This window comes from Phocoena phocoena, chromosome 14, assembly GCF_963924675.1.
Source record: "Phocoena phocoena chromosome 14, mPhoPho1.1, whole genome shotgun sequence".
NCBI classification, from domain to species: domain Eukaryota; kingdom Metazoa; phylum Chordata; class Mammalia; order Artiodactyla; family Phocoenidae; genus Phocoena; species Phocoena phocoena.
This window is the reverse complement of record NC_089232.1, coordinates 87,917,360-88,039,255: the sequence shown is the minus strand read 5'-3', so window position 1 is coordinate 88,039,255 and position 121,896 is coordinate 87,917,360. Positions and strand designations below refer to the sequence as shown.

General features: G+C 50.2%; 3 protein-coding genes across 5 annotated transcripts; 1 reads left to right on the top strand and 2 right to left on the bottom strand.

Annotated features, from left to right (window-relative positions):
* Window positions 1-10,253: 10,253 nt before the first annotated feature.
* Window positions 10,254-64,768, top strand: TRAPPC12 (trafficking protein particle complex subunit 12). The gene is made up of 11 exons (XM_065891214.1): window positions 10,254-11,468; window positions 18,691-18,807; window positions 29,246-29,359; window positions 30,493-30,631; window positions 42,732-42,844; window positions 50,672-50,744; window positions 52,806-52,879; window positions 56,305-56,403; window positions 60,926-61,026; window positions 64,289-64,376; window positions 64,518-64,768. The coding sequence occupies exons 1-11, from the start codon at window positions 10,257-10,259 to the stop codon at window positions 64,758-64,760; spliced, it is 2,373 nt and encodes a 790-aa protein (XP_065747286.1). The 5' UTR covers window positions 10,254-10,256; the 3' UTR covers window positions 64,761-64,768.
* Window positions 64,769-74,482: 9,714 nt separating this feature from the next.
* On the bottom strand, window positions 74,483-85,373 carry ADI1 (acireductone dioxygenase 1). Its single transcript, XM_065891172.1, has 4 exons — window positions 85,208-85,373; window positions 83,104-83,223; window positions 75,779-75,958; window positions 74,483-74,605 (listed from the first exon to the last, which is right to left on the bottom strand). The coding sequence occupies exons 1-4, from the start codon at window positions 85,325-85,327 to the stop codon at window positions 74,486-74,488; spliced, it is 540 nt and encodes a 179-aa protein (XP_065747244.1). The 5' UTR covers window positions 85,328-85,373; the 3' UTR covers window positions 74,483-74,485.
* Window positions 85,374-102,396: 17,023 nt separating this feature from the next.
* On the bottom strand, window positions 102,397-111,883 carry RNASEH1 (ribonuclease H1). Of its 3 annotated transcripts, none has more exons than XM_065891093.1 (8): window positions 111,732-111,883; window positions 110,479-110,594; window positions 107,608-107,772; window positions 105,528-105,627; window positions 104,657-104,711; window positions 104,207-104,291; window positions 103,587-103,711; window positions 102,397-102,483 (listed from the first exon to the last, which is right to left on the bottom strand). In XM_065891093.1, the coding sequence occupies exons 1-8, from the start codon at window positions 111,860-111,862 to the stop codon at window positions 102,397-102,399; spliced, it is 864 nt and encodes a 287-aa protein (XP_065747165.1). In that variant the 5' UTR covers window positions 111,863-111,883. The 3 variants fall into 3 exon arrangements, with proteins under 3 accessions (XP_065747165.1, XP_065747166.1, XP_065747167.1); XM_065891094.1 differs by having other exon boundaries at window positions 104,657-104,696; window positions 111,732-111,862; XM_065891095.1 differs by having other exon boundaries at window positions 102,453-102,502; window positions 103,583-103,711.
* Window positions 111,884-121,896: the final 10,013 nt, after the last annotated feature.

Here is a 121,896-nt window from a genome sequence, read left to right as displayed (position 1 = left end):
CTATGGTACCAGCTTTTGAGAAAAGAATGATCTTTATTGTGAGGTTGACCAGTAAGGAAATGGGAGACAGGTCTCAAATCAGTCTCCCCAGTCCAAGGTTCGGGGTGAAATTTAAGGGGTTAGGGAAATTTCAAACTTGAAAGCTGATTGGTTAGCCTCAAATCAGTCCATATAAACTACCGGTGCTGCTGGAAGCCAGATTTTCCTTATTGAAAGATTTCTTGCCTCATAAAGGGCTCCAGTGACATTTCTATTTGAGTTCTGTAGACTGAAGATTCTTTGGGGGTCATCCTGGAGACACGTGCAGTGCTGTCTGTAAAATAACTCAAGGTTTGATTAAGCAATATAAGGAGAATAAGCAGTTTAAGCTGGTCAATGTTTTTTAACATGCTTTTTCATATATATAATGAAATATTATTCAACCTTAAAATGAAGGAGGTCCTGTCGTTTGTGACAACATGAATGAACCTAGAGGACATTGTGCTAAATGAAATAAGCCAGTTACAGAAAGACAAATACAGTATGATTCCACATACATGTGGAATCTAAAAGAGAAAGTTGAAATCATTGTAACAGAGAGTAGAATGGCGATTACCAGAGGCTGAGGGGTGGGAGAAAGGGGAAATATTGATCAAAAAATACAAACTTTCAATTATAAGATGAATAAGTTCTGGAGAGATAGTTAATAATAATGTATCCTATACTTGATAGCTAGTGGGAACATACTATAAGGCACAGGAAGCTCAGCCCGGTGCTCTGTGATGACCTAGATGGGTGGGATGGTGGGAGGTCCAAGAGGGAGGGGATATATGTATACATACAGCTGACTCACTTCGTTGTACAGCAGAAACTAACAACATTGTAAAGCAATTATACTCCAATTTAAAAAAATATACTATAATTGAAATTTGTGGAGAGTAGATTTCAAGTGTTTTCACCACAAACACAGAAAATGGGAAATAAGTGAGGTGATGAATAAGTTCATTAGTTCCATTGTGGTCATCATCTCACAATGTATAGATATATCAAAACATCACGTTGTACACCTTAAATATATACGATTTTTATGTCAAAAATAAAATATTTTTTACATCTTTATTGGAGTATAATTGCTTTACAACGGTGTGTTAGTTTCTGCTTTATAACAAAGGGAATCAGTTATACATATACATATGTTCCCATATCTCTTCCCTCTTGCATCTCCCTCCCTCCCACCCTCCCTATCCCCCCCACTCTAGGTAGTCACAAAGCACCGAGCCGATCTCCCTGTGCTATGCAGCTGCTTCCCACTAGCTATCTATTTTATGTTTGGTAGTGTATATATGTCCATGCCACTCTCTCACTTTGTCACAGCTTACCCTTCCCCCTCGCCAAGTCCATTCTCTAGTAGATTTGTGTCTTTATTCCTGTCTTATCCCTAGGTTCATGACATTTTTTTTTCTTAGATTCCATATATATGTTTTAGCATACAGTATTTGTCTTTCTCTTTTTGAGTTCACTCTGTATGACAGACTCTAGGTCCATCCACCTCACTACAAATAACTCAATTTCGTTTCTTTTTATGTGCCACATCTTCTTTATCCATTCATCCGATGATGGACACTTAGGTTAGATATCAAAACATCATGTTGTACCCCTTAAATATATACGATTTTTATTTGTCAAAAGTAAAATATTTTAAATCATTAAAAAATAAGAATAAAGAATTGGCTGGGTCTGGTTTGGCTTAGTTGTGCTCCAGCGCCTAGCGCTGTGCCTGGTACTTAAGCTGGATAGGAATCCTTGGATGAACGAAGAGATCTGGGTGGTTACACCAGAAATCAAGGAAGCAGAGGCACAGACGTGGGCATCCTATTCACCGGCACCGTTTGCCTAAGATTAAGTTGCGGCGCTAAGGAATGTAGGATCTTCATACTGCTGGATTAAATCCACCCAGCTATTATTCGTATTCTTATTACCATTTTTATCGTTAATGTGGTTACACAGTAGTACAGATGCATGGCAGGAAAAGTTGAAAATACATATAGGCACAAAGACAAATCCCTGAAAATAAATGTTTCTAGGGTGATTTGGCCAGGAAAATAAAGAGCTTAACCATCTCCCTTCCAGCTGCCCCTCTGCCACAGGTTTGCTTGTCGCCTCTGAGGGTCACAACGATTTCCCTCCCCAGTCCCAGGGAAGGGCTGAACTCCCCCCACGCATGCCCCGCCCCCGATTCTCACCTTGGGGCCCACACCCCGCCCACCAATGCATGAACCGGAAACGCTCCGGGCGCTTGGCTCCTGCACTGGGCATGCGCGGGAGCAGGCGCGCGCAGGCGCAGAAGCCGCAGGAGGCGCCGATTCCAGTCCCTCCTTCCCGGCTTCCTCTACCCTTCTCCTTGCACTCTGGGTTACGGCTGTAGGTGACCCTTTCTCCAACCCCAGGGGGCCGGTGGCAGGTGAGGACAGGGCCCGGGCTGTAGGGAGGGGGTCGTGCTGTCCCTAACCGCAGCCCCGCCGGCCCTCAGACACAGTCCCCCGGGGGTCTTCTCTCCGGGTCTCCTCCCCGGGGTGTCCTCCCCGAGGTTCTTCTCCCCTGGTCTCTCCTCTCCGGGCGTGTCTCCTCCCCAGGGTTCTCTTCCCGGGAGTTCTTTTCCCCGGGGTTTCCTCCCCGGGGGTCTCCTCCCCGGGGGTCTCTCCTCTCCGAGGGTGTTTCCTCCCCGGGGTCTCGTCTCTGTCCCTCCTCCCGCCAAGCCCAGGCTGGTCCTGCCGGGTCCGCAGCGCGGGCCTTCCCTTCCGGGGGCGGCCGTTGGCTGCACACCCCCGGAGCAGCCCCCAACGCTTGGCACCGAAAGCTGGGGAGGGGTCTGCGGCCCAGGTCCCAGCCGTGGCCCACAGTGACTTCTTAGTCCTGGTTTACTCTCCGGCAGGTGGACGTTGACAGTGACTCGCCCGACCAGACTCAGTATTGTGCGGGCAAAATGCGGTGGTTTGTGTAAAAGCATGTAAGTCTTGTAAATGTTGGCTGATTCCTTCCAGGACAGCATCCAGGACAGAGCTGACTGATAAGAGTGCATATACTGGGAAGATTTGAAAACACTTTTATTGTAAAAGAGCATAAGGCTCAAAGATGTGCTTTAAAATATGCCTGTTTCCCTCACCCTCATCCACAAAAGAGTTTGACCCCAATGAAACATTTCCTTGGACCTGCCATATCTCTTTATAGCTACTGGAAAACACTGTATTTAAATACTTCTTGTTTCTTTTCGTCAATTCAGAAGGTTGTACTGGGTGGCATACAGCGAGTTAGGGCCCCTGTGTGATGGGCTGGGAGAAGGGATTGAGGACTTCAAATAGGATAAAATTCACCAGTCCGCACATCCAGTGATTTCAGACAGGATCTTCACCGTTCCAAGACTGTGTTACCACTCTGCTTCGTCATTAAACTTATAATTACTGTGTTTAAGTGCAGCTCATCACAGTTTAAAAAGTTCCTGTGCATCCGTTGCTATTTAATCTTCATTATCCCAGTTTACAGTTGAGGAAGCCGAGGCTAAAGGATTAGGCCATTTTCAAAGGTCACCTTATTTATCAGTGAAGCTAAGACTCAAGCAGTTACTCAGAGCGCTTTGTGCCTCCGCCTGCGGCTCTCGGTCACGACCTGTCTAGGAGCCTTACAAGGAGAGCAGAGGCAGAAAAACTTGGAATCCTGTCAGCATCAAGTATTGGTACTGTGGCTTTGGGCAAATCACTCGACTTTCTCTGCTGTATGATGGAGCTAATACTTTGTGAGTTGATCCTAAGGATTAAATATGATAACTCATGTAAAATGCTTGATCTGTGGTGGGTGTTCTTTACGTGGGGCTTTTATAAATATGTGCTAATTAGATTCCTACCTCATGGCATAGTTCTTTCATGGAAATACAGTTTACATTATTGCAATCTGGTAAAAGATTTGTAATTGCAGAGTCTTACGTCCAGAAAGGGAGCCTGAACAGCAGTAGTTTTCATTATTCTTAGTGAATTTAAATCACTTAAAGTTAGTACTTGAAAAATATTTTAAGGCATTAATTAAGCTCATTGTGCAAAGAACTCAACTGGACAAAGAGAAAATCCGATTTCTTTGCTAGCATTTTGGTGCTGACATAGGCTTAAAACCATGTCTATGATTTCATAAAATTCATTAAATCAATAGTAGGAGAAGCAAAGATTTATATCACATGCAAATCAAGGACAGATTCATATGCTTTTCCATTTTTAGATTATGAAATGTAAAGACTGCATGTAACATATATGGAAAACACAAAGTTCAAGTGCAGACCCGACACCGTCTTCTGTCACTGGTGCTGCCAGTGGCTTAGACTCTCATGTGTCCCTCCCCCATCACACCTCCCCTTGCTGTCACTTCCAAGCTCCTCCCCAACCGAATTGGGTGTTATTATCACCTTGTTTTTGTGTTTGTATTCCTAAAATAGTATATTGTTTCATTTTCATGTTTTGAACTTTATATGGAAAATCATACTGTTTATTTTTCTACCGGTTCTGGGTGCAGAATTAGATGTGTGAGATTCAAACATTGTTGCATTCACTATAGGATGGCTCATTCGTTTTCACTGCTGTTTAGTATTCCATTTTTGAATATACTGCTGTTTATTTATCATGGTGCCTATGGGCAGTGGTTGTTTCCAGATTTTTTATTTTGGGGGCTTTGAAAAGGGGGCGGCATTTTGTTTCTATTTTCTGTTTGTGACGGTCACGGTCATAGCTTTTGGTGCCCATGTGCAGGAGTTCCTCCGTGATACATAAGTAGTGGGACCATTTTTGTCTCAACCAGGACTCTTGAGAGTGAAAAGAGGTGCTTAATTTTACTTCAGCTATGGGTGTAAAGTGGAATCATTCTAGAAAAATCAAGTTGTATGGCTGTTGAAGTCACAGGACACATGCTTGTGAAATGTGTATCCCTTTCACCTTGTTCAAATCTTTGTGCAAAATATTTTTCTGTTGGATCGTCTATAATCCTATTGATTTGTAGGAATTTTTAATGTCATCTTGATATTATGAAGTCTGACAATATCAAGTGTAGGTGAATGTGTTGAACAAGAAGACTATTTACACACCGCTACTAAGTGTGTAAATTGGTACAACCACTTAGTAAAGCAATTTGGCGTTATCTGATAAAGAGGTGTATTCTCCATGAATGACCCACTGCACACGCTTAACTTTTAATAATGTCATGAAGGAGTTTTCGCACGTACAGCAGGAGACATGTACAAGAATATTCATAACAGCACTGTCTGTAGATTCACAAACCTAACACCTCAAATATCGATCAACAGAAGAATAGATATTAGGCTGTGGAACCATCACGCAGTAGAGCATCGTCAGCAAAGATGAGTGAATCACAGCTTCACGCCACTTACAGGGTTGGGTCTCAGGTTAAAAGTGGGGAGGGGAAACTAAGGAAAAAACTGAGAAATCTAACACGTCTGAGGAAACAAACGTGGAAAATTAAGGAAAAACAAGGATGTGACAAATCTCAGAATATTAGCCCAGAAAAGGAGGGGAAGTGGGTGTTATAAACATTGTATCCACTCCAGTTTAATAAAAGTTGTTTATAGAAAAGGGGCCTTCAGAAGAGTCAGGGAAAGGAGCAAGAACCTTCTAAGGTATTCCAGTGAAAGGAGTCAGAAAGCCGAGATGGAGCTCGCACCGCTGTCCCGTTCCATAGACAGCCCTCTTTCCTGGGGCCAGAGCGGCGTGTGTGTCACAGTTACTTAGTTTCCTCTCTGTTATCTCCTTGAGAGCCAGTAATGTAGCCTTAATGTAGCTGGTGTCTGAGACACAGTGGCGCTCGGCGAGCAATGATCCCTGACTTGCAGGGCGTCTCAGCCCAGTCCTTTGGCGATGTTTCTGATAAGTGTGTAGTTTCCATTCAGAAATTAAGGTAAACAATTTAATTTTTACTCTGGGCTGGGTAACATCTGTGTAAACAGTGTCACTAGGAAACAGGTGACATTGATTTTCTAAATTAGATTGGATTAGAAACGAGGTTACTGGAGAGAATCAAAACATAGTTACAGACTTAAGCATTGACTTGAAAGAGCGTTCCTCTTAGCTTTCTTCCTTTCAGATGATTTCTTTAAAAACAAGAATTTTAGGTGAGTTGCTAAACGCAGAATTGCTTGTCAGAGTTTTATTCCTTGCCAAGCTGTTCTTCAGGAAGGTTGCATTCCCCTTGCCAATAAGTAAGTTTCCCTAAAATTCCCCAGAGTTGTCACTTCTAAAACTCTTTGCCTATTTCACAGGTCACATTTTTTAAAATCATAGTTTCAATCTGGGTTTCTTGAATTATTGCTTAAGGAGTTGTTTCTTGCTGTAATGATCCAGTCCGCATAATGAATGGGTCTCAACAGTGATGAGTCTTCTCTTATTGCGTTGCCTGGTGAGAAGCAGCTCAAGGTCATCTGTGCACAGTCTTTCCTAGGTCCCCCCATTTTAGTCTGTCTTTCTCTGTATCTTGTAATACACACCAGTTAACCTGGCAGTGACTTCTGCTTACTTTAAGAGTAGACTTTTCTCCACTTTTCCCTGAATATAAAGAAAGTATCTGTGTGATTTTGCCAGTTTTGATATTACTCACCTTCTCCTGTAATTGTATGTATTGGGCCTTATATCATACCGTTTTTCACAGGTGTCCGTTAACGTAGTAACGGGGCATCTGGCATTATCATCTGCACTGTTTTTATTCCGAGAAGGGCCCGGTTAACCAGCAGTGGTTCCCGGCATCTCCCGGGCACTGTGTGGGCGCGGGGTACTTGAGTCCTCAGGGGTTTAGTCAGGGGCCCTGCTTCCATTCCTGGTCAGATGAGTCCCATCACTTCTCTGGTTCTTAGTGTCCTCATCCGTATTTTAGGGCAGCCGATGCCTGTCTCGTCTGGCTGTTGCAAAGGTTAAACAAAGTCATTGCCGTTCCGTGGTCTTCCTGCTTAGTCTTCATGTCCTGCCTGGGGAGGACCAGGGAAGAGCCTTACACGTTGGGGTTCGTCCACTCTGATGTTCCTGAGGCAGCCTCCCATTGGAGCTGTGAAACATTACAAGTATAGGGGCTTTCGTTCCTTTTCATTGTATTTTTGACTTATTTATAGCTAATAATTATTAAGTGAATATGTAGTAAATGGGGAATTAGTAACTGACTGTGCTGGTCAAGAAACTTCTCCAAAATGTTTAACTTTGAACCTACTTTAAAGTAATCTTGCTTTTGGATCTCAGGGTGGTCCAGGCTATAAAAGGGAAAGAGAGCTAATTTGGAATACTGTGATGAAAGTGTTGACAGAGAAAAAAGTAATCTTATCTAGAGACCAGCTGAGTATAGTTACTTTTTTTGTTTTTTTCTCTTTTGATACAATTTTTAAAGGTTACAGTCCATTTACAGTTATTACAAAATATTGGCTATATTCCTCGTGTTGTGCAATCCATCCTTGTAGCCTGTCTCATAGCCAGTGGTTTGTACCTCTCACTCCCCCACCTCTGTATTGCCTCTCCCGCTCCCTGCTGGTAGCCACTAGTTTGTTCTCTGTACCTATGAGTCTGCTTCTTTTTTTGTTATATTCACTTGTTTGTTGTATTTTTTAGATTCAACAAATAAGTGACATCATACGGTATTTGCCATTCTCTGACTTATTTCACTTGGCATAATGCCCTCCAAGTCCATCCATGTTGTTTCAAATAGAAAATTTTTGTTCTTTTTTATGGCTGAATAGTATTCCATTGTGTGTACGTGTGTGTATGTGTGTGTGTGTGTGTGTGTATGTATGTATATACACACATACATACATACCACATCTTCTTTATCCATTCATCTGTTGAAGGACATTGAGGCTGCTTCCATATCTTAGCAATTGTAAATAATGCTGCTATGAACATTGGGGTACATGTATCTTTTTGAATTAGTGTTTTTTCTTTTTTTGAATATATACCCAGGAGTGGAATTGCTGGCTCATATGGTAGTTCTATTTTTAATTTTTTGTGAAACCTCCATACTGTTCTCCACAGTGGCTGCACCAACTTACATTCCCACCAACAGTGCAGGAGGGTTCCCTTTTCTCCACACCCTTGCCAACATTTTTTGTGTTCTTTTTGACGATAGCCATTCTGACAGGTGTAAGGTGGTATCTCACTGTGGTTCCGATTTACATTGATGATTAGCGATGTTGAGCATCTTTTCATGTGCCTGTTGGCCGTCTGCATTTCCTCTTTGGAAAAATGTCTGTTTGGTTCTTCTGCCCATTTTTCAGTTGGGTTGTTTGATTTTTTGTGTTGAGTTGTATGAACTGTTTATATATGTTGGATATTAATCCCTTATCAGTCATATCATTTGCAAATATTTTCTCCCATTCAGTTGGTTGTCTTTTCCTTTTGTCAAGGTTTCCTTTGCTGTGCAAAAACTTATAAGTTTAGTTATTTTTTATTTTTGCTTTTTTTTCCTTTGCCTTACAAGACAGATACAAAAACCTGTTGCTGCAATTTATGTCAAATAGTGTTCTGCCTGTGTTTTTCTGTAGGAGTTTTATAGTATCCAGTCTTACATTTAGGTCTTCAATCTACTTTGAGTTTATTTTTGTATATGTTGTTACTATAGGCTGAAGTAGTCTTGTCTTGGGAAGGCTTGAGGGCAGAGGCGGAACTTCAGCTGCGTCTTAAAGAATGAGTAGGGTTTAAAAGGCTGAGACCTCACACCCGTTAGGATGACTACTGTCAAAAAGACAGAAAATTAGCTAGTGCTAGTGAGGATGTGGAGAAATGGGAACCGTTGTGCACTCTTGGTGGGCATGTAAAATGGTGTAACTGATGGAAGATAGTTTGGGTAGTTCTTTACAAGATTAAAAATAGAACTGCCACATGAATGATCCAGGAATCCCACTTCTGGGTTTTTACCCGAAAGAGTGGAAAGCAGGGTCTCGAAGAGATTATTTGTACACCCATGTTCACAGCAGCAGTATTCATAGTAGTCAAAAGATGGAAGTAATCTAAGTGTTCATCAACAGATAAATGGATAAACATAGTATGTACATACAATGGGATATTAACTTGGCCTTAAAAATAAGAAAATTCTGGGACTTCCCTGGTGGTCCAGTGGTAAAGAATCCACCTTACATTGCAGGGGACGTAGGTTTGGTCCCTGGTCAGGGAACTGAGATCCCACATGCTGTGGGGCAACTAAGCCTGCACACCGCAACTACTGAGCTCACGCACCTCAACTAGAGCCCGCGTGCCACAACTACAGAGCCCACGCGCCCTGGAGCCTGCACGCCACAACTAGAGAGAGAAAACCCACACGCCACAACTAGAGAGAAGCCCGCGCGCCGCACTGAAGAGCCTGCACGCCGCAACTGAGACCTGACACAGCAGAAAATAAATAAAAAATAATAATAAATCGTTTTTAAAAAATAAGGAAGTTCTGACATAGGCAATAACATGGGTGAACCTTGAGGACATTGTGCTCAGTGATACAAGCCAAACACAAAAGGACAAATACCACGTCCTTCCACAAATACCATATTTAGGGTCCCTCCCTAGCGTAGTCAGATTCATAGAGACAGACAAGAGAATGGTGGTTGCCAGGGGCTGGGGGAGCGGGAGATGGGGAGTTAGTGTGTATTTATTTCAGTTTTGCAGGATGAGAAGGGTTCTGGAGATGGGTGGTGGCGATGGTCGCACGACAAACTGTACTCTATGCCACTGAACTGAACAGTTCGCGGTGATTGCGGTGGTAGATTTCATATCATGTGTCTTTTACCACAAAAAGAAATAAATGGCTGGAGAAACGGAGGCTATTGAATTTTAAACCATTTGAATATGTAGCTGATCAACTGATAAACATTTTTAGCCGACTTTTATTTTTTAAAGCAGTTTTAGATTCCCTGCAAAATTGAGAGGAAGGTGCAAAGGCTTCTCATCTCCCTGCTGCCCCGACCCAGGCAGAGCCTCCCGCGTTATCCACATCCCCGCCAGATGGTGCGCTGGTTACAACCGATGGGCCTGTGTTGACACATCATAATCACCCAAAGTCCACAGTCTACGTTGTCTCTCTCCTGGTGTGGTACATTCTATGCATTTGAACAAATGTATATAGTGATGTGTATCCACCATTACAAGGACACGAATTCACCATTTTTATAAATTCAAAAACAATTTCAGTAAGATCAAATCATCGTAATAGTAAGTGAGATATGAGCTGATGAGGTTGGTGTGTATTTGTCTTTGTTTCAGGTGACCATGGAGAGTGCTAAAGGTGCCGAGCAGCGTGGGCCTGAGCAGAGCGGCCCAGCCGAGGGGCCGGCCCAGAGCACGGCTCCGCAAGGGCCCCAGGGAGACCAGCGGCAGCTCCTCTATCATGAGGAAACTATTGATCTCGGTGGAGACGAGTTTGGGTCAGAAGACTCGAATAACTTAGTGGACAAGCTCGACGAGCCCATGATGGAGAGCGTCCTCATCTCTGATTCCCCGAACAACAGCGAGGATGGCGCGGGGGACCTGGGTTGTTTGCAGGATGTCGTGGAGACTGCAGAAGGCGGCGCAGGTCACAGACGGAAAAGCGTCGTAGATGAAGAAGCGCTGGACGCTCTGAGTGATGATGGTGAAAGTGAGGGAGAGGACACACCTAAAGACGTCTCGGACATGACCCCCGACAGCAGAGCATCGTTGAAGGAAGACCCAGAGCAAGAGGAGGTGAAAGACCTGCCCACCTTTGAGCACGAGGGTGCAGAGGACTTGGGCCCAGGGGACGTGAGGGCGCCCGCAGCGGGGCCGGCATCAGGACTGTCCCCCCGGCAGCCGGCCCCCAAAGACGAGCCGGTGCCCATGTGTACCATCTTCAGCCAGCCGCCGCCCGCCGGCTCCCAGCCCCGGGTCCTGCGCGACGGCTTCGAGTCCCAGATGGTGAAATCGCCCAGTTTCAGCGGCGTGAGCGAAGCGGCCGCCAGGACCCCTCCTCAGGTGGTCCAGCCGAGCCCTAGCCTGAGCAAATTTTTTGGCGATACAACCAGCACTAACTCCTTGGCCTCGGACTTCTTTGATTCCTTCACAACCTCCACCTTCATCTCCGTCAGTAATCCCAACGCCAGCCCTTCGATTCCCGAAAGCTTGTCTTCACTCGCCGCTACCCCAGTGGGGGAAGACTCCCTGGGTTCTGCTGACCCTTCTTACTCCCCAGGGACGGAAAGATCAGAGTCAGGTGTTTCCACAGCTTCTCTGGAAATTCCTCAGTCTCCAAAACCGTTTTCACAGATCCAGGCTGTGTTTGCCGGGAGCGAGGACCCCTTTGCCACCGCCCTGAGCATGAGCGAGATGGACCGGAGAAACGACGCCTGGATTCCCGGGGAGGCGACCAGGAACGTGCTGATTTCAGTCACCACCCAGCAGTGCAGCACGGTGTTCGTGGGCAAGGAGGACCTCACCATGCCGGGCCTCAAGTTCGACAACATCCAGGTGAGAGCACAGGGGCTTTAGAGCGAACGTGGGCTGCTGGATGCTTCTCAGCAGAACTGGTGATTCTGTGTCCACAGCTCATTGCTTTTCATCTGTTTGTGTTTCATGTATATCCATGTGTAAAAAACCTTTCAAGGATTGAAAAACCCTTATTTTTCAGCAGTTCCAAAGATTCTGATTGCGGGAATCTTTATGATGTCACTAGGTAGTTTGGAACCCTGCTGATTTCTCTGGTATAATGTGGTTTAGGTACTAATCAGAGCCTTAGAAATAAGAAGCAGTTCTGAACTTTGCGAGATCAGTTTATTTATGACATTTGAGCTCTAGTAAATGATAAATCCCCGTTCCTCTTTTTAGATATGGAAAACTATATCTGCAGTACATATAATGTGCTTGATGTAGAAAGAGTTCTTACAGATTTGGTAAAAAAAAGAAAATACGAATGGCCCCTCAAAATAATAAATCATAAAAATATATAAATATTACATACAGTAAATAGCAATATTAAAAAGTTCAATCTTACCAGTAATCAAAGGTGATAAAGTTATTTTCATTTCCTGTCGTCTAAGTTCTTTATAATTATTCCATGTTTGTTAGAATGTGAGAAAATAGCCTGCTTAAGCAGCCCTGGTGGGACTGATCATTTGGTACAAACTTTCTTAAGTTTTAAAACGCACGTCCAAACACGCATATCCTTTGACCCAGAAATCCCACCCTTAGGAATTATTTGTAAGGAAATAATCTCACTGATGTACAAATACCCAGCTTTTGGGCTGCCCATCAGAGTGAGGTTTATAATTGCAAAGAACCTGAAACCATCTGAAAGTCCATTATCAAAAGGCTGGTTGAATACATTTGACACATCTTGTTTTTTCAGTGGAATGTTTACGTAGGTATTAAAAATGACGTTATATTGAAATAAATATCTTTTTCGTGAAAAAAAGAAAAATAAAAATGATGTTATAGCAAAATACTTAATGAGGTTCGTATTTTATAAGATGGCATGTAGCTTGCCTTACGTGATAATGTTTTTGTAGGTATGTGTGTACGTCCACGTGAGGTTAGCTCAGTTGCACGTCAGGTGTGGTTTGTCCCGCCCGGGTTGCAGGTGGGATCAGCAGTGTCTGTGCCACATGAGGTCCTGCGTGGGTCTCTCCTCTGGGAACTGAAGGAGGACCCTGCGGTCCTCAGCAGGCCGTCCCGGGGGAAGGAGTCCCCCTTCCCACACACTCGGCAGGGTCAGAAAGCCCGGTGCAGGCAGTGGAGCCCTGAGCCCCGTGAGGCCGAATCCCATAAGAAGCGGAGTGGCTGCTGGAGGAGTGAGGCCAGTTGGCTGTTTTTCTCAGTAACTGAAGTGAAAGCCTGCAGGTTCCAGATATTTTGCACGTCCGTGTCTACAGCATATTTGCTCACTAAGCGCATCTTCCTTGTGGGCTTGCTGCCCACCAGGCACTGTCCTCAGCCCCCTTCTCCACCCTCTCAAGCAGAATGTACTGAACATGAATTTACCTTCACAGGGTCTTTTCAGTGAATCACAGTTATGGACTCTGATTTCAGGGATATTTGATGTTCAGGATTTGATGACTCAACCAGTGGTTCCGCACAGGGTGCTGAGGCCCAGGGCTCCTAGGGTGCATTTAGAACCATGTAGAGGTATTTCACTGTGGTCGCCTAAAGGGCTAGGCTGAGCACATGAGCTTTCATGGACAGGGCCGGGGATGCTGAATGCCCCGGGGTGGCTGGGTCATCTCCTGCAGTGAAGCATGTTGGTCGTTCTTGAGTTGGGAACACAAAGTGCTGATGTTCGTTCCTAGTTTAACCCAGATTGAATCAGGCATGGAGGCCCTTTCTGCCAGTGAAAAGCACGGGTTCTGTGATAGCTCCTCTGCAGCTTTGAAGCTTCCAGGTGGCCACTGTGAAATAAGCAGGGCATTGGGTGATCAGCCAGGGTCGGGGCGCCCACTGCATGGGCGGGACCCACACTAGCGGCCAGCCAGGAGACAGCGTGTTTCCTTTCTGCTTCCTTTAAATCTGAAGGCAATGTCTTCCGTACCTCTTGCAATTCACAGTGATTGTTTTGGAAACCTCATGGTAAACTGAAATATGAATTGAGAATAGTTCCTAAAATGTCTTTGACTTTCCCATGGAACACATGTGCTGGTTGTTTCTTCACCTGTGTCTCTTCAGTTGTATACTATCCTTCAAAGAACTTTTCATTCCCAGGATAGAAAAGAAAAACTGTGTGGTTTACCTTGGAAATGCTGTGTTTATTTGCCAGAGGACTTAAGGTCGGGGTAGAACACATCTATTAACTCACTGTGCACACCAGGCTTGTAAGAGGTCAACCAAGCATTTGTTGGATTTACCTGTTCACAAGTTTCTCCCTATGCCACTGTAACTGTTGCATCATTGTTCTAAGTCAGCTTTCTGAAACACCTCGAAATTTTTCCAATTGCTCACCTGTTGGTGCCTAATTAAAAATTCCTTCCTATGGGATAAAATTTTGGGGGAAGATTGTTAAATTGTTTCCTTATGAAGTGACTTCTATAGCAGTCTGAGTAAGTTAGAGGCCTTGAAGGTGAGCGTGTAACACTTCATCCAACCATATAGCATCAAAAGAGGAATGTCGGCATTTTTAACTAATTAGAGTCTTAGATGGCCTGTGTTCTTGAAGAGATAAATGGAAAGTTTGTGGGGAAACGATCGTTCAGAAATTTTCAGAACCAGTGAAGAATGGAAGTTGGAGAATATTTGTATGAAGCTTGTTCAGTAAGGAGAGAGGGAGGGGGAGTAAAGGAGGGAGAGGGAGAGAGACAGAAGAGATAAGTAAACTAGAAGCAGCAGAATGTCAGTGGTAAAGGTAGTAAGATCGTGAAGGGAAGATAGTAGGGTGGGGACTCAGAATGCTGTGGCCTTGCTGGTGGATCTGGAAACCCAACGTCCAGACTTGAGACTGGGCCTTTCCACCACCCTGTCTGATTCTGCCCCCTGATTCTTTCCTTCCCCTCGCTCTTCCTGCAATTTGGATTTGACGGGAATCCCATCAGGGAAGCCCACAGTTTGTGAAAACCCCCTTCCTGGGCCATGCTAAGTCCCTGTGTTGGAAACCTACGGATGGCCAAAGACGTACCTGTTCCTGCAGGTCTGCTAGCTACGAATTCTCTCCTCTTTAAGTCTGAAGAAATTTCATCTTCACTCTCAAAGCTCTTTTTGCTGGAAATGCAGTGTGTTTACAACGCGTAGACTTGGAGGTTGACTCAGCTTTATTCCTTTCAGCACTTTGAAGGTGTCCTTCCATATCTTCCAGTTGGTATCGTTGCTGATTGAAGTCTGTAGTAATTTTTATCTTTTCTCTTCTGTACCTAGTGTATATGTTTTCCTCTGGTTGGTTTTAAGATTTTATCACTGGTTTTCAGCAGTTTGATTCTGATGTGCCTTCCCATGGTTTTCTTTTATGTTTATCTTGCTTAGGTTTCATTCACCCTGTTGGATTTGTGGCTCTATTATTTTCATCAATTTTGGAACATTTTTGGTCATTACTTCTTCAGTTAGCTCTTCTGTTTTTCACTCTCTCCTCTGCTTCTGGGAACTCCACTTTCACATATTACTTGATATTACTAATGAGGTCATTAAAGATCTGTTTCTGTTTTTGTTTTCAATCATTTTTCTCTTTGTACTTAAGTTTGGGGTTCTGTCATTCTGTCCTTCAGTTTGTTCATCTTTCCTTCTGCACTTTGTAGTTTGCAGCTGATGCTAGTCAGTAAATTTTTCGTATTTTTTGTCTCTATAATTTCCTTTTAGTTCCTTTCTATATATTTTTCTCTCCTCATTCTGTTCAAGTTTTACTTTAGATCTTTGAGCACATTTATAATAGCTGTTGCGCAGTTCTATTCTGAAAATTCCATCAGTGCTGTAATTTCAGAGTCTATTTGTATTTACTTTTTCTTTGGTCGTGAGTCACGTGTGCCTGTGTTTTCACATGTCTAGTGATTTTTTATCAGAGGGTGGATATTGTGGATTTCCTAATGTTGAGTGTCTATATTTTGTCATCTTCCTTCAAAAAGACTTGTATTTTGTTCTAGCCAGCAGATTCATTTGATCCTTTTCAGGTTTAGTTTTTAGCTTCTCAGGGTGAGTTTAGAGTAGCTTGCATACTTGGGTGACCTTTCTGACGCCTGTACCGAGTGCCTGTGTGTCCAAGAGCGCTCTGCAGTGGTCGCCTGGACTGGACATCTCAGCCCCAAGTGAGCTCACAGCCCTGTCCCGGCTCCCCGTCCACCCTTCGCACGCACCGTTTACCACTCAGCGGTACCGTCGCGGGCCCACGTGGCTTTCCAGCCCTGCTCTTTGTACGGTTCCATCCTGTCCGGTGCTCTGACTGCCAGGTCCGGCCAGCTGCCCTCCAGCTCCCAGCCAGTCCCCGCTCGGCGAGTTCCCTGTGCTCGGCGTGACCCCCGCACCACTGCGTCCACAGCTGCCTTTGGGTTCAAGAGCTCAACTCCTCGTCTACCCTTGTCTCAGATCACATCCTTCTCTGTGTCAGAAGACACTTGTTGTGTCTGTGTTTTCCGTGTTCTAGTTGTTTACATTAGGACGATAAGCCCAGGCTGGGTCTCTCTGTGACGGACAGAAGCAGACGTTGCTGCCGCTGAGTTTGTTCGACGCATTCGCAGGTGGGCCTGGCTCCCCTTTCTTAGGTTCCTGATGTGAAGGATGCTGACCTGTGTTGAACGTGTGTGTGAGGTAGGGAAGGTCTGGAGTGGCCGGTGCAAGCCGTTTTGCAGCCGTCCTAAAGCTGATGGTATCAGTGAACAGCTTCCCTTCAATACCGATTTGTTCAGGGCCCCCTGTGAAAGGGGTTTAGATCTGTCTTTGTCTTTACAGCTTAGTTAAGATACAATCTGCACACCATGTAACTCATGCACCGAATTTACAATTCAGTGGTTTTTAGATTGTTGACAGAGTTGTGGGGCCATCACCACATCAATTTGTGGAACGTTTTCATCACCCCAGCGGGAAGCCCCAGACCTCCTTGCTTTCAGTCCCCACCCCTTCACCCCACCCCAGCGCCAGGCAACCACTGACCCGCTTTCCATCTCTCTGGATTCTCCTCTCTGGACACTTGATACAGATGAATCACACGACACGTGGTCTGTCATGACTGGCTTCTCTCATGGAGACATGTTCAAGAGTCATCCAAATTGTAGCATGTGTCAGTACACCACTCCTTTCTGTTGTCACATACGGTTGACCTTGAACGACACGGTTTGAACTATGCTGGCCCACTGACTGCTGGGTTACATAGTAAACCTGCGGTTCACACTTTGAGGAACATCCCAGCTCTCTTCCAGAGCGGCTGCACCGTCTTACATTCCACCAGCGGCGTATGCGGGTTCCGATGTCTCCACAACCTCGAGTTTGGAGTTTGTTTTGTTTCTGTTTGTTGGGATGTCGTCTTTTTGGGCAGTTTCACTCCCCCGGGACTAAGAGGACAGAGCCCTCCCGGGAGGGGCAGCCGTGTTTCTCGTTGGTGCCCAGGCAGAGCGCCGGGTGAGGCTGGGCCACTGTCCTTTCAGCACCACTGCCTGTGACCGCGTGTGTCGTCAGGCTTCCTGACAGTAAAGCCCGAGGCCCGTGCTCTGGGAGTCAGCTGCTCTGGGTTTTGCTTTGACTTCATACATTAAAACTTAGAAGGCACTGCTGAAGCCGTTCCCACGCTGCAGCGGGGGAGGCCCTCTGCAAGCTGAGATCCAGCACCTGACTCGTTCACGCTCAGTCTCCCCACGCTCCCCTGCCCTGGGTGCCCTCCCCTGAAGATTTGCTGATTGGAAGGGGTCCCTGGGGTTCTAGGTGGATCCCACCCCGCATAGCTCACAAGACATCCTGCGGAGGAAGCTTGCTCCCCCCGCTCCGGTGAGCATGAAGGGTCTGCGGCAAAGGCGCTGTTACCCCCGTGTCAGAACTGCCTTCAGCTGAGTGACACGGCGAGAGCCAGTCCATGTTAGGGCGTTTTGTCGCGTCTTTGGGCTTTCAGAGGTGAGATGATTGTCAGTTCTATATACGCTCGTGTCTCAGGAACTTCCCTGCTAACTCAGGTGTTAACTAACAGAGAATTTTAAAGGGCAGGAGATTTTCGCAGTGTGGTCCTATTAACTGAGACGGTTGCAATGATGGAGAAGTTAGACGGGTCTTCCCTCGGCGGCATGAAGATGTGATTTTGCCCTTTCCTGGTTCGCAGTTCCTCTGGCTCAGATAAAGCTCCTTGTCTGATAGGAGTTACACTTGTGCAAAGCTTTATGGAGCCATATGGCTGAGTTCTTCTTATTCCGCCCTTTAATTATCCCTCCAGATCAGTTAGCCACTTCTGTGGTTCTGGCATCTGAAGTATTTCACCTTACCCTCTGAAAGCAAAAAAATCATAGAACTGCAGCTTCTAGATCTCTTCCCCTGTGTAAGACGTGCGGCTTGGTCTCTGAGCACCTGGGCCTCCGTCCTGGCTCCTCCCAGGTTCCTCCTGGGTCACTTGGCCATGGATGATCCCTTTTCCCCTGACCTCGCCCATCTGTCCACCTGTACGGTCACTCAGCCCAGGTGCAGGCGGGTCTAACCCGAGGCTTGGGCTGAGAGAGCCCCTGTGTGGAGGCTGGTGGGGGCCTTTCCGGAGCAGCCCGCTCCCCGAGCGGAGGGCCCGGCAGAGGGAGGGACCCCTGCTCTCCTTGGGCTCGGGAGAGACGCAGCCCTGGGCGGAAGGCAGTGCCCTGGGCCACCACTCACTACTCTAGCCAGGCCCTAGGGGCTCCCGGGGGCCCAGGCCGGCCGGCAGCTTGGCGGGATGCGGGCAGAGGGCGCTCAGGCCTGCCCGCCCCAGCCTGGGTCCCACCGTGCACGCCGCTTCTCCCGGGGGCGGTGTCGCTCACGCCCCCCGTGCCCCGCGCCTCCGGCCCCCCGCCTGGCTTGCTGTGCCTCTGACATAAGCCTGGTACAGGCGCTGGTGCTTCACTGCTTCCTCTCCAAAAGAAGAGCCATTCTAAACTGCATGTTTTATTAAAGATCGTGATGCCTTAGCGTCTGGTTTATTGAAGTTTGACTCTGCTGTAACCACATTTTGACCTCCATACACCAATGGAGAAAAAGGAGATTTTGGTTATAGCTATGGGTTCTGGTTAGCTGAGTTTAATTAACATTTTATTGTCCTGACATGTTTTTCTTATATTCTTTCAAGGGAGATGCAGTTAAAGACTTAATGCTTCGCTTCCTGGGTGAAAAAGCTGCAGCAAAGAGGCAGGTCTTAAACGCCAACTCGGTAGAACAGTCTTTTGTTGGATTGAAACAGCTCATTGTAAGTAACAATGTATTTGATTTTCTGTGTGTGTGTTTGTGTTTTTTTTGATAAGTCCTGCTTCCCTTCATAATATTTCACCTCCAGTTAATTACTTTGAGTATTTTATCCTAAGCCCTTGCACATAAATAGAATTTTGTTGGATTAGATAACCAGTCCTGTACAGCAAAGAGCATCACGTTAACGTGCTTTTTACTTTTTAAGTCCAGTGTTTAGAAAGCGTGATTTCAAATGATCAAATTACTTGAAGCAGTATATACTTTGATTAAATATGCTTCATCAAAAATAACTAGAGTGAAATAAGTTTACGTTGATTTTCTTAAAATACTCTGTTTTCTCCACTTGGCGTAGAAGGTTTATTATTAAATGAGTGGATTCCCCAGAAATGCGCACGAAAGCCTTTCTTTATTCATTAACAGGAGTAAGTGCAAACACCAGACAGAGACGCTGTTCTGAAATAGGAAACTCTGACTGCAGGCGTTTTAAGCTGGGCGGGGCAGATGCTTCTGGTGGCCTGGGAGCCACTGGAAACTGTGCCCCACAGCATCTTTTATGTTGCTACAAAAGCTTGTGTCCTCAAAAAGGTCAGTAAGAAACATTTGCTTAAAGAAAAGAGAGAGGGAGAGACCTAAAAAAAAGAAAAGAAGAAGAAAGAAACACTTGCTTAGGTGGTTTGCTGACATTTTCACGTTGAAACATTAGTTTTTAGTAAATGTAAATCAAATGTTTCATTGAGTTTCTTTCACTGAAGTGATTCTAGACTTATTCCCATGAATGAGAAGCTTTGGGAAGGAAAGATGTGGAGATATTCTATTTTTAAAAGGGAGAGGGAACAGCAAACCTTTAAGTGTCTCTATGCATTATCGTTTGTTAATGAAGTTACAGGTCTCAGACGGTAACTGTGTCCACGGCCGCATGAATCTGGTGGAATGAACACGTCTCCCTTGTGCGGTGGGCCACTGTCGTTCCCTTTACTCGGCCAGTGTCGTGAGCAGTCAGCTGTACCCAAAGTGTGACTTGTAATGATAAGCTTAGAGAAGACACACGGAGCCACACACAGTGTCATCAATTCTCAGGCCATCTTTTACCTCCTTTGATTACTCCTGCTGTTAATAAATGTATGCGGTGGTTTGATTGTTTTCCGTACATTGAAAATACTTGAGGCCAGTAGAAATTTTATTAACAGTCCTAACAAGGAGACCTGTTTAAGGTGGGAAATGTATACATAAAAAGACCGTTACCTTGCCCTGGCATTTTAATTATGTCCTAAAATAATTGCTCTCGTCTTTAAGACTAGGGAAGAGTTTCTCAGTGTATTTTCCTAAGTAATGTCAGAGTATTCTAAGATTGTTAACTTACAGGGAAATGAATGTCACAGCCTCTGGAGAAAGACATTTTAATCACTTCAGTGGTGTCATTCATATGTGGCGTTAATGATTTCCTTTGAGTCGTGGGTGGGGAAGAGTTATGTACATACTATCAGTTACTTGAGTGATTTTTATTGGACTATTTTTCTCATCTTTTGGAAGTTGTGGAATGCCTATGTTCAGTTTCTCAAATAGAGTCTATATCTTACTTCCTAGTTTTAAAAAAGTCATATTTATTTAAGCTTAGATCTTTTTCCCATATCTAAATACCTTCATTATCAGAGTTCTACATGTCATACACAATAATTATGAGATTTTTAAGATTTTTCTCCACAGCCCTTAAAGATTAACATGATATATTTAAATTCTAATTTTAAAAACAATTTTTTTTACCAAAACATTTCTGACATCTACTATTGAAAATGGAGGAGGACCACCAAGAATGGAAACTAGGGGTGGAAAACAATGAGATAGAAATAGCACAAGACGCTCTGGAGAAATCCGTAACTATCGTCAAGCAGCAGGCGGCCTATAATCACAGGCCCCGGCTCGCGCAGGTTGCAGAGCTGAGGTCCCGCTGTCCTGAAGGAAGGGGGCGCTGGGCGTTAGAGCCAATGCTGTGTGGTCGCCCCAGCCTGTCCTTGGGTCTCCTTCATCCCCTCCTGCACACCTGCTACCTGGCTCGCCCATCAGGCCACCCAGAGCTGTGCAGGGAGATGGAGAGGAGGGGGCAGAGGCCAGCCCTGTCTCCTCAGCCTTTTTCCAGGAACGGAGAGGGACCCTGACCCTGCCGGCTCTGCCTCACCTCTCAGGCAAGTCCGGAGAGCGAAAGAGCATCCGAAAGCTGAAGGCAGTGCTCACCCTTTCGATGCTGGAGAAGTAACCCCCGCCTCCCTGCATCCAGCGCACATGTCTGTGCATGCACGCACACGCACGTACATGTATGCACACGCATGCACACGTGCGCACGCTTGACGTGTGGAATAGAGGCGGTGTCCACCCTGCGTGCTCACTGGAAACTCACACAAGGACAAGAGCTGGAAAGAGTGAAAGTGAAGCAGGAGCCGCTTGCCCGCCACAGCAGCAGGACGGAGGCCAGGGGCGGTCCCCACCCCGAGGGGCCATGCAGGATTGGCACGGGGGACGTGTGTGGGAAGAGCCGCGTGGCAGGTTATTGGGGAAAGAAGGGAATGAACTGATGGATGAAGGGCATGGCATTAACTGGATGTTCAAGTGGGAAAATGAAAAGACCGCTGCTTCTAAGCACACCCAGAAGGGAATTCCAAGTGAAGTAATTTCAAAAAATAGAAGAGACTCAGGCCAGAGAGGCACTTCTTAACAAGACACAAAAAACTAAACCTTCCAGGAAATATCGATAACCTGACTACTTTGAAATTTAAAACTGTGTTTAACAAAAACACCATAAACAGCATTAAAAAATGAGAGAAAATATTTGAAATACACATCAAGACCTTCGTCTAATTTATAAGAAACAGATACAGCCCGATAGAAAAACAGGCGAAAGATATGAAGATGCAGTTCGTGGAAACCATACAGCCAATAAGCATGGAAAAATTGCTCAGCCTCCCTGGGACCACAGAAATCTCAGTGAAGCAAGAGTGTCCTGCGTGTGAACCCCATTGTGTTGGTAGCACCAGATGTCAGCAGGGGTGCGTGTGCGGGGCGCCTGAACCGGAAGGGCTGCCTTGCAGAGCAGTTGAGCAGCAGCTGGTACAATACATGGCTTGTGCCGCTTTTAATCACATACTTTAGGAAGACTCTGTATATGTTCATGAAGATATATGCAGGAATGTGCTGTATGATTTGTATTGGCCAAAAACTTTATTAAAAACCTTAATATCCGGAGCAGTTGAAATACGTGCATGAGAGCCACGTTCATCAGTATGGATAAATCTCCAGACCGTGCTGAGCAAGAGAAACGAAGTGCGAAGGCTGCCTGTGATGCCCCGGCTCGTGTTCGTGCTTGAAAACGAGCTGATAATCCCTCAGCCTCAACTCTGAGACCGGGAGAGCCCTGGAAACCTAGAACTAGTTTGGCCGCAAAATCTGCCTTGGCCAGGTTCACCCGGTGCCAGCCCTGGACGTTCTCCGCGTCTGTCCTCCGGCCCTTCCTGCCCTGCCCCTGCTCTCCTGCTTCCCCGTTGGAGAGGGGGCACTGGGAGCTGGAGGGGTGCGGCGAGCTCCTTCCTGGCGGCAGTCCCACGGCCACAGCTCTCCTGCAGCCGTCACCTCTGGCCTGCGCTTGCTTCTGTCGCCCGGCCCTGACTGCATCGCCGCCCCTGCGAGGTGCCCCTGGCCTGGGCCACACTCCTGCAGCAGCCCCTTCACCCAGCGCTCCTGGAACCCCCGGGAACAGTCAGTAGCCCCTGATTGCTGCCAGGCCTCTGGTGGACAAGACAGTTTGTGTTGATCCCACTCTGCGGGAACAAAAATATTCCTGTACCTGGAAGTGTCTTCGAAGTACACAGTAAACTTCTGTCAGGAAGGATATTATTTGGGAATCATAAATTGTAAATGGGCAGCTTTTCTGACAACTTCTTCTTTATGTTCTTTCCCTTTTTTTGTTTCTTCTTTTCTTTTTAAATTAGGATACAAAGAAATTCATTTCATCTCTCTGTTTCCTCTGCCACCATGTCTGACTCTCAAACCAGAAGATAGTCAGATTTAACATAGAGATTAGAGGAGCTGTCTGGTCACCTCTGGGCCTGAGCCGCAGTGGCCAGAGCGGAGCAGGATGAGTCCTCAGACAGGCTGCCGGCAGGCGGGCAGGAGGCACCCAGGCTCCCTGCACGCGCTGTTCGTTGTTATTGTCCCGGGGAAGTAGGTTGTCCTGACCTTGGCTGCCGGGTTAGTGTAAGCATGCTTAGAAATGACTACATGTCACTTACCGGCCAGTGATATTAACCAGAAAAGGGCTCAGCCGAAGAAAGGCCCGTGCCGTCAAGAGTGGCAGGTATCGGCGTGAGTCTTCCTTGGCAGTTGTCCCTCAGTGTCGTGGGGTTTGGTTCCAGGACCCCCGCAGATACGAGACCCGTGATGCTCACATCTCCTGTATGAAAGGGCGTAGTATTGGCATGTAACCCGCCCACATCCCCCGTGTCCCTGACATCATCTCTAGGTCACTGACAACACCTAATACAATCTGAGTGCCACGTGACTCTTTGCCGGTGCAAGGCAAGTCCAGGTTTTGCTTTTTTGAACTTTCAGGAATTTTTTGTGAATATTTTCAGTCTGAGGTTGGTAGAGTCCTTGAATGCGGAACCTGTGTATATGGGGGGAAGGAAGGGGGAGTGGGAGTGACTGTCCTCAATCGTCAGTGGGAAGAAGCTAACAGGAGCATAAACAGGTCTGCTTTCTATTCTTAGGAAAGAAGCCACTTTTGAAAAGATTTACATTTACTAAAAAAATGAATAAGGTGGTAGGTTTGGGCTTCATTTTTAATGGTGATCTGGTTTGAAATATAGAAAGCATATCTTAGTGTAAGAATCCTAGCAAGAGCTGAAGGCTTTTTATGTGATACATTTTACTATTTTAATCATTTATGGAGCACTTCATATTTGCAAAGTACTGCAAATAATTTTATTACACATTTAAATGTTTTATGAGTGGTGGGTACCTATATATATAGTGGATATAAAATAAGATAGGAGTCTTTGCTGTGTAATAACTATTTCTTATTTGTTTCAAAAATACATAAATATCCATGATCAGATAGTCTCATTAATATATTTCTGCTCCCAGACGCATTCTTTCTGGGACGGTGTCAACGGGCTCCTTAGGTCCTAGAGCTAAAGCTCCCCGCACACCCACCCCAGAAAAAACCCTCTCCCCTCGTGCTTTAGCTGCCGTACTTAGTACTTGGTACACATCTGTACTTGGTAGAAAAAATGATGTGTTACTTCTACAGGCATTAATATGGTTCCTGCACATCAGGTAAGAGTTGGGGCCCCATCACGTGGGGCAAAGGTGGACAAGCCACCATCCGTTCCTAGACCAGGACGTAAAGGCCGCGTCTGTGAGGCTGTTGTTCCACCGGTGTTCAGCCTGTCCTTGAGTCCCAAACCTCTCTTCCCCATTTTACAAACAGCACGTTCTGACTTCAGAAAAATGGAAGAGAAATTAATTGTGTAAACCACTGTTGGTTAACATCTTAGTTACTATGTACTAACATGTTTTTTGAAGTATACTTGATTTACAATGTTGTGTTAGTTTCAGGTGTATAGCACAGCAAGTTATATATATATATATATATACACACATATATATGTGTGTGTGTATATATTGCTTTTCAGATTCTTTTCCATTATAAGTTATTACAAGATATTGAATAGAGTTCCCTGTGCTATACAGTAGGTCCTTGTTGGTTACCTATTTTACATATAGTAGTGTGTATATGTTAATCCCAAATTCCTAATTTATCCCTCCCACCACTTCCCCTTTGGTAACCAGAAGTTTGTTTTCTATGTTTGTGAATCTATTTCTGTTTTATAGATAGGTTCATTTGTATCATTTTTGTCTTTAGATTCCACATTCATGATGGTATTATGTACTAACATTTAGTTTAGTGTGTGTGTGTATACATGCAGTGTGTCTCTGTGTGAATATGGATAGATATATATATGTATTTGTGTTATACAAACACAATTCCATATTACAGTTGACCCTTGAACAACATGGGCGTGAACTGCGTAGATCCACCTACACGTGGATTTTTTCCTGCAGGTCCTGGACCCAGTCCTCCTTGGATTATTTCTTTAGGATCAATCCTAGGAGGAGACTGACTAGGTCAGAGTAGGGACAGTTTTGAGACATATTAATACAGACTATTAATACGTATTTTTCAGAAACAGTATAGCAGTGCACGTTTACCGGTACCATGTGCACGTACTTGCTTTCATGTCTCCTTGTCTTCCCTGACTTGTTCTTTTTAAAAAATTGTTTTTTCTCATTTCTTAGGCTAGCAATGGCATTTGCTTTTTTTTCCTCTTTTTTCTTTCTTTCTTTTTTTTGGGGGGTGGGGGTCAGTGGGAGCTGTTGAAGGTCAACTCACTAGTAAATTGTGACTTGCATCTCTTCCATTTCTAATGTATTATTTTTTTTTTACTGCCTTTCATAGTTCTATGAATTCACTATTTCATGTTTCACAAATCTTTGAGCATCTATACGTGATAAGGGCCATAGTAAAGAAATACCATTAGAGGCTACAACCAGTGCCCTAGACAAGGCCACTGCCCCAGGACCTCACCCAGAGGAGGAGACAGGACACAGTCACAGTTGACAGTTACCTGGAATGCGAGGCTGTCTTTTATGCGGGCAGGATGGGTGAGCTAGACCGCACCCTAGAGCAGTGTTGCCCAAGCCACTTTTCAGTACTGGCGCCTGAGGAACGTTGTTAGCCATTTCCCTAATTGCTCGCCACCACCCTGAGCCCGCAGGAAGCTAAAGACTAAGGAGTCAGGTTTTACGTTGGGTTACGCGTTGTCCCCAGGACCCAAGTCCCGTCCCCTGTGTGTGTGCCGGTGGGCTCTTCTTTCTGGTTGCTCTCAGTGCCTCTTTAAAGGATCCCTGCTTCTTTCAGACCCCACCCCTCCCCCTACTCCTCAATGAATGGCCTCACCTCCCCATGCCACCCCCAGACAGAACCCTTCCCTTCCCTCCGGGCACTTGCCTCCAGAGGTCTGCAGTCAGGATCCTTCCCAGCGGGCAGTTGGCCTGTCTCCAGCTTGGTCCGCCTTTGCTCTGTAAGGCTCCGAGTATTTGGTTAGAAAGGAGCACTGAGTCTCGCTGTCCCTGGCGCTGCCCCCGGGAGCTTGGCGACTTGAACGCCCCCGGAGCTGCCTCCTCACTGCCCGCCGCTGCTCGTCCACCTCCCATCTGGTGGATCTGACCTCCACCCGCGCGCGTCTCCTCCCTGCTCCCAGGACGCCACCTTCCTTCACTCTGGCTCTGCGTCACCGCCTGGCCGACTGGCCGGCCCGTCCTCCCTGCCCCGGCCGCTGCCCCACCCTCTGCTCCTCCACCCTCCACGGGCAGGTTCTCCCACGTCCCGTCTCGGGCGGGCACAGGCCGCACGGCCAGCTGCTTATGTTTCTTTTCCTCCGAGTGTCTCAGAGGCCCAGGTTGTCACCCAGTCTTGTCCCCCTGCCTTCTGCATCTGCAGCTGTACCTTTCAGGCTCGGCACTGAGGACAGTGGGGTTTGGTTTTGGGTTTTGGGTTTTTCTCGTGGTTTGTTTTTTTTTTGACTTTCCAGTCTTTAGCAGACTAAAACTTTTGTAAAATTCAATATCAATTAATAATAATGAGTAAAGTGAGATGTACCACACGCAAGCCCCCTTTGTTACTATTTTATTCAATAGACATCTCGTCCTGTAGAAGCTTCTCAGCCTCTGAGCCTTTCTGGCTGTGGACCAGTCACAAGCCATTGAGGGGGCATGGTCCACAGTCCCTCCAAGGTGGCAGCGGCCGCGTGTCCTGTCAGGACCACGGAGTATCCTGGGCCCTGTGGGCCGCTCAGTCCCCGGGCAGCAGATGAGCGCCCACCTCCTCGGAGGGTGCACAGAGCCGCCTGGAGCTTGCAGAAGGGGCCAAGTGGTGGTGGGTGTGGTCCACAGGCCGACGCGGGGTCTGGGGGACTGGACACCCTCCCCAATGCTGTGGCGACATCTGCATGGCCCCTCAGATTCACTCTTCATCACTGCAGGGGCTGCTGTTTCCAGAATGTCGCCATGCTCTTGGCAGCCTGCTCAGGGCCCTGGCCTTACCTGCCCCCGTCCTCACCTGGGCTGCCACCCTCACCTGCCCCCCTCCCTCGGGCCACAGGGCCTTCCCTCCTGCTCCTGTGCTTCCCAGCTGCTCACACCTGCCCTCCTCACTGGGTCATCCCTTCCTCGCTCTCAGCTGAAGTCCTTTCCTGGGAAGACTGCCCCATGCGCTCTGTTGCGATCGAGTGTCCCCAGCAGGAGGGGTCAGCGTGTGTGACGCAGGCGGGCAGGAAGAGGCCATCAACAAGCCCTGCACACGGGACCCGCTGAGATATACACACAGAGCTGGTCCGAACTCAGCGGAACACCCTTCCCTGTCCCTTTCCACGTTTGCAGCTCAAGGAGGATGTACACGGCCGCTGTTACCATAGAAAGGGATTGTTGCGCTGAGTTTAGACCGGAGAAAGCGCCTGAAGATAGTTGTAGAATAAACAGTCTTCACCAGCCTAAAGGTAATTCTGAGCTGCCCACCAGAACGTGGAAGGCCTGTGTTCCTGGAAATCGTTCCTGTCGTACTTGGGACCGTTTCGAGGGAAGTGGCTCCAGTCCGATCTCAGGATGGACCAGTGGCTCTCAGAGCTGGACAGCACATGGCCCTGGAGCAGGAGGCCTGACACTGCGCTGTCTCTGTGCCAGTCTTCTCATCATGGAAAGGGAAGGCTGCAAGATATAGTTTAAGAAATCGGGTTTGCGTCATCCGGTTACAGCTGCAGCTTGCTGACAGGAATCCGGTAGCTGGTGCTGGCTGTCGGGCCAGTGAGGAAAATAACGCGGGAGGAAAATAACGCGAGAAAGTGTTGAGAAGCCCATGCAACACTGAGAGACCACTGCACGCCTATGAGAGCGGCTGGAATCCAGGCTCTGACCCCGCAGGCGCCGGCGGGCGTGCGGCCAGCAGGCTCCACTCTCTGCTGGTGGAGAGCAGGTGTGCACAGCCTTGAGGGTCCTTGTAAAGCCAGATGAGCCTGCCATCCAGCCCGGCAGTCCTGCTGCTTGCTCTGCCCAGAGGATTTCAAACTCATGTCCACACAAAAGCCCGCACTTGCATGTTCATAGCACCTTTATTCATCGTGGCCAGATTGGATGTGGCCAAGGTGCCCTTCAGCAGGTGAATGGGTAACAGTGGTTCGTCCAGACGCTGGAATATCACTCAGCACTAAAAAGCCATGACCTGTCAGGTCACGCAGAGCCGCGAGGAGCCTGAGGTGCCCGTGGCTGGGGCAGGCAGGCGGCTTGTGTTAGGGCACACGGCCAGTTCACCGTGGAGCCTGGACTCGTGCCACACCAACATCCTTCCCGGCCCAGTTGCACTAAGCGGGCTGGGCATGCACACACACGTGAGAGAGGAAGAAGAGGAATGAGGGGTCCTCCACGAGGAGCTGGCCCTCGCTGACTGTGTCATAAAAAGAAATGTGAATTCTAACTGAGGAAAGAACAGGCTGGACATGCTCCCCCGGCACCCCCGGCTTCTTGTTCAAGAAGCACTTCGCAGACACAAGATCACTCAGTGCGTCCTTGAAAACAGCAGTTTACTGTCCCCCTTCCTCGCTGGAGCCAAGGTTAACAGGTGCAAAGATGTGTGTTCACCCCCCGCTCCACCCCCTGCTCCGCAGACCTGACCTGCCTCTGCCGTGCGGACTGGGCTGTGCGCTGACGCGGCAACGGGTGGTGCCTGTTCTGTCGGGAGAGCCTGCATCCAGCATCCACTTCTAGCTTCTTAAAGGGTCAAACGGTCCCTCTGGTGATGTTTCCCCGCCCATTTGCCTGGTGGCCCTCCTTTCTGTGTCGCATCAGGGCAGAGATGGGCACGGTGAGGCCGAGTCCCCGAGCCCGTGTGTCGGTATCAGCCAGCATCCCTCTAGTTATAACATGAAGCGCTGCATGTGGATACACGGCCTAGAACATGTTGCATCGGCGTAGTTCATTGATTTATTTTTCATATTGAGAACATAGAATCATGTTAAACATATAAACCACTTACAGTCACACACAGACCTTAGATACAGATATACCCAGCACACAGATTAAAATTAAATATTCGATTGTAATTTGATAAAAATCACACGATAGAGGTGTCTTGCTAAAAAGGAAAGCAGCCTTACGGATTTGTGGTCGGGGAGCTTTCGTAGAGAATTCTGCCCCCGCGCTGTCAGTGGTTAACTGGTAACATACTCCCTTTCGCTCGTCTTGAAGCGCGTCTGCGGCTCGGCACCCTTCCTACCTAACGCCCGTCCGGCCTTCGCGTGTGAGCCGCCCAGCCCTTGGTGACGTGTCCCCGTGTCTTTCAGAGCTGCAAGAACTGGAGGGCAGCCGTGGACCTGTGTGGGCGGCTCCTTACGGCCCACGGCCAAGGCTATGGCAAGAGCGGGCTGCCGACCAGCCACACCGCCGACTCCCTGCAGGTACCGCCCTGAGCCTTCTTGGCTTCAGCAGCGTCTGGGGGCTGGAAGGGCTTTAAATTCTTAAGGAGGAGGGAGGAGCGCGGAAAGGAGAGTTCTGAACTACGGGAAGCTCCTCTGACGAGAAGGTTCAGCACAGAAGTCCTTAAATTCCCGCCTCTCCACGGGGCGTTTGCTAACTTTTATTCGAAATTCTGTGGGAACCCCCCCCCCCGCAAATCGAGCCAGCCTCCAGATTCTCCAAGTCCGCGAAGAGCTGGTGAGAGGAGGGACCCTGGAGGCCTACGGGCGCAGCGGTCTGGGCTGTGCTCCTGTTTCTCCGTCTGCCAGGCGGGGCGCGGTCAGGAGCGCACGGCCACGTTACACGCGCTGCGTCCCCCGGCCTCTGGCCCAAGCGGGGCAGGTTTTCCTTCCTCATCTCTGAAGCCCGTCCGCACGGCCAGGGGTGGCCTCCCCGGACACGGCTCCGCTTCCCGCGTGAGCCGACCCCCGCTCCCTCTCGACGGTCGTCCCACAGACTGCCGCCACCTTCCTGCTCTGCAGCTGCGAGCCCCGCCCGCCGCCCCCAGGTTACAGGCGCCGTGCACGCACAGTGGACCGGAGCAGGGTGGCCTTCGCTCGCTCGCTCGGAGCGGTGCCCGGCTTTTCAGTCCGGCCCTTGCCACGCGGCCACTGCTTTTACACCTCGTTTCTCTCCATGGTGGAACGAGGTTGACTTGGGTCACTTCCGAGGCCCCAGCCCTGCCCTCTCACGTGGCCTCCGCTGGCTTCCGGAAGGTGCCGTGTGTTCTGGCCACGGGAACCGGCTGCTTCCCCCCATGCCCCTCCCCCCGAGATGCCACGCCCTTCGCTGCTCCCCCGACACAGCTCCGCTGCCCGCTCCCCCTGCGCTCACGGCCTCCCTCCTCCTCCACCCCAGCCCCTGGATTCTGCTCTCTTTCCGGGAGGGGGTGTCCCTTTTCAAATCCGTTTTTATAAACCTGTAATTATGCAAACGTGCCAAGAAAGAAAGTTAGTTTAGCTCTTGTTTTAATGTATTTGAAATCGAGCTCTAATATCAAATTAAAAGGGAATAGGAGTCTCTGACCCTGCGACACACAGATAACCGATTATTTCAATTATGTTTTGGTTTTTAGCTTTGGTTTGTGAGGCTGGCACTGCTGGTGAAGCTGGGCCTTTTCCAGAATGCCGAGATGGAGTTTGAGCCCTTCGGAAACCTGGATCAGCCAGATCTCTATTACGAGTACTACCCGCACGTGTACCCTGGGCGTAGGGGTAAGGCTGGGGTGAATGTCAGTGCTTCTGCATGTGCTATGCTTTGCCTGCACTTATATCCAGTCCTGGTCATCAGATGAGCGGCCCGCAGTGGGCCTTGACCTACAGGGTGACCTCACTCGCTCCTGAACACACTGAGCTGGACAGACCCACTGACGCATCCGTCTGCCCATTCTCGGGCACCTGATGTGCCATGGCACTAAGACCCGGTATGAGGATTAGGTGGTGACATTCAGACTGTGCTCCGGAGTAAAAAATAATCTTGTATCGTGACCTAGTGCAAAGGTACACACAGAAATGAAACAGAGACAGACAGTCATGCAGCAATACTGATTCTGTGCCATTTTCTCCTAATTTCCATTCTGATTTATTTAATTTATTTAAAAGTCTGGTTGCAGCCCACCAATGGGTCAGGACCATCCTTTGGAGACACTGGGCTGCAGCATGGGGTCATTGTCGGAAGGTGGCCAGAAATAAGACTTGGGGAAGGGAGAGGGCCGGTTACAAAGAGCCTTCTGGAGTAGCCTTGAGGTAGAACGAACATCTCTTGGTGGAGAACCTTGTAAATATGTTTGAAACCCATCAAATGTTTGTATTAAATGTAAAGCAATTTGGAAGGACCTCTGAGAGGCAACATGAGCATGGGCACTAAAAGCCCGGGCTCTGGAGCCACACTCCCTGTTAAATCCGGGCCCCTCCTCTTACTCGTGTGCGACCGTGGGCCAGTGATTCGGCATCTCTGCCCTGGTGTCCTTATCGGTACAACAGGGGTGGTAATCGTGCTTCTTCCTGGAGAGTCATGAAGAGTGAATGAGGTTGTATGTGTAAGTTGCTTAGAAGTGGCCGCACGTAGTAATCACTGCACTGGCTGTTTTTCTCATCTGTTCTTGATTCACGAGTGACAAACCGTAGATCACTGCCATCTTTTGTAAGATTGGCTGGTCATCGTCTGTTGGATGCAGCAGTGGAGCGACAAAGAAAGGTCCTGGTTGCCAGGAAATGCAGAGCCTGATTGGGGAAGAAAATATAAAAACAGAACAAGAGACTACAAAGGCCCAGTTAATTATAAAGGTGGTAATTTTTGTAGAAGTTTCAAGAAATCAAAAATCAACATCTTCCTTAACTTGGTAGGTAAATGATGAACCAAGAAGACTAGAAGTGAAAACATGTTTCTCAACTGCTTTTTGTGTTGTTTTTCCTTAAATCTCAGATCCTGTTTCTTTGGGGGACACAGGGAAGGTTGGGGGGTTAGGCTCTCTTAGTCCTCGGTGCTTTATCCTTCATCATCTTCACTTTTCACGTAACGGGAGTTGGTCTGTATTGCCCTGAGTTTTCCCAGGCTTGAAGGAGGATTTCCAGCATGAGGTACTGTTAGACTTTTAGCCTCACTAGTGTAAAAATTCTTTTTCTTCTTTTTGACTAAAGGAACTCACCCCTTGTAGAAAAGGGGGGGAAAAGGTAGGTTTTAAAACCTACCACAGGGCAGAAATCAGACTGGTTGTCTCAATGAGGTTGGCTCGACTGAGTGGAAGTGAACTAGCCATGCTATACTGCTCGGAGTCAGGAAGGGGGTGGCAGGGCTCCCGCCCCAAATTTGTGAAACTTCTTACCAGCCAGTGGCCTGTCGGGTCCAGCTAGTCTCCGGAGGACCAGGCGAGAAGGGCCCAAAGCCAGGAGCCCTGGTGAGCAAGCGTTCAGGGTGTGGCCCCAGCAGCAGTGGTGGCTCCACAGGTTAGAAGTGGGTGGGAGGCCCCCCGGCCTTGCTCTCCCGCCCACGCTTCCTGCTCTGGGGCCCCGTGGTGTCTGCACAGGGCAGGCAGACACGTCCGCCTCCTCTCTCGGAAGGTCACCCTCCCACACTTGTGCCAGGAAGTCCCCAGCACTGGGGAGCAGGGCTGTATCCGTCCTCTCGCTCCGTAAGGCTCATCCGTGCGCCTGGCATCGTAGCGGGGGTCCACGTCCTCCCGTGCTCGTCTGGAGAGGCCCAGCATCCCCTGGTTGTCCGGGGGCTACACCCCTAGCGTGGGAGGTCCTGCGTTCCTTTCTCACCGACACTTCCTAGCCATTTGTGGTCCATCCCTTCCGCAGAAGGCGATGAGCAGGCTTCTACCCCAAATGAGGATGTGTCTCTGTTGCCACTTCTTAATAGTGGAAAGGTGTTCGATGGAAAGGTTAAAGGCATGTTACGTGGGGAAGTGTGGGGACATTTCTGTTCAATAAATTCTACCTGGCAGCCTTGATAATCAAGAGACGGCTGTTCCCACGCTTCTGGTTAGGAGCAGCTATGTTTCCCTTCAGCATAGGAAAAAAATGTTTCTTCCCACCGTGCCTGACTGTGGCCTGACGGCTCCCGTGCCGGCCTGCCCACGGCCTCCCCGACACCCCCGGGCCTGGTCACGCTCACGGCAGAGCGCGGGACCCTCCGCTGCGTCCGGGGATTGGCAGCTGATGCCGACAGGTGTTTTGTCTGCTGCTGACAAAAGCTCAGAACTCTGAGCGCGCAGGCCATCGCCCAGTAGCTCTAAACTACAGGTACCCTGTCCCGTGGCCACTGCGGCCCTGCCGGTTCTCCTCACGGACAGAGGTTCACGGAGGCGACGCCGAGTTTCCTGTAAAATGAGGAATCGGGTCCTCGGGTCCAGGTGTAGAACTCTGTCATCCTTCCCCTCAGCTCTTAGAACATCTCGTCCTGAGGATGTGCACAGTGCACGCAGGCTTCTGATTCTGCCTGGAATTACATTGCACTGGGATGGGGATAAAGAGGAGCTGGTGGCCCGCGTCACTGAGCAGCTCAGTTAGATCATGGGATAGACAGAAATCCTACGTGTATCTGAGCTAAAGCGTGTGAACATTCATCCATGATGACATGCTGAATGTTTACGCATTTTTCTTCTCATTTTGTGGTGCAACAAGCCTAAATGTGAGACTTTGATTCATTCATTTCATTTTAGCTTCCAGTATATAAGCAAAGCCGGTCATTAAAATGTGCTTTTAAAAGGAAGCTATAATGATAACAAATAAATAACATTATGAATGAGCTTTAATATATTTTATTTAAATATTGGGCATAATTTTTACCCATTCAGAATATTCATAACAAGTCATAGTGAGTCATAAGTAAAAATCATGAAATTTTCTTTTTTAATTTTCATCTAAGAAAGGAAGAGTATTGTGGTCTTATAAATCCTCTAGCATTTCTAGCAGTTTTTTGTTTGTTTGGTTTTTGCAGTACGCGGGTCTCTCACTGCTGTGGCCTCTCCCGTCGCGGAGCACAGGCTCCGGACGCGCAGGCTCAGCGGCCATGGCTCACGGGCCCAGCCGCTCCGCGGCATTGTGGGATCCTCCCGGACCGGGGCACGAACCCGTGTCCCCTGCATCAGCAGGTGGACTCCCAACCACTGTGCCACCAGGGAAGCCCTCTAGCAGTTTTCATGGAGTTACTTTCAGGTAGTGTGTGTTTTCACACACTCAGGCCGCCTTTTAATCAGTTGTTTGGAATTCTCACTCTTGTTCACAAGAAAGAATGACGGCAGTGGTTGTTGAACAGACCACCAGAGGCTGGAGAAGCCCCCTTCCTTGAACTCTCCTTGCTCGTCCCTCACCTGTGTCCTCCCTCTTCGCGCTCTCCGTCGGTTGCTGCTCCCCTCTTTGCTGTATGTGCATCCCTGTAATTCCAGGCCCGAGGGGCTGGGCCAGAAGCTGCTCGCATCAAGCACCTCAGACTGCCCACCGCGTGGTGAGCAGAGCTCATTCTCAGGTGTGGGGTTTAGAAGCCCTGGCGGGGGGCTGTGAACAGACAGCTCGCATCTCCTCCTTGACGTGTGGTCCCCACACCCCAGCAGGACACACTCAGATGTGATACACTAGGGTGACACCCGGCCACCGAGCTTCTCCACCTGTAACTGTCACACAGCTCGGGAAACCCAGAGCTTCAGCGCCGGTCGTGCCAGTAGATGATATCAAAACAGTGGCCTGAGCCCGGAGCCTCAGCGGCACCGTGAGAACCTGTCCCCTCTGCCGGGCAAGGTTGTCTTTCCTGTCGGCGTCCCGCTGCTTGAGGGATGGCAGGCCCCTGTCTAGAACTCTGATTGTGCTTCCAGCAGGGTCCTCACACACAGTTTTGTGGAACCAGATGTCACTGGGCTGCTTGAATGGTTCCCGCAGGTGGAGATGCTTGATTTTTCTGTCACTCACGTCCTGTGAACTCTTACCCATCCAATTCTGTCCTTTTTGAGAAGTCCTATGTTGGGATGCCTCCTGGTTGAATCCACTCTTTACTCAACAAAAATTAAATTTTTTTAAATGTCAAAAAAGAGTTTTATTAAGCACTCAGATAGTTAACAAATATTAACGTTTTTCATATTTACTTCAGACTTTTTTTGTAATAAGCTCAAGTATTATTGATTCAGCCTTTAAAGCTCCCCATTTCCATCCCCTCCTAAAGCAGCTTAGCGTGAATTTGTGTTTCCATGTCATGTTTTGACATTTCCACTGCATACACACACATACACACACACACAATACAGAGAGAACCGCAGGCTTTTGAAATGTACACGAGGAGCGTATCTTTCTTCATTTTGCCTCTTTTTCCCACGTAACATTATTTGTATCCACACGTATCCATAAGGTGAGCAAGTAGGATCTTTCCAGTGTCAGACCCTACCGAACGATGCATTGTGGTGCGTGTTTCTCTTTGGCCACGTGTTCCTGCATTTCTCTATAAATTAAAAGTGTCAGTGCCAGGCTGTGTGGTGGTTGTATTTCCAATCTTACAAGAAATGGTCAAATTACTTTCCAAAGTAGTTATACTAATTTAGATCCCCAAAACCAGTGTATTCAAGTTTTTGTTTCCCCACCTGTGAATAAGTCTTATCAATAAGACTTCTATCTGGTGGGTCTGAAATTCTACCTCTCGTTACATCTTCTAGGGTTAACTGGCTTTTGTGTGTTACTGGCTGTTGCAGTTTCCTCTGAGGGGACCCACTCCTTCATAATCTTTGCCCACATTTCCATTGGGTTATTTTTTGTTATTGATTTGTTGTAGTTCTTTACATATTTTAGGTATTTAATCCTTTATTTGTTATGAATCTTGCAAATATCTTCTCCCATTCTGGGAGATATTGTTTCTAACCCTAAACAATACCAACGTAACCTTTTTGTCAGCTTAGCAAGGGTCCCCCACGCTCCCTGCCCACATCGTCTTTGGCCCTGAAGACAGACACCCCTGTACCACCCTACACAGCCCGCGGAGCATCCACCCCTCCCTGGAAACCTGCTCCCACCTCAGCTCCCGGGGAGAAAACAAGAGGGTCGCGGATGCCAGCCTTTTCCCAAATAAGTGTTTTGGGTTTTGTTTGTCTTTAATGTTGACAAGTTCAGAATTACTGTTCCTGTTAAGGCTTTAAAGCACCTTTTCAAAACCCCTCACATTGTCTCCCTTTTGAGAGCCATTCCTCGAGTGTTTATAACGGCCCCTCCCTTTAACCTCGTGTGTTTATAACGGCCCCTCCCTTTAACCTCATGTGTTTATAACGGCCCCTCCCTTTAATTTGCTTTGAATCAGATTATTTCGATATTGTAATCGTTACACTAACACAGATGGCTTCTCCTCCTATTGGGTCTGTATTCTTGAGAACTGTTTAGAGGGATTATATCCGTGGATAATATTACGAGATCATTTACTGTGTTTTCTTATGAACGTCTTGCTTTGGTCTGGTGCCTTTGTTACAACCGATAACCAGCGTTGATACATTATTATTAACATTACATTTGGGTTCACTCTTTAAGTTACGCATATTCATTGAAATTTTATCTTCAAAACAGATGAAATGTCCATTCCTGATGTTAACATACCCATTCCTGATGGAGTTCTTTTCAGCCTCTTGTAGGACACTAAGGTTTCCCATCCCAGCACCATCTTTCCTGTCTTTTGTTGGAATTCTGTCTCCTGTTCGAAAGAAAGCATAATGTTGGAAGTGAGCTTCGGGCTGTCAAAGTGCACCTCTGCGTAGGACAGTCCACTCCAGCTTTCTGTGCACCTGGAGGAAAACTGGGAAGCCACAGATCCCTCTGTTAGAAATGAAAAACATTTTGATTGTTTAAGAAACGCACAGATAGCAGTGCCTCTTCTGATACTAAATTCAAATCTGTGTGTTTAGTTGAAGTTAATAGAGCTATAATGATTTCATGTGAAGTCTCATTTCGGAACTTAACCCTTGTGAGTTACCGAGTCAGACTAAAGCTGATGAGACGTGCACTCTGACTGACCCTCTGGCTCCCATCAGCTCCCTCCCCGCCTGGGTCAGCAAAGGTGAGCTGTCACTGGGTCTTCGGTCCTTCTCTGCCCTCCCTCCAGAATCATGCAACTCACATTTCTAGTTCTCAGACTAAATTCAGAAACTTTTTATCAGCACATAACCGTACATGGTGGTTCAGAATTGTTCAGCACATTTCAGATGTCTTACTTTGTTTTCCATGAGAAAATTAACTCATGTCTCAGAGTTAACATCTGCGGCTCAGGTTAGATTTCCAGTTTACTTTCCTCTGTGCCAGAACTCTTCCGAGTTTATCACCGAAGCCTATTTTCCGCGGTCTGAGAAGGCTGGTTAGCAAATCCTACAGCTCTTCACGTTGCTCACTCTCCTAGTGAACTCTGGCATGTCCAGTCTTTACTGGAACAGATGGTTAAGAGAGACGAAAATGTGCAGTTCCGGGCGCCACCTCTATCGTCAGGACACCCAAGTGAAGCCTCCTGTAACCCGTCTCACGCGAGAAACGTGGGAGACACGTGCGTTCCCAGCGCCACCGGCATCAGACTCCGCGTTTCAGGCTCATGCAGAGGCAGTGTGGACCATCCTGAATTCCCCTTCCTGCCTCAGGGCTCTGGGGCAGCACCGAATTACCCCTTTACTAATAAGTTGTCTAGGACTCACTCAGGCTGGTGTTTTGTTTTCAGATGCAGCCTTGAAGTTGGAAGTGTCTCGTTGAGGGTTGTTTTGTGGCAGGTGAGGGACTCTGTGCTCTCTGCCAGGCACGGGCGTCCCCCGACCTGTGTCCTCATGGCAGAGCAGAGGAAGCAGGGGCTCTACTCCTCGCGTGCCGCCGGGTCGCAGGGGTCGGGGAAGGACGGGGCTGGGCGCCGGGTCCAGGGAAGCAAGTGCAGAGCAGCAGTCAGGCACCGGGTCCTGCTTGCCTTGACAGCGAGAGGAACTGCCAGGCCCCAAGGGGGAGAGCTGAGCCTGCCGACCGTGGGCAGAGGGTCCACGGAGTCTGCACTCTGCTGGGCGTCCACCAGGCACCATCGCGTCAGCACGCTCGGGCCTCCCAGCAGCCTGGCCATGTCCCAGTCCCCTGTCCGGCTGGGCAGGTGGCCAGGAAAGTGGAGAGAGGACGCCACCCGCCCAGCACACAGGCGAGTGGGTGGCGGGAGGGCCAGACCGTCTCCACGCCAGGGAAGTCCCGTGCCTGTGTGCCCCGCTGGAGTCAAGCTGACATTCCTCCTTTTGCTTTTTCTTTCAAGTTCACTGCCCAGCACGGGGCCTGCGTGATGTCTGGTGCATCCCGCTCTGATTCTGTGGCTGCCGAGTGGGTCTGCAGTACTGCAGGGGACTCGATAACATGAATTGTGTAGCAGTGTTTTCATTTAATGTTTTCTAAATGATTAATGAGAGCACTTCTACCGTATTTATAGCGACCTAGATTTTGGCAGGTCATGACTATATGTGGGAACTTTCCAGAAAAACAGATCCACTGGGAAATACGTTTCCTCCAGATTCTGACTTGCCCTCTTTTTCAAGCCGTGCTCTCCATGCAGGGGAGACAGGCTTCTGGCTGGTGTGGAGCTGTTGCGTATTTCATGTTGCTGGATTCTTCTGGCATGAAGGGCTTCACTGACTCCCAGTGACTCTTCACACAGAGCAAGGCTGGGTTTGCTAGACTGAGAGAATCAGTTTAAAGGTACTTTTATTTGCAGTTCTTTAAAACAAACAAACAAACAAAAGCAGAAAAGGCCTGAGTTACGTTGCAACAGTTTCTGTTGTGTTTTACGGGCGAGGTTGTGGGGTTTGCTTGGGAACAGTGGTCACATCCCCTTCGTGACCAGCGTACATCCAGCGCCTGTGCCTGCATTGGCACCTGAAACCCACTGAGTGGCTGTTAACCCGTTCAAGCTGGGATTAATAGCGTTTCTCCAGCTGCTTTTCTTGTTTTGGCTGTATGAACAGTATATTTTTCTAGAGAGGGGCATTTCTCTTTCTGATGTGTCGTGAGGCTGTGTGTGTGCTTCCCTCTCGATTTCTGCTCTATGAGATTTTTAAGCAGTATGAGACCTTCCCAGTGGTACCAAGAGAGAAGAGGGGGAAACTGCTTCCCACTTTAGCCCTGGCTTTCTCCCGGACACTCCCAGGAAAGCCACGGGCAAGGGTGACGTGGTTAAGGAGGATCGGTGCTGGCTCTTCTCTTCCTGCTCTCGGCTGTCTGGATAGAGTCCCAACTCCAGATGTGAGTCACAGGGAGGCACGTGGAGTGTCACCTGTCGCCGGCGTCTGCCTGCGTCCACCTCCCAGAGCTGCGGGAGTCCGGTCCAGCACCGACAGGCTCTGGTGGAAAGCTCGACAGTTTGGGACAGGGATGTCTGTTACTCCATAGAAGACGGTGCCTGGAGAGAAGACGGTGTGAGGGCCCAGAGAAGACAGAACTGCAGGCACGTTCTTCTGGTCTTCCAAAGGGTCTTTGTTCTGTCTGCGTTAGTTAGGACTTCCAGCAGCATGTTCAGTAGGAGTGGTACAAAGGGGAGGGACATCTCGGCACGATTCAGGACCTTAGGGGGAGGCACCTAGCTGCTCACCGTAGGTGTTTATAGATGTTTTTAGCTGTAGGTGTTTATAGATGTTCTTTATCAAATTGAGGACGTTTTCCTCTATTCTTAGGTTGCTGAGAGTTTTAATCGTGAACGGGTGGTGTATTTTGTCAAATGCTTTTTCTGCTTCTCTTGATTTATTGTGTGATTTTTCTTGTTTAGCTTGTTTGATGTGATGGGTTATGTTAATTCATTTCTGAATGTTGAACCAACCTTGCATACCTGGAATAAATCCCAGTTGGTCATGGTGGATGATTTCCTTTATACACTGTTAGTTTTGATTTGCTGATTTTTTGTTGGATTTGATCTAGCTGGATTTGACTTGCTGGTTTTGTTGAGGATTTTTGTATCTGTGTTCATTAGCCATGTTCATCTACAGTTTTCCTTTCTTATAATACTGATTTTTTCCTGATTTTTCTATAATGCTGGCCTCATAGAATAAATCAGGGAGCGTCCCCTCCACTTCTGTTTTCTGGAAGAGGCTGTAGAGAATTGGTACCACTTCTTCCTTAAATGTTGTGCAGAATTCACCAGTGAAACCATCTGGGCCTGGGCCTGGTGCCTTCTAGTTTTGGAAGGTTACTATTTATCGATTTCATTTCTTAAGTAGATATTCCTATTTAGATTATCTATTTCTCCTTGTATGAGTTTTAGTAAGTAGGTTGTGTCTTTCAAGGAACTAGTCCATTTCATCTAGGTTATAAAATTTGTTGACATAGATTTGTTCATAATGTTCCTTTATTTTCCTTTTAATATCCATATGATCAGTAATGATGACCCCTTTTTCATTTCTGATATTAGTAATTCATGTCTTCTCTCTTCTTTCTTGGTTAGCCTGGCTAGAGTTTTATAAATTTTATTGATTTTTGTCAAAGAACTAGATTTGGATTTTGATGATTTTCTCTCTTGATTTCCTGTTTCCAATGTCATTGCTTTCTGCTCTAACTTTTCTTTCTTTTCTTCTGCTTTTATATTGCTTGTTTTATCTCGTATCCTACAGTAGAAGCTTAGATGATTAATTTTAGGTCTTTTAAATGTATGCATTTAACACTGTAAAATTCCCTCTTAGCACTGCTTTTGCTGCATCCCACGAATTTTGATAAATAGTATTTTCATTTTCATCTAGTTTGAAATATTTTCATATGTTCTTTTAAATGCAAAAACTTCCCCAGGTCCATGGGCAGTTTCCAGGGCAAAGAGCAAGTAACTCCCGACCATCTTGTCATATATTCAGCTCATTTATAAATTGGGCTTGGGAACTTCACAGACGTTTTGTTTCTGCATTTATCTTATAAAGCTTAAAGTGTTCTAGAGATTCTCTCCCTGCAGGTAAATTCTAAACCACGTGGGAACGACTATTGCCTGTTCTCTGTTTGACGTATAGGGATGACAGACACAACTTATGTGTGACTTACCATGTTAGCGCAATCCCATTTTAGTGATGCCAACGGTCAAGAAATGGTTCTTTCTAGGAAGCTGAAATGACTGATGCCATGATGTCAACTCAGTCATCCGTCTTCTTCAGACGTGGCAATTATTTAGTGTCATCAAAAAAAAAAAATTCAAACATTTAAATTGAATAATTGTCATCTTTCTTTTCTCTAGGCTCACAATCACAATAGAAACTATTTTCCATAGTATTCCTTAGTTTTGTTTGTCCTTTTGACCTTTCTTCTTCCTATCCTTACTGAAGACCATAGAGCATCATACAATTTTTCAAGATAAGAAGCACAAACATGAAGCCACCTCAGTGTGGCACATGGTAGACCCTCGCTGATGGTTGCTGGATGGACGATGGACGGACTGAGGCACAGAGAGGCTGAGCAGCTTGGAGCTGTCAGACAGCTTGCTTCTAACCATCTTTAAAGTGTAGTCCAGGGAGTTCCCTGGTGGCGCAGTGGTTAAGAATCCACCTGCCAATGCAGGGGACACGGGTTCGATCCCTGGTCCGGGAAGATCCCACATGCCGCGGAGCAACTAAGCCCCTGCGCCACAACTACTGAGCCTGTGCTCTAGAGCCCGCGAGCCACAAATACTGAAGCCCGCATGCCCTAGAGCTCACACGCCGCAACTTCTGAGCCCTGTGTGCTGCACCTACTGAAGCCCGCATGCCTAGAGCCCATGCTCCGCAACAAGAAGCCACCACGATGAGAAGCCCACACATCGCAACGAAGAGTAGCCCCCACTCACCACAACTAGAGAAAGTGCACGCGCAGCAACGAGGACCCAACGCAGCCAAACAATAAAATAATAAAGTGTAGTCCAGATCTAAGTACTGAGAGGTCCCTTCTGGATCTGTGAGCGTGCCCTGTGCTGGCTTTGTCACATCCTTTAAGTCGTTCATAATCGGCACAGGCTGTTTGATTATTTGATGGCATTTATATACTTATATACTTACTAAATTACGATATATACTGATACAGATACATATCCAAGTCATGTCAGAGGGGAACGGGACACTAACAGAAAGATTCCCTCGCCCTGAGAGAACACAGCCACATTCAGACACTGTGTAAAAGCTCATTTCAACTGCAGTCCTTTTCGGATCACTGCTCTCATGCCCCCAGCACGCTGATGGAGGTGGCACTGCCCAGAATTCCCTCCCTCCGGGGCAGCCCTGGGCAGTGGAGTCTTCAAGGCCAGCTGCCATGCCTTCCTTCCGCTGGGACAGCTCTGAGGTAGAACTTTCACTCCAGAGCCACACACACACACACACACACAGAACTTTCACTCCAGAGCCCCCCCCCCCCCCCCCCCCACACACACACACACGTCCCGGAGTCAGGCTGACGCTCCGTCCTCAGGACCTGGGCCCGAGGCGCACCCTCTCTCATTTCCCTTCCCGGTAACTTGACCTATGCAACCTTCTACAGGAGCTCGACATCCCAAAGGAGTACAGAGAATCCATGAGTGTTCTGTTTTTTTTACTGGAGCAGGCGGTGGTCTGTACCATTCTACTCATTTTGTGATAATTTCTACACGATTGTGGCGTAACTCTGGAAAAGCAGTGACAGCCAGCTTTCTCCTTTGGTCATTGTCTAGAACATACAGCTGTACAGAGAAAACCAAGACACGTTTTATAATTGGCATCATCGCATACTTTACCAAGCTATAAGGGATTCCGTCATCCGTTCTGCTAGAACATCTGCAGATTCCCTGCTGCATGGGTGCTTACCCTGAGAGGGTGCTTAGTTGTGCTCAGTTACGGCAAACAGACTCACTCTGCTTTGACTTTGGTTCTAGGCTCCATGGTCCCCTTCTCGATGCGGATCCTACACGCGGAGCTTCAGCAGTACCTGGGGAACCCCCAGGAGTCGCTGGACCGGCTGCACAGGGTGAAGGCCGTCTGCAGCAAGGTAACCGTCGCTCCAAGTTGGGCCGCTGATGCCTCCCCTCCTGATGGAGGGCTCACCCAGACTTTCCTGCCCTCAGAGAAGCACATCACGCCACCCTGTACCCTTCCCACCACTCTGCTTCCCCCTCCTGAAAGGCAGGCTGACCCGGTTCCTTGTGACCATGCAATTCACTGTTCTTGCTGAATTATTCTGGGGGGGGCGGTGGGTGGTTTTCGGCAAAGCTTGAAGCCTGAAATCTTTCTTCCCGGTATTATTAGTAAATGAAAAGCAGGAGAGTTTCCTCTTGTGTAGAAATCACACACGTGAACACATGCCAGGCTGCCCGACCACTCACGCATCCTGCAGAAGGCTACGTGCACCTGCTTCATGTCAAACGGAGGCATCAGAGCAGTATTTAAAGAGATAATTGTTTAAAATGTTCCAGAATCAAACAAATTATAGTGTATCATGACAAGTGTCATTCGTAATACTGACTCCAAAGGCAGATAAGGTTCAGAAGTGCTTCCCGAGTTATTCTGGGTTGTAAAGTAACAGTTACGTGGAAGGCATCGAGGTGTATCAACAGAAGATGAGATTTACTGCACTGAGTGATGGGAAGGAGAGATGTGGGGTTCAGAGTCTCCCCATCTCCAGGCAGCGGGCAGCCGCGCCCCCGAGAGCCTCCGTCTTCAGACTGGAAGTGAGCCTGCCTTTCCTACCCGCCTGGCAGCCTTGCTGTGTAGCTTAGCTACAGTGTCGTCTGTGGAAGGGCTTCCAAAGCTGTAACAGCAAGCAGTTAGGAGCGGCAGCATGTGACAGGTTTTTAAACGAGGTTATTTGTACTTGTTGAGTTCCTGCTTCAGTCCCCAGCTGCTCTATGGTGGACGTTCCCAGAGCCTCCTGGGGGGTCCTCTGTGTTCCCGGCAGGGAAGTGGCAGGGCTTCCACCCTCGCAGAGTGGACGCCACAGCAGGCCACCTGACACTCTTAAGCTTTGCATCGGTTTCTGGCTTTTATAGCTTAAAAGGTAAAAAGAAAAACTTTGCTCTCTTATAATTTGATCCGTTGATGGGGGAAATTGTGTCATCACTATTTTTTAGAGTCTAACACTCTTGACTCTTAAAACATGGTTAAAATGGTTATTTCCAGAAATAGGAAAACAAAACTTGTAATTGGTACTAAATCAGTGATGTTCTAAATCACACACAGATGATTGTTTTTACTGCTTTTCACTCACCTCCGTGTGACACAGGGGACGTGCATATGAATTCTAAGGCTGTAACCCAAAGGCTGTCCCCCAAGGCCTCCCCGGTGGGCTCCACGCTCTCCATGCGTCTCTGGGCGCCCGCCTGCCACGCCTGCTGCCACGTGGTGCTGCCCTTGACGCCACGGGCTCGGAGGTCGGACACGGGGGTGGCGCTGATGGCTGCGGTGGCCACGGGGCTGTGCTCAGTGCTCCCTCCTACACGATGGGTGCTGTGCTCCGTGCTTTATACTGAAGCTCCGTAAGTGCTCACAACGGCTGTCCAAGGCGGTGCCATGCCTGATGTACAGACAAGGAGACGGAGCCTCCGAGGGTTCAGTGCAGCTGAGGTCCGGCCGCGAGGGGCCTGAACGAGAGCAGGTCGCCGGCTGTGAACCGGCCGCCGCCCACGCCTTGCACCCTCTGCGGCTCCGGCCGCAGCCCTTTTCCCCGCACGTGCAGCGTGTGCCCGGAAGCCTTGGAACGCGGCTTCGGCCTCGTGCGCAGCCGCGCTTCCTCTGCCAAGAGCTGCTGTCAGTGGGTCAGGGGGCGCTGGGCTCCTCGCTGGGGGCGGGGGGCGAGTCCAGCAAGGAAGGAGATGAGTCAGTCTGGGAAATAGTCTCTCCCAGGGTGATGCTCGCACCCGGCACCCCGCCTCGGCTTCCCCTCCCCAGCCTGCTCGCCGGGCCTGGCCTCCTGCCCGCCCCAGACCCAGGGGGCCCAGGCTCAGCCAGCGCCCACCAGGCCTCCCAGACGCAACTGCCTGCTGGGGCGCAGCTGCGGCGTCGAGCAGGGCCCACCCGGGCCGCCCTGGAGTCGTCACGGGGGCTGGGGCGGGCAGGAGGCCGCGCCGGGGCTACCCTCTGGAGCCGCCGACCGGCCAGCGCCTTGACGGCGATCGAGGGCGTCACTCCGCGCCGGCAGCGAAACCAGGGAGTCATTTCCGGAAGGAAAGCAGGGGCGTGGTCCACACCCCTGAAGCGCTCTGTGCCCGTCGGTTTCGTTGCGCGTGTGGCGTCTCTCGTTGCTCTGGAGTTCAGGGGTGGGCGTGGAAGCCGCGCCTGGGAAGGGGGTAAAGAAGAGGGCACGAAGGTTTCCGTCCTTAGTGAGAAAGCCCGCCGAGGCCCCGCTCGGTGCTTGGGAAGCACACACGCTTGTCGCGGGTGCAGCTGTGTGTGCACATGTGCTCGGAGCCCACTGTTGGTCGCTGCCTCTCTAATACACGTCAGGTGTTCACAGGTTCAGCCCCAGCGCGGGTTTCCCAAGTGAAAGGGGACGACCCAGGGTGGCAGCTAGAGTGAGATGCGGGCGGGCCCGGGGCAGCCAGGGTGGGTGAGAAGCAGACACCTGCCACCCGGTGGCCCTCGGCCCAGGTAGCCAGCGTCCCCCCTGCAAAGGGACACACTGGGATAGAGGTCTCCCGCTGCTTCCAGTCTGTGCCGCCCCGACCAGAGCAGCAGGGCACAGAGCCGGGTGTCCCAGGGCGCCGGGCTGGGGTGTGGGGACACGACATGGGCTCCAGATGGGTGTCTCGTCTCCACAGCCGTCACGTGGGAAGGGTTTAGAATGTGACATCCGCTGTCCAAGCCAGCCTGCAAAATTACAATTACAGGACGGCCTCTGTGAAGGAAGTAATATGCCCTGAAAGAACACTCCAGTACGTTAGAGGTGTGGGTAATGGGATTAATGGTCATTTTTATTCTCTGTCCAGGTCTTAACAATGTACGTGTTAGTTTTATAAGTAGAATATTTTTCTACTGAAAAAAAATTAAATGAGGACTACGGGGCAAAGGGAAGATAAAATTCAGACAGCAGTACGGTCGGTAACGTACAAGGTTTATGCCACACACAGGTTGGCGCTGAGGGTCCAGGTAAGCAGAGCAGAGAGGGACATAACACCAGTTATGGAATCCCCGGCATCGTTTGCTCAGAAGAAGCTGAGCTTTTCCTTATACGGAAGATTCACTGGAGAATGGTTAGAGCCTGTGTATTCAACCTGATGAGAGCACTGTCTCGATTTTTCAGGTGCGGCCCAGTTTTAGCAGAACATTACTCATGACCTTTACGAAACGGTCCAGGGTTTTCTCTGCTGTCTTTGAAATAGAAGGTGACAAGTAAGAACCACGTGGTGAAGTAGTAAATGTTTGGTTCAGATGTACTGGTATCGATGAAGAACAAAATATACCTCGATTTAAAATAAGCACGCCCCATGGCTTAGGAGAGCCATCCCTGTCACGCCACAGCAGCGGTACCTCTGCTCACCATCCCTGCCCCTCGCTTCTCTGCGGGCCACTGCACCTCTGGGTCCCGTCGGCAAAGAGCCAGGGAACACGTTTCTAAGCCCGTTTGCGTCATGATGCCAGATCAGCGTGGGGTTCGGGTCTCCGCTGATGGGGACATGCCACGTGGGTTTAAGTTCGGTGCTGCCCTGCCCTACAATTCGATTTCTGCAGCCTCCGCCCGCCCCAGCTTAGCCCGGCTCAGGGCACCAGGTAAGGAAGTGCCCCTTCAGAGACCCTCAGTGCCGAAGGAGCCCCTCAGGAAGGGGCGTCGGTTTGCTCTGTTCTTGGTTGGACACCCTAATGAGGCAGAGGTGAGAGGGGCGTTTCTAGGAAGGGTTCATATCTTTACTAAAAAGGAATTCCAACAGATGGACCTGCTCGGTTATACTGTTGTACTCGTAAACGAAGTTAAGAACAGAAGAGAGAACAGACATTGTCCGCCCTCCCCCTGCCAGCCGCTCTGGGAAGCACCCAGCTGGGCGGGCCATCCGGCGTGAGCGCGCCCGCCGCTGCCCGGCTTCACCAGACGCCCATGGTCCCCACGCCCCTCTGTCCTGCCCGCTCCAGCAGAGAACAAATTGACTGGTGGCTTCATCAGATAAGATGGGAGTGGCTGGCAAGTGAGGGGAGGTGGTGGAGAAGGGGAGGTGATGGCTCCTAATCCCTGGTCGAGGCCACATCTCTGCCCTTTGCCATCGACACTCACGCTCCTGGGCCCAGGTGTGCTCAGAGGGCCCAGAAGGAGGAGGTGACGGGAGCGTCCCCGTCGTCAGGGTTTGCACGATTTGTATCCTGACTCGGCTCACGGTGGAAATTTGCATCGTTGCTGATCCCAGAACAAAGACTTGGGAATGTCGACCACACCCCTCAGCAGCCCCAGCCCCATGTGAAATTTGCTGTGCCAGAGGTGACCCACAGTGTGCCGTAAGGTCACTCAAGTTGGCAGGCGGTCCCGCCCAACACCTGCATGATAGCCCAGCAGCAGGCAGCCCTCGGTGGAACAGAGAGGTCTGGAGTCTCCATCCTGGCATTGTTTACCTTGGCATCGAAGGTTCTCCCTCTCTGACCTGCATGGAAAGAGAGAGCATTGCTTCACGGTGTGATGCCCTGCCGGGGGAAGCCCACAGGCCGTGGTTGGAGGGGCTTTGGAGTCAGGCGGACGGGTGTTTCCAGGTGTGACCCTGACTCTTCCTGGTGGGGTGACCAGCCTGTGGAAGCCTGGGGAGGAGTGGTGTCACCAGCCACCTCCAGGCTGCTGTGTGGGTTAGATGACCAACGACCTGGCACAGTGCGTGGTCCATGGGAGTGTTTATTATTCCTGCAGTGGCTTGGAGCAACTCCGAGAAGCCTCTTTTCACCTTGAAAAGCCTTTTTTCCAGAAGGTCCCCTAGGAGACTGGAAGGGCTGAGAAGGTCCCAGAACTTTCCAGAGAAATCTAAGCCCCTCTAGGGAGACCTGCTCTCACCTCAGTCTGAACACCGCAGGTCATTAGTGAGTCCTTGGGTCCTTGAGTTAGGGCCGGCCCCCAGGGGTCCAAAGACTGGACGCTTTGTGCATAAACCCGGTCGCTAGACGTTCCCCACCCACAGCCTGTGACAGGCTGACAAAGGACAGGACCAGGGCTCCTTCCCTGAGAGCTTTCCCACAAACCGAGGTCCCCAGACCACCCGTACTGGTGTTGCCTGGAGCCCATCAGAAGGGCAGGGTTTGGGCTGTGCCCCGCATATGACTCAGAACCTGGAGTTTAAAATACCGGAGTCCAAGGTCATGCATGTGCACCAGGGCCCACGAACCCAAAAATGTTTGTAAGTGATCTTCCAAACCCAGGGTAACTGCAGAGAAGTCAGGGCATGGGTTTGGTCCCTTTAAATATGAGTAGGTGACACATTGCCTGTTTGAGATCAAGTGGTCCTTTATTTATTTATCTATCTATCTATCTATTTATTTATGGCTGCATTGGGTCTTCGTTGGTGCGTGCGGGCGTTCACCAGTTGCGGCGAGCGGGGGCTACTCTTTGTTGTGGGGCGTGGGCTTCTCGTTGCGGTGGCTTCTCGTTGCGGAGCATGAGCTGTAGGTACACAGGCTTCAGTAGTTGCGGCACTTGGGCTCAGTAGCTGCGGCTCATGGGCTCTAGAGTTCAGGCTCAGTAGTTGTGGCGCACGGGCTTAGTTGCTCCGCGGCATGTGGGATCTTCCTGGACCAGGGCTCGAACCCGTGTCGCCTGCACTGGCAGGTGGATTCTTATCCACTGCGCCACCAGGGAAGCCCTGAGATCAAGTGGTCTTGGTTACATATGGAGTCAGGCAGCTGGGATATTCGTGCAAGGCGTATAGTTTTCTCCTTGGACAAAACAGCCGAGCCTGGGCCTTCTGAGTCCTTTGTCCTCCCTCCGCTGCTGTCCAGAGTGTTGACGGCGTCTGCATTGCTGGAGTGACACTGCCCGTCGCAGAACCAATCCAGGACAGCCCAGGACCCGCGGGTGGGGCGGGGGGTGTCGATGCAGCCTCTCAGCTCTGGTCACACCCACCTGCTGAAAGAACAGCGGGTCCAGAACCGTCTCCCAGGCCCACATTTCCTCCTGGCTGCTTCCTATTCATGTCCAAGCAGCATCTTCACACACTCAAAACCACTGTCATTTCAGTATTGTAGTTACTTTCGGAAGTACAAGGCTTGCCCGGAGCCCAGCTGCTGCCGACCCGCCACCCCATACTCCAGTTTCCGGAGCATCTTCCAGAATGGGTGCCGTGGGCGCGGCCCGTCTTGGTCGTTCTGGGAAGCAGACCCAGAACTGCTCACGGGCGTCCGACCTGCACCTGGACAGGAGGGACAGGAGGGGCATGCGGCCACGTTTGCCATCCGAGTAGCTCAGGCTTTGGGTGGGAGCGTTTCTGCACTTTACGGAAACGACTTTCGGTAGATCAGCGTGCTGTTACTGTGACTGTGTGAAGTCATACGGGTGGGAACTCTCTCCCCCAGACACTGTTCTCCTGCGATTTAGCTCAGGCTGGAGGTAACTGTGGCCCCCCCCAGGTGGGTTGCCCAGATGTGTGGAGGTGCCCTGCAGGGGGCCAGGACCACTCCCCGACCCCGCCCTCCTGGAGTCTGTGCTTCCGATGATTCTCTCATGCTCTTTTGTTGTGGTTGGTTTTGCTGTCAGGCCTGCCCCTCCCCCCGTGTCCCATCCGTCAGCCCGTGATTCGGGGCCAGGCCTCGGGCCCTCTGCACTGTGCGTGGCCCCCGGGGCTGGGAAGAGCCAGGCCTCCTGCGTTTCTTCTTCAGAACCTCTTAGTCCTTCTCTTTGTTCCTGTCCCTCCTCAATGGTACCTTCGAGACCTTCTTTCCTGGTCAGTGTCTGTTTTTATGATTATTTATCAGAAGACCGATTAGCTGAAAAATGTCATTTGACCTCATCTTTGAGGTTACAGTTTTGAAGCCTGGGTGTGTCCTGAGTGGTCACGGTAGGACAGGCCTTCATGTTCACAGCGAACTGTCGTCCACCTTTTGTGAAGCGCTGACCCTTGGCAGCAGAGGAGGCCCAGCTGGCCTGTCTCTGTGTGGATGGGACGAGGCCAGTGAAAGCCCGGAGCAGCTGCTTCACTGGTCGTGAACTTCGCCTCTTGAGGGTGGGCCGTTTGGGGCAGTGCTGCCTTGCAGGGTGGCCCACTACACGAGGGGGTGTCTCCCCAAAGCACGTGGCCTGAAGTCGGCTGTCAAGGAAGCATGAGACCCCCGTTTTCACTTAGCACGTCTTTCTTTTCCTTCCCCGCAAACAGCCTTTACTATTAACACGTTTTTTCTCCTCACCCTGCCCTCCAAAAGAACATAGGCTCTGCTCAGATCACCGTGGTAGCAACTTCTTTCCTTTCAGGGAAACCAAATCACAGAGGAAGCAACTCAAGGTTATTCGCCGAACAGTAAAAACTATGTAAAGCGACAGATGCTCAGAATTTATGTGATCCATTTAAAAAGGCCGCACATCTCAGGTGCCCTAGAGGAGCGAGACTGACGTTTTCACAGAAGTTAGTAAACATGCTCTTGTGGAACATGCCTGATGCTTTCCTGACAGACGAGAATATCTGCCCCACGTCGGGGCTCTCTGATGCTTTACGAGCGTCATAATCCCAAACCCCCCACCAGTCAGAGAGCAGCTCCCCGTTTGCCGTCATCTCCGTGCCCCGTGAGCAGCGAAGCTTAAAACGTGTCCCTGCGAAACGCTCCTTGACAAATGGGTTTCCATACAGAGAAATCTGCTTCTCCTGGAGTATATGGTGACAACGTCTAGAAGCAAATTCATTTCTGTTGTTCTTCCATCCATTTCCCGCAGATCCTGACGAACTTGGAGCAGGGCCTGGCCGAGGATGGCGGCATGAACAGCATGGCCCCGGAGAACAGACAAGGTCAGTGCCGGACTCGCCTTCCTTAGACAGTCAGCCGGCATCGTCAGAGGGCTCGGCCCCAGGGGTTTCTCTGTCTCATTCTTTTCCTTCTCACTCCGTAATGCACTCATCCTCTCATGCATTCATCTCCTCGGTCCTTTCTTGGACCAAGCCAGGCACCGTGGTTGGTGCTGGCATAAGGCACGAACCCCGCTCTCGGGGAGCCCCATCAGGCCGAGACCCGCCTACAGCAAATAACCCCAGAAATCGACGTGAGCGTCCACAGCAAGGTGGGTGCCTGGCCCGTCCGCCCGTGGGGAGCCTGAGGCCCGGGCAGAGCTGGAGAGGAAAGGAAGACGGGGCCCTGCGTGTGGAGCCTCGGGGGCTAGGCCGTGGAAATGGGTCGTTATGTGAGTGCTGGGCAGGCAGGGGCCGAACTGCGTTTTGAAAAGATTATCCTGGCTGCGATTTCTTGAGAACATTAGCGAGAAGAACTTCTAATCATGCTTCAAAACCCAGCTCAGATGGCACCTCCCTGAGAGGCTGGCACCTCTGCACATGAGCTGTGGGCTTATGTGGTCTCCAGGGGCTCGGTGGTCCCCTGCTCTGCGCCTGACTTGGAGCGGCTGTCGGTGACCACGGGCGAGCACGGATGATGTGGGCAAGGGGTGGGCTTCCTCTGAAGCCACGCTGTGAGGAGACGGATGTGCCAGAAGCAGGAGAGGTGGCCTGAGAGGAGAACCCCCCGGGGCAGAGACCTGTGTCCATGCCTCGGGCACGGCGGGGCCCCGGGCGCCATGCACCCCAGACGCGCTCGTGACTGTGGGAAAGGGGGAAGCATCCCAGGCAGGAGATATCCATCCTCGAGGACCAACAGCTCTGGCTGCGTTTGTGCTTTAAACACAGATCCCTTTCTTTGAGAAATCCCAGGAGACCAGGTCTGTAGGTGCGATGTTCGTGCGTCCTTCTCAGTGATTTAAGTGCCGGTAGATAACAGGGGTATGACGTGGGCATCTCCGTGCCCTGGGACATCCCGCCCTCAGCATCTTTCCCACTCTGGCCATGTCATCCCACGGGGGGGTCCGTGTTTTGGTGGCAAAGAGCAAGTAGTCGTTGGAGCTCAGGAAGCAGTGCCCGGAAACCTGACAACTCACAGCAGGTCAACAGATTTATAAGCAAAGAGGGGAAGAAAGCACTAGAAAGTCCTCAAAGAGAATCAAAATCAAACTCAGTTCACTGAGAATCCACATTTTACATTGGTTAAGGAAAGATATTCAGAATTTTTCTTTTCACAAAAATGATGTCATAAGGGGAATGTAAGCAGCTAATGTATATTTAATTGCTGAAAGGCAAAGTGAGTTACGTTCTTAATTCTGACAATTAAGTTTTCTGTCCTTTTCTCAAGCACTCCAGGAATAAGCGTCATTTCTAGGAGACTGTTATCCCAAAATTGACCCTTGGTCCCGGCAGCGGGAGGAAGGTCAGCTTAAGCTAAGGCAAGCTTGCCCAGTGGTCACCATTCACATGTGTCTGGGACGTGCTTCTCCCTGGGCCTGAGCTGGATGGCAGATTCAACATCTGACCAAGCACCGGCCTCTCCAGCCTCCCCGCCCCGCATCCGCTCCGCTCCCCCTGCCCTCAGAGCCTGCTGAGGCAGATGGGTTAGGAATTGTTGCTTCCACTTAGAAGGTCACAACACCTAGGCCTTGGGCAGGCAGGCCGCTGTTACCAGGGCGCAGCTGCTGACACTGGGGTGTGACCGTCCACCAGCCCTGCATCCGGGAGGCCTTCAGCCCATCCAGGTCACACCAGGAGTGGCCCCGCTGCGGGGCGAGGGCTGTCGTCTTGGCCGGCTTCTCCCATCTTTTGGATGTGCCGACCTGGGGTCATGGCCCTGGTCGGCTCATGGGACCTGTCCTCCCCGAGGCTGAGCAGGTCGCCAAGAGCACAGCCCAAGGTGTGGGCTGAGCAGCACAGGGAGCGGTGGCCTAGCCGGGTGACGGGGGCGGGGCGTCCATCTGTCTGGGTCGGGCCGGCGGCAGGACCCGCTCCCCATGCACTCACCGTACTCCGCTCTTGCAGCCTCCGTGCAGCTGTGGCGGTCCCGCCTGGGACGGGTGACGTGCTCCATGGCCAACTGTCTGCTGCTCATGAAGGTATGATGTTCTCAGGGCGGGGCGGGGGGGACCGCTGGGACCTCGAGGTGGTGTGCATGCGGGGGCGGTTATCGAGCAGAGAGGCCAGTGAGACACTCGGGATAAACGTGCTTTAATTTCTACTGAAAGAAATGTCAATAGAATGTAGAATTTACACTGCCAAGTTTAATTGTTCGAACAGGGGTCGAGATGATTTAATTGAAATCCTCCTCATGCTCTCAATTCTCTCTCCCTCCTGTTTTTCTCTGGATTCAGTCCCAGAGTTGGCCTCTGTTCCCCCCATTAGAGAAGGTGGTGTCCCTCGTCCTGACCTGACTTGCGCTCAATGGCCATGGCATCTGGGGACAGGCTTCCCCGGGAGATCTGCTCCTTAGCCCCGCCCCCCCCCCCCCCCCCCCCACTGCCAGCCCCCGGGGAGGTGGCTGGGGGAAGAGGAGGCTGAACCGAGGGCGTCGCTCCTTTGTTCGTCCATCCGTGCCTCCCTGGCAGGGCCCAGCGGCAGGGGCTGGAGGCTGCTGCCCGAATCAGTGAGCCGCAGACACCCAGAGCAGCTCCATTAACATCTGGGCCATTAAGAGGCCAGATCGTGGCCCTCCCACGGGCCAGCCCAGGGTCACTCCTGAGCTTGGTTTTAGCAGAGCAGAGCAGGCAAATGGCCGAGGGGAGAAGCGGGCTCCGGGAGCTGGTGTCTAACCCTGACAGGGCAGCCCCGCGAGGGGACCGCGTCCCGGGCCAGCTGTGGGTCCCGTGCAGAAGGCCACGCTGTGTGTGCACTCGGCTCCTGCCCCAGGGCCCTGCCTTCCGCGCGTCGCTGTGACCCTGGGGTGCAGACTGCCTCGCGTGCCCCTCCCACCCCCGAGCCCCGGGGACCTCCCCTGAAACGAAGGCCCGTAGGGATGCACTTGCAGCCCCCCTTGGACAGCGCCTTGGGGTTAAGGCGCTCTGGTTCTCTCAGCTCCTCCCTTCCTGCCACCCTGACCCCTGACACGGCGCCCCGTCCCTCCCGCGGGTGGAGGGAGCCGCCCAGGGCCACTGCCGCCTTCCTTCCGCGGAGCTCGCCGGCTCACGCGCAGAAACAAAGGACACATCGTAAAGTCACGGGCCGATCGGTGTCTCCTTGGTCACGGGCTGGGACACCTCAGGAGGGTCTCCTGTTCCACTGGTGGCTTCGTATGTGCATTTTTAAGGCACATTAATAGAAAATTGTGGGATAAGAATACCCTTTGCCTACTGCTGGAGTGATGATACCACCAGGCGCCAGACTAAGTCTTGTACCTACGTTGTCGGGACTCAGTACAGAACAGATCACTGTGCTTCAAAACTACTTTTACCACAAGTTCAGTTTAATTTGAGATTTCAGATTATGCTTTCATTTCCACGAGTTAAAAAAAGGAATGAAAAATTTTGCGGCTGAGGCGCCAGCACGCGTGCGCATCCTTTCGCCACCTAGTGAGCGAGCCCGGAATTACAGCAGCGTCGGCCTCACCGGCGCGTCCCGTCCCTTCCGTTCGCCTATGGGCGACGCTGGGTTACTTCGGCAGCCGCTTCTTATTCTGAATAACATTTCTGCTACGGCGACGTGAACGCTGATTCACCTTCTTAACGATGAGCAGTCTGTCCACACGCTTCAGCCCGAACGTGTGCCTGAAACACCGTCGCAGCCTGGGCACCCCAGCGCATCTGGGAGACTCAGGGCGCCGCGCCGCCCGCCTCCGTGCCCCGCCACGCGGTGCAGCTGCTGAAAGAAGAGGGGGAGGACGGAGCTAGAGCGGTCGGTCCCTGCGAGCGGGCCGCGCCCGCCCGACCTCAAGCGCACCCTTCAGCCGGGGCCGCATCTCCTCGTTTCCTCCGGTAAATAAACGATTTCGTTAAATGGTCGTCCGCTGACAAGCTCTGGCCGCGCTCCGCTCTGGTTTACCGGAGGCCGGGCTCCTTGGAACCGCCAGGGCCCGGGCCCGAGGCTGCCGCCACCCGGGGCCGCCGCCCGGGCCCGGCGCCTCGTCTGAAAGCCTCCGCACGGGGTCCCCACGGCTGTGTCCGCCCAGCCGTGCTCTCCCAGGAGCGCCGCTCCGGCGGGACGGCGGCCGCATACCTCTCCGTAGCAGGCCGGAGCGCCGAGCCGTGGAGGTGTCAGGCGGCGACGCCGGCCACAGAGCCACCCGGAGACGCGGGCCGGGATCGGGGCGTGTGCACTGGCCTGACCCGGTGACACCTGGGCGCTGCCGGACACGAACGGCGAGGTGGCCTTTCGTTCGCCCTAAACCTGGAGCGAGGCGTAGACGTTCAGCACGGTGGGTGATTCTCAGATGCTCCGAGGTGCCCCCGTCTCCCCGCAGAAGTCCAGGGCTCAGCAGCGCCGGACCCCAAGCCGGGCCTCAGCGTCCCTCGGGCCCCAGGCGCCGGGGGCCACTGCCGCCCCGGAGCAGGCTCTCGGTACACCCTCACCCGCGCGCTCCCGCTGGGCAGGGCGCGGGCAGCGGTGCCAGGAGCCGAGGGGGACAGGCAGGTGCTGCCGGCTCGCCACCTGCACCAGCAAGTCCAGTTCGTTGTGAAGAGCTGCTCTTGAAGCTGCCAGACTGGAGAGTCTTTCCATTTTTCTTTTCCCTGCTAAACTGGAACGTTTCTTGTTGTTTGTCTGTCTTCATAACATCCCAGTTAGCGAACTAGTAACGCCTGTCCCAGTTTTCATGAGATTGAAAACGTAGACGACTAAAGAAAGAAAAGTACGTCGTGGGGTTTCACGAAGACTCAGTGAGGAGAACACTTCCGCGCGGCCTGCTGTTTGCTGACCCGGGAGACGCAGGGAGCTGTTCACACCAGCCCGGGACAGTGCCCACCAGCAGGCGGGACGGTGACCCTGCCGTCTGAGCTCGGGGCTGTTGGGGATTTGTCCTTGTGACCCTGGCAAGACGGCCAGGTGCCCTGGATGGCCTCCTCCCGCCAGAGCCAGCGAGCTCTCCCGGCCCACCTGTTTTACGGGGCTTATGTTTGTCTACATTTAAGAACTTTACCTCGAGTTTTAGTAAAGAAAATGTTTAAGAGACGCTATTAATAAATCCAGTTTCTGTGTCTGGCAGATGGAGGCAAGACAAAATTCACCAATTAAGGATTTTGTCAGAAAAGAAAGAGTGAGTCCAGGTGAGATACTAGTTGCTACTCAGAAGCTGGAAGAAGAAAGCCCCTCTGCCCTAAGTGCACAACCAGAGCCCCTCGGGGAGAGGCAGGCTCTCAGGACCGTAGTTACACACAGAACTCAGAGCCTGGCTTGCTGGGCCGTCTGCCGCCCTCACGGCGGTGCCACGTCCCACCTGCCCACGCATTCGTGTTCCCGCTTCACGTGCGAGTCTGCAGGTACCTGAGCTCCTGTAACATGTAAAACAGAGCGTGATCCTCCTAACCGTAGGATGCTCTCTGGGTCCCCACAGGATTACGTGCTGGCCGTGGACGCGTACCGCTCGGTCATCCAGTACTGCCCACACCAGGAGCCCCAGCTGCTGAGCTGCATCGGCCGGATCTTCCTCCAGGTGTGAGCCGCGCGGTTGGCAGGGTGGGCCGGGGTTGCCTTAGTGTGGATGCTGTAGATTTCAGAAAGAACAGGAGATACATCAAATCAGACTTCCGTGACTGTAGAAGGGGTAGTTTTCTTGGTCCTGGCTTGACTGCGCTCTGGGCTTTGACGTGATGAGGAAGCCAATTGCTAGACGTGCATTCTCGTAGATTTTCACCTGGGAAGCGCTGAGATGGATTCCTTGAGAAATTGCCCTGTTGCAGGTAGAAGTGTGTTGACAAAACCGTCAGTACTTACTTTAAGTGGCTGATAACGTAGCCAAAGCGCGCTTGAATCCACGTGCGTGGACAAAGGAGGTCCCGCTTGGAGCCATGGTCCCGACAGTGCGGGAAGCCGGGACGTACCCGCTTTGCCAGGGATGGCGCTGAAGCCGGGGCGCATTTGGTGCCGGGGTGCCAGGCGCCCGTCCTCGCTCCTGTCCTCCCCACGACGACAGGCCCACACTCGCAGGCCGAGCGCGGGTGCCTCATCCCCGCACCCTCAGTCTCAAAGGGTGTCGACCGTAGCACCCGCAGCCTGGGCGGGAGCCTGATGGGGCCGTCCGTGGTGGTCAAAGCAAGGGGGATGGATGTGGGGAGGCGCTGGCCCTGAGCGGGTGCCCTGCTGGGCCATCCTCCACCGCCGTGTGACCGGCCCACTTTACAGAGGAGCAGACTGAGGCTTCCCGGGGCTCAAGTGACCTGCCTGAGGTCCCAGAGGTCAGGCCCACAGGAGGAATCTGAACAAGGTCACCCAGAGCCCAGGTTCTCTTCACTGACGTTGGTCCTGTCCTCCTGCACCTCCTGGCCGCTGCGCACACGAACGCGTGCACACACGCACCCCACCTCCACCCCGTCCTCCACGCCATGCACAGACGCAAGCACGCGCACACACGCCGCTCCCCCAGGGGGGCATCCAGAGACAACCCAACAGTGAAAGCCGCCTGTGTGTCGTCCAAGTCCCTCCCAGGATGCCCGGGGTCCCTGCCCCAGTCTCTGAAGCTTGACCTTCACTGAGTAACTCATGGATGTTGAAGAACGCGTGTTCTAGCATCTGAAAGACCTGGGTTTCTGTTTGTCCTTGGTGCTTACCTAGCCTTGACCCTGGGCTGGCCACCCTCCTGAGCTGCATCCTCTCCTCTGTGCACCAGGGACGCTCGTGGCTGCCTCTTGGGGTCCTTGTGCCGATGAAACGAGACAGCCGTGTAAAGAATGCCGTGCCCGGGATCTCGTGGTGCCCGGTTATTATCCTGATTCTCATACTAAAAGAATGTTCTGTATCTGCTCTAATTTCTCACTACTCAGGACGGTCTCAGAAACTTCATTTCTGTCTTAATTTGCATAATTTGAGCAATGTATGCCGGAGATCCATCTAGGAACCCCGAAATATGAAAGCACAGTCTTTCTGTGACAGTCACGGACCTGACGGCCCAGGGGAGGGACCCTGACGGTCAGACTGGGGCTTGGTCGGTGCTTCCCTCGAGACATTTCTGGCCACAGAAGTATTCACATTTGCGCCTCCAGTATGTTGGGCTCCCCGGGGAAGTGTCCCCAGATCTCTGCAGTTATCGTTATAAGTGAGATTGGTCTGGGTTTGTGCGTGCATATGTGTGTGTGTGTGTGTGTGTGTGTGAGCGTGCCATTCTCAAAAGCATTTGGTATCTGTGTTGTGTCTTCATAAAAGTAGCTGCTTGCTTGCTTTCTCTGTCCTCTGGGATATTCTGGACACTCTGGAATTACATGTTCCTGGGAGATTTGAATAACTGACCTCAAAGAGGTCTCGGCCACCCTCGTAGGATTTGTTGGATAACTTAATATTGTTACTAATGGCTTCAGTGTTCCACGCGTGAGGTTTTTCTCTCTGCTTCTGGGATCGATTTTGGCAATTTAGAGTGCCAAGGAAATCCCGTTTGGTCTGTGTATTCACATGTGTTTTTGCTTAGAGTTCGGTAAAATATAGCCTTCTTTCATAATTACTTCAACTTCACTTTAACTGTAGTTATTTCTCCTTTTACATTTATAATTGTTTACTCATGCTTTCTTTTTCTTGGTTAGTTCATCCACTTATTATCTGTTGTTTTCTTCAAATAACTAGTTTGGGTTTGCTTATTTGCTTACTAGATACTTTGCAATATTTTTAATTGCCTTTTTATATTGTTTAATTTTTTACACTGCCTCTAAGTCTTAGAAAATCAGTAGGATTTTAAATCCTAATTACGTTTTAATAATTATGAAGATGTGGACTTCCCTGGTGTCACGGTGGTTAAGAATCCGCCTGCCAGTGCAGGGGACACGGGTTCGAGCCGTGGTCCAGGAAGATCCCGCACACCACGGAGCAACTAAGCCCGTGCACCACAAGTACTGAGCCTGCGCTCTAAAGCCTGCGAGCCACAACTACCGGAGCCCGCGTGCCTAGAGCCCGTGCTCCACAACAAGAGAAGCCACTGCAGTGAGAAGCCTGCGCACCGCAACGAAGAGTAGCCCCCGCTCGCCGCAATTAGAGAAAGCCCGCGCGCAGCAACGAAGACCCAATGCAGCCAAAAATAAATTAATTCTTTAAAAAAAAAACAAATACAAGGATGTGAACTTACCTTCTAATGACCAGAAAAATCAGTAGGTGGCAAAGAAAATTCTAAGATTCCTTCTTTATCTCCCACTAGAAAATAGTTTCAGTGCAAGTCCTGTACCAGCTCCTTGAGGCTGTGCTGTGCAGAGGGCCAGCACGTGGTCTGGGAGTTGGACAGTCCCATTCTGTTATGTTAGCTTTGTGACCTGAGGAAACCACCCAGCCTTTCTGAGCCTCATCTTTTTAATCCAGAGAGTGAAGAAAGGAGTGGGACCAACAGCACAGCTTGTTAGAAGTTGTGAGCTGTGGGAAGCGCTTAGCACAGCACCCAGCAGACATTCAGGGCCTGGTGCACCTTTGTTATCATTTGGTGAGCGTCAGTATCTCCATCAGTATGCCCCTGGGCCCTTGGAGGATGCAGGGTAAGTGAGCGCACTGCGGGGAACGCAGACGTTCAGGCCTCTGTGGGGGACCCCGGGTGCTCCCACCGTGTGCGTGAGGGCGGGGCCGGTAGATGCGCGGATGGTGCCACTTTGTTTCCTCCTCCTGGTGGGGTGATTTTCGGGGCAGCATTGACAACAGAGAGGGGCCGGAGACCGTGAAGGTAGCTTGATGGGCGCTGGCTGAGGACTCGAGATCCCCGGGTCGGCGACGAAGGGCGCTCATTACTCACAGCAGCAGCAGTGCAGCCAGTGTCATCGTGTCACCAAACACCAGGCCCTGGTTTCCCAGGGTAACGTGAAGGGGCCGGGTGCTGCCTGCAGGGGGCTCGCTGTGGAGAGTAACCCAGACCCTTGGTGCTGGGTGGTGGGCACGCCTGCCCTTGGCTGCAGGGAGGTACCGCGGGCTTCCCTGGAAGGAAGGGGAAGGGAACAAGCGCTCCCGGCAGGTGGCTGGAGGACCCCGGGGATCGGGATGGGGGTGAGTGTGCAGAAGAGAGGGCACTGACGCTGCAGCTGCGATGCTGTCCCCTCGGCAGATGCAGAGACATCTCGTGGTGTGTTGTAATGAGATGCCCTGGAGTCAGCTGCTCCAGAGCTGCTCCTTTAGGCCTGAAACACAGAGGCCTTTGTTCTTCCTTCACCCTGGTCGTAAGGTCTTTGTTTTCACAGGGTTTTCATTTTTCCTGTATTTTGCAGTCTAAGCCTTAGATCATTGATCTCCTTCCTCGTGCAGAAGGAGACCTGATTCCCTCTTAAGCCCCCGCCCCCGAGGCTGTGGTCCGCAGCGATGGCAGGACGGGGAAGGGGGTTTAGCCATCAGGACCCCCAGTGGCTCTGGCTTCATTTTAGAGGGAGCTGAGGAGGTGTCCGTAACTGTTTGCTAAGAGCGCGGCCATTTGTTCGCACGATAGAATTCTGTGTTATTGGGTCAGAATATGACTGAAATTTGTTAGTTTGATGATCTCTGTCATTTTACTGGTCACAAATAACCCCCCAGTAATTGATTGGGAGACTGTAATATTATACCAAAAGGTAAATGTTGTACTTTTTTAGTCTTTTTTTTTTTTTTTTTTTAACGATAATATCAAGCTTAATTTGCCAAATATACAAGTGGGACTTGTGGGGCATGTTTTGCCTGGGTGCTAGTGGCAGAGGTTTCTTGAAATGATCCACGGGCAGGTTTAAGAACGGGCCCGGGGCCTGGCCAGAGTCGGGAGCCAGGATTCCTTTTGAAGGGTACAAATTAAAAACTGTAAGAGACTTGTTAACACGCAGGTGTATTAACCACTCCCTTTCTGACATAGAGATAGATGTTGACATCCTGCTGTATCCTAAATGGCTCTTACTTTATTTTGGTAACAAAAAGTGATAATCAGTAAATGGTTATACCAAAGTTTTACCCTGCCTGATACATAACATTAGGAAACTGTGTATGTGGGTTTAGATTGAACATTTGTCAGCTGAACTGACTACATAATTTTGTCAAAGCAGATTGGAGACATAAAGACAGCTGAAAAGTACTTTCAAGACGTAGAGAAAGTAACACAGAAACTGGATGGACTGCAGGGTAAAATAATGGTTTTAATGAACAGGTATGTATTTTTCCTTCCAGTTTTACTGAGATATAATTAACTCACAGCCCGGTGTAAGTTTAAGGTGTGCGGCGTGATCTGATTTACATACTGACATCGTGAAGTGAGGACCACAGTAAGTTTCATGAACATCCATCATCATATGTAACGTACGGCCGTAACGGTGTTCGTCGCGTTGCACACTGCATCCCTAGAACTTACTTATAACTGGAAGTTTGTACCTTTTGACCACCTTCATCTAATCCCCCCCCCTCCCCTCCACGGGCAACCACAAATCTGATCTTTTTCTGTTTGTTTGAAGTATAATTGCCTTGCAACACTGTGTTAGCTTCTGTTATACAACATAGGGACTTGATATTTCTATAGCTTTCAAACTATCACCACCATTCGTCTAATTATGACCTGTCTCCACACACACAGTTCTCACATTATCACTGACTGCATTCCTCACGCTGTGCGTTTCAGACCCGTGACATGTTTATTTTGCACCTGAAGTTTGTCCCTCTATATCTCCCTCCCTTAGTCACCTGTTTCTGTCCTCCCCTCACCCACCCCACTTCTGGCAGCCACCTGTTTGCTCTCTGTGTCTGTAACTCTGTTTCTGTTCTGTGTTTGTTCGTTTTTAGATTCCACATATAAGTGAAATTGTACAGTATTTGTTTTTCTCTGACTTATTTCACTTAGCATAATGCCCTCTAGGTCCATCCATGTTGTCACAAATGGTAAGATTTCATTCTTTTTTATGGCCAAGTAATATTGTAATATTCCATGCACTGCACGCACACCCCTTTATCCATTCATCTGTTGACGGACACTTAGATTGCTTTCTGTATCTTGGCAATTGTAAATAATGCTGCAGTGAACGTAGGGGTGCATGTATTTTTTTCTAATGAGTGTTTTTATTTTCTTTGGATAAATACCCAGGAGTGGAATTGCTGGCTCGTATGGCAGCTCTATTTTTAGTTTTTTGAGGACCCTCCATACTGTTCTCCACAGCGGCTGCACCAGTTTACATTCCCACCAACAGGGCACAAGGGTCCCCTTTCTCCACAGCCTCACCACCACTTGTTATTTGTTGTCTTTTTGATAACAGCCATTCTGACAGGTGTGAGGTGATATCTTATTGTGGTTTTCATTTGCATTTCCCCGACGATTAGTGACATTGCACATCTTTCCATGTGTCTGGCCATCTGTATGTCTTCCTTGGAAAATTGTGTATTCAGGTCCTCTGCCCATTTTTTTTTTTTTTTTGCGGTATGCGGGCCTCTCACGTTGCGGAGCACAGGCTCCGGACGCGCAGGCTCAGCGGCCATGGCTCACATGCCCAGCCGCTCCACGGCATGTGGGATCTTCCCGGACCGGGGCATGAACCCGTGTCCCCTAGCATCGCAGGCAGACTCTCAACCACTGTGCCACCGGGGAAGCCCCTCTGCCCATTTTTTAATCAGGTTTTTTTGATGTTGAGTTGTTTGAGTTCTTTGCCTGTTAACCCCTATTTGACATATATCAGTTGCAAACATCTTTTCCCATTCGGCTGGCTGCCCTTTCATCTTGTTGAGTTTCCTTCACTGTGCAAAAGCTTCTTGGTTTGATGTAGTCCTGGCTGTTTATGTTTGCTTTTGTTTCTCTTGCTTGAGGAGACAGATCCAAAAAACTATTGCTAAGACTGATGTCAAAGAATACTGCCTATATTTTCCTCTAGAAGTTGTATGGTTTCAGGTCTTACATTTAAGTTTTAAATTCATTTTGAATTTACTTTTGTGTGGTGTTAGGAGTCTAGTCTGATTCTCTCGCATGTAGCTGTCCTGTTTATCCAACACCATTTATTGAAGAGTTTTTTCCTCATTGTATATTCTTGCCTCCTTTGTCACAGATTAATCGACCGTGTAAGTAGGGGGTTATTCAGGTCTTCTGCCCAGTTTTTAATCTTTTTTTATGTTGAATTGAATGAGCTGTTTACTTTTTTTAGTATTTATTTATTTATTTGGCTGCATTGGGTCTTGGTTGTCGTGGCACACGGGATCTTCGTTGCAGCAAGTGGGCTCTTCGTTGCAGTGCACGGGCTCTCTAGTTGAGGCATCCCGTGGCATGTGGGATCTTAGTTCCCCAACCAGGGATCGAACCCGCGTCCCCTGCATTGGAAGGCGGATTCTTAACCGCTGGACCGCCAGGGAAGCCCCTGAATGAGCCGTTTATATCTGTTGGATATTACCTCCTTATAGGTCATATCACTTGCAAATATTTTCTCCCACTCAGTAGGCTGCCTTTTCATTTTATCGATGGTTTCCTTTGCTATGCAAAAGCTTTTAAGTTTAATTAGGTCCCATTTGTTTATTTTTGCTTTTATTTCCTTTGCTTTAGGAGACGGATCCAAAAAAAATATTGCTACTATTTATGTCAGAGAGTGTACTGCCTACGATTTCCTCTAGGAGTTTTTTGGTTTCTGGTCTTATATTTAGGTCTTTAATCCATTTTGAGTTTACTTATTTTTTTGTATGGCATGAAGGGATGTTGTAATCGCATTCTTTTTTTTTTTTTTGGTGGGGGGGGGCACCTGGGGCCATGCCACAGGGCTTGCAGGATCTTAGTTCCCTGATCAGGGGTCGAACCTGGGCCCCAGCAGTGAAAGAGCCGAGTCCTAACCACTGGACTGCCAGGGAATTCCCTCTAATTTCATTCTTTTACATGAGGCTGTCCAGTCTTCCCAACACCACTTGCTGAAGAGACTTTTCTCTGCTGTATATTCTTGCCTCCTTTGTCATAGATTAGTCGACCATAGGTGTGTGAGTTTGCCTCTGGGCTTTCTATCCTGTTCCATTGATCTATGTCAGTTTTTGTGCCAGTACCATACTGTTTTGATCATTGTAGATTTGTAGTATAGTCGGAAGTCAGAAAGCGTGATTCCTCTAGCTCGTTTTCTTTCTCAAGATAGTTTTGGCTCTTTGGGGTCTTTTGTGTTTCCCTACAAATTTTAAATTTTTTTGTCCCAGTTCTGTGAAAAATGCCATCGGTATTTTGATAGGGATTGAATTAAACTAACAGGCGTCAGACCCAGTGCAGTTTGCTCCCCAGAATGCCCTGTCCCCTGCCACATCCGGAAAGCAGTGACACCACCTGGCTCAGGTGATGCCTGAGGGGCCAGTGCTGCCTGGTCCTCCCCGTGGGGCTCCAGTTCTGGGAGCTGCCCTGTCAGTGTTGCTGCCACGCACCTGCCCGCGTCCTGACTTTCCTGGTTAATCCTCTGTGCATTGCTTACTTCCAGAGCTTTCCTTCACCTCGGTCAGAATAACTTTGCAGAAGCCCACCGATGCTTCACAGAGATTCTAAGGATTGACCCAGCAAATGCGGTGGTAAGACACCCGAGCAGAGGTGGCTCCCCCCCACCCCGTGCCCCCTCCCAACAAGTCTGCCGGCATCAGGCACTCTCATGGGGGCCAGGGAGGTCCTCGGGCCCTGTGAGGCCACATCCAGTCCCGCGTGTCCCCCTCCAGGCCAACAACAATGCGGCCGTGTGCCTGCTCTACCTGGGCCGACTCAAGGACTCGCTGCGGCAGCTGGAGGCCATGACCCAGCAGGACCCGCGGCACTGCCTGCACGAGAGCGCACTCTTCAACCTGACCACCATGTACGAGCTGGAGTCGTCCCGGAGTCTGCAGAAGAAGCAGGCTCTGCTCGAGGCCGTGGCCAGCAAGGAGGGGGACTGCTTCAACACACAGTGCCTCAAGCTGGCCTAGTTCCCGCCTGACGCCCGAGCCGACAAGCCCCCGCCCTGGCGTCTGCGAGCCGGCCTTCTCCATCCAGCCGAGGCCCAGGCCGCTCGGCCGTTTGCACATGCGGGGTGAACGTAACCCAAGGGAGGGAGGGGGTCCAGGGCGCCCCGGCCCCTCCTGTGCATCCTGGAAGCTGACCTGCTTCGTGTGCTAACCTGAGCCACGTAACGCAAACCGTTCTCGCTCCGAGCCTGAATGTTCTAGAGGATTCACAGATAGACAGATAAGGGCGAAGAGAGACCATTCGTCCCCGCCGGCGTCCCAAAGCGAACCGCGTCCACTCAGCTCCTTTCCCAGCCCGTGCTGGTCACCTCGGGCGGCCTGGTGAAGGGTGAACGAACCCGTCCTTCCTCCTCCTGCATTTGTACGTCAGCGGGAGCGGGGGCGGGGACGCCTGGGGGTGGGTTCCGGAGAACTCGGGGCCCTACTGCACAGAACGAGGGCGGGCCTCACAGCGCGGACACTGTCCTCTCAGGTCTGAGGGTCAGGGCGTCCGCGGTCCTGTTTACACGGTCACTCCTGCTTTTATGAGTGCTTCTTCACTAAAGAACTCTGGCCAGGGTCCTTTAAACATCCAGCTGTGCTAATACTCTTTAAAACGGAACTCACTTTCAACGCTCTGGGATAAGCACCATTGCACAGAGCAAAGCGAAGCTGTATTTCTGGTCGTTTTTGTAATAAAGTAAAAACACAAGTGCAGCATCTACTGGGCAGATGGTCCCAATGCAATTGTTGAAGTACAGCTTCATTACACATTAAAATAGGAGAAAAAGATGAGACCACCAAGAGGACTGTGGGATGCCAAGGAGGTTCTAAAATCGTCTCTTTTCAAGAAGGAAAATCAGAACTCCTTATGTTTCAAAAGCCCCAAAATACGCCATTTTAATTTCTTCACCTTGAGGGTTTTCCTTCAAATCTGGCGGCGGGTGCAGGGGGGGAGGTGCTGGTATACAAAGCTCGGCCTCCACCTTGAACCTGCACGGGGCGGGAGGTGTCCGCTCGGATCCTCTCGGATTCCGGAACCGTCCTCCCGGGTCCGCTGTGTACAGAGCGGGTAACAACGCACAGGCTCCCGGGGGTGGAGGCCAAGCCAGTCAGAAACCGGACTCCAGGTTCCCCGGTAAATAAGTATTTGCATCCTGGACGCACCCTCCCCGACCACCATTCCCTCTGGGGGCGTCGAGACAGGCAGGGCAGGCACTAAACCCCTGCCGTCTGGGGCTCGCTGGGGCTCCGCACGTTTGCAGATCCTCAGAGGCAGCGAGGGAAGCGTGCCCCGGGTGTCTGTAAGGTCTGGGGTAACAGCTGTACCTTATCTAGTTTGCACTCCGTTTTCCCTCCGCCCATCACAGACTCCTGGGAAGCGCCCAGAAAGCTCTTCCTGCACAGGCTCCCCAAAACTCACAGTTTGAAGCCCTCACCCCAGCGTGACCGTCTGTGGAGACGGGCCTTCGAGGAGGTGACACAGGTGAGGTGAAGTCACAGGGTGGGGAGGAGGGGCCACGTGCGGACTCGGCCATGGAGCGAGGCCTGGGAGCGGCCAGCCCTGTGGCACCTGGAGCTCGGACCTCCAGGCCCCAGAGCCGCTGTTGGTGGCATCTGTCACAGCAGCTGAGCTGGCAAGACACCCACTCCCCTCCCTGCGGTCCCTGCGCCAACGCTGTGGGCAGCCCGCGGGGGAGCAGGGCCCCTGCCACCGCGTGCCTCCACACTTCCATGACCTGTGTCCTGGACGGCCCCGGGAGGCCTGTCCGCTGTGGCACCCTCGGGCCTGGGACGGCGCCTGCCACCAGTGAGCCCAGGAGTGACTGAGCCAGCACGAGCCCGTCTGAGCCAGTCCGAGACGGGGCCAGCCCCCCCCACCCCCAGCCAAATGCTCACCAGGCGGGAGACCTGACAGTCCATGAACCTCGTCGGGATGCACACCCAGACCTGGCTTGTAGGAGCAGAAAGAGATGAGCTTTTCTGGAAAAGAAGTTTGCAACTGAGTCAAAATTTTACAGTAGGGGAGTGGTTTCACTAATTGCCCCATATTCCTAAGACGCGTTTATGCAAGACCATGCATGTTTAAAAAGTGAATGACATGGAAAAGTACTCAAAAGAAATGTATATTTACGTAATACGTGCATGTTAACGGAAGGGACTGAAAAGTAATACTAGATGTTAGATCACAGTCACAGCAAAAGGATGAGCACAAGGGCGTCTTATTTGCCCTTCTGTGACTCAACCTCACATTTTCCCACATTGCGTGTGTGTGTGTGTTGTTTTTATAACCAGAAGGGAAAAAAATCATCAAAATTGGTAAATGTTTTGCCTTTAAAAAATAAAAACCGATTTAAAAATTATAGTGTGACATGCTCTATAATTGTATATACAGCGATTGAAAGGAATGGTCTGGACATGTATTCACATGGACATATCCCAAACCTGCTCAAATAATCAACATTAGGATTGTATATACCATGAAACGCCATTTACTTTTAAAATACAAACATTGTTTGTAGGTACACGTCTGCTGAACTGGAGAAAAACAGGTGCAGGAACCACGTGGCTCAGTGAGTGTCCCAGGGGAGCGAGGAAGGGGCTGGGGGATGGTCCTGGGAGACTCACCGGGGTCTGCAGAGCGCCAGTCCTTTTTTTAGAATGGCGGTTTTTTAATGTCACCCTTTATGCGTTCTCTCGATTTCTGGAAATACAAAGTCATTGACGCCTGGTTGCAGACGGTTCCCACTGCTGCCACGGAAGGCCAGCCGGCCCCTGCGGGTCGGGTGTCACGACACTGGGACACTCAGACAACCTCGTCATCCTGGGGCCTCAGCGGCCCACGGGGAACAGCGCTAGTGCCCTGGGAGGGGCGAGGCCTGGCCTGGCAGTGGGAGGTGGGAGCCGCAGTGCAGGGCTTTCCAGGCTCCACAACCCTCAGGGCCCGGGGAGGAGAGAGCACACAGGAGCGAGGGGAGCAGAGCGAGGAGGGTCGCTTCACCAACCGCCTTGGCGGGAGCGCTGATGCCGCTGGACCGCAGGCACCCAAGACCCACGGCCCACAAGGGTGTGCGGCACCCTTCGCGATCACGGAAAGCAAAGCCAAACCAAAAACCGGGACACAGCGTTAAGTGTCCCCCCGTCCGGAATACAAATACTTCAATCCATACCGTATACTCAAGAGCCGCAGAGAAAACGTCAGTCATTCCTTCCACGTGCTGACGCTAACAAGATGTGCTGTTCAGGAAAGCAGTCTTGCACCCAGCAGTGCTGGGGCCACGCCCAAGGTCTACAGTGCATTTTCCAGGGGCGTGGCTGGGGCCCATCGGGGGACGGGGGGCTTCACACGCTGCCTCGGAATTCAGGTTAGCGACGCGTGTGTTCACTGTGACACTCGCCTGCACGCGCACTTGCACGCACGCGCACACAGGACAGGCTGTGCGCTATGATTCCCTCACGTAGACCTGTGGAGCCCGGGACGGTCCCTCCGTCCACTCGCCCTGGACCCCACGCAGCGCACGCTGCCAGCTGCGCGTGAGGACCAGGCCCGGCCGGCACGGAGCTGGGCTGCGACCCCGAGACCCCGGCCGCCCCCTGGGGGAGAGGGCCGCTCATTCAGCGAGGTCAGCTGGGCCACCAGCGCTGTGATTCGGTGCAGCTTCCACGGCCTTGGGTCCCCTCGCCTCATCCTCACAGCCAACCCCAGTCACTCCCAACAGCGGGGCATCTGGCGGGTGCTGGGCAAGGTGGGAGAAGGCGCGGGAGAGACTCACTTCAGCCAGGAAGACGACGGAACAGCCCACGGAGGACGCCCCCTCGAGGGGGCGCCGATGTGGCCAGCAGACAACACGGGCGCCCAGGGTGACTGCGATGCCAGGTGGCCACGTGCGGCCAGACAGCAGGGTGGACTCCGGCCACCAGTCAGGAGCCTTCAACTAAGGATCCCTCCGGGAGGACGTGACCCGGGTGCACCCGTGCGGGGGGGGGGGGCCGGGGGACAGCGACGGGGGCACCGACCGACACGTTCCTGGGGCAGGACCGGCAGGGCCGGCGGCGACGGGGAAGGGTTCTGGTTTCAGAGACGGGCGCCGTCCACCAGGACGACAACCTGGGACACCTGCGAGCAGCGGGGACGGTGCCCAGGGCTCCATCCTGGCCAACGGGTGTGCCGGGTCCTCCCCACACCCAGCACCGGGGAGACGCCGGCCTGGGGCCAGCCCTTGCTCACCGCCTGCATGACCGTGGGTGGAAAGCTGAACCCTCCCAGCCCCGGTGTCTCATCTGAAAGACTGGGTTAGTTTCCCGAAGCTGCCGCAGCAAATCACCACGGACGGGGCAGCTGGACACCACCCGTGTCCCCCATCTCACATGCAGGCCAGCGGTGCGCACCCCAGGCGTCTGTGAGCCCGGCTCCTCTGGGGGCTCCGGCTGCAGCCCCCTCCTCGGTCCTCAGGGGTCCTCACACGTCTGCCTCCGTGGCTGCTCTTCTTGTAAGGGCCCCAGGCCGCGGTACAGGGCCCGCCCTCACCCAGGAGGACCTCACCGAGAGCCCTGTCCAATCACATCTGCAAAGGCCCTATTTCCAAATAAAGTCACGCTCTGAGCTCCCAGCTGAGGTGAATTTTCGGTGGTTAGTATCCAGCCCGCGACCCCTGCTGGGAGCACTCTCAGGAGGATTAAAGCGGATTTGTTAGATACCCGGGAACAAACCACCTGCCCTGCTTCTGGGTCCGCACGGGCAGCCCCTCTGCCTTACACCCTCTACAGCCCCCAGGGAGTGTGGCTCTGCTAGCGTGTCCTTGTGTGCCCCCTCCGTGCCCCGCAGGGGCCATCGATAACGTCGGGGCACCCCACGTCCTGCCTCACCAGACAGCCATCAGGGTTAATTAACGATGGGGCGGGCCCGAGAACATGGGTGCAAAAGCAAATCGCATTGATTTCATTGTATCCTTTGCTGGGTTCCTGTATCACTCAGATGAGATCCCCTTCGGGTTTTAGAACTGGGGATTTCTTGGAAGCGTTTGTGCAAAACAAACACAAGCATCTTAAACCTGGAAAATAAAAGGCATTAAAATACAATAACAAGACGGAGACAAAGGAGGGGGTCTGAGCGGAGGGCTTCTTTCCTTGGAAAAGCAGACCTCATTCCACAACAGGTCGCTGTGCACACGGGCCCAGGGTGCTGAGCTGCAGGACGAGCCAGCCCCAGACCCACCGACCTGGGTGCCCTCCTCCCATCAGGACCCTGGCCGCTACCGCATTTCAGAGGGTGCTTTGAAAAATAACGACTTCCTAAGGCAGAGACCTGAGAACACCTGGGAACTCAGAGAAGCAGCACCTGCTCCCTGGGAAGCTGCCTAAGGTTCTCCCGATGCAGCAGGGCGCGGCTACGCCAACAAGCAGCCCCGGTCCCCCAGGCTCCTCCCCTGCCTCCAGAAGGGCCCCTCCCGCCCCAGGGCCCCCAAGCACACGGGGAGGATGCACGCTGGGAGCTTGCAGCACCCTTGTCCGGGGCTGGGGTGCGCGCACGCCCACGCTCAAACATCTTTGGAGTCAGATTTCCCATCTTCGTCAGCAGGATTAGGGCTGTGCGATTCAGTCCCGGTGCTGAGCTGCCTGGCGGCCTCGGCAGCCAGGGGAGCCCCCTTGGTCAGCGGAGGGCTCTCCACCGCTCCTGGATGTGGGAGGCCGGTGTTCTGCGCCAACACGAGGAGCCTGACTTCATTTTCCAAGGGAAAGCTCTAGAGCTTCTGCTGTCAGTGCGCCATGGACCGGGCGGCCGCAGTGGGGTGGCGTCAGGAGGGGCCCACGAGGGGTCGGTGCCGCAGACCCCAGGGCTGGCTCTCCCTCTGCGCCAGGAAGGGGCCCCCCAGAACCCGACCTGCCGGCTCCTGGTCTGCAGCCCCAGAGCTGCGGTTCCCTGCGGCAAGGCCTGCGGCAGCCCTCACTTCTGAGGAGCTGCAACCCGCAAAGTAAGCGTGAACCCTGCTCTGATCCGCCTCCAGGGGCTGCTGCCCTCGCCCGCGGGCCGCCGGGGAGGTGTGTTAGAGCCCAGGGAGACGGGCTCCTTCTTCAAGCGACACAGGCCGCGGTTCTTCGCCCTGGCGTGGAGCCCGAGCGGCTCTGCCCCACATCCGGGAACGGCGCGGCTCCTTCCGCACGTGGGAGACGCCCGCCGCCTCTCCTCTGAGCTCCCGACCCAGAACGCCAGCCCCGGGAAGCGTGCGGCGGGAGCTGGGCAGAGACTCACCCCTCCCGGGCAGTGGGCTGCGAGCAGCGAGGCCCCAAACCCGTCTGCACCGAGTTCCCCGGCAGGGCCGACCTGCGGGACTGAGGGTCTGGCACCTGCCCGTCACCCGGATGCACTCCCGCCAGCCCTGCGAGGCCTGAGCTCCAGGGAGCAGCACAGGATCGGGGTCCCCGGTGGGACGAGGCCCATCACCTGGGCTAAGCCTCGTTAGCAGCAGGCGTCAGCCCTCCCCTCAGCACCTGCCCACCAGCCTCCACGTGACCCCCCGCCAGCCGCGGGCACCACCTCCTCCTGCCCTGCTCGCGTGTCTGAGCTGCGGCTCTGCCTGCAGGGTCGGGGGGCTCTGCCTGCAGGGACGGGGGGGGCTCTGCCCGCAGTGGGGGGGGGGGGGCTCTGCCTGCAGGGGGCGGGGCTCTGCCTGCAGGGGGCGGGGCTCTGCCTGCAGGGGGCGGGGCTCTGCTCCTGACTTCCGGCCAATCAGCCCGCACCACCACCTGCTGCGGCTGGGCACCGCCCCCGCTCGCGTTCCTACCAGTCACCCCATCAGTACCTCCTTAAAGAGACTGACTCCACCTCCACTCAGGATGACTCCTCCCAAGGAAACTGAAAAGCCGTCTGGGGCTTACCAACAATCTGGTCCAAACGAACGCTTCCTCGCAGTTCACTAAGGACTGCCACCAGCTTCCGGGTGTGAACGTCTGGTTTTCCTGAGCCTGGTGGGAACCGGAGGGTGGGGGGTGAGAGGCGGCCGCTGAGCAGCCCCCGTAAGGGCGTCGGCCGAGTGGCAGGGAAGCCACACTAGACAGACAGGAGGCTGCACCCGGGCTTCGCACATGCGACTGCCTCGCTCTGGCAAGATCGGCATCCGACACGTCCATATTTTAAAGCGCTGCTTTGGTGCAAGAATTCAACCTAGCAGCCGTGTTTTCTCAACCGAAACTTAGGACACGGGGCCCGGGGACAAGACACGAGAAACAGGGACCAGCAAGCAAACCGAGAGAGACGTGGGATGGCCGCGCCCCAAGCCCCCCGCAGCCCTTCCTGCTTCACCCCGGTTCCAGTCCTGACGAGACCACCACACCTCCCTTCTGCTAGAGACCGACTTAGGAGTCTTAATGTTGAGCGTTCAGACGAGTAGCTTACTGTGTTCTTTGTAGACAAATTATCAACCATATATGGACAAAACTAAACACGTAACCAGTAATCTATAACTTTACTATCCAGAGAAAGCTACTGAGAAGATTTCTCTGTGTGTAATGTATGTATATTGTTACCGAAAGGAGACTGCATTTCTTCTCTCAATAGATTATAAATAGCTTACATTTCAAAACGTATACAGTAATATCATTGGTACGTGAGTGAACACAGATGAAAGTAAATACAGGGGAATTCGCTGTAATATACTTACAACTTCTCTGTGGGTGTGGACAGAACGAGTAGATGAGAACTCTTATCTGAAAGGCAGAAACAGCTGAACGCCCGCAGCGTTCTACCTGCTTCTAATTAGCGACAGTCAGTGCAGCACCAGGCCGGGAGGCTATCTGCAGCAGGGGCGAGGGCTGCCCTGCTCACCCACCACCCTTCCTTCTGGATAAACGTCAGAGACGATGGGGCCGTGCCCACTCAGGACACACGGACGAAGCACACAGAGCGGAACACCCTAGGAAGGCAGGAGCCTTAAAGGCTGGATTTCAAGCAGGGAAAGTACCGAGCAGCTAAAACGTCAGTTTGCTACATGTTTAATCTGGATCAAGGCAGGACAAGGTTGGCCGTTTCCTGGCTCGGCCACGCCTGCCTCTGGACGGAAACCACGGCACGGGCCCAAACCGGGCTGTCTCCTCACACAGTCGGGGTGCACAGCAGACACCCTCAGTAGGAACGAGGGGAAAGCGGGCATTGCTTTAAAGTGCCGACACGTGAACCAGTGTGAAGCTACACCCAACGGCAATCAATTCACGTTCTGGCTCATCACATCCCAGCCGTACGCCGCCCTCCAGTAAGTGCTACATGCCTTTCAAGAGAGGACACGTTTGTAAAATAACACACGTGGAGTCGTGTCTTACTCAACGAGCGGGTGCACCTGGCTCCAGACGGACAGCTCAGCTCACAGCCGTGTGCTCCTGGGAGACCCCGACGTTGCGTCCTGACGACTGTGAACGCACGAAGGACCGTGCTCTCTAGCGCTGTGCCAGGCCTGCAGAAGGAGCTGCCCTTGCTCCAGGGCGTCCCTGGAGCCCCATCAAGGGAAGAACGAGGACAGCAGCACGCGAGGCCCTGGGGGGCTGGTGGTGTTATCATCGTGCTGCCAGCGCACACGTTAACCCTAAAATTCAGAATTTCCTCTGTGCCGTGGACACACGCCCCCAAGAACAATGTGGAAGTGATGACAGATCACCTTTTTTTTTTTTTTTTTAATTTGGCCGCACTGCACGGCATGTGGGATCTTAGTTCCCAGTTCGATCTTAGACCAGACCAGGGATTGAACCCGTGTCCCCTGCATTGGGAGTGCAGAGTCTTAACCACTGGACCACCAGGGAAGTCCCGACAGATCACTTTTAACATAAAGATTTTTAATCCAGTTTAAAAGAAATACTTAAAGCAAACTGCCCTTCAAATATGAGGTTAATTTAGGGTTTTTCTATGATTATAACGAATTAGGTATAATTGTATCTCAGAATTGTTAACTAAAAAAAAAGGTACAAGTTTTTCTGTTAAAATTCAAAGGCTTGATTGTAAAAGAGATTTACTGTAGGGAGTTTAACCTAGAAATCTCACCTGGAACGAGTAATAACCCAGATAAAATAAAAATTAATTATACACACATACAATCCCACAAAGGATCTAACCGGGATGATTCTAAGGAACCATATGTACCAGAATATAAGCTAACTCCAAGACACAAGCATAACATTAAGGCAGCTACTTTATCTTGAACAAAAACGTGGCATAATCAAACGAGGCTCCCCCTAACACGCCAGCTCGCCCCCATGGCACCCCTACCCAGCTTCCCCCGTGTTTTGGGAGAAAAGCGTCTTCTCTCTGCTCACTCCTCTCATCCACTGTCACTCCTTCGCACAGGGCAGGCGTGGCCTCGCCTGGTATCTGCTTAAAGTCCAAGAATCGGGTCCAGATGGGGCAGCTAAGTAGCTGCGTTTGGGGCGCTGAAACTCACTGGGTCACAGCTGAAGGCATGAGCTGACACAGGGCCACTGACCACTGATCCTGAATCAGAGAAAATGAGCGGATTTGCCCAGATCTCCACAGGTGCTTCCACGTACAAACTGGTTCTACAGCTGCCCCCATTAAAACGTATTCTGATCCAACAGCCTTGCAGAGGAAAGCTCACCTAGCCTCAAGTCTACAACACAAAAGCAAAGAGAATATGACTGCTTTTCTGCTGCATCAGGCCTGGGACCTTCACAAGAGGGGCCGGGGTGCGCCAGGCCCCAGGGCACCGCTAGGCCGTCTGCGCCAGAAACTCTAGGTACTGCCCGCGGGCCTCGAAGTGGTCCGCCGGCCGGTTGTACGCCGTCCACACTGGGTCTCCCACAAACAGCCGCATGGCCTTCACGTAGTTCTAGAAAACAAGCAAACACAGCAGCAATGGTGAGACCAGCTACGGAGGTTAACGCTCCTTGCTGTTTTATGCCTGGGCCTTAGCACTTTCTTCCATCTTCTGAAAGGCAGCGTCGGTGCCACGGCAAGAAGGCCTCGTGCTCGGGCGGCCAAAGCATCTGCGGCTCCAGCTCAGCGCTGACCCTGCACTCTCTCGGCAAACACCCCAGCCGTGAGCGCTGACCCCGCCTGGGCGTGTGCCCCTCCTCCCCTCCTGCTTCCTTTGGTACCGGTTTCCCACGAATCAGAAGGGAGGGCAGCCTGCGTCACAGTAGAAACGTGCACACCTGTCCGTCCAGGGTTCACTTTCAGCAATTTATCCCTCAGGTACACTCACGTAAGTACAAAATGACGGATGTGTGAGGCTACTTATTACGGCACCGTTTACAACAGCAAAATGCTGGAAACAGTTGGCGTACCCATCTTTAGGGGTCACCCGTCAACGGGATAAATCAGGGTACGTCCCACAGTGGACACCAGGCAGCTGTAAACAGGAACGAGGCCCTTTACATCCTGAAACGAAACGATCCTAAAGCACCGCGAGCAGAAAAAAGGAAAATGCAGCCCCACCTACAGAAGTCGGCTACCTCCTGAGGAAAAGGGAAAGGGTACTGACTCACGTTCGCCTGATATGGGTGACAGCGCTCTAAGGAGATTTTTAAGGACATAACAGTGGTTACTTTCAGGGAGAGATACTGGGCGCTGAGAACAGGGGTGACAAGGCGACCCTTCTTCACACACCACCTCATAATCCTGAGTTCTAAACCTAGTGCGTTCAGTTCCTAGCCAAAAATCGTGCTTCAATCTCAGATTCGTCCGAATCACACCCAGAGACCCTCAGAGCCGCCCTATTCCTGCTTCTGTGGCCGGTCTCGGTGGCTCTAGTGCACGACTGTTAAGCCCAACTGAAATGCTCTTAAAATGACGAGGGAGCAGTGACCCTGAGACCCGCACAAAGCCGGACCCCTGGACGGATGCCTCCCGCTGACCTGCGTGCACGGGCCCGGGCGGGCGGGGGGCCCTGTGGCGCCGACCACTCGCTCAGAGGTAGGTAGAATCCTCGCCTCACGCCGCAGGGCTAAGAGTCCACGTCCGTGCACAGACCAGGCCCCGGCAGAGAAGACGAAAGGCCCACCTTCTCGTCCAGCGTGAAGCGGTGGTATATCCCGGCGGGGAGAGTGATCATGTCTCCTTTCTCCATGAAGATCCGGATCCACCTGTCCTCTTTATCCCTTACGTCGAAGTACCCACTGCCGTCCAGGATGTAGCGAATCTCGTCATCCAGGTGTAAATGCTCCTCATAAAACATCTTAATCTAGAGCAGGAGGGAGTTCTCGTGAGCCCTGAAAACCAGGACTGAGGTGCCAGACACGTGCTCCACAGATAAGAAATATCATCTTACGTACGAGGCGGCAGGAGCTACAATGCTTTGTGGAGCCGACCGGTGGACCAGCGGGAAAGGAAAGAAGGAACACACGGCGCTTACCGCGTGCCGGGCGACGCTCTCAGGGCTTTATATGAATAACTCACTCAGGTGCTCTCTGCACCCGCCTTGGACAGATGAGGGATGTGGCTCAGAGAGGCTAGGTCGCCAGCCCAACATCACACAGCCTGGGTGTGTGGAGCCTAGACTCCCACGCAGACATCCTGGCTCCTGCAGCACACACACACATCACGCGATCACACCCCCCATCATGCTGATCACACACATCACGCGATCGCTCGCACACACCGTCAGGAGACCAAATGCACAGAGCAGTCGCGTTGATCACGCGGGCAGATCAGAAGCCACGTGTGCATGTGAGGAAGGCAGTCACCGTCTCAACAAACACTCCCACCTGTCCAAATGTACTCTTGTGTTTTTCAGATCTTTATCCCTCTAATGTTTATAATAAAAATATTCAAATACGAACGAAAGTTGAAAGAATTCTACAGTAAACGCCCATCTTGCCTGGTTATGATCTCCCAGCTCTCTCCCTCCTGCGCAGGAGTTTTAAAGCTTTCCTTGAATAATGTCGGCACGTTTCTGGAAAATCCACAGATGTTTGGAAGATCACCACTGACAGTGAGAGCAGAGCACATGAACACCTCCCTGTCAACCCCGTGGGCCGGTGAGGCTGTGAGGACGGGCGCCCCGCCGCTCGGGGCCCCGAACCCCTGGAAGGTCAGCACAACTGAGCATGCGCTGACCCCGCCCCCCTCGCGGGGTTCACCCTGAAGAGACGCCCCGGCGACACACAATGTGCACACGTCACTCCCTGCCGTACTGGCCGTAAGACACTGGGAACAATTCACAGGCCCAAGCAGAGCGGGAGAGTACACAGCGGAACTGAGCCACCATCACGATAACCGCAGACCAGCAGCGCGGGTCACAGCGCGGTCAGCGGTACGGTGTGCAGGAGGCGGGGACACGGATCTGCCCTGTTGCATAATTTTGGCTTTAGAACCTAGTTATGTTTTACAGAGACATAAATAAAATGAAAACAGGCTTGGGGGCGGTGGGGGAGGCCATACGTCTGAAATCAAGAGAGATGCTCATAACCAAAGAAGGAAGAGAAAACTCATCTTAGTACCTTCTGAACACATTACTTTGACTACATCCTCAGTCTGAGACAGGACCACAAACAAGCCTGGAACTCCAGGGACCGGTCTGCTGTTCGCAACAGCGTGACTGCAGCTGCCACCCCGGAAGCACGGGGTGTGTAGAAGGGCCGGCGGGACTGGAGCCGGGTTCTTGCTGTGGGAGGACAGAGACCTGAGTCTCTCTCTACAGACTGAGGAGTCATCCCAGGAGTGTGACTGGACTCAGAGGCATCAGTGTGAGCCAAAGATTGCTCTCACACGGACATGCACACACACGGGGACACACACACACACGGGGACACACACACACACACACGGGGACACACACACGGGGACACACACACACATGGGGACACACACGGACACACACGGGGACACACACACACAGGGGGACGGACACACACACACGGGGACACACACGGACGCACACACATGGGGACACACACACGGGGACACACGGACACACACACGGGGACACACACACACGGGGACACACACGGACACACACACATACAAGCGGACACACACATATACACACGGATACATACATATACACATAGGCACACAAATATGCATAGACACACACACGGACATACAGATATACACATGTGCACACACATATACACAGACACACACATACATACATACACACACGGACACACGAACATACACATGGATACACACAGATGGACACAAACGCACAGACACACATACATATGTACACGGACACACACACACGGACATGCACACACACACATGGACATACACACAGACACAATACACACACCGACACACAAGTACACATACACACACGGACACAATACACACACAAGTACACACACACTCACTCTCTCTCTCTCCCTCTCTCTCTCTCTCCCCCCTCATCCAGTTGGCAGAAGGACCTGGGCACTGACCCCAGAGTAGCAATGAGGGCACCAAGCACCCTGTCTGGGTTTCCAAGTCCCCCGGAAGGACAGCCGATTCCAGGGCCGGGTTGGGGGAAAGCCTGGAACACACTGAACCAGAAAGCACGGAGGTGCTGATAAGCGTGAGGGGACGCGTCAGGAGAGCAGGGGCCACTGACAGGGGTGCCCACTTGCCAAGTCTGGAACAATGTGAACATCAAAATGGATCATGGCAGGAATGCACTACAGAGCCATGAGGAAAATAAGACTCCATAAGCCCGTACTGATGTAAATCAACAGCAGAGAACAGAGAGGCCAGCTCAGTACAGGAGGATGACGGCTGGAAGGTCACCGTTTTCACCCTGACACTGACACTGTTTCAGGCAGGAACCATCAAGATTTACTAAAATCGCCAAGTCAAAGTTTGATAGAAAATACGATATTCACAGTCGAAAAGTAACTCTCCACAAATTTCTTATTTGTTACACAGGGGAAAAAATGGTCACTTCACAACGCAGAACCTTGATGGGCACAGCCTAACCAAGTTTAGCATCACCGGTGACACAACCCTCTGACAGCACGTGCCTCCCGACAAGGCACCCTGGGCAGACACAACACCACTCTGTAGAATTCCTGCCAAAAACGCAGAACCTGAGTCTAACCATGCGGAAACCTAAGGCAAACGAGATAATCAGATAATAAAGAAGTTTGTTTTAGAAGAACAAGAGAGATAAGCCTGTATTAGGAACAGGGTTTTATTTCAGGAGAGAAGCTATTCTACAAGATGGTAATGAGGAAAATAATCTAACTACTAGCATTTACAATATATGAGCCCCTTCTGTGGAAGATGGGAAGTCTAAAATTCCAAGTAAGAAAACACCATTTAAATCTCGGAGGATCTCATGACTCAGTAGGGCACTTGGTGAAAACTTTTGTCATTTTGTAAGGTGATATAATATTTGTACTCTGACAAGAATAATTTGATATAGAACAAAGTGAGGAGATAAAAACCACAAAACACATCTCTTTTAAACAATGTTGGTGTCACTGCACCACTTTCATTCTTAGGTCAGTGTGTTAAGTGTTGGTTCACCTACTTATATTTTCTTTTTCAGGAACACACACAGAAGACGTCCAAGCTAATGGAAGGGAGCCTTCCTGGCGGGTTCAGCAGAAAGAGGATGAGACTAGGGGGAGGACCTGGGTTCTGGGCCTTGCTTTATCAACATGACCATGGGAAGCGGTCCACACCCCCTCCAGGTGTCCAATGATAAGACTAAGAGGCTAAAGCTCAGTGATTTAAGGCCATAGCTTCACAGTTCATAGCTCAGCACGATGAAAGAAAAAGTCTTGGGACCAACACAGCTGCCAACTTTTTTTTTTTGTTTTGCGGTACGCGGGCCTTTCACTGCTGTGGCCTCTCCCGTTGCGGAGCACAGGCTCCGGACGCGCAGGCTCAGCGGCCATGGCTCACGGGCCCAGCCGCTCCACAGCATGTGGGATCCTCCCGGACCGGAGCACGAACCCGTGTCCCCTGCATCGGCAGGCGGACTCTCAACCACTGCGCCACCAGGGAAGCCCCTACACAGCTGCCAACTTTTGTCAAGAAAGAAAAATTCTAAAACAACTATTATTGTTGCTATTGTTTTACAACGGAGTCACCTTATTCCTGAGAAAGCAACGACAACAGTTTCAAAAACGAGGCAGTCATTTAACTTATTAAAAACTCTGCACATCTGTTTTCTCATTTTGCCAAGGATCAGTGAGTTTCTTTATTAATGGGCACCCGGGAATTACCATAAAACTAAGAACTTAAAACAACCCTGACTTCACTTCCATATGAGATGGGGTAACAGAAACCGGATTTCCCCTCCCACCTCCAACAATCAAAACAAACACAATATAAGAAATAATGGTTTGCAAAACACCAGACACCAGGAAAGGGAAGAAAGCGACCTGTGAGGCAGAAACAAGAGAGGGGAACCCTACTCCTGCTCTAGTTCACCCCTTGAGAGAATTCTCAGGCGGTGGTGCAGGGAGCGGGGGACCCAGGCAGGGCACCCTGAGCTGAAGAGCAGAGCTGAGAATCTGGGGAGACCAAGGGAGCTAGTATGCAAGACGGGAGTACCCGAGGAGAGAACTTCACAGAGAAAATCCCAAAGACCCGCAGAGGATCTCCCTCCAGTATTCTTCTGACAGCACATCAGAATGTGCCTAGGAAAACTACCTGAGGCTGGGAAAAGAACCATTCGGATTCTTCAGGACTGAAATAACAGTTCCTGGCACTGACACCGATCCAGGAACAGCGCCTCTCCTACCAGTCAGACTGGGAAAACCTCACTATTCACGGGGCTTTGTGTGGTGTACACAAAGGAATTGTGCTTCATCAGTGGGGAATAATTAGCTATTGGTTGGTCTACCTAACAAATCTTAAAGGAAAGACCCAAAAGGATCAAATTGTTTCCAATAAGCTTATATGCGTTCCAGAACAAAACTCAAGAATATTTATACTGATACAACAATATCCAGCACCCAAGGGAACAAAATCACAGTGTCTGGCATCCAATCAAAAATTACCAAACATGCAAAGAAGTGAGAAAACATGACCTTTAACCAGAAGATAAATCAGTCAACCAAGACCAACTCAGACTTGAGTTTCCAAATGGAAACATGGACTCATACAACAGAGTAAGGAGCACCAGAAACGCTAACTATACGGTAATTAAAGAGTATTTTTAAATAGGATTTAAACCTCTTCACAATATAATTTACTATTTAAAAATGAAAACAGGGCTTCCCTGGTGGCGCAGTGGTTGAGAGTCCGCCTGCCAATGCAGGGGACACGGGTTCGAGCCCTGGTCTGGGAGGATCCCACATGCCGCGGAGCAACTAGGCCCGTGAGCCACAACTACCGAGCCTGCACGTCTGGAGCCTGTGCCCCACAATAAGAGAGGCCGCGACAGTGAAAGGCCCGCACACTGCGATGAAGAGTGGCCCCCACTCGCCGCAACTAGAGAAAGCCCTCGCACAGAACCGAAGACCCAACACAGCCGAAAATAAATTAATAAACAATTAAAAAAATAAAAAATAAATAAAACCCTAAGGCAATCACTAAAACATTCTTTTTAAATGATAAGCTAAGAGGAAAGAAAACAGAATCACACAAAATGCTCAATTAAAATCAGACAAGGAAGAAAAAGAGGAGTACGTTTTTTAAATAATAAAGGACAAATATAATAAAAGATACAAATATGGTATATATCAATCCAACCACATCAATAATCAATTTAATGTGAATGGTCTAAATCCATCAATTAAAAGACAGAGACTGTCAGAATAGATTAAAAACAAACAAACAAAAAACCCTCTAACTATATGCTGTCTATGGGAAATCCACTATAAATATAAATACACAAATAGGTTAAAAGTGAAGATCTGGAGAAAGAAACACCATGTTAACACTAATCAAAAGAAAGCTCAAGGAGCTACATTACTTTCAGACAAAGCAGACTTCAGTACAAGAAACTCACAAGGGATAAAGGTGTATACTATGTAATGACAAAAGGGTCAAATCTCCAGGAGGACATAACAGTCTTAAACAAGTATGCCTCTAACAACAGTAAGGATATAGTTGAACTGAACAGCGCCATCAATCAACTGGAAATAACTGACATTCACAGAATACTTCAACCAACAACAGTAGAACACACATTCTTCTCAAGCTCACATGGCGCATTCACCAAGATGGACTATATTCTGGCCCATAAAACAAGACTCCACTTATTTACAAGGACTCAAATCATACAAAACACACTCTCTCACTACAATGGAGCTAATCAGAAACTAACAGAAGACAAATCTCTGGAAAAGTCCCCAAATAACTGGAAACTAACATATGTCAAGAAACCTATATAGTTCAAAGAAGAAATCAAAAAGGAAGTTAATTCAGAGATATTCTAAATTGAATGAAAATGAAAATACCAAACAAAATTTGTGTGATGCCACTCAAGCAGCACACAGGGGAACATTTACAGAACTAAACACCTTTATTAAAAAAGAAGGGGGGCTTCCCTGGTGGCGCAGTGGTTGAGAGCCCGCCTGCCAATGCAGGGGACACGGGTTCGTGCCCCGGTCCGGGAAGATCCCACATGCCGCAGACCAGGTGGGTCCGTGAGCCATGGCCGCTGAGCCTGCGTGTCCGGAGCCTGTGCTCCGCAGCGGGAGAGGCCACAACAGTGAGAGGCCTGCGTACCGCAAAAAAAAAAAGAAGGAAGGCTTCATGTCAATGACCTCAGCACCCACTTTAAAAAATTAGAAAAAGAAGAGCAATTAAACCCAAGGTGAGTAGAAGAAGGCAAATAAAGACAAGAGCAGAATTCAAGGTAATAGAGAACAGAAAAACAATATTGAAAAATCAATGAAACCAAAAGCTGTTTGGTAAGATCAACAAAACTGATAAACTTCTAGCGGAACTTGGGCAAAGGAGAGAAGGGACACAAATTACCAATATCAGGAATGAAGGAGACAGCACTACAGATCCTACAGATATTGTGAGGATAATAAGGGAATAGTCTGAATAACTTCATGCCAATAAATCTGACAACTCAGATGGAATGGACAAATGCCTTGAAGGACACAAACTACTTAAGATTATTCAAGAAACAGATATTCCGGATAGCCCTATATCTGGTAAAGAAATTGAATTCGTAGCTAAAAACCTTCCTACAAAGAAAGCTCCAGGCCCATATGGCTTCACTGGTTAATCTGCCAAACATTTAAGGAAAAATTAAACCCATTCTACACATACTCTTCCAAAAAACTGAAAAGGAGGGAGTATTTCGCAGCCTATTCTGAGGCCAGCATTACTCTGATATAAAACCAAAATGAAGACATTAAAAAGGAAAGAGAAGCTTGTGTTTATTAGTAGCAAATATAATGATTCCCCTTTTCAAATGCTTTAGCGCTCCCTCACCTTTTCTTCGTAATTTGGTAGTTTGTCTTTGCATATGGTTATTATGTCCATCCAGGAGTAGTTTCTCTCCTTTCGGATCTTCTCTAATTCTGGATCATTCTCATATTTGTCAGCATCCAGCTAAAAGAGTTTAAAACACAAACAGGAAGCCACATGAATGCATCGAAACATTCTCTTTCTGGATCTCCAATATTATACTCCAAATTTATCATCCAGTCCTTTGTCCATAATAAACCAACCTTTCTCCCCCTCCTTTCCCTATTTCTTTTAATGGTTTTCCCACTCTCCATAACAGCTAAAAACTACGCAGTTGTGTTTAATTCCCACCTCCCTTCTCGGCAACGGTCCTGCCTGGGGGATTCCAGTCCCACTGCCAGGAGCCCAGGGGAAGCTCTCATCGCCTCAAGCCTGTCCACACCGCCATGTCCTGTTCCTCTGCCACCAATCCACTCTGCAGGTCTAACTGATCTCTCGATGGCACCTCTTTGGTTACGTTGCTTCCCTGGGCCAAAACACCTGAAGCTGTCAGAGCCTACAAATAAAAGGCAAATTCCTTAGACAGAGACAAGAGGCCTTCTACCACCTGGCCCGGGCTGCCTTTTCTACTCCTCTGTCCCTATTCCCTGTTTTTAAAACACCTACATTCTAAACCAAATGCGATCATGGGCTGCTCTTCAAAAACACCTGATGCCTCACAGCCCCACACCCCTGCTCCTGACACCTTCCTACGCCTGGAACGGCCTTTCCCTGTTTCCACTTATCACAATCCCATCAACTGTTTAACGTCCAATTTTTTTTTTTTTTTTTTTTTTTTTTTTTTTGCGGTACGCGGGTCTCTCACTGTTGTGGCCTCTCCCGTTGCGGAGCACAGGCTCCGGACGCACAGACACAGCGGCCATGGCTCACGGGCCCAGTCGCTCCGCCGCATGTGGGATCCTCCCGGACCCGGGCACAAACCCGTGTCCCCTGCATTGGCAGGCGTACTCTCAACCACTGCGCCACCAGGGAAGCCCTAACGCCCAATTTTAAGGTCATCTTCTACATGAACCACACCCCTTGGGCCCCAGACACCATTACTATGAACTCCTCCTTAAAACTACTGGCAAAGAATTTCACACATTTTGCCTTATGTTGCAATAAAATGCGCGTGGTATCCCAACTACTGAATAGCAAACTCAGAATACCTCAAAGTACTAGTCAGCGATACGTTAATTGCTAAAAGACGACTCCCCAGATGTGCAGATCCACACAGTATGCACTAGGTCACCATCCACCTTCAAACCCTGAGCGCGTGAGCGCTTCCTACCGCCCTGCGGCAGCACTAACAGAACGGGCAAAAAGGCTCCCCCTGCTGTCGCTGCTCAAGCGCGGTGACTATTAAGAAAGGTACGAAAATACAGAGTAAACGCAGTTTAATTTCGACAGCCCTTTGCCTCACCATCCAGAGCACAACGAGAAGGCAGGAGAAACTGGGCTTGATCTCCTGGAAAACCGCAAAGGTGACTTTTACAGCGTCTTACTGTATCCTTTGGGTACATTCAGAAGTTGGCCACCGTCTCACACCTGCTCTTAAACTGTCACATGTACCGCGAAACCCGAAGTGCAGGGATTTGCAGTAAAACTAACTTATTTTCTTCTCAGAACAGACGCGATACTGCCCTGAAGACACCGCCTCCCAGGAGGTCGTGGGGGTCGCCCCGGCCCCTCCCCCGGAGACCCGCACTCGCCGCGGGCCCTGCAGGGACCCCAAGCCCTCCCGCCCCGCCCGTCCCGCCTTCAACCCGGGCGGCCGACGACCCCGCCGGCACCGGACCCTCCGCAGTGTTCCGACCACTCACACCCTGCCCCCGCCTCGCCCTGGGCGCCGACACCCCCACCCCCCACCCAGCAACCCCGCTACTGAGCCTGCGCAGTGCGCACCACGGCCCGGACGCCGACCCCCGGCCCCGCCGCCGGGCATGCGCAGGGCGCAGGGCGCACGGGGTCCCATCATGGCGGCGGCCACCGTTCCCGGGGGCGCGGGGTGCGCGGGAACTCGGGGATATGAACGGAGGGCTCTCCCGCCCGCCCGCGACCCCGCCCCGGAGCCCCCGGTCCCACGTACCTTCCAGTAAAGGACCCCGAGCCCGCGCAGCTGCTCCAGGTCGACCGGGCGCGCGGGCTCCCCGCGGTGGGGCCGCCGCGGGTCGTCGGCCGACTTGTCCATGTACCAGGCCTGCACCATGGCCGGGCCCGGGGGCAGTGTCGGCGCCTGACCCCGGACCTGATCGGGCCGGTCTAAGCCCGGGACCTGCACCCGGGACCCGCGCGGGCTGCCCCTCCTCCGGCCCCTCCCCCGGGAGCCGCCGGGAGGGAGGGAGGGAAGGAAGGACGGAGGGAGGGAGGGCGGCGCGGGAAAGGAAAGCGGGCGGGACGCGCTCCGAAGGCCCCGGGCCGAGAGCTTCCTTCCCGCGGGCCGGCGGATGGGCTCCGAGCGCGGGTCAGGTGTCCCCCGAGGGCTGTCTGCCGGCTCGGCTCAGGCCCGGTGACCACCCGGAGCCGAACCTGAGCGGGGCCAACCGCCCACCCGTGGCTGTCAGTCAGCTCCTCGTGCAGGAGGCCGAGTGTGGCCCGGCCCTGCGTGAACTCAGTCGTCGGGGTAGGGGCTGCCTGGCTGGCACTGTGTTCCCGGTGCGCGGGATCGGGTAAAATTCGGCGCTCTCGAGCACCGCGCACGTGCCTCGCGGGGTGAGGGCTACAGTCTCCTTGAACGTCCAGACGCCATCTTGTGAAGCAATTTCTACCGAGATTAAATAGTTTGTATTTTACAGCGAAGAGAGCAAATGCCAAAAAAAAGAGTGATTTTTGTTAAGCCCGTGCCGCTGAGATGGTGCACAGAGGACCCCCGGCATCATTCAGGGTGGGATATTGTACTCTCCGTCCCCCGCATGTTTACAATATCAGCAGTCTGCAGTACCGCCCTATAATTCTAAATTGCTTCCTTTTTCCCTTTTTCATCTCATCTCCTTTCCCTGTATAATGTCATGTCCTAGAATAAATACAAGCTTCCCAATCCTTGAATTTCTAATCAGTTTAGCTGACAAGGGGGGGAAAATCCAGCTGCTCAATCAGCCTAGGTTTATCTTTTCAAATCGATCAATCAAAGAGATCAGCTTATCTCAGCCATTCACCCCAGTGTCTTTAACAGGGAATCAAGTAACTAGAACACGTGTGGGACTTAGGCTGGACTGCTCTCAGACAGTACATCCCCAAAGCATACAGCTGACTGCAAACACAGGATGCAACGTGTGGGCACGTGTGTGCCCACATCCTTCTTAGAGAGCCTGCCTCTTCAGCGCCTCACTTGACAATTACTGCTCATCCTTCAGGGTTCCACGTGAGACATCACTGCCCACTTTTTTTCTGCCCCTCACTGCTCTCTCCTTCCCTCCTCACCCTTCTCAACACTCCCTCAGGTTCCCAGATCCAACCACAGCCTCTGTTCTCATCAGCCAGTTCATCACAGCCGCCACTCCCTGTTCCTTCAGCCCGCTCCTTACCCCGCACCCCCCCCCAGTTGTGGCTCCTATCCGCATGCCCACAACATTGTGGAGTGTCCCAGGGCTAATAAGTACCGCAAAATTAACGTGGCCAAACCGAACTCGAGTCCCGCACATCCAAACATGCCTGTCTCTATCCTTTGCCAACTCCGTAAACAGCAGCAGCAACCACCCAGTGCCTTGATCCAAAAGCCAAATAGGAAAAGGGGTTTTCCTATTTCCTCTCCCTCACCCTCAACATCCAGTCCTACCTACAGCGAATCCTGTGGATTTGAGCTTCCAAACACACCACAAATCCCCTCACATCCCTGCGTCCCCCTCCTCCTGCCTGTCGTCTTGCCTGATGGAGCTGCTGACAACTGGAATCGACCGCCTGCTTCCATCTCTGCCCCACTGCAGTCCGTCCTATGCAGAGCGTATATTTAAAAACACAAACCAGATCATGTCACTGATCGACTTTAACCCTCCTTGCTAACTCTGCCCTGGCTCCACGGCCCATGTGGCTGGCGCCTGACCACCTCTCCCTCTTGTTCTCTGCCCTCCGCCTGCCTGGGCCTCTGCCTGCCCGGGCCTCCACCTGCATCTCCCGCCCCTCCTCGCTGCCAGGGCTTTGACCTGCAGTTGTCCCACCTTCCTTCTTTGCTCTTCCTTTCTCCAAGCACTTTTCTCCTGTGTACTTCCATTTTTCAGCGTAAATATCCTTTTTTTTTTTTTTAATATTTTTGGCCTCATGGTGCAGCTTGTGGGATTTTAGTTCCCTGACCAGGGATCAAACCCGCGCCCCCTGCATTGGAAGCACATAGTCTTAACCACTGGACCGCCAGGGAAGTCCTGTCAGTTGTTTTCTTAAAAGACAGGCTCGGGACTTCCGTGGTGGTGCAGTGGTTAAGAATCTGCCTGCCTATGCAAGGGACACGGGCTGGATCCCTGGTCTAGGAAGATCCCACATGCCGCGGAGCAACTAAGCCTGTGTGCCACGACTACTGAGCCCACACGCCACAACTACTAAAGCCCGTGCACCTAGAGCCCGTGCTCCGCAACAGGAGAAGCCACCGCAGTGAGAAGCCTGCACACCGCAACGAAGAGTAGCCCCCCCGCTGGCCGTAACTAGAGAAAGCCCACACGCAGCAACAAAGACGCAATGCAGCCCCCCCCCAAAAAAAAAAAAAAAAATATATATATATATATAAATAAAAGGCTCAGTCCATTTTGGGGAAAGTGTCTGCCAAACACCCTGGTTGGAATAACCATAGTTATTTGGTGGCAAGCTCAGCTTGCAGCTCAATCATACAAGAGCTTTTTCCCTCAAAACAACCAGGGAACTTTGGCAAACGGTAGAGATGCTTTCTGTATGCTTCCTGCTTTGCCCCAGAGGTATTATAAAGATGTCTGCTGGGGGGGGGGGGTCAAGATTAATAAAATTAATGATTTTTACTACTTCATCAGGACATTCTTAAGAGAAACGGGGCTTTGTTTTGCTTTGTCTTGTGAAGGACACTATCACTGCTGGTAGTTTTGTGCTGCGGCCCAAGCCACCGTCAGGCAGCAACAACGTGACCCACCTGGCTTCACCCCGTTCCTGCGGCACGCAGCCCGGGAGGAAGCGGGTACTGTCCTGGCATCCTCACCAAGCTGCTCTCCTCCGCTCACCTGCCCTTTAAGAACGCAGCTCTCTGGAACAGACCCAAACCACTATGTGTAAAATAGAGAAGCAACAAGGAATTATACCCATTGTCTTGTAATAACGTACAATCGAGTATAATCTGCAAAACCGCTGAGTCACTATGTTGTACACCTGAAACTAACACTGTAAATCAACTATACTTCAATAATTAAAAGAAAACAAAATGCAGCCCTCAGCTCTGTTGTTTAGGGTGCAGGTGACTGAAATCCAACAAGCTGCTTAAGCAGACAAAACAAAACAGAGGTCCTGGCTCACGTTACTGAGAAAGGTTAGAGCATCCCTTGCCTTGAGCGCAAGTGGATTTGGGGCTCAGAGGAACTTAACAGCTCTGTCTGTCTCTGCCTGTGTCCATCTGTCTGCTCTCTCTCCACATCCCAACTAGCTTTTCTCTGTGCTTTGGCTTAATTCTCATCCACCGGGAAGAGCTTTTTGTACATGTCAGGAAACAGCCACCAGTAGCTCTGAAACTGCTTGTAATTCAGGGAAAAGGAGCTCTTGATGTAGTGTCTGGACATCCAGTCTCATGGAAGTTTCCAGGTGGCCAAGCAAGAGCCACGTGTCCACGCCGTGGGTCTCTGTGGGAGTCCAAGGCCCGGTTGTGGCCACGTGGGTGGCCGTCAGGGAAGCCCCGAGCCTGGCAGCCCCATCACGGCCTCAGGATAGACAGGGAGACAGCGTGGCCCCAGGAAAGAAGGAACAGCTGGGCAGACAGCACAACGGATGCTCACGACAAATACAAACTGCCAAATTCTCCTACTCTTGGAGAGTTTCTAATAAGGAGAGAATAAAAGAGGTGAGCAAAACGGCTCTCGGCTTCTCATCCTTCTGTGTCTTCAGCTCAATCCCGTCCCTCCCGGGCCCTCAGGCTAACCCCAGTCCAGGCGATGCCAGAGCAAACCCAATTCCACGGCGGGAGGCTGTGTCTAAACTCCTCTCCCATTAGGGCCAAACTTGAGTGAATGTCTTTAAATGGAAGAAGCTGGAAGGCTTTCTGGAAAATATAGAAAATGTTCAGGGAGATTGAGCGTAATAAATAATGGAGGACATGGCAATAGCTAGAAGCTACAAAAGACCACCTGGGCGAAAAGCACTGTTTCAGGAGCGTTTTAAAAGAGAGAGCTAGAAATAAAAGTTTTTTGTGAAACACAAGGGTCCATCCATCAATAAATGTAGAGTTAACAGTAAGACCTACGGAATGAAACCAGTGGGACGGCCCCAGATCCCACAAGTCAAGAAGACCTGGCAAGTTCACTAACTCAGCACATAAAAGGACGAGAACTTTAATAGAATGGAGCTGGGTGACTGAGAATTGGACGCCTATGAAACTGTTCTTTTTTGTGTGTATATTTGAAAAATTCTGATACTAATTTTTACAAAAAGTTCTGGGATTTTGAACTGAGAAACAAGCCATCTGTGCATGTAAATTTTTTCAGCTGAAAAAGGGAGCACGAGTCTGGATTTCTTAACAAAGAAGGAATGTTCAGGACCAGCTGCCTAGAGGCCCCAGTCAGCAAAATTTTGTTCAAACTAATTAAAAGGAAAACGTTTCTCTTGATCTTAATGCATCTCTGAAATGAGGTCGAAGACATCCACACAACCTTAGCCTCCTTTTCCTGGGGGGGAAATGCAGGCATATTTACAGCATGTCAGTGAATTATCCCAAACCTTCGTGCCTCCAGGATGAAAATAAAACCGAATGTTTATTCCAGTGTGAGGTCACCTCTCCCATCTTCACTTGTCATCTTTGGGATCCTAGTGTCCCCCAAACACTTGCTCCGATAAAGCCTTTCCCCAAATGTGTTCCAAGTCACATATGTTGAGGAAACTGACTCAAAAAAAAGGGTTTTGAGGTCAAACACTGAGGAAACTGCTGATGTTATCTCTCTTCTGAAAACTGGTGATGTTTGTCATGGAGAAATTGTCTAATGGTGACAAAACTTGTCCCCATTCTAGAGTGGCAACCACTAATTCTAAATGTGTTCCACAGAACATTCTTTGGTAAACACTGTCAAACGTTCAGAAATATCAGAAGTAAAACCAATGCAGCACCAGAGAGGTAATTAGTAAAAAAATATTGTGCACACACCAAAAAGAGTTTGAAAACCAGGAGGACTCCAACCAAAACACAAAAGGTGGAGAGGGATAAACTGGGAGATTGGGACTGACGTATACACATTACTCTATATAAAATAGATAACTAATAAGGACCTACTGTATAGCACAGGGAACTCTACTCAATACTCTGTAATGACACATATGGGAAAAGAACCTAAAAAAGAGTGGATATGTGTATATGTATAACTGATTCGCTTTGCTGTACACCTGAAACTAACACAACATTATAAATCAACTATGCGCCAATAAAAATTTAAAAACAAACACAGAAGGAAGCTGGGGGGTGTACCGTTATAAAGCAGCAGGTGTAGCAAGGAGGCCATGACTGCTGACTCTTCACAGTGATTGGCTACAATACTAGAAATATTTTAAAAGACAGGGAATTGGTCAGTGGTTACCTCATAACCAATTTGGGGGAAACCGTTTGAGTTTTGCCCGTGATTTGCAGAGGCCTAAGCAAGAAATGACCCAGGTCAAGGTGGTCTTGCAAAATAAGCTAAATGAAGCTTTGTTTGTGTGGCCAAAGTGGTTTTGTCTGCTCAGGGAAATTTCAGGGCTGGTCTCCGTTTGTTTTTGATTTTAACCCCGCCCATGTTGGGGGCAGGAAGCAGAAACACGAGAAGGCCAACTGAGTAAAGTAAGTATTAGGACTAAATCTTCTTAGTAATAAAAACCACAAGACTGTATAAATAATAGATACTGAAATCTGAACTATAAGGATAATTTTTCAGAAAGCAAATCTTACTCTGATGAAAAGTAAAACTTTTACCGAAGTGACAGATTCCCACCGGTCAAGTATGCAGTGACTCAGCACATCTGAGCCCTGGAACAGCGGATCCCCTAAACGCTGGGCTGGGTCCAGCTGTCCCTGAAGGAGTCAGCGGGGCGCTGGTGTCCTCTCAGAGCCGGCCTAGCCCCGGCCCACCCCTTCCCCCATCCTCAGTCTGCCTGCTCCATCCAGTTCCGAATCTCCTACTTCCGGCCGAGAGCCTACCCCTGGTTTTCTTTTTTTTTTAATTAATTAATTTATTTTTAAAATTTTTGGCTGCGTTGGGTGTTTGCTGCTGCGTTTGCTGCTGCGTGCGGGCTTTCTCTAGTTGCGGCGAGCGGGGGCTACTCTTCGTTGCGGTGCGTGGGCTTCTCTTGTTGTGGAGCATAGGCTCTAGGCACGTGGGCTTCAGTAGTTGCAGCGCTTGGGCTCAGTAGCCGTGGCTCGCGGGCTCTAGAGCGCAGGCTCAGTAGCTGTGGCCCACGGGCTTAGCTGCTTCGCGGCCTGTGGGATCCTCCCGGACCAGGGCTCGAACCCGGGTCCCCTGCATTGGCAGGCGGATTCTGCGCCACCAGGGAAGTCCCTGCCCCCTGGTTTTCTGCTCTGCTCAGACCCTTCAGATAAGGCTCTGTTTTGCAATTCATTCAACAAATATTTACCGGGTACGTGCTCTGTGCCAGGCGCTGTCCTAGGCCCTAAGATGCAACAGTAAGCAAACAGGAAAAAAACCGCCCTGGCTTCACAGAGTGTAAGTTCTAATAAGGGGCACAAGCGAAAAGCAACGGCCTGTGGGTCAGATGGTGGCAGGAACATGACACAGGTGAAGAGGAAGAAAAGTGCCAGCCCCGTGCATGTGTGTATGCGCACACGTGTGTGTGTGACAGTGACAAAGAGGGAGGCAGGGAGTTGGCACTGGGGACAGGGAAGCAGAATTGCACTCGTCTGAGGCGTGGCCAGGAAGGCTCCAGGTTAAATGACCTTTGAGCAGGTGTGGGGAAGAGGCAACGGAGCAGGTCCGCGGGCTGGTGGAGCGAAAGTGCGCCGCTGAGGAACAGCAAGGGCAGGGCCTGAGGGCGGGGTCCCGGCGCCCGGAGGGGCTGCGGTGCGGGAGCGGCGGAGGAGAGGGCGGGGAGGAGGGAGTGGAGGGGGCGTGGAGGAGAGGGAGGGAGTGGGGACGTGGGAGGAGGGGAGGGCGGGGCGGAGGTAGGGGGGGAGGGCGGGGAGGAGGGGGAGGGCGGGGAGGAGGGGGAGGGCGGGGAGGAGGGAGCGTCCCGCGTGCGAGGGGGTTTGAGCATAGCCTGCGGGGAGCCAGGACCCGAGCTGGGTCCCGGGCTGGTGGGCCTGCTGTGGTTGAGGGGCGCTGGCCCGACTCTGCATCCGTCTTACATGAAGGCCAACAGGATGCGACGGGGAACGAACCAGGCATGGGGGTCACGGCAGTTCCCAGGCTTTCGGCCTGAGCGCCCGCCCGGAGGGAGGGGATGCGCCGCGTTGAGATGGGGAAGGCCTGGGCGCGGCGGGCTGGGTGCAGGCAAAGCCGACTGCCTGGCTGTGCGCACGTCTGACAGGTCTGCCAGGAGTCTGAGGGCAGATGCCGAGGAGAGTCGGCCCGGGCTTGGGGAGGGTCCAGGCTGGAAACCCCGTACCCATCGGGCAGCTGTGTCTCACAGGCGCCGGAGCCAGCAGGGTGAGCGCAGGCGGGCAGCGGGCCGCGTCCTGAGCCCGGGGCGGCTCCCTGCTGTGGTGGGGGACGGGTGGACGCCGCCTTCTGCTGGGACCCGGCTTCCTCTAGGCTCCGCCCAGGTTTTGTTCACTGCTGGCTCTGGGGTCCCTCCCAGCTCCACCCAAAGCCCCGCCCAGGCCCAGCACAAGTTCCCAACTGAGAGCTGGCAAACTAGAGGCCGGGGCACAAAGCCCGGAATTCTAGCTCTACATATGGGAGCTCTGTTTTTAGTGTTTTGAGAAACCTCCATACTGTTCTCCACAGTGGCTGCATCAATTTACACTCCCACCAGCAGTGCAGGAGGGCTCCCTTTCCTCCACACCCTCGCCAACATTTTTAAAAAATAAATTTATTATTATTATTTTTTAATGTTTGGTTGCATTGGGTCTTCGTTGCTGTGCATGGGCAGCGGGGGCTACTCTTCATTGCGGTGCGCGGGCTTCTCATTGCGGTGGCTTCTCTTCTTGCGGAGCACGGGCTCTAGGTGCACGGGCTTCAGTAGTTGTGGCTCACAGGCTCAGTAGTCATGGCTCACGGGCTCAGTAGTTGTGCCTCACAGGCTCTAGAGCACAGGCATAGTAGCCGTGGCGCACGGGCTCAGTTGCTCCGCGGCATGTGGGATCTTCCTGGACCAGGGCTCGAACCCATGTCCCCTGCATTGGCAGGCAGATTCTTAACCACTGTGCCACCAGGGAAGCCCTGCGAACATTTTTTATTTGTGGGGTTTTGTTTGTTTTCGGCCTGGGCTGCGCGGCATGCAGGATCTTAGTTCCCCGACCCGGGATCAAACCTGTGTCCCCTGAGGTAGACGCTTGGAGTCCTAACCACTGGACCGCCAGGGAAGTCCCCATTTTTGTTCTTTTTGATGACAGCCATCAAAAAGACAGGTGTGAGGTGATTCTTCCTCAGTGTTTATGTTCAATTTGTATGTGTTTGTATTAAACACGTAACACAAGTTAGTTGAGAAACTTAGCAACAATAACTCAGTCAAAACTGTGCAGTCATCATGACCCCACCACCTGCGGTCGCCATTTCTACTTTGGAATGGAATCCTCCAAACGTTCATGTATGTATCTGCACCCGTCTGCTCGGGCTGCCACAGCAGAACACCACAGCCCCGGGGTTTAAGCAGAGAGGCTTCCCTGCCCTTAGTCGCGGAGGCTGGGGCTCCAAGAGCAGGATGCCAGCAGGGCTGGTTTCTGGGAGGCCTCTCGCCTTGCCCTGCAGATGGCCGCCTGCTGGCTGTGTCCTCATGCGGCCCTCCCGCTGCAAGTGCATCTCGAGCCCTGTGCAACGAGGGCCACCCAAACAGCCTCGTTATAATGCAACCACCTCACTGAAGGCTCAGTCTCCAAATGCAGCCACATTCTGTTCTGGGACCAGCGCTCCGACATACAATTTTGGGGGCACAGTTCAGCCCATGGCGGCACCCGTGCAGCTCCACATCCTCCAGCCGGGCCCTGATTACTTGACGTTTGTCTGAGAAGTGCTGTTTACCCCTGACCGAGCCGCTGCGGCCCCCATCTTGTCTTCTCCCCAGGTAGGGGGCGGTTCTTCCCGCCTGTCCTGTCTCCTGGCCCCAGCCCACTTCCCAGACTCAGACCACATGGCCTCTGCACCCGGGACCTCTCAGAACCTGGACACCCTCCAGGAGATGCAAGGCGGCTGGGTCTGTTTTCTACTTGAAGCTCCTAGGAGCACACTCAGGGCAGGGTGGGCTGCGGGAGGACCGCAGCACCCAAACCTGAGACACTGCCTGTGGACTGAGTCACCTATTCCAACACATCTAAGACCCCCCAACCGTAATAGTGCAGTTATTTCACGGCCCCTAAGGAGTGAAGAGACGGCTAAAGAGAGACACATCCCTGACCAGAAGACACCCCAAATTCAGAGAAGCTGAAACCTCAAATAACGAGCATCTTCAAGCTGCTGAACTGCGGTGCTGGGATCGCCCTCCCTGGGGGCTCTCAGCCTCCATGACCCTCAACCAGGCGACACTGGCAGGGCCCACGTGGCACTGGGATGTGACAGGACACGTCTAAACCCCAGAGGGAACACAGGTGCGACGGAGGCCCTTGTTACAGACGCAAAATTGTAAAATCTCCCCCCAACAGGAAACTCACATTCCAACTGGAAAGACAGACAAGCAGGAAATGATTTATATAGAACAGTAAGAAAACTAACAGGAGAGCCCACAGCTTCTGGAACTCTCTCCATTCACTGCATCCTTAATGTCTCAGTAAATGTTTTCATGCCCCCCCCTCAGGCCAAAACAAATACCTGACAGTTCCTGGATGAACAGTTAGGTCTAAACAACTAATATTTATGCCCAGCAACTTAGTCATTAGAAAAGAGAATCCACATATATCAAAAGAAGTTTGTTTCACTCCTTAGCAAACACACCTGTGGACGACCGGGACGTGGGCCTGGCAGACCCTTCCCAGGGTGGACGCGTGGCCTTCCTGGCAAGTACTGGCTTCTTATGCCAGCAGCCACTCCAACACCCACTTCGCAAGGGGGCGAGTCACTGGAAGGCGCGGTCTGACGCTGAACGCGAGCTTCCCCAAGCTGGAGTCTGGCTGTGTTTCCCTCCGAACCACAGACTGGGAAGCACAGCCATTCAGCCAGGGCCACCATGGTGCACACCTCCGGTCCGGGTGGCTGAGGTAAAGGAGTCCTCTCGGATGAGAAACAGAAAGGAGAAAGCAGGAACCGCGGCAGCATCTGAAAAGGCAGGGAGCAGAGGCGGGGGGCTGGCCGTGTGCAGAACCTGGGCACCAAGGGGGCGTGAAAGGCAGAGGTGGAGGCGGGGCAGGGGACACAGGCTGGGAGCCATGGCGTCCGTGGGACTATCCTTTGTAAAATCGACTACAGGAAATAAACTCGACTGTGCTTTTGGATGGGATACGCCAAAGATAAGCGTGACACGGCACCACACACTTGACAAGGTTGAAAGCACACGTAACTGAACACGTTTGCTCCGATGCCCTCCTTCGCCGCTGCTTCTCACCTGAACGGGAAACAGTCAGGAAGTGCCAGGAGAGGCAATCAGACACGAGACTGTAGTAAGTGACATAACGTATAGGAAAGAAGAAACAAGATGACTGTTAGATGACGGGACTGTACACCTGGACAACTCGAGGAAGTTAATGGGAGCAGTTTTAAACATAGTAAGAGCCTAGTAAGCTGGAGTTACTAATGTTTCAAAAGACAGTGGCTTTTCTATACGTAAATGATAAGCAGTCTTAATAACTGCATTGAAAAGATTAACCTGGAAAGCTTACTAGCAATTTTGAAGATGCTGTGGGAATAGTTTCTTTTCCGTTTTTCTTCATTCATCTAACACATTGTTTGCATTTCTTGCAGCTCCCCCTCCACAGGTATAATGGACAAATAAAATTGTACACATTTAAAGTGTACAAGCCTGCTTTTAGAGCAGCTGCGGGTTGGCAGTAAAGAGGAAGGTACAGAGAATTCTCATGTCCCCCCCCCCCAACAGACCGGCCCACTATCCATACCCCCTCCCAGAGCAGGACGTTTGTTACAGTCGATGCACCTGCGCTGACTCAGCGCCATCACCTGCAGCCCACAGTTCTCCTAGGCTTCACCTTGGTGCTGTACCATCTGTGGGTTTGGACAAAAGGATAATGACATGTACCATCATTATGGTTTCATACAGAGTATTTCCACGGCCCTAAAAACCCTCTGGGCTCTGCCTATTCCACGATCCCCCAACCCCACCCCCATAACGACTGATCTTTTTACTGTCTCCATAGTTTTGCCTTTTCCAGAATGTCATAGTTGGAATCACACAGTCTTTAGCCTTTTCAGACTGGCTTCTTTCACTTAGTCACATGCATTTAAGGCTCGTCCATGGCTTTTCATGGCTCGATAGGTCATTTCTTTTTAGCTCTACATAATATCCCATTGCCTGGATGGACCACAGTTTGTTTATTCATTCACGTACGAAAGGACATCTTGGTTGCTTCCAAGTTTTGGCAATTATGAATAAAGCTACTATAAACATCCATGTGCCGGTTTTGTACAGACAGAAGTTTCCAACTCCTTTGGGTAAATACCAAGGAGCACAATTGCTGGATCATATGCTAAGAGTATGTTTAGTTTTGTAAGAATCTTCCTCCCAAATTGGCTGCACCATTTTGCATCCCCATTAACAATGGATGAGAGTTCCTGTTGCTCCACAACCTCACCAGCGTTTGGTGCTATTGGTGTCTGGATTCCAGCCACTCTAACAGCTGTGTGGTGGTCTCTCACTGTTGTTTTAATTTCCCTGATGACATATGATATGGAGCATCTTTTCATGTCCTCAGCTGTCATCTATGTATCTCCTTTAGTGAGGTGTCTGTGAAGTCTTTGGCTCATTTTTCAATTGGGTTGTATGTTTTCTTACTGTGGAATTTTCTTCCAGTCTGTGGCTTATCTTCTCATCCTCTTGACCTTGTCTTCTGCAGAGAACTTTTAAATCTTAGTGAAGCCTGTTTATCAATTATCTCTTTCATGGATTGTGCCTTGATATTTTTTAAAAATAAATTTATTGATTGATAGATTTTTGGCTGCATTCGGGCTTTGTCCTGTGTGCGGACTTTCTCTAGTTGTGGCAAGTAGGGACTTCTTTTTTTTGGGGGGGGGGACTACTTTTTGTTGCGGTGCGCCAGCTCCTCATTGCAGTGGCTTCTCTCGTTGCAGAGCACAGATTCTATGCACACGGGCTTCAGTAGTTGTAGCATGCAGGGTCAGTAGTTGTGGCTCACGGGCTCTAGAGCACAGGCTCAGTAGTTGTGGCACACAAGCTTAGTTGCTCTGCGGCATGTGGGATCTTCCCGGACCAGGGCTTGAACCCATGTCCCCTGCATTGGCAGGCAGATTCTTTTTTTTTTTTTTGCGGTATGCAGGTCTCTCACGGCTGTGGCCTCTCCTGTTGCGGGGCACAGGCTCTGGACGTGCAGGTTCAGCGGCCATGGCCCACGGGCCCAGCTGCTCTACGGCATGTGGGATCCTCCCAGACCGGGCCACGAACCCGTGTCCCCTGCAACGGCAGGCGGACCCCCAACCACTGCGCCACCAGGGAAGCCCTGGCAGGCGGATTCTTAACCACTGCACCACCAGGGGAGTCCCATGCCTTGATTTTTTATCTAAAAAGTCATCACCATACCTAAGGTCATCTAGGTTTCCTCCTATGTTATCTTCTAGGAGTTTCATAGTTCTGCACAGTTTACATTTAGGGAGTGTGAACAATTTTGAGTTCGTTTTTGTGAGGAGCGTAGATCCACTTTTCTGCGTGTGGACGTCCAATGGTTCCAACACCATTTGTTGAAGACACTATCTCTGCTCCCATTGTATTTCCTTTGCTCCTTTGTCAAAGCTCACTTGACTATATTTATGGGGTTCTATTTTGGGGCCAATGTGATGATTTGATATATGTATACACTGTAAAATGATTACCACAATCAAGTTAATCAACACACCCATCACCTCAGTTACCTTTTTAAATGTGTGTGTGTATGAGAGATTTACTGTCTTAGCAAATCCAAGTATACCATACGGTATTGTTAACTAGAGTCACCATGCTATGCATCTGCTTCTTCTGAAGTACCCTGTAGGAGGCCTGAATAAAGTGTGGTATCACCTTCTTTAGATGGGAAATCATATATGCAAACGGCTGATAAATTTATAAAAAGATGTCCAGCCTCACCCTGCATCTTGGTCAAACCTTAGGATGGGATGCATCATAGCTGGCGGTCTCTCTGTCTTTGTAGAAGAGACATCCTCTTGCCCTCACCCTTTGTCTTGCGTGTGTCTGTGTGGGTTCGGGGGTGAATGCCAAGGGGGGTTAGCAGGAAGAGGGAAAGCATCGTGCTCCCAAACTCAAGCTAATTCGTGACTTTGTTCACAGAGAAGTCCTGGGGGAGGCCCAGCATATTCACTGCTACTGACAATGAGTCCTGAACACAGGCCCTTTGGAGGGCGAAGCTACATGGCCTTGTGAAAAGACCCGTCACATTGTGTCACGATAACGTGGTGGCCAAGGGGCTGTAACTGAATGATCCAAGATTTCCAGAGCCTTTTAAAAAACACCATAAAGGGTGCAGCTTCTCTGGGGTATGATGGGGAGAAAAACCAGACAACCTTTCTATCCTTTCTTGTTTTGAATCCAACTTCTTTTTACATTTCATCCTCTTGCTACCCAATAATCTCAATACAGGACTTGCCCATCAGACTTTAATAAACACACAAGAACAAAACATAAGACAAGCACTCATAACAGAAAGAGACAAACACCCCCATCTCGAAATAGGGCCCTACTGGGGGTCAGGTCTTTAACACAGGAATCTGGGGACACTAACATTCAGTTGGCCCCCGGGTTCTAAAGTGTTAGGTTGAAGCATGTCGCATACCTGAATGGGGCACCCTGTTCATCATATAGACCCCCGGTACAGAGGACACCGTGGTGTTGGAGAAGGTCCATGTTTGGCTATAGAGGACGTGGGCTGAGAGGACAGAGGGTGGGATTCAAAAGCCTCAGCTGAGCAAGGACCCTCCTGGACCCAGGGATTCTGCCAGGGGGAATCCATAGCTCAGCACACCCCTTCCCTTTAACTGCCCTCTTTGAAAACAGACCTCTAGAGATATGTGTACCCCTATGTTCATAGCAGCATTATTTACAGCAGCCAAGACATGGAAGCAATCTAAGACAGATAAAAGATTCAAGATAAACTGGCAAATACTGAAGATGGGTAAATCAGATTTCAACAGATAACAGGGGTCCCCCCAAAAAGAAAACCAAAGCAAAAAATAAAACAGAGCACTAGGCCACAAGTCAAGGAAACTTTCTTGAAACAGTAGATTTGAAAATACACACAGAAAAAGCACACCACATACCTGCAAACACTGACCCAGGGCCACCAACACATTATACATTCTAATAAAACTGCTGACTTAAGAAAGAGGAAAAAGCCCTTTGGACATCTAAGCACAAAGAGTGCATGACGTGGAAAGAAAATAAGATGCATCAGGCTCTTCATGCATCACTTTATGCTGGAAGAAAACAGAATATTTAAGACACCCAAGGAAAAAAAACGTAGGCAAGCATTTCATATTCTGCAAAACTTCAAGTATAAAGGACACAAGCTGAATTCAACATACAGAAGCCCAGGGAGTATGGTTCCCAAGCTGACACTGACCTAAACACTGGTTATGAGCATTAAGTACATGGAAATAAGACTAAATGAGGGCAGCAGGGAGAGATTTTACTATGTAACAGTTGACGGTGTGGCTCCAGTGCTGTTTTCATTGTAATTACTGGTATATTAGGGTTAGTATCCACGTAGTACATGTTAAAGTAGAACAAGCAAGTGTGTAATTAGGAATATTCTGCTCCGTAGTCCCACAGCCTGAGAACCGGGATCTCAGTGTAGGAGACACAGCTGTAACATGGAAGAGGCTGAATGTCCTGGAATCCTGAGTTTGTTTTACAACTGTCAGCAGGAGCTCAGAAAACACTTTCTCTTTAAATGTGGGTGCGCACACGTGTGTATTTTTTAGGCCTAGAAACAACAACCAACCCTGTAGCAATGAGCACCAAGGATCTGAAATACCTCTTTTTCCCATTAAAAGAAACTACAGATCCTTAGAGAAAAAGCCAATTCTAGGTCTAGAGCAGGAAAGGTACAAGACGGGTCTAGAACACCCTGACATATCAGACTGCAAGAAAGCTCTCTATGACCGTGTGCAGTCTGTGCGTGAATGTGTCTGTGTGTGGTCAGTGTGTGTCTGTGCATGCATGTGTACATATATGAATATCAAAAGAAATCAAGAGCCACCTTGAAGAGGCTCGCTCCTACAGGCCAAAGCCGCTGCAATTTGGGTTCAATAAAGAGGAAAATTGCGATGGACTGAAACCCATCTAACAGGCTTAAGTACATGAGTTCATGACATATACGTATGTTTACATGTTATAAAAATATATAAATAAAACCCCCTAATTGGGCTACCTTTTTAGGATGACGGGGAGCCAATCTTAGCATTTATCCCGCCTTTTGTACGTGAATTCCACACTGAGTGCCAGCATCAGGTGAGGGGAAGTATCTTCTAAAACTGTTCCAGCCAATAAACGTAAGCAAAATGACAGCATATCAGTATTCTAGGCCCTGAGCACTGGCAGCTGCCAACAACAAAAGGATGAAAACCGCTCTGCCTTCTGATGAGAGCACGTAACACATATGCCCAAGGGGTGGAGCCTGACTGTGATCAAGCCTCTGATCCAGCCGCCAATTTGCAGGAAATACCGAGGACAGAGTAAAACACTGGACAGCACCTCAAGATCGTGAGAGCGACAAAACTGACAGTGGGAAACGACGGGACAAATGGCTCAGGCTCTTCAACAGATAAACTGTAAGGAGAACAGAGATTGAGGCGGAACCTGTAAATTAAGGAAACTTAAGAAATATCAAGTTTAAAAAAAAAAAAGAAATACCAAGTTAAAAAAAAGAGTAGACTAGACTAAAAACTGCCACAAAGAAAAGCAAGGAAGTCGGGATTAGTTCTGGAAGGAGGGAGGGGCTGTGACTGGAGGAGCACGTGAAGAGCCTTCTGGGCATCTGGCAAAGTTCTACTTCTTGATCTGGGTAGTAGTTACAAAGGTACTCACCTTATAATAACAATAATAATTCAATAAGCTATACATTTGTATCGTTTTCTGCATGTTTTTATGACAAAAAGGTAATAAAAGGTAAAAATAATCACGTCAAACTTTTTTTTTTTTAACTTGCATAGTGCTTTTAACAAAAATAGCCACCCCCACCCCGCCAATTTTAAAACATTTATTTACAATCTTGGTCTTTAGAAGTTATGACTGTTGCTACCTAACGGTCGGGCAGCCAGGGCTGCCCGTGTGCAGGCGGCCCTATCACAGTGCCCCGCCAGGTAAGACCAGCCCACCTTCCCTCTGCCAAGGCGTGGGCCCTGGAAGGACTGCCCCCAGCAAGGGAGCCATGCCTTCCTCCAATCCGCCCGCAGGCACAAGCCCACCTAAAAATCATGACTCAGTGTTGCCAACTGTTGGGTAAATGAACGCTTAGAATACTCCTAGGCTTCTTGCCTGCATTTTTAAACCGATGTTTTACTCATCCTTATTAAATCAAAGCCCTAACACTTTTGTCTAGACTGCAATAAAACTAATGAGAACAGTATCAAGCCCAATAAAGCATACTTCTAACAAAACCTCAAATAATTCTCAAATCTCAAAGGATGTTCAGTTTATGACACATCTAACCACCTTTAAGGCACATGCCACGGACCACTACCCTGCTTTTCCGATTTAGTCTGAAAGCTGTGTCTGCCCATCTACTGCAGTGGTCCAGCCTATAGTTTTATTTTTCACACCAGTAAGTAAAGGTGACAAACAGCCACTGGCTCAGGTTGTTCCAAGGATTAAAGGACCTGGTCAGTCTTCAGGTTGCTTCGCGCCTTGTCTTGCTAATCTGTCAGCTTCTTCGTTGCCTATAAATCCCGAATGGCCAGGAACATGCATCTGTTAAATAAAACGTTTCCTTTTATTTTTACTAATTTTTTACACAAGCAACACATGACTACATCCTCACTGTAAAACACGTCAACCGTTCAGAGAAGACGAGTGTGAAGGCTCCCTTCACAGCTCCTCAGCACAATGCACTTGTGCACTGGGTACACCGACAGAAATCCTGTTTTGTCTCTTCACAAATTGGATTTTACTGTTGTATTGCCTTTTTCCGACTTAACAGTGGGACCTGGCAAGCTTTCTGGACAGAGCAGATGTGTGGATGGATCTGTATACGACATACACACACACCTGATTCTCCCTCAGTGCTGTTACAAAGGGATGCGCTCATGTGATTTCACCACTGTTTGCACTTATGTTGCTGAAAGGCAAGTTTTGGTTTTTTGTTTGTTTGCTTTTTTTTGCTACACAGCATGGCCTGTGGGATCTTAGTTCCCCGACCAGGGATCGAACTCATGCCCTTGGCAGTGAAAGCATGGAGTCCTAACCTCTGAACAACCAGGGAATTCCCTGAAAGGCATGTTTAAATATCAGGTTGCCAAACGGTCATCAGGGGTCCTGGGCTGGGAGAGGATGGTAGGGTTAAGAAAATGGTTGTCGTTTAACTTGCTCTGTATTGTTTGAAAAGGTAATTTTAATAAAAGTGACCTAGTATAAGAAAAATACGTCCATTTTGGGAAAAAAAATGTTACTCAGGTCTAATCACACAACTATATTTTTAAGAGGATACATCATAAATTAGCCTGAACTGACACTATAGCTGCTTCCAAAGAACCCAGGAGGCTGACGATCACAAGTCACTCTAACAGTGCGAAGTATGGCGGCTGGGTGAGGATGACGCGGAGAGCCCGGAGCCCCTCAGTCTCAGCGCCGGGACCCAGCGCTCCGCACGGACGACCCGCCTGTTAGAGCAGCATTACTCAGATGATGGTCAAAAGACTCCACTGTGCTCTAACACACGCTACGACAGCAACTCCACGGACCCTGCTATTTTAACTGAAGTCATCAAATCACTCACAGAAACCATTAAACTGTCTAGCTAGTTTATTTCATTTGGTCAAAACGGCCACAAGCAGTGACCACCTAAGATAACTCACCCACTGAATGTCCATGCCCTGGACAAGCCTGTCCAGCGCCATGAAGTCCTCTTTGTTGATCACCTCCTTCCCTGTGCTGGTCCTCCATCCACTCTTCTTCCAGCCGTGCACCCAATTAGTGATGCCTACAAGGAACACTCACAGATCAGTATTCTCAAACGTTCTGGTATTCTTTCCTCCCTAGACTCCCCTCTGACCATTGCTCCACGTGTACCTGAGGGGCTTTCTGGACTTTTCCTTTCCTTACTGGGGCCGTGCTCTGGCTCGCCCCGTCCCTTTACTCTCATGCGTGTCTGCCCTGAGGCCGTCGGGCTGAGGCACCGCCCCCTCCAGTCTCATCAGCGCCCCCCAGGCGCCCACCCCACGGGCCCTACACAGGGTACCCCCAGAGGGAGCACACATCTTCTATCTCACGGCCATGCCCTCGGAGCCTGGCAAAGCATGCCTCCGTGGCACACACCGGAGCAGCACGGGCTTCCCTGGCACCAGACACACCCAACGCCAGCCCCTTCACCGTCTGAGTCCTGCCTGATGCCGCCCCTCTTCCGGGGGAAGGAAAGACCTATTTCCCTTCATATGTACTCGAAAAACCCTAGAAGAAGTCAAACGTAAACGCTTACCGTTGATAGTAAACATGCTGTCGGTGTAGAGAACCAGCTTATTGATGTTCTGAGCCTTTGCCTGTTCGATGGCTTTGCAGGCTGCCTTGAAGATACAAATCAGTGGTCATGCTGCAGAAACGGTTCAACTTTCGACACTGATGTTCAAAATTACCAAAAAGTTTAAAATCTAAATTCCTTTTCCTGTGCTAACCGTAATGATAATATTGTCTATGTGAAATAACGCTACACCTACAATTCTCCTGTTTAGACACCTATTTGAAACAAGTTTTATAATTTTTCTAGAAAACTCCTGCTCTTCAGAACTGTTACTAGCCCCAAACTAAGTTTCTTCTGGACTCTGAGTATCTTATACACACAGAGGGTAGAAAGTACATTGATACCATTCTAGTCAATGGTAAAGAATGATAAATTTACGTTTTTAGTGGAAAAATATCTCTGATAACTTACATGAATCTCTGCTCTTTGGTTTGTTTGTCGCCCAGGAAGTCTAATTCCTACATTTCTGGTTTCAAAACAGTACAAAAGAAAATAAAATTATAAGCTAAGTCTCAAAGTGATTCCTTAAGTCTCTTAATTGATAACAGGCTTGTATACTTTTTTATTTGAAATAGGAAATCATACAAAAATCAAACCAACAATACTAACAGTTTATTGAAAAGTGCCATGGTGTGGTCTTGCAGAAGAACTCTGGACCAGAAGGCAAAAGCCAGGTTTGATTTCTGGACCTGAAATACACTAGCATGTGGTCTTGGGCAGGCACTAAACCCGCGGACACTCATGCCACCCGAGCTTGCCACGCCCTGGAGGGCTCCACGCTAAGTGAGACGTCGAAGTGAAGGCAGAAGGACTTAGAGGCCAGGAGGTCGAGAAGCGGACCTTGCTGACCGTGCTCACGCCCAGGGCTGCTCAGGCGCCTGGACACTGGGGAGTGGCTACTTCACCGGGGTCCAACCGCTCGTTCCCACTGACTTCTGGGCTGTCAGTTACTCAAGTTCTTGCATATCTGGGGGCAGGTGTATTTGAATGATCTCACGTCATATCACCTTGACTTTGTGCCTTTTGAAAAACACGGGTCCCCTCTAAGCTCACTCATCTTCAAGACTCGTAGGGGCACCGCAGGGTTCCCAGTATGGTGACCTGCCCCTCGTGCATCCTTGCCAAAGCCACCTCCCAGGGACGTGGGACTCTTCCACTACCCCTGCCAACGCTACCAAATAATAAACAGTAAGCGGATCCTGCCTCAGTCTTTCCCGAGTTTTGGAATATGCTTCGGTTAACTGTGAAGCTTAATAAAAACCAGCTTTTCTGGTTTACTTACAAAGGATGGCCTGGCCCCCAGTAAACACCGATTCCTGCTCGAGCCCTCCTCCGCCCATTACTGGAGCAGCAGCCGTCCGTGTAGACGACGACAGAGTGCCCTGTAAGCGGGAAACGTAGTGAGCGCCACCGGATCACCATTACTAAAAGCTGAAATTCCCCTAAAAACTTACTACGATTGAATTAGCATTTTAAACTGAGAGAGTATTTATGCTTTGGAAGCTTTCCATGCAGGAAAACATTACCAATGCCTTATATGGGGGCACTTGAAGCTTTTTGCTTGGAATCCACTCCTATTTCGGTTCTGCTTGCCGGGGGGAATTAAAGGTGAAGGCAATCGCCCTGTAAACCCAGACACCGCTGCTGTTTAAATTCCCGGTTACAGAGGCCAGCGAACAAAGCTACTGCCCCTCTCTTCACGTGCGTGTGGAGGGCAGTGCGGGGAGGCCACGTTCACCCCCAGGAGCTGCCCTTGCAGACAACAGTGCCTTGATGTTGACCTGCCTGCCGGAAGGTCAAGTCCTCCGACAAATGTTGGCCTAATTTTTTTTCTTGGTCCTTTTGCAACTAGTGAACTGTGGTCCTGCCTTTGCTTCTTCCCATCAAGACAGAGAGTCTGATCAACACACCAACGCGGTAAAGAGCAAAGGCAGAGAAGGAGTGACACGAGGCCACCCTCAGGCTGCTGGCGAGCAGCAGAGCGGTCGGCAGGGCGGACGAGAACTCGGGTTGCCGGGTGTCAGCGAGCAGGGCTGTGGAGCAAACAGAGGCCATGCTCCAGGAGGTACGTGTCAAAAGGAGGGCAGATTGAACAGGCAGAGGCAAAGCAGGGAGGCGGTGAGATGTCAGCGGAGCACATCCCCAACCGGAGTGGGGCTGGGGGTCCGAGAACGCGGGTGCTGGGCAGGGCTCCTCTGTTCAACTCAACGTGACGCCCAACACGACCCCTTCCTGGTCCCTGACTCCGTGTGACTGCCAGTGCCCGTCAGGCACTGTGTCCGGTGCCCTGGTGCTTCAGGCAACTGTTAGTACACTGGAAACGGCTCATCTCCCAGTCTCCCCACCAACATCTGCTTCAATTACTATCAGTAAATAATCAGATCGAGAACATTTGGTTTTGCTTTTCACATAACTGCAAAAATTGATTTATACAGTTTTCATACAGTTTGACCAAACATTTTCTACTAGTTTCCCTTGAAAAACTTAGAACCTACAAATACACTGACTTATATAAAAAATGCTATTTATTCTTATCTTCTATTCATACATGTAGAAGACAAAAAGGAGACTCACGTACCATTAAGTTACTTAATATAAACACTGGATTCCTGGAGCTAAAGGCAGAGGAGAAATTCACAATTATCTTGTTTCTCAGGATAAGGTAGGATCACTTCTGTTTTGCAAAGATTACATGTAAAAGGTTAAGATGCTGGTGCCAACCAATTATATAAAGGAGCTCTGTCCAGGGCCTTTCTTATTTGAAGAGCTGAAGTTTTTGCATTTTCTTAGTGACCAGAAATACTGTGTGTACAGGGAACACTGGTGTTTACAGAGATCAAAGAGTTTTTCATGCATAGCCTATATAACGATTTTCCTATGAATGTCCAAAATTCTAATAATTCTACACCATTAGATCAATTATAAAATAGTGACCTTAGGACTCCCCTCGTGGACCAGCAGTAAAGAATCCGCCTTCTAATGCAGGGGACGTGGGTTCGATCCCTGGTCGCATAGCTGGGATCCCACATGCCTTGGGGCAACTGAGCCCACACCACAACTACTGAGCTCGCGCGCTTCAACTAGAGAGCCCGTGTGCCACAAACTACAGAGCCCACGCGCTCTGGAGCCTGCACACCACAACTAGAGAAGGGAAAATCTGCGTGCCACAACTAGAGAGAAGCCCACGTGCCACAACGAAGACCCAACACAACCAAATAAATAAATATGTAAAAAGGGGGGAAAAAAAGAATGTTATACATCAGTTCAAATTTCCCTCATTAAGAAACTGGGAAAAGTTTTTACACATGAATATACTTATACGATTACTGTATTAAAAATTTAAAAATCCAAGAAAGACATACCCATATAAGAAAACGTGTCTTTGCTCACTGAAGGCAGCGGTTCTGCGCTCTGTTTCATGTGCTTTGCACACGGCTCTGTGGTTTCACCTTCACCTTCATCCAAGGACTCATGAAGTCGCTTGTTTGCCTTCACTTGTGATTCCTGTACATGTTTATTTTTCTGCCCTGAAAGGTAGAGTCTACTCAAAAGCCAGGAACAATGGACACAACATGAAATGACTGATAATCCAGAACTTCACTAAGTCAGGCTTAAATACCCGCTGTATGTGGCTCTATAGAGGGAAAGACTTAAGACAGGCCACACCACCTCAGACACTGACATCCTGGGAAATTAAATTTTCCATAATAAGCTCAGTGAGGGCAATACGAAGACTAGAGCAAAGCTGCTGTTAAAAAAGAAATCTGGTTTCGATGGAGACAGAACAGATACCAAGGGTGCTGAACCCTTTAGCGCTCACAGACAGTTTGAAAATCTGAGGGGCTCTTTCCCCAGAGAAAACAAGGGTCCAAATTTCTTATCTAAGGTGAGAACAGATAATGGGACTTATTAAAAAAGGGAAACAGAAACCAAAAGGTAACGGGATTGGGTCCCTGCAGGGACAGCACTGCTGGAGAGCTTCCCTCCAGTGGCCCAGGCTGGGTGTACCTGAGGGTAATCCCCAAGGGATTCTCACACCCACTCAGGTTGTGTCTCACTCACTCTTGCATGCAATTATGGCAGCTGACGCAGAAGATGAATTAGACCAGGATTCAAAAAACTAGTTTCAATTTGAACTTTACCTTTTATCAGTTGTGAACTCAGTCAACTGACTTAACCCCCCTCAGCTGCTATAAAATGGGGCCCAGCACTAGGTGATCTGAAACAGCTTTTCCTACACTACCCTTTTATAGAGTGGAACTAGAAACACACAAGGAGCTACTCATTTTATGTCCAAAATAACCACCTCAACACTGCAGAGTGCACTTTTTGCTCTAAACCCCTAAACCAGGGGTGGAGAGATGGCGCTCCAGCATTTACCGAGCACCGACTAGACAGGCATAAGCTGGAACTTCTACTGAGCCTGGCATAGCTTCTCAGCCCACACCTCTCCGAAGAATGCTAAGGTGAGCCAGGCAGAGCTCGAGGGGAGCGCCACCATGTCCAGAGCAATGCTGACATGTCCGCTCTGCTGTACTGGTGTTACCTCACACTGACCTTGAAAATACTCCTGCAGGTGCTCTGCAGAAGTACCCCCAGAGGTACAGGCTGAAGTGCAATTCTGCAGAATTTTAATATTGATATAAACAATCGGTTTTATTTACTGTAACTGAGAAAGTTAAATTGAAGTGAAAGTTGTTGAAAAACAGATATGACTCTGAAGGAGAAGGATACTATGGTTGTCAGATAATTTTTCCTTCACAAAATTGTGGTTTTTAAGTAAATTAACCTAAAATCAACTTACATAAACCACAATAACTAGCAAGTAGCTCAGTAATCCCCAAATAAGGATACATGTAATATTAAGAGAAAAACTGGGAAAGAGGCTAACAGGTTTGCTCTGGTACGGCTCTCAAACGTTCACGATGTTAATCCCATTTATATACATTATGTAAGTCACTAACTGGAGGTCTCTGTAAAGTTTTAAGAAAAGCAGATTCACAGATATAAAAAACTATCTTGCCTTAAGACTTGGAGAACTTAATAAACAGAAACATACTGATACTGGAAGAACTGAGATATGAATAAATTACTAATTGGTTAAAACGAAAAACCCGTGAAAAGAAGTATTAAGAACCCAACCAAGACAAGAGTCATACTTGCACACTAGCTTTCTATCCCAAGCCGATTTCTCACCTGGGTAGAAAACGGAACTGTCACATCACACCCCCTTTAAAAGCTGCTGGGAAACGGAGGGTGAAGCAGCTGCACAGGGAGTGAGTGCCTCGTCTGCCTCGGAAACTTGCCTTTCAAGGAAGACTCCTAGTGTGATCTGCCTCTCCCCGAATCCTGCTTTGTCCAGAAGTGTCATGACACCCCAGAGGAGCACCTGTTCAATGCTCGAGCATCTCAGTGGGCTCAAGAGACTGTTCAAAAGAAGCTGATTTAAAATATCCTCCTCTCGGGCTTCCCTGGTGGCGCAGTGGTTGGGGGTCCGCCTGCCGATGCAGGGGACACAGGTTCGTGCCCCGGTCCGGGAAGATCCCACATGCCGCGGAGCGGCTGGGCCCGTGAGCCATGGCCGCTGAGCCTGCGCGTCCGGAGCCTGTGCTCCGCAACGGGAGAGGCCACAGCAGTGAGAGGCCCACATACCACATTAAAAAAAATCCTCCTCTCAGTCTTTATCCACTGTAGTAAAAAACGTCTGTGAGTAAAGTTAATGAAAAACACTTCTTCAAGGTAGGCTACATTTTAAACCTTTGTGCTCTAAGGCAGCCACCATCAGTCTTGCCTACCTGATGTCCCTTATACTGGGCCCTAAACTTCAATTAAGTCTACTTCCAGTAACATGTGAAACTGGAGGAGATTCTGATTGTGTGACTCTATCCTAGGTAAAAATGAAACACCATACAGGTGCATGCTGTGAAAAGAACTACACTCACTAGAGCCCATTCAGTCCAATAACAGGAATAAGTATTTTTAAAAGCTGGAACTAAGTACAGCAAGGACACTGAACGGAACAGGAGATCTGCGTCCTGGCTTGTCTCCAATACTTCACCAACAGGAGTCACTACACTGAACTGCTTTCAGCCTGTTTCCTAATCTGTAAAATGGAAATATGGAGACCATCATACTCTATCTGCTTAGAGAGCAGCTACATAGATCAAGTGACACTTGGGATATGAAAGGCTTTGAATAGGTTAAAACGTTACAATGATGTGAGTCGTGACTACCTTCTGAACCATCAGGGTTTGCGGAGCTTCTGACAAAGGCCCAGGCTTCCTCTTCTGTGGCAAACTTCTTAAACCTGGCTGCAGGAAACCGGTCCACCTGGGCTCTGCATTCATCCCTGAAACAAAGTGCAGTGTTAAGCTCCTCCCTCCCTGTCACCCTATTTTTTCACGGATTCTTGTCTTAGGCTGGGAACAGTGTGACAAGGGCTGGGGCTGTCAGCTCCTTGGGGGCAAAGGGTCACACCTTACAGTTTGTAGTCTTATCTTGCACGTCCAACCCTTCACCCTGTGTCATGCTATAGGTGCCAGCCAGACAATACACCTGCACCATAAGGCTTTCCTCAAAGCATACTAGAATTTGGGGGTCTTCAATCATTTCATTACAACAGAAGGGCCAGCTTCTGAGATGCTTCTTCCTCAGTAGCCTAGCTGCACAGGGAAACACTATGCACTCACGTACACACACAAAGACTGATAATAAACCTTGATATCATACAGTGGGAAGAGTCCTGGTTATGGAGTCGTAACACCTGGGTTCAAGTCCTACATCTGTCACTTACTGGCCCCAAGAATTTCTTGACCACGGTAACTACACCCAAAAATGAGAATAATCCCACCTACCTCAAAGGGCTGTTATAGGGATACAAACATTAGTTTACAAGAATTTCTCTTTTTAGGACTTCCCTGGTGGTGCAGTGGTTAAGAATCCGCCTGCCAATGCAGGGGACACAGGTTCAAGCCCTGGTCCAGCCCTGGTCCGAGAAGATCCCACATGCCACGGAGCAACTAAGCCTGCGAGCCACAACTACTGAGCCTGCGAGCCACAACTACTGAGCCCGTGCACCTAGAGCCCATGCTCCGCAACGAGAAGCCACCGCAATGAGAAGCCCGCGCACAGCAACGAAGGCCCAAAGCAGCCAAAATAAATAAATTTTTAAAAACTTCCCTTTTTAAAAACACCCGTAAGATTAGATTAGGCATTGAGTTCCACCACGTGTAACCCTGTGGAAACTCTTTCATCATAACAGATGGGACAAAGGATTAAGTAGAGGCCTCTGGCCACCCCAGACTGTAAGTGGCGTTTCCGACACTCCCAGCAAAAACGAAGCGGAGTCGAGGCCCCCCATGTCGCGGCCCCCGCGCGCCGACTCCAGGCCGAGGGCCGTGCGCTCCGGGGGTGGCAGCCGCCTCCCCGCCGCGGAGCCGCCCACCGCCGCTCTAAACCCGCTCCCGGGGAGGCGCGGCTCCCTCACCAGGTCAGGAAGACCCCGGTCTTGCGGCCCCTCCTCACGGCATAAAACATGGCGAGCCCGCGGGAGCTGCGGCCACCGCAACGCAAGGCAGCCAAAGCCACTCTGTGCGCCAGGCCCAGAAGCCTGGTCATCGCTCACTGCCGTTCACCGGCATCCACGCCTCATCCCGGCCACAAGCCTTCATCACACATGCTGGACTTCCGGCGGCGGCGCAGAGAGATGACGCAACTAGGGGCGGGACCTGGGGCGGGGCCCAGACTCGCGCTTTTCTGACTCGTCAATTTCCTGGAAGTCAGTGAGACTGTGGGGTCTGGGCCGAGGTCACGGGGGCGGGGCCTAAGGAGGGGCAGAGGCGGGGATAGGGGCGCCTGGGCGGGGCCCATGGTGGGCGGGGTCTGGGCGGTGGGGGCGGGGTCTGGGCGGTGGGGGCGGGACCGGTCGGGCTGGGTGGGAAAGCGGTCCTGCTCTCGCCCAGTCCCCGCCGCCTCCAGCAGCTCGGGCGGCTCCCCGCGCTTGGTGGGCGCTGCAGGCTCTGTGCGGTGGGCATCTGGCTCCCGGCCACGGGCCCCTACGTCGGCCTCCCGTAGTTCTGGGGCGCTCCCGCGGTGCGGGGTGCACTCAGGACTGGCCAAGCACTCGGATGGGCTGGCTTACTGGCTCACTGTTGTCGTGGCCGGAAAGACATTGGGGTTCATAAAGGGAAAAGAGGGTGGGTGCCGCTGAGGGAGAGGGTGAAGGGGGTGTGAGCGCTGCATACCGCCGCCGCCTCGGTGCTCCGCTCAAGGGGGTGGCCCTTTTCCCCACCCCACCCAGGCCGGTGTGTAACCAGTAGGATGTCCAATACTTAACGCACTACGACCCAAGGGGAAAATTTAGTTAGAAAGGCAATGTCTTAGAATTCTGCCCAGTATTTCACATTTTGCTCTTTAAGCAAACCGACTTCCAAGTCCTCTCCATTGACAAGTCTTGCTTTTCAAATTAACTTTACTTAATTTTCTTGAAGTCTTCAGTTCCACAAACGTTATTAAACACGCACTGTGTGCTACCCAAGCCCCGGGGGATGCAGAATTGACTAAGGCAGTCTGAGCACCAAGGAATCCCGTGATAACAGACAGAGGACGTCAGCAAAGTGTGTGCCAGGCAGGGGAGAGTGAACACCCTTGCCTGGAGGGCCAGGGAACACAATAGTGCCTGAGTAAGGCTTTGAAGGATAAAAGGAGAGTTCATTCAGGTGAGTTAGGCAGAGAGAAGGAAGTAGGATATTCCAGGAAGAAGGAACAGCAAAGGTGTGGTCAGTGTGTTCTTGCCTGTGAACTCAAGGAACATCCATTTTAAAGATTTCAACTTTCCTTATTTACATTTAAATTGGCTCTAGTCCATTCCTCAACCCTATCTTTATTGCACTTCAAGGTAGCTTCTTTCAAAAAAGGTGTCCTTAAAAATCAATTAATGACAGATCATGTCATCTCTTCTGTAGATATATGATGAAAGCTAGGGATGGCCCAGTGACTGCTCTCAGGATGACAGCAGCCCCTCTTTTCACGGTCATTCATTCCCCCTCTGCCCAGGGCCTCTGGAGCTCCTGTAGCCTCTGGATGAGCACAGGCCAAGACTTGGAAATTTTCTTTCTGGACCTACTTTTCTTTAGAAGCATCTCTAGCTCATGTTCTCCTGGTGACACAGGTTAAGTTACGGACACAGATGGCACCTGGAAGCACTGATTTCTGATTAGGAAGCTGAAGTGGAAGTAAGTCAGGGTAGTGGGCCAAAAGCAAACGTCTTCACTTCAAAGCTCTGAAAGAACTGGGATCCTCAGCCAGATATGAAACGACGACAGTTGTGTAGGGTACAGACACAGCTGTCAACTGCAGTATTCTCTGGGGGAGGAGAGAGGCTGGGTCCACGGAAAAGTGCTGCCTGACCCTATCCCCCTGACCTTGGGGTCAGACCTACTTAGGACTTGCTTTTTCATGTAAATTAGCTGGCTGTGGTCCTTTATTGAATTAATTTTATTTTATTTTTGTGGCCCCACTGCACAGCATGCAGGATCTTAGTTCCCCGACCAGGAATTGAACCCGTGCCCCCTGCAGGAGCAGCACAGAGTCTTAACCACTGGACCACCAGGGAAGTCCCTGTGGTCCCTTATCACAGAATACTCACGGTCCCTACAAAGTTGTAGTTTGGTATTATCTGAGTATGTTCAGACAATCATCCATGCGGCTTTCTACAATTACAAAACTGTTTCTTCTGGCATTTCATTGACTGATTACTCATCTGAAAATGTTTTCTATCTTTATCTCTGGCTCGCAGTGTGTGATCTTACTTACCCTGGGCAAAAACTGGCCCATTCTCCATATGGTACTGAGCTCTGGACCAGAGTCAGAAGATACCTACCATGGGATATGTGCCCTCAGTCAAATCCTTAGCCCTTGGAGACTTAATTCCATCAACTGAAAAATGGGAATGATGGGAATGAAAATTCCCACTGCAAAAGGGTTTTCTTTTAATTGAGATATTAGGTGAAATAATAAATTTTGCAAAGTGGATAATTTACTGCCTGGCATATAACATACTCATATAGAAATAGCTATTGTCATTTTCCACTGTAATCTGTACATGAGGGGTAACGGAACCATCTGCTGTTTCTCAGGGCCCACGGAAAAACTCCATAGGCATTTACTGAGTGCCAACAATACACCAGGCGCTCTTCTAGACCTGGCCACATGTGGCTCCTGAGCATGTGAAAGGGGACTAATCCAAATTCCACTGGATTTTGAGGACTGTGAAAAATAAAAAGAAGGTAAAAGTCATTAATTTTTCATATTGATTCATAGTGATTGCATGTTGAGCTGATAATATTTTGACTATCTTGGGTTAGACAAATATATTTAAAATTATGTTTTGTTTCATTTTACTTTTTATTTATTTTTTTGTTTTACTTTTTAAATGCGACAGCTAGAAAAGTTTAAATTGCTCTTGAGACTTGAGTTCGTGAAGGGCACTGTTGTAGACACGGGTGAGATGACATGGAGCTTCTGCTCTAGGGAGGGGAATGAATTACTAGACACATGAGACAGGTACTTGACCATTGTTGTAAGGGATAAAAAGAAATAACCTGGGCAATAGGAAAGAGGAGTATGCGGGTAAGAGATGTGGAAGAAAGTGCGTTATAATAGTAGTGGGGTTTTGTCTACCAGTCGTCACAGGACGTGGTGTCGTTTTTGCTTTGTTGACATCAGTCGTAATGTGGTAGGGAGCCCTCTTCCTTAAGTGGTCAATCAGGAACAAGCTTTTAAAAGGTATCAATTCTCGATGTAATCAGAAGGGACTTAAGAAGTTGTGACGCACTTTTGCAAAGTAGTTGCACCAATTTTTACTTTCAGCAGGAAATTCTCAGAGAGCCTGCAGAACCCTACTCTCCCCATAACTGAGTTTTTCAGACTTTTAATTTATGAAAGTGGGTGTCAACGGTGTCTCACTGTGGTCTTCACGTACATTTCTCTGATCACCAGTGACAATGGACATTTCATCAAAAGCGTTTCCCCACCTGGGTTCTTTTTGTGACATGCCTGCTCAGTAAATCCCAGCTGCTGCTGCCGCTGCTGACCAGGGACCACACTTTTTAAAAAAATTTAATTTAATTTATTTATTTTTGGCTGTGTTGGGTCTTCCTTGCTGCGTGTGGCCTTTCTCTAGTTGTGGCGAGCGGGGGCTACTCTGTTGCAGTGCTCGGGCTTCTCACTGCGGTGCCTTCTCTTGTTGCAGAGCACGGGCTCTAGATGCGTGGGCTTCATTAGTTGCGGCACGCCGGCTCAGTAGTTGTGGTGCACAGGCTTAGTTGCTCCGTGGCATGTGGGATCTTCCCAGACCAGGGCTCAAACCCGTGTCCCCTGCATTGGCAGGTGGATTCTTAACCACTGTGCCACCAGGGAAGCCCCAGGGACCACACTTTGAGAACCACTGCCCATAAAAAAGGTTCCCCTGTATGTTTCACTAAGAGTTTTAAAGTTTTGTTTTTGACCTTTATGTCCTTGACATTACCTCTGAAAGTTAAACATTTTTATACGTTGTTATCTCAGCACACTTGGAGTTTCCTGGGTGATAGGGACGTCTTTTGTTCTAAGCAGACAACTCTTGGTGGGTTCTTTGATGGCTTCAAGTCACCAGAAAGACCAAGCCGTGGTCAGAGGGTTGGAACTTTCAACTTCATCCTCTGTCCTCTGGGGAGGGGAGGGGGCTGGAGACTGAGGTAATAATCAGTCATGCCCACATGAGGATGCCTCCGTCAAATACTTAAACGATGGAGTTCAGAGAGCTGTCAGGTTGTTGAACACGTGGAGGTGCTGGGAGGGTGGTGTGCCCAGAGAGGGCATGAAAATTCTGTGTTTTATTTTTTACATGGTAAATATCAATAGACACACCCACATAAATAAAAATTCTTCAAGGTCTTCAATCATTTTAAAAAGTGCAGAGTCCTGGGGCCAAAATCTTAAGAACTGCTGACCTAGCAAAAATTATAGATCAACATAGGAACACATGTAACATCATATATTCAAACTATGTGCTTGTAACTCCAATTTACATTTTCCTGCAAATTATATTTTTTGAATAAAAATTTCTACCAGTCTATATATCATGTTTCTGTAAAACATGTTAGGGTTTCCCAAAATGTTTGATTTTGGATAGATAACTCTCTGAAGCCATTTCTTGCTTCAGAAATGAAGTATTTGTTTATTAGTACCCAGGAGTGTACAGACGCCACAGAATCGCTTTCACATTGTCAGAACTGACATTCAGGAAGCCTGTACTAAGTAGTGTACACACAGCCATGACCGATCCCAACACTAACATTATTCCGTTTACAGAGAAGGAAGCTGAGATTTCAAGTGATTAAGTACCTTGGCCACAGCCATGCAGACAGAAAGGGTGCAGCCAGGGCTCAGACCCCAGTCCAACGCCCACCCTGGGAAACCTAAGGCATCGTTCTCAAAGAGCGGTCCTTGGCGACAGCATCACCTGGGAACGTGTCAGGACGGATGCACCTGCACCACATCTGCAGAATGAGAACTGTGTGGGCGGAGCCCAGCACTCTGTGGTTTAGCAAGCGCCACGTGACGGTGATGCACGCTCAGGTTTGAGACCACTGCTGAATGACGCCCCTCTCCCCCTGGAGCCGGCCATGTGTCTCCATTTCTGCTGCTCTGTGAGCTTCTCACCTCACCCTGTGAGGTCAACAGGCAGATCTTATGTTTATTTAATAAACGAAGAAACAGAGGCTCAGGGAGTTTTAATGACTTGCCCAAAGTCATCTAGTTAGTTTTGGAACTGGAACTTGATCCCAAATCTTCGGTCTCTTAATCTGAAGCCACGAGTAGCACCAACAGGGAATCTGGGGGCAGTAAGGTCAGAGCAGTAGCCGGAGACCTCATTTCGCTGCCTTTAGTCAAGGGGGAGAGAACAAGCACGGGTCCCCTCCAGGGGTCTGGCCCATTGTAGCCAGACGCTCACTGTGATGGCAGCCCCTGGGGCTCCATGTCGTTTACAGGCTGTTCACGGTGTGCTAGGATCCGCAGTGCATTCAAGACCTTAGTGCTCACACCCGGAGACCGTGAGTTACACTCATCACCACAGGAGTTAGACACACACAAAATCTGGATGCAGGTGTGGTTTACCATAGTGTCACCTTCTGATTTCCACCTCGTCACATTTCTCCGTCATCCCATAGCACACAACCCCCGCGCCCACCGTGACACCAATGCCTGGGTGGGGGGAGCCTCGCCCTGGTGCAGGCAGCACCCAGGCGCCTGTTCTGTAGAGCATTTTAAAATGACAATAAAACCCAACCAAAATTTCCAAACACTGTCAGTGACAGATACTCCTCCCAGAAGAAAACCTCTCTTGTTGGCCTAGAAATGGTGTAGTTTCCCATTTTCACTACTAACCTTTTGTGAAAATGAATAAACAGGAACCTCATTCAAAACAACTGCAGCCTGAACAGGAAGAAAATTACCTTGCATCTCCAGCAGGAAGATGGTTGTGACTTTACTACCCAGCAGAAGGGAGGAAGAATTCCTCCTCGCCTGGCAACAGCCCAGCCAATGAGAAGCCACTACACTTCAAACTCCCAGTTTCCTCCAATGGGCTCTTAGTTCAGAAGAGCCCCTCCCAGTTCCCCTACTCCTCTATAAAATACGTTCCACTCCTCTGTTCCTAGGGCTTGCCTCTAGTTCCCCACGGGTTGCAAGCTTTGAATTGCAATTCTTTACTGTTCCCAGATAAACGCGTTTTGCTGGTAAAATAACTGGCTGTTTTATTGTTTTAGGTCAACACGTTTCACAAACATTATATTTTACATGGAAGTTAATTCCAAGACCTCCCAGTTATACAGTTGGTTCCAATGCAAACGCACTCAGCTATAAAAAGTTCACGTGGTTCAGAAGTATAAATCTTGCTTCAGGCATGGTTCGGTCCAACCCCTGCGGCACTGTGTCCTCCTGCATTTAAAAAGTATATTGGAAGTAAAAAAAAAATGTGGGCTTGCCTGGTGGCGCAGTGGTTGGGAGTTCGCCTGCTGATGCAGGGGACGCGGGTTCGTGCCCCGGTCCGGGAGGATCCTGCAGGCCGCGAAGCGGCTGGGTCCGCGCGTCCGGAGCCTGTGCTCCGCGGCGGGAGAAGCCGCAGCGGTGAGAGGCCCGCGTACCGCAAAAAAAAAAAGAAAAAGAAAAAAAAATATAGTAAGCCATGACTGTAAACACAAAGAAGCAGGACTTGAACTTCCATTACTTCACTTGTCATTCTACGTCAGCACTTATGTTTAAAATTTAAAACAATGAAAGAGAGCAGTGAGAACTACAAGGTGAAGTATTTTTGTTAAAGTGCAGATTTTAGTTTGTACATTAAAAATTTTACTAAAGTTGATAAATATCATTAAAATGGAAATTTATTCATCTTTTTTAATGTTAATTATTAGTTTTAAAAGAGTGAATTAAGAAACTAATGATTACTGGGACTTCCCTGGTGGTGCAGTGGTTAAGAATCCGCCTGCCAGTGCAGGGGACACGGGTTCAATCTCTGGTCTGGGAAGATCCCACACGCCGCAGAGCAAGTAAGCCCGTGCACCACAACTACTGAGCCTGCGCTCCAGAGCCCGCAAACCACAGCTACTGAGCCCACATGCCACAACTACTGAAGCCTGTGCTCTAGAGCCCGTGTGCTGCAACTACTGAGCCTGTGTGCCGCAACTACTGAGCCTGTGCTCTAGAGCCCATGTGCCGCAACTACTGAAGCCCGCGTGCCTAGAGACTGCTCCGCAGCAAGAGAAGCCACCACAATGACAAGCCCACGCTCGCCACTAGAGAAAGCCTGCGTGCAGCAACAAAGACCCAACGCAGCCAAATAAATAAATGAGTTTATGTTTTTATTTTAAAAGAAGAAACTATTACTAATGATAATCACATGATTATAATCAGAAATACTTCTGTCGACTAGAGGAGGGTGTTAAGATAATAACCCACCCTGGGCATCAAATGCCCTTGGGAGCCCCTGCACACCACACTACTGGGTTTCTACTAGTTGTAGAAACAGTCCACCAGCCTGTCCCTCAGCTTGAAGAGCAGTACAAAATGCGCCCCCCCGCCACGTCACCCAGAAAACATGGATCAAGTACTGAGCTAATGGCTTTTTAGTTGCAATCTTCCTGAGACAATGGACTTTTGTTATTTATTTAACCCATTGGCATGATGCCCTTGAAGATGGTCACCAAGGTCCATCTTACAGGGACCTGTAGATGGACGTGAACAGAGTGACACTGAGGATCATTTCTGCAAGGCTTCGTCAAGGTTTCCTGACCTCAGTCCCATGGCAAGTGGGGGTCCGATTCCCTGAGCATGGAATTGTGGGGGTCTTGTGGGGCGCTGGGTGTCAGCGCACTTGGCGGGGGGCCTGGGTGGTGGAAGTGAGGAATTGCAGGTGCAACTCAGTTCCCCAATCCTGCTGCTCTCCTGTCCCTGAGCTATGAAGTTCACACATGCTGACTTCAAATTCCAGCTGCACGATTTCTAGCTGTATAAATTTGTTGAGCTGCTTAATGTCTCTGTTCTGTGCTTTGAAAAATGGAGATGACGGGGACTTCCCTGGTGGTCCAGTGGTTAAGAATCTGCCTTCCAATGCAGGGGACCCAGGTTCTGATCCCTGGTCGGGAAACTAAGTTTCCACATGCCACAGGGCAACTAAGCCCTCACGCCGCAACTACTGAACCCATGTGCCACAACTAGAGAGCCCGTGCTCTGCAAAGAGCCCACGTGCCGCAACGAAAGATCCTGCATGCCGAAATGAAGATCCTGCATGCCTCAACTAAGACCCGACGCAGCCAAATAAGTAAGTAAATAAAATAAAAATTAAAAAAGAAATCCAAGGGCTTAGCAGATGAAGAATTCTCAACAGGGTGTCTGAGCTGAATGGTGAACCACAGGGGTACTTTCACAAACACAGCAGGCCATATTCTGCTAAGTGCTTAGAGGATGAAGAATGGCTACTAAAACTAGCCAAGTTAGCACAGATTAAAAAAAAAAAATGGAGATGATGCCGCTGTGCACGGGGGCTGTGCATAGCCACTGACTGCACGTGCTCCTCTAACATGGCCGACATACGGCATGTCCTCAACGGCACACCAATTCTTTTCATCCTGTGCATATTTCATGAAGGTTAATGGGAAGGATGATGTTGCTTTTGATGAAATATATTAAAGATGAGCAAATGATCAGTTTATGATAAAAGTCAAAAGTGTAAATATTTCTATAATTTAACTAGTAACATGTGAGCAATTACCTTCTGTCTACTGATAGGTCACCGATGTCTAAAGGTCACATATTGTTATATAGGAAGAGTGACCTTGAGACTTGCCAGAAGAAGCCAGTGACCTTGCTTCAATTAAATGCACAAGATTCTCACATTCATTTCAGGCTTGCACATTCATTTCACTCACATGCTTCTTACGCTAGCTGATAGATAATAATAATAAAAACCCTGCCAGCAATAAGTAGAGGGGAGAGAAAAACCTTCTGGTTAAACTCAATCCATTAATTCTTGATCAGACAGGCAGGTCCAGAAATTCATTTTACCTTCAAGGACCCATTGGTAACTCTTCTTCTGTCACTTTATTATTAACATCGGGAGGTGTGATTTGGAGGGGAAAGAATGACTTTGAAGTCCAGGCTTTCTCACCCAAACAACCTCTAGGCTTTCTGCCTCACAGAGCTGAGATAAAGCATTCCCAACACAGCATCCTCTTTCATGGGGACTTTTATACAATATAGAAGTAACTTTTTAGGGACTTCCCTGGTGGCACAGTGGTTAAGAATCTGCCTGCCAATGCAGGGGACACGGGTTCTATCCCTGGTCGATGCATGTGCCACAACTACTGAGTCTGCACTCTGGAGCCCGTAAGCCACAACTACTGAGCCTGCGTGCCTAGAGCCCATGCACCGCAACAAAGAGTAGGCCCCGCTCGCCGCAACTAGAGAAAGCCTGCGTGCAGCAACAAAGACCCAAAGCAGCCATAAATAAATAAATAAATAAATAAAAAGAAAAAAAAAAAGAAGTAACTTTTTAAAGGAGAACAGATCTTGCTTGTTTAACTGTGCTCCCTGCCCTGGCGGTATTCTGTCCTGGACCAGAACTACCCAGTGTAAAAAATTAATGGGCAGAATTAAATAGAGTTGGGAGACCAGAACGGGGAGCTCACCTGCCCTGCAACAATGGCAGAGCCCAACAGGAAGAAGGACTCCCCTTCTCTCCAGGCAAGGACTCAGCCAATGAAAAGCCACAGACTGCCTACCACAGCCCTCCCGCCTCCCTCTTCCTCTCCATAAAAGTGCTCTTTCCCTCACCATGCAGGGCTTCCACGTGGCTCACCACCTCTCTGCTGATCCTGAATAAACCCATCTTTGCTGGAGAAATACCTGGCAGTCTATTTGTTTCAGGTCATCACTTTTCTTGACCTTACAGGGACTGGAGAAGACTCCCAACACCTCCGGGTGAGCAGACAGGGGTGGTACCCACATTGCCCCATTGGGCTCACTGCTTTTCTTGCTGACCCTGGAGTTTGAAGGTACATCTTTCTCCTGGATCCAAGCTCACGGCGTCTTTGTGTTTGAAGCTCTGCAGG

Coding starts and splice junctions, on each gene's coding strand:
- TRAPPC12 (XM_065891214.1), top strand. CDS start 10,257: ATGGAGAGTGCTAAAGGTGCCGAGCAGCGTGGGCCTGAGCAGAGCGGC. Junction 56,404..60,925: donor TCGGCCGGATCTTCCTCCAG/GTGTGAGCCGCG, acceptor TTGTCAAAGCAG/ATTGGAGACATAAAGACAGC. Junction 64,377..64,517: donor TTGACCCAGCAAATGCGGTG/GTAAGACACCCG, acceptor GTCCCCCTCCAG/GCCAACAACAATGCGGCCGT.
- ADI1 (XM_065891172.1), bottom strand. CDS start 85,327: ATGGTGCAGGCCTGGTACATGGACAAGTCGGCCGACGACCCGCGGCGG. Junction 75,959..83,103: donor TACCAAATTACGAAGAAAAG/GTGAGGGAGCGC, acceptor CTCCTGCTCTAG/ATTAAGATGTTTTATGAGGA. Junction 74,606..75,778: donor GCTTCACGCTGGACGAGAAG/GTGGGCCTTTCG, acceptor CTTGTTTTCTAG/AACTACGTGAAGGCCATGCG.
- RNASEH1 (XM_065891093.1), bottom strand. CDS start 111,862: ATGACCAGGCTTCTGGGCCTGGCGCACAGAGTGGCTTTGGCTGCCTTG. Junction 110,595..111,731: donor ACCGGGGTCTTCCTGACCTG/GTGAGGGAGCCG, acceptor ACTTTGTTTCAG/GGATGAATGCAGAGCCCAGG. Junction 105,628..107,607: donor AGACACGTTTTCTTATATGG/GTATGTCTTTCT, acceptor TCCCGCTTACAG/GGCACTCTGTCGTCGTCTAC.